The sequence below is a fragment of the Anolis sagrei genome, chromosome 3 (genome assembly GCF_037176765.1).
Source record: "Anolis sagrei isolate rAnoSag1 chromosome 3, rAnoSag1.mat, whole genome shotgun sequence".
Taxonomy (NCBI): Eukaryota; Metazoa; Chordata; class Lepidosauria; order Squamata; family Dactyloidae; genus Anolis; species Anolis sagrei.
This window is the reverse complement of record NC_090023.1, coordinates 47,151,470-47,295,648: the sequence shown is the minus strand read 5'-3', so window position 1 is coordinate 47,295,648 and position 144,179 is coordinate 47,151,470. Positions and strand designations below refer to the sequence as shown.

Sequence of the window (144,179 nt, the reverse complement as noted above, 5' to 3'; positions counted from 1 at the left end):
TTGGGTTCAGACACTGGTTTATATAGGATAACCAGGAAGCCCCGCCTCTCAGACAGAGCAGTTAATTTTTAAACTCAGGAAGCCCCTCCCCTCAAACAGAGCAGTTAATTTTTAAACTCAGGAAGCCCCGCCTCTCAAAGAAAGCAGCACTGAAAGCTGTTAAATTTAAACAAAGCTTACCCTGAAGCAGAAGGAAACAAAATGGGTTCCTGCTTCCTCAACTTCTGTGGAAAGCCCAACTTCTGTGGAAAGTCTGATGGTTTCATTTTATATCTACCTGTACTTGGTTAAGTAGTTTGATATGCTTTTATTATCAACATTGTTTTGAAATACTTTTATTGATTTCATTGTGCACACAATCCCAAGATCCTTGAACTTAAAATTGGATGTTTTTATTCACATTACTATATAAACAAACTGTGGCACCATGTAACCACCCTGAGTCCCCTCGGAGAGATAGGGTGGGTTATAAATAAAATATTATTATATATGTATTATATATGTATTACATATGTATCTATTCACATTTCAACACCTGTGAATAGGAAAACATCATTTATCAACATTTTCTTTTTAAAAAATCTAAACTATGGATATCATTGATGAAATGCAATTTTGCCAGTTCTCCTGCACCCTCCCAAAATTTACTCCCATGTATTCATTATTTAATTTGTTTACAGTATTTATATTCCACCCTTCTCACCCCGCAGGGGACTCAGGGCAGATTACAATATACATATACATGGCAAACATCCAATGCCATTTAGACATACAACATATATAGACAGACACAGAGGCATTTAACATTCCAGCTTTTCCGGTTTCATGAGGGTATGCTCGATTCTGGCCACAGGGGGAGCTGCCACTTCACCGTCCACTTGTGACACTAAGTTCTTTGATAGAGTACTTCCTCATTCTTCTGCACACTGCTAGAAGGTTTTATGGCATCATAAATGAGTTATATTAGCTTCCCGCATAAAGCGGTACCTAAATTTCCTACTTGACAGATGCAATTGTCTTTCAGGTTGCATAGGTCAACAGCAAGCTAGACTATTAATGGTCAGGAGCTTAATCCAACCCAGGCTGGTTTCGAACTCATGACTTCTCAGCCAGATTTATTGCATCTGGCTACTAACTAGCTGTTCCACAGCCCGATCCAAGTATGTCCTTCCAGATATTCAGCGCATGTAAGTAACTGCAAGCTGAAATGAAATTGTCCAAGGCACACCTGTCTCTCTTATTCATTGAAATAAAGTCTAGTGTCATGTCTATAGGGACATTTTGATATTTTCATGATAAAAGAATAAGAGAAATGATAATAGCAAACACTCTGTCCACCCCATTGAAAAGAACAAGGCGTAATGCACAGTGTTTATTAAGCCATTGTTGAGCAGTCAAAGAAGATTTCTTGCTTACCGTCCCCTTTATTTATGACAGGTTGTTCTTGTTCCTTAAACAAACTATATTAGGTTGACTTGTCTTAGACTGATACAAGCATATTAAAATTGAAATGTCAACTGCAGGTTCATTTCCCAGTCTCCCCAAAGTATTTAGAAAAGTGCTCTCTTTCATAGTGCATTTGTTTGAACTGAGTATTCCAATCCAGCAACAATATTTTTTATTTCCCTAGACATGGACATTTTTTGTAACATTTCTATGAAAATTTCTAAAAATAATATTACGGAGCTTTTGCTGCACTGAGGTCACACAGTAAGTTCAAAGCAATGGCCTACACTCAATCATCAATGTTTGAATTATGGGCATAATGCTTGAAATCCACAAGCCTTGACCCTAGATATCCCTAATTTGGCCCACCCTAGGGACTCCCAACCGTCACATAAAAATCATATCTAACAGGAATAAGATATGATATGCTGCTAAGGAAGCTGTGCAAGTCTTGAAATGGTGTCTGGCAGCTGTGATGATCTGGATGACGATGAACCAATTGAAGTTGAATCCAGACAAGATGGAGGTACTACTGGTCAGTTGAAAGGGCAAACAGGGTATAGAGTTACAGCCTGTGCTGGACGGGATTGCGCTCACCCTGAAGTCACAGGTTTGCAGCTTGGGAGTCTCCTGGATTCCTCACTGAGCCTGGAACCTCAGATCTTGGTGGTGGCCAGGGGTGTTGCACTCCAGGACAGGAATAGACCTCTGATTTTAGAGCACTAAACATTGAGTAAGGAAAAAACAATACTTTTTTTTTCAGAACTTAGCAAGATTCTAAAACAGAACCAGAACTTAGCAAGATTCTAAAACAATACTTCATAAGACTATATTTCCCACGCTTGGAACTTTATATCCCCTTGTTAAGCCATTCCAAGCACTCAGAAATTGGTTTCGTTTTCATCCTTATCTGTCGAAGCCCGGCAGAATGCTGATGGCCTTGGTCGAGCTGTCTGTCTATATGCTCATTAGTTTCTGCAGGTGCCAAGTTGTTTTCAAGCCCCAAATTGTGAGAACTCTCTGGGAGCAATTCATCATCCTTATACCTGTTGGAACATTCTCATGGGAAACTACACTTTGAACCAGTGTCTCTATGTCATTCTCTGCATCAATATCATTGACCAAACCATTGCCATCTTGAACCTCATTGACATCATTCCCCACATCCAAAGCACCTTGATCTTGAAACACAACCACAGGCTGACCTTCAACAAGGGGAGCTTTTGTACAATTAAAACTTGCGTGCAAGCTGTGCTTGTACCTTGGGAAGCCAAACTTGGCCACAGTAGTCCATGTTCTCATTACATCTCAAATAGACTACTGCAATGCACTCTACATGGGGTTGCCTTTGAAGACTGGCCAGAAGCTTCCAATAGTCCAATGGGCGGCAGTCATGTTGCTCACTTGAGTGGTGTACAGGGAGCATACAACAACCCTGTTATGTCAGCTCCAATGGCTGCCAGTCTGCTACCGAGCATAATTCAATGTGCTGGCTTTAGACTATAAAACTCTATATGGCTCTGGCTTATCTTACCTGTCCAAATGTATCTCCCTCTATGAGCCTATCCAAGCATTAAGATCTGCAGGGGAAGCCCTGCTCTCTCACCCCCTTTGCAGGTACAATTGGTGGGGATGAGAGACAGGGTCTTCTCTGTGGTGGCCCCTCAGCTGTGGAACTCCTTCCTCAAATCGACCTCCTCCCTCCTGCTCTTTCAGGAAAAAAGTGAAATCCTGGCTGTGGAAGCAGGCATTTGGCAGGTAGAAAAATTAAAATGTAATAGACTCTCACAAACCGACATAAGTAGTAACCAGGATGCCAATTTCGGGATTGGTGCTATGTTTTACATGTTTTAATTGGTTTTGATTTGTATTATATATTTATTTGATCTTAATGGTTTATTGTGTATATTTTGTTCGATCTTTGTATAATTGTGGTATTGAATGTTTGCCAAAATTGGAGTGGGATAGAAATAAAGTAAATAAATAAAATAAAATAACAAAAAAGTAAAATAATGGCTACCTTATAACCAAAGCACTGGTGGGCATGTGAGGGTGCTGCTGTAGTGCTCACAACTGGGCTGGATTTAGAAAGAATAATCCTGAATGACTGACCAATGATAAAAAGGGAATGAAAGCCAAAGGAGCAATGGCCAGAATGATGACTTATTCATCTTTGCCTAGTTTGGATTTAATTTAATTTGATTTAATGTTTTCTACATTTATATTCAGTTTTTTTCTTTCTTTCTTACATTTATATCTTCCGTTTCCTTCATGAGGAGTCCAATCCATGCTTTTCTGCCTCATCTTCTTCCTTACAACAACCCTGTTTAGATGGTAATCGGCACAGTGGATTTCAAAACTAGGGCTTTTCTACTCTCATAACAGTCTCCATATATCTATCCTGCCTCCCTCCAGTTCCTACCACTGGAGAATGAAGTTGCCTTTGCAATTCCTAGCTCATTATTTCTCCATAGCCTTCCTCGTGGCACAGTTGAAGATAACAGTGCAGTAGTTTTCAGACAATCACACACATCCATCTGGATAGTGGTCCTTACTGTCAGACCACTATCTTGCCTTTGTACCCTATTATTCCTAGCAGCAAAAGTACATGAACCACAGCAGAGCTGGAAAATAAGGGGGAAACTCTTCCTGCAGGCTGCTAAATTAAGCGTTTTGTTATTTAAAAGCATTTCACTTTAGGCAGCAGCTCCACAGTCAAAGTCCAACCTAACATGGAAGACTATCTTCCTATACCCTCGAGCAATTCTAAATTGTTAAGAGAGAAAGTCCATTTTCAGGATATCCTCCTGGGCTTGAGCTATTCTAATGCTTTATATGCCAATGTGTTTTTTTAAAAAGCCAGCCTGGTAGTGAATAGGCAGCAAGAGCAATTGCTTTATCAAGGAGTTCACATGCTGAGAAAGAATTGGGAATCACTCACCCACAGAACATCCAGCTTGGATATAGGATTGAGTTGGATGAAATATTTTACACAACTGTACTACCTGATAAGTGTGCATAGGGTAAAAAGAAAGTGTGTAAGGATGAAATGTTATAATGAATTAGGTCAGCATTTCTCAACCTGGGGGTTGGGACCCCTAGGGGGGTATAGCGAGGGAGCAGGCCCGTAGCCAGGATTTTGATTCGGGGGGGGGGGGGGGGGCTGAGTTTGGTTCAGGGGCGGGGCTGAGTCTGAGTGAAAGAGAGTCTGCCCTAGCAAACCTTTTGTATTGTTACCCCAATACCCCCATGCATATGGAATATATTTAGCATGGTGATCAGATCATGATATGAATAAACATAACAGTTTAAATAATATACCAGTAAGGCCTTCTCGCAGACCTCCATCAGAATTTCAGGGGGGGGTGGCTGAAGCCCCCAAGCCCCCCCCCCCCCCCGGCTACATGCCTGCAAGGGAGGTGTCAGAGGGGTCGCCAAAGACCATCAGAAAACAAAGTATTTTTTGTTGGTCATGGTGCTTCTGTGTGGGAAATTTGGCCCAATTCTATTGTTGGTGGGGTTCAGAATGTTCTTTGATAGTAGTTGAACTATAAATTCTAGCAACTACAACTCCCAAATGTCAAGCTTATTTTCCCCAAACTCCACCAGTGTTCACATTTGGGCATATTGAGAGTTTGTGCCAAGTTTGGTCCAGATCCATCATTGTTTGAATCCACAGTACTCAATAGATATAGGTGAACTACAACTCTGAAATTCAAGTTCAATGCCCACCAAAACCTTCCAATATTTTCTGTTGGTCATGAGAGTTCTGTGTACCAAGTTTGGTTCAATTCCATCTTTGGTGGTTTAAGAATACTCTTCTATTATAATTGAACTATAAATCCCAACAACTACAAAATGACAAAATCAACCCCCCTCAACCCCACCACTATTCAAATTTTGATGTATCGGGTAATTGTGCCAAATTTGGTCCAGTGAATGAAAATACATCTTGCATATCAGATATTTACAGTTCATAACAGTAGCAAAATTACAGTTCTGAAGTAGCAACAAAAATAATTTATAGCTGGGGGTCACCACAACATGAGGAACTGTATTAAAGAGTCGTGGCATTAGGAAGGTTGAGAACCAATGAATTAGATGAAAGTCGCCTTGAAATCAGAAGGGTTTCCTTATAGACATATTCAAGGATTTCATTAATTTCCATAAAATGAAAAAGCATTAGAAAATCATAGTGGCTTTGTAGTTTTCAAATATAAAAACAGTAACTATTGAAATGTACATCTCTATAGTGGGAGGAAAGATAAATTCCCAGAAAAGGCCCCCTCCCTTTCAAAATGTAGCCACAAGCAGACCTCGATGGTGGAAGAAAAGGCAAATTGCTGAAAAGCCTCCCACATTCTTAACATGCTTTATCAATAAAGTTACACAGTTTTTGTTATTTTCTCCCTATAGCCCAGTTTAAACTTTTTTTCTACTCTTCCTTTCAACTCTCTTCAGGTGGGAATATCAGCATTCTTTAATTCAGTTTCTGTTTAATCACAGTGTAAATGCCTTTAGCACTTTTGCAAAGGCTGGTCATGCAGAAACAAGAATAATATGAAACTAACAGAATTCAACTAAAGCAAACGCTTAGATTTAATTTTTAAGAAAGCCTTCCTTTCATTATACGACAGTAATTTTAAGCCCATATATTATTGTCATTTCCTTCAGAAACAAACAAGCAAACAGAAAACCATTAACTGGCAATGCAACGATTTCTGGGGCAAAGGGGAGATGAGAAATAGTATTAGTGCTCCCTCTAGTGAACTGTGCCAGGACACAAAACTGGTCTCATTGTTTATGCTGTTAACTGTGCTGGTTTATTAACTCTTTTCACTTTACAGTGAATAGAGCTATTACGGAAAAGAAATGTTGTCAAGAGAGCTATTCACAAAAAGTTGGGCCTCCAAGTCATATTTCACTGAAATCAGCGGGGCATAATCAAAATGCTAGCATATCTTCATTTGCTCTTTTATTCCACCAGCCAGAACATGGTATGAATGAATATGAGACAGATGTCTAGCGTTGCTAAAAAAAACCCTTTGCTCTAGTTACTGCTTGGATAGGAAACTTTTAGTGCCATGATGGAAAAAAGCAGAATAACAGAAACAGTTGCAGGGTAGAGTATGACCCCCTTGTTCATGGATTGATTATACAGTTTCATTTATCGATACTCAAAAATAAAATCTTCCCCCAGAAGTGTTTGTGGGCTTCTCTAGGCCCTTCAGTATAATTCAATGATATGGTTCTGGCCCAACTATTATACAGCCCAACAAAAAAAAAAAATCTTGTTGTCTTAGTTTTTAGGCCTGTTTCTAGGATCATCTGGAAGTGAGCACATTACACCCATACTAAAGCCACTCCATTGGTCGCAAATTAGTTTCTGGGCAAAATACAAAGTGTTGGCTTTGATCTTTGAAGCCCAAATGATTTGGGTCCAGGTTACCTACAGGATCACCTTCTCCCATGTAATCCACCACAGACACTTACGTCCTCTGGTCCAACCAGCCAGAACCCGACTGGCAACCAACACTTTTCTTTGGCCGCCCCAAGACTGTGGAATAACCTGCTGGAAGAGCTCTGACAATTAAATCAGCTAAAGGAATTTAAGACACAACATAAGACCCATATCTTCTAAAAGGCGTATCCAGTCAATTTTAGCTTGTAAACTTTTATCTGCATTTGTCAGTAGTTTTTAACCTGCATTTTAACTCTGTGTATCTTGCATTTTAATAGAGTGCTTTATCTTTGTTTTAAAGTGCTGTGTCCCACCTTGAGCCACAAGGAGAGGTGGATAATACATTTATTATTATTATTATTATTATTATTATTATTATTATTATTATTATTATTTGAAACACAACAAAATGAGTCCACAGCAGACAAGATCACTCTGCTGGCTGTTGTATTAGATCACATGTCGGACACTTCCCAAGTGTCTAGGACTGTGTGATGTATCGGCAAATAATTTGTGCAGATCCCAGTAAGATAGCCTTCTGCAGCTGGCAGATGGTAATTTTGTCAGCACCGATTGTGTTTAAGTGCAGGCCAAGGTCTTTAGACACTGCACCCAGTGTGCTGATTACCATTGGAACCACCTTGACTGGCTTATGCCAGAGTCTTTGCAGAGTCATTATTATTATTATTATTATTATTATTATTATTATTATTATTATTATTATTTTCAGAAAATTGAATAGACCACAATAGTTCTAGTTTCTTAGATAGGGTTATCATGATTTTATATGCGTGAGCAGATGAAGACTAGTACATAGCATATATTATTTATCTCAAAACCTAGTGCTGAAGGGGGAAACTGGTGCCATTTTTTGAATCATCAGGACAAATATACTCAGAAACAGGGCTGCCATTTGAAGTCCCAAAATATGTGTTGGTCAGTGTTATCTATGGTTTCAGGTATCCATTGGGGGGGGGGGGGTATCTGCTCTGAGTTTGAGCTAGAATTGTGTAGGACAAAACCATTTTCAAACAGTGAATAAATAGCTTAGTTGTTTCTGAGCACAATTACAATCTCTCACCAACATGCATCCATTTCTAGGAGTGTGGCATGGTTTGAATGTTTTCTTTAAACTTTCCCTTACAGCCACTGTTCACCTCAACTCTCTCAGGCCCCATCTACAATGTCATACAATGCAGTTTCAAACTGCATTATACGATCAGTGTAGGCACATATAATGCAGTTTAACTGGTGCATAATGTTAGATCTAAATAATATTAACCCTGGCTATGACTACAGAAGACAACTCTTATACTAGTCAAATGACAGTCATGGTAGTCTTGGCTGCTCCTGGGAGCATACAGAGGAACTAGATGAACCTTGGCTTGATCCAACAGAGCAACTATGGGGTGCGGGGGTGGCAGAAGAGAAGCAGTTCAGGGCTGTCCCAATTAAATATAATTTGGAAATCACATCCATTTTAATTACTATATACCTTAAGCCATAGAACCATGGAACAACAGAGGGGCTGCAGTAATGTTAGAGGAAGTAGACCTTAATGGAGGCTACCATACAGATGTTTGAATGGGGTAAGAAATGTCATTGTGCATACACAGAAATGTCACAAGGAATATACAAAATGATAGGAAAGAGTGCCTTTTGTATAATTCCAATAATTCCTCAGTAGCTATACTGGAAATTAGAAGTTTACATGGTCTAGTCATTTAAGTTTGGGACCAGGACTCCAAAAGACCAGGTGACCTTGGCCAAGTCACACACATACTTTCAGCTTATGCGAAAGGCAATAACAAAACTCCTCTTAATAAATCTTGTCAGGAAAAACTTATGGCAAAGCCAAAATAAATCAGAGTTGACTTCAAGGCACACAACAACAACAACAACAACAACAACAACAACAACAACATACTGGGAATTCTGGGTGTTATTGTCCAAAAACATATCCTTTTCCATCTACATGATTACATTGTTGAATGTGCTGGTATTTCCCATCCAGACATGTATTGTGCAGCAAAATATGTGTAGTGTGGGGAAGGAGATTTGCAGTTAAATTGAGCTTTTGATCGAGGTCAGAGAATTACATAAAACAATCACAGCATGCAGATAATAGATACAAAAGCTCTGAATGGTAAAAGGCTATATTCAACACACCCACATACACATATGACAAAGCATTTCAGAAGCATGGAGATGTCATCTGACAAATAATACTGTGGCAGTAGAATTCTGATTTACTTACAGAAAGGGAATATTCCTTTTGTTCCCAAGTGTCATATGTGATCAGCTGTCACTGGTATGTGAGACATCTATTTTCTCTGTCAAAAGGGAAAGGGTGCCCCATTCTTCCGTTGTCTCTTGTTTCATTCTGCCTAGTTATTGATGCCAAACTGGAGTTCCTAGAAGCAAGGCAGTTTATAAACCCATTTTTCATATTGAATTGGTTTTTCAGTTTCCTCCTGTAAAGAATGAGAGAATGATGGCTGCCCAACTATACTAGAAGGACATTCACTTCATCCAATGCAAACACTTGGGGATTTTCAAATATCTGCCTTATGGATAAACAACCAAAAGTCTAGTGGGTTTTTGAAAACTAACAAATTTTAATTGGCATATGCTTTTTGTGAACTACAGCCAACTTCATCTGAAGAGTGGATCTAATGAAATGGTTCTTGTCCAGAAAAGCTTATGCTAAAAATATTGTGATAATTGTCAAGGCACCACAAGACTGATGGATGTATCTACTTCAGCAGATTAACACAGCACAAAAACCCTACCTATCGCATTATTATTATTATTATTATTATTATTATTATTATTATTACCTTACTTTATCTCCCCAAAGAGGACTTAAAGCAGCTTGACATAAAATCGTTAGTATACCATTTAAAATATATGAATATACAAACATTAAGAAAAGATAAAGGTTTCCCCTTGATGTTAAGTCTAGTTGTGCCTGACTCTGGGTGGTGGAGCTTATCTCCATTTCTAAGCCGAAGAGCTGCTGTTGTCCATAGACATGTGGCCAGCATGACTGCATGGAGCACCATTACCTTCCCGCTGAAGCGGTACCCATTGATCTACACACATTTGTATATTTTCAAACTGCTGGATTGGCAGAAGCTATGGCTAACAGCAGGAGCTCGCCCACTCCCCGGATTCAAACTGCCGACCTTTCGGTCAGCAAGTTCAGCAGCTCAGTGGTTTAACCCACTGCACCACGGGGTCTCCTATACAAACATTAAAACAGAATTAAATTTTTAATTTTTAATTGTGATTTTTAGTGCTGTTTGTGTTGAATTCTTTTTTAATACAAACATTAAAACAGAATTAAACACAAACAGCACTAAAAAAAATCACAATTAAAATCCATCAAAACATATCAAAGTTAAAAACCACAGCACCCTCAAGTAGAGCTTAAACACCTTCTTCTTTAGAAGCCTGCCTGAATAAAAAGGTTTTAGCCTGCGGCTGGTAGGATAACAGGGAGGGGGCCATTCTGACTTCCCTGGGCAGGGAGTTCCAGAGTCGAGGGACAGCCACTGAGAAGGAAAGCCACCTCTCTCATTCCCACCAACCAGGCTTGAGATGAAGGTGGGACCAAGAGAAGGGCCTCTCCTGGGCCTGGGAAGGTTCATACAAGGAGATGCAGTCAGCCAAATAACCTGGACCTGAACCGTCTAGGTTTATAAAGTTTGTAACCAACACTTTGAATTGTGCCCGGAAACAGGCAGGCACCTGCAGTAGTACAGGAATGTGAGCTTACAAGGGTGTGCGAAAAAGTGATTGTGGGACCACAAAATGATGAATCAGCACAATTATGCTACTGAAGAGAGGTGTGACATTGAAAGAGCTCACTCCAGTATGTATACATTAATATTTACAATAACCCAACTGTCAAAGAATAGTGTGTTGATGTGATAAAGTCCTAAAATATTTTCATAGAATAAGTGCCTCATTTTAATGCTTTCTTCTCCTTCCCCATCATTTTTTCTTGGTGTTAACAGTGAACTCTACCTGCCAAAAACTATTAAAGAATTTTGAGTCCTGGAGCAATCTAGTTAAAAGCTCCATTCACTTCCTTTTCTTTCATTTTTCTACTTTATTTGTTCCATTTACTATGTTTGTGTTTTTAGATGCATTTTAACTGTACCCTCAACTTGCTTCTGACACAATAAATAAAATAAAATTCCATGTTAGAAAGATGCTATATACAAAATAAATCAACACAGGCCTTTTAAACTTTTTCTCAGAAAAGGGATTAGAAGTAAAACCCTAGATTTGCCTATTTCGATGATTGCTCAAGAACATCTTGATTTAGTTTGTAGAACTTGTTTCATGTTATCTTATTGCAATTAAATGCTATTTTGAATTTTCAAATGCCTTTTAATATTTAATGCTACCTTGCTATATCCCTTAAACATTAAAGGAGCTCTCATATTTTAGTGAAAATGAGACAATATTGACTGCATTGCTTGTTAAAAGTGTCAATAAAACATCAGTGACCAAATAATTAGGATACTTCCTTTCTTCCTTGCTGACCACATTTTGTAAAATGCAAACACATTCCAGAGATTTTATTTTGCCATAAAAGACAACTATTAATATCCTGTAAATGATATCATTCATGCCCAAACTACCTCTGGATTAGACTACTGTAGCACACTATTTGCAGAGCTCCCATTAAAAAGGAGGCTTCCCACTTCCCAGGGACCAAAGAGGGATCCACCTGGAGCTATCTCCCTGGGCTTCCTTAAAACACCCCTTTTTTATTGTCAAAGGCTTTCATGGCTGGGATCACTGGGTTGTTGTAGGTTTTTCCGGGCTATATGGCCATGTTCTGGAGGCAAATTTTCTCCTGACGTTTCGCCTGCATCTATGGCAAGCATCCTCAGAGGTAGTGAGGTCTGTTGGAAGTAGGGAAAATGGGTTTATATATCTGTAGAATGACCAGGGTGAGACAAAGGACTCCTGTCTGCTGGGGCTAGCTGTGAATGTTTCAGCTGATCACCTTGATTTGCATTCAATGGCCTGGAAGCGCCTGGGGGGAATCTCTTGTTGAGAGTGATTTTATGTGCCTGTTTGTTTCCCCTCTGTTGTTTTGCTGTTGTAATTTTTGAGTTTTTTAATACTGGAGTCTACCGTGTACCATGCAGCTGTGGACAAGTCTACATAGGGACCACCAAACGCAGCGCCCAGACACGCATCAAGGAACATGAAAGGCACTTGAAACTACTCCAACCAGAGAAATCAGCCATAGCAGAGCACCTGATGAACCTACCTGGACACAGCATATTATTTGAGAACACAGAAGTGCTGGACCACTCTCACAACCACCATGTCAGACTACACAGAGAAGCCATTGAAATCCACAAGCATGTGGACAATTTCAACAGAAAGGAGGAAACCGTGAAGATGAACAAAATCTGGCTACCAGTAAATTTTAAATATGGTTTAAAATGGCTTTCAGGCTATATATATATATATATATATATATATATATATATATGAAATATAAACACATTTTGTGTTTTAAATCGGGTTCCATCTCCATTTCCAAGATGCCTCATTATACACATATATGCAAATACAGGTATTTCAAATCCAAAATACTTCTGGTCTCAAGCATTTTGAATAAGAGATACTCAATCTATGTTACACTTGTAGAAGTGATGTTCTCAATATCCATAAAACACTAAGAACTATTTCTTATTACCCGCCAATAGGAAGCTTGTAAATGGAGTAAGAAGCTTAAAAAAACTGGGTTTTGTTTCTCCTAAGTTATATGTGCAAGACTCTCTAATCTGCTATTGCCTCTGTTTTCTTGCTCTTTAAATGGTCAGCCTAAATGAGACACAATTATGCCTAATTGGACTAGCTGGGAAATAATAGTATCGAGCATAGCTCTTTCCTACTCCCCCAGGGTGTAGTGAGGATTAATTAGTTAATGCTTGTAAAAAAGAAAAAGAAAAAGGCTTTGAAGATGAAAGAACTAAGCACAGTTAAGTAGAAAAGCCTATAGTGTAATTCCTGCTGGTTTTGCTAGTGGGCACCTCCTGGTTAACAAGTACAGTTGTTGCTGTCTATGGACTCTTTCACATAGCTCTATAAAATCCATACTGAACTGGATTATATAGCAGTGTGGACTCAGATAATTCAGTTCAAAGCAGATATTGTGGATTATCTGCCTTGATATTTCATTTGGTGTCACTTGCCTGCCATGCTGGTGCCCACTGTGTAAATTCAAGCTCTGTTTAATTTCATAAACATTAGAACAAAAGAATATCTGCAGAAAGTTATCATGGGAATTGCTTTCCATTTGTGCTTCCATTTAACCACTGTCTGTCCGTGGCTCCATCTGTTTACAGCCCTCATCAGCTGGTTTGGGGTTTTAAAATGCACATATGCACTGGAGAAGAACAGACCAGCGTATTGCAACACAGTCCCATGTTTTTCATGAGTGCAGGGATATACAGTGATTTGAATATATGTACATTTTTGGTCAATCTCGAACTTTAAACGGACCTTTTTAACCCATGTTTTTCAACCGCAGTATGCATTTTCAGCAAGCGTCATCTAGCCATCCCCCTTTTTATTCCAGTTTCTCTAAAATTTTAGGGCCTGTGCAGAACTAAACTAAAATTTCAATAGTGTCTAAATACTCTTAAGGCATCTGATCCCATCTGCTTTTGAAAGCAAAGCAGAGTCAGCCCTGTGAGAACATGGATGGGAGACCACCAAGTGCTATAGTCCATGCTATAGAGAAAGGCACTGACAAAACCCAACTCAGTATTTCTTGCCTAAGCAAACCCTATGAAATTCATGGAATCGCCATAGATCAATAGGCACCTTGAAGGCATATAAACACAAAACTCGGCATCGATTCACTGCTGCAGCGATATTGGAATGACCTCCATTGGGAGTGACTGGCGAGATTAAAAGAGCAGTAAGATGATTGAGAGACAAAAGTCTTGGAGGTAATGCATACAATTGTTGTATTTATCTGCTGCTGTTCTCCTCAAAGCAGGACCTTCATTGTTCAAAGGGGAGGACTCTACACTCATTTCTTTTTTGCAAGGCAGGCAAAGAGTTGACTTTGTGTGTATGAAAGGAATAACTTAGCTCTTATTCCAAGTTTCATTGTCTAGTAGAAATGATCTGTTGCCAACTAAACAGTCTTGCAGATATTGTGCAAGGGCAGCATTTCGCACAATAGCCAGTCCTCCCTGCCTTAGGAGTCTTGCCACACTGCCAGCTTGCATCGTGCTTCACTCCCAAGCTTTTCAGCCTTTAGCCTATAAGAGAATGGCCCACATCGATCAATTTATACCATGAAACTTCTAGGTAAAAATGTGAACACTACACAGGCACATTTCTCTTAGACGATTCAAATACAATGGAACTTTGACTTAAGAGTGTCCCAACATAAGAGAGTTTTGAGTTAAGAGCCATTATTGGCCCAGGTTTTACGTTGACATACAAGCAGTATTTTGATTTAGGAGCTAGCGCAAGAGGGAGAGCAAGAAGGAGCACTAGCGCAAGAGTATGGGGCTTTAGGACTTCAAGGGAGCAGCCTCCGTGCCTCATGCTCTTGTACACTTTGGGAGATTGCTGTCTGCTTTGCTCTCTTCCACTTTAAGGAATATTGGGTTAGTTGATTTTGTGTGGGTTTTATTCCTGGTATGTTTGGCTTCATGAAAGAGGAGGAGAGCAAAAGAGGGATGCTTGGATGATGCTTCTGCCTCTTCACTTTTATTTATTTTGTTTTATATTCCAGCCTCTCTATCTCATAAAGGGACTCAGTTCGTGCTTCCTTGCCACAACTTTGTGCTTCTACCATTTTAAAGTTGATCCTTGTTATTGTCCACATGAACATGCAGGTTTTGCCTTGCTGTTACATTGACCAACACATATTTTGTTGCTTCATATATGCTTCCTTGCCACAACTTTGTGCTTATACCATTTTAAAGTTGATCTTTCTTTTTTTTTGTCCTTTGTGAATGTGCATTTATTCATTATTTGTTATTTATAAAGTACATTTTCTTATTTAAAAACATGTAGCAAAAATGCTGCAGGGGAAATTGATTAATAGCATTTCAATGGGAAAATTTGCTTTGAGATAAGAGCAATTGGAGTTAAAAGTGCCGTCATGGAACAAATTAAACTCTTAACTCAAGGCATCAGTGTACACTGCAAGTACACTTTATTACTTACTACCTTAGGTACCTGGCAATAACTGGAATAGGTAATTTAATAAGGAATAAGGATTAAGATTAGAAAAAGTCATTGTTTGTTTTTGGATTTTATGAATGGTCCCATTAGAAAATACATAAAGATATGGGTGGACTTCAAGTCCCATCATCCTCTGTCATTTCTCCCCAAACCCCACTAGTATATAAAGTAGCCATGGGAGCATCTGTGTGGAAAGTGTTGTCCAGATCCATCATACAGCGCATCCTGGGAGTTCTCTTTGCCAAGTATGGTCCAGGTCAATTTTCATTGGGGGGTCACAGTTTTTCTGTAGGAGGGTAAAGATACTGCAAATTTATTTATTTATTTATTTGGGGTGCTTCTACCCCGCCCTTCTCAACCCCCTAGGGGGGACTCAGGGCGGCTTACAAAAGGCACAATTCGGTGCCTAACAATTACAAAATACAATACAATATGCAATACACAAATTACCATATAATATCAAAGTTATAACTAATTAAAACAATCAACAGTATGCTAGCATCAATAAAAACATCTTGTGGTCAATGTTCACCAAATCCAATGTTCACCAAATCCAAGGGCATTGTCATTGTCCTTTCCTACTCTGGTCATTATTCCATTGACAAATCCCACGGTGTAAAGTGGTGATGGGGGGAGGGTCTGTATGGCAAGCTTGGTCCGGGTACTTCATTCATGGGGTAACATACTTGTGCCTAAGGCCCCTTCTACATGCCATATAATCCAGAATATTAAGGCAGATAATCCACATTAGCTACTTTGAACTGGATTATCTGAGTCTACACTGCCATATAATCCAGTTCAATGTGAATTTTATACAGCTTTGTGGAAGGGGCCAAAAAGTGTACTTAATGTGCTGAGAACCCGGAAAGTGGAATGAAATATATTAGATAATGAATAGAATAGATCTCAAACAGACCTGGAAACATTACTTTTGTGGCATTTTTACTTTTGTGGCATTACTTTTGTGGATTTCTGTGAATTTTAGTAAAATAAACCCCCAGCTTTTCCAAGTTCTATTCTCAATGTAATAAATGTTTTCAGTCCATTGTGGAAATTGTGAGAAGCAGTCATTTCTACAGTGGGTGTTTGAACCTCATAAATCATCACAAATGTAACTGTTAAAGTTTCATAGACTGAACCTTGTTCATCACAAATTACTTTTAAATGGTGAGAATATACAGCAGACATTTAGATAGTGGTTATCGACTTTAAAGGTGATGCTGTGTTACACTGTGATGAAATATGTTACCTTGCCGTTCTCACTCAACTCTAATATATAAACAAACATGTTATCTATATTTAATTTGTTGAGCTGTGAACTCAAGTGGCAAATTGGTTAAAGTAGTATTACCTTTTATTTTTTATTTTAAAATGAGATTCGGTGTGCGAGACAGCAAGAAATCCATTTTTACTGCCATGTGCAACCATATAAGAACAATTTCTCTTGTTGTTAATTACACTTTCCTCACACATAATCATAAAATTTACATTTTTTTCTTTTTTAAAAATAATTTTATTGAAGAAAGAAAGGAACACATAAGTAATTTTATATATATTTAAAAATAAAAATAACACTACATGCTACTATTACTACAAGATGACAAATAAGTGACTATGTATTATCGAAGGCTTTCATGGCCAGAATCACTGGGTTGTTGTAGGTTTTTCGGGCTGAATGTCCATGTTCTAGAAGCATTCTCTCCTGACCTTTTGCCTGCATCTGTGGCAAGCATCCTCAGAGGTTGTGAGGTTTGTTGGAAACTAGGAAAATTGGGTTTATATATCTGTGGAATGTCCAGGGTGGAAGAAAGAACTCTTGTCTTTTGGAGCTAGGTGTGAATGTTTCAATTGGCCACCTTGATTAGCATTTGATCACCTGACAGTTTTTAGGTATGGCAAAACGTCAGGAGAGAATACTTCTAAAACATGGTCATATAGCTCGAAAAACCTACAACAACTAAGTGACAGTTAAGAATAATAAAACAGACAGACAAGAACAAAACACACACAGTCCCCTTCTACACAGCTCTATAAAATCCACAATGAACTGGATTATATGGCAATATGGACTCAGAAAATCCAGTTCAAATCAGATATTGTGGATTATCTGCCTTGATATTCTGGATTATATAGCTGTGTGGATGGGCCGACACACAAATCTATAGACTTCCTGCTCTCTATCTTTTGGCAACATGTGACTAATTCATGATTCCTACAGTTGACAAATGCTCCCATCAGTGTTGTGAAAAGGTAACGAACAAGTCCCAACCTTTCTAGAAATTAATCAAAGATTTCTCCTTAATCAGCATAGTCAATTTGTCCATCTCAGCTAGTTCACAGGTCTTCAACATCCATTCTTCTTACATTGGATTAATTGGTTCCTTCCACCTCTAAATATGTGAGGGGCGTTCATTAAAGATTTCCTCTGACCCACTCCCTGTGGACTTAGAGCAATGAAACTTGACACAGCTATTAATCTTTCTCTACATAGGTGCCACCTAGGGACACACACTTCTCCCATCTTTTTAAGCAACTGTAAACATCTCGCTTGTAGAAGTTGGCAGGTTGCTCCACAAGCCATGTTGTGACTTTGGAAATCAGTGTCTCATCATCTGAAAAATGCTTCCCTTCAAAAATAACTTCATTGTTGGAAAGAGGTGGAAGTCTGATGGTGTGAGGACAGCTTAATAAGGGGGGTGAGCTAGAATTTCAAAGCCACAGGAGCATTCTTCCTTTTGGGCAACAAAAGGTGCATTATCTTGCAGAAGGTGGACACCTTGCTACGTCTCTTGGTTTTGATGGCCTCTCCCAATTTCCACAGAGATGAAGCATAGTATGCCCCAGTGATCATGATACCCTTTGCTAGACAATCCATCAATACTACTCTATGCTGGTCACAAAATACTGTGAGCATGACCTTGCCTGCTGAGAGTTGGGCACATGCTTTCTTTGGAGGCAGTGAGTCATGATGCTTCCATTACATCGACTGGACATTAGTCTCAGCATCATAATGATGGACCCAGCTTTCATCCTGTGTGATCAGTCTATTGAAAAAGTTCTCCTGGTTTTCATGGCACATCATCAATAGAGCCTGAAAGCATTTGACTTGTTCCTGCTTCTGGAAAGATGTGAGCAGGCAGGGACCCAGCAAGTGGATACCTTATGCTTGTGAAGGTGGGCTTTGATGATTTTTTTCCATAGACACCACACTAATCTTGACATTTTGGGCTATGTGGCGAATAGTTACATGGCAATTTTCCAAAATGGTGACCTCCACTTGCTGGATGGTGTGTTCATCTTCTTCTCCTCATAGGCATAGGTAGAGTGGGGTCGCCCTGGAATTGGAGCTGTTTGCACCAAAGTCCAATCACATTTGAACTGATGATGCCAGTTCTTTACTCCATCATCATGATAAACCTCTTTCATCTCATTTAATGTCTCCTTTGGTATGCAGCATGTAATAAAACTACCTTTTAGTCGGCTAGGCCGAAGCCTGCATAGCAGTGTTTGGCCTCCTGGTTGTTGTACAGAGAAGGAGGAGGAGTCAGGCTGACTCCTGATTGGGTGTAACAATCAGGGGTGGAGTCAGCTGAATGGAGGGAAAGGAGCTGTCTTGTCTGACAGAGAAGAGGGTAGAAGAGTCTGAGATTTAGACAGAGAAGGATGTAGATTTTGAGAGCAGGGAACTGACAGAAGGATAGGAGCTTTAGTGAGTCTCTAGGTTTAAGGTATATGGTGAAGACATTAGGCTAGAGCTTTACTAGAGAGGCTAGTAAAGGAGAGCTGTGTCTTACTGAGCCTAAGAGAGGTCTCAAAGATACATTATAACTCTGTGTGAGAGGCAGACTGAGGTCTGTGCTCTGTGTAAAACTGTGTCTAATAATAGAACAGTTGGTTAAAGAGACTCAAGCTGAGAAAGCTATTCTGTCAGAGAGAACTGTTTGATTTAAGCAACCAAGTTACTGCAACTGCATCAAGATTTTGTACCACTCATTCCAACGAGTTGTTGTTATCCTCAAGTTAAAAATAAACTCTTTATTAGTTTACTTTTAACTGGTGTTCGCCTCAATCCATTAGTTTCCCTCAGTAATCATTCTCTCAACACATCTTTTAATCTCCAGTTAGCCATTGTAGTTCAAGAGCTCAAACATTCTTTTACTTAAAATACTTTCACACCCTTTTTGGTTCCTCAGGCCGGCATTTCTGAGGTGGTGGCAGCTATTTTTTACCAAATACTTTGGTCACTTAGGCTCAGCCTTTTGCTCCACGCTATATATCTAAGGGCGGAGGTGGGATCGTGGTGTCCACCCTGCCCAGAGATATCCCTTAATTCCTTTATATTGGTGGCAGCGGTGGGATTGGTTGTTTTCCCCCTGCCCCAGGTATCTCTAAGTTATATTATACAGCATTTCAAGTAAAGGAAGTTGATGATTGCTCTGTAGTCTACTGGGTCCATTATCAAACCTCACACCACTTCAGCACCTGTAAAATCAAGACCATTATCAGTTCTGAGTTGTAAATTGTCACGTAATCTATAAAGACATATCATTACACATATGCAGTTTCAGCATCCTGTGATAAATAGAAGTGGGTCAGGGGAATCCTTTAATGAACACCCCCCCCCCCCATAGAGTCATAGAATCATTGAGTTGGAAGAGACCTCATGGGCCATCCAACCCCCTGCCAAGAAACAGGGAAATTGCATTTAAAGCAACCCTGAGTGATGGCCATCCAGCCTCTGCCTCCAAAGAAGGAGCCTCCACCACACTCCAGGACAAAGAGTTCCACTGTTGAACAGCTCTCACCATTAGGAAGTTTTTTCTTATGTTCAGGTGGAATCTCCTTTCCTGTAGTTTGTTCCGTATCCTAGTCTCCAGGACAGCAGAAAAAAAGCTTGCTCCCTCCTCCCCATGAAATGTCATTTTTGTGTCAGTTATCATGTACAATAACAACCTTCCAAATTTTCTTTCTAGATAAGGCTGTTGCAGTTTGCTTTTCCCTGAAATTTGGGGAAAGACCAAATTCCACCCTCTTGTCTTTTATTTCCCATTTTGACACTTTGAACTCAGTTGGCAGCAACTGAAGAAAGTGGAGAACAATGGGAAAAATGAAAGAAAGAGACTGAAACGGGGGACTTTTAAAAGCAATCGAAAAAATGGGGTGGCAAATCCATTCCTTGATCCAGAGTAGATTTCTTACAATGCCCATTACCTTTGATCAGGGAACCAAACAGCAATAAACATTTCATCTGTTCAGTCTCCAGTAGTTGCATATTCTTGTTTACAAGAATTCCAGGCTTCTAAACACAACACTGAGCACTAATCTATAACTGGTAAGTGGCCAGAAGTACATTTCCAGTTTTGATTTAAAGGAGAACCACCACCTCCCCACTACCTATACACTCACATTTGAACAGGAGTATGATATACATGGAAGTTGGGTCTCAGTTTGGACTCCCATTGGTTCCCCAGAGTCCCCTAATAAAAAAAATCTTAGGGCCCTTCCACACAGCTATATAACCCAGAATATCAAGGCAAAAAAAATCCTACAATATCTGCTTTGAACTGAGATATCTGAGTCCACACTGCCATATATTCCAGTTCAAAGCAAAAAATGTGGGACTTTTTTCAGCTGCGTGGAAGGGGCCTTAGGCAATTTGGAGGAAATTAGTGTCCAACCTGTGCAGAAAGCCCCCCAAAACATAGAAATAAACAAAAATAACCTGTATCCCTCATAAACATCTTAGTAATGCAGGCTACTCCCTCAACTACCTCATTTTTTCTCTGCTATCCCTTTAAAAATGACAAGAAGTGATACAAGATCAGTTCTTGTTACATTTTGAGAGGCACTGCAGAAGAAAAATGGGTATTATTTAGGCTTGCTGAGGGGAGTGGACCCCATAAGCAAGCAGTGGGTTAATGCTCCCTGACTCCCTTGAAGCCTTCCCTTGAAGTGAAAAGTTGGTGCTGTGTTTTGGAGAAGAAATGCTGCTCCTTCAACCTTCCAGAAGTACTTAAAAAAACAAACAGATGGTCTAGACCAGTGGTTCTCGACCTTTTGAATATCATGACCCTTTAATGCAGTTCTTCATGTTGTGGTAACCCCCGACCATAAAATTATTTTTGTTGCTACTTCATAACTGTAATTTTGCTACTGTAATGAATTGTCATGTAAATACAAAAAGACAGGAAGGGACCCCACGGCCATGGCAAAAAAGAGAAGGGGCTGGCACTGGGTGAGTGAGGCCTGCCTTGAAAAGCGCCCCCTGACCGCCCTGTGCGGGGCCCAGCAAAGCTGAGGGCTGCAAGACTCCCTTCCAGACAGCGCCCAGGCAAGGGAAGGTGAGGCCTGACTAGCGGTGCCCACACGGAGCAGCTAGCCTTGCCGGGGGGGGGGGGGGGAGGAGAAGGGGTCCCTGCTTAGTGGGGCCAACAAAGGGTCCCAGTGGGGGGAGGGGGCCCTCCCCACCCAGTCCTCATGTGAGCGACGGCAGACAAGCCACCACCAAGCACCCATCACCACTATGGGGCCACCAGGCTGGGGGGGGGGGGGAGGTTGGAAGGCCAGAAGGCCTGCCAGCCCCCTATCGCACCTCAGAATCACCTTGCTTAAGACACCAAACAGCACAAAGCCTGTAGTCTTTATGGTTTATTAAGAGTAAAAGATAAAAAAGTTCATAAAAGCAAAAGTAATGTTTCAAAGATCAAAACAAGGTAACACTTGAAAGCAAGATCCACGAAGGCACCAGTAAAGAAAAGTCCCATGAAAACATGACAAGGTCCTGAAACCATGAACATGGAAAACTGCAGGATAAATCCAGGCAAACAATGTAAGCCTCTTGACTGAAATGTGAAGTTGCTCTGACACTGGGATATTTTCAAACAGCCCTTTCTTTTCTTTTTTCCCCCTCAATTCTTGTTATTTTTATCTTTTTATTCAGGAGAATGGAGAAAAGGGTGAGAAAGAAAAAAAAGAGGGGGAAAGGAAAGGGGAGGCTCTTCCTGCTGCACACGCATACCTCTGCCTCCAAGCACCTCTCCATGTCTCCTTCGCCACTGGAGGAGGAGGAGCCCAACCTGGAGTTGGAAAGAGGAGGAAAGAGGAGAAGCAGTGTGGGTGCTGGCTGGCTATTTGGCTGCAAGAAGCAGCCATTTTGGGAAGGCAAAGGGGGCGGGGCTGAATGAGACAGTGCCGCGACCCCTCTGAAATGGCCAAGCAACCACTCTGGGGGTCGCGACCCCCCAGGTTGAGAACCATTGGTCTAGACACAGCAAAATATGCAGTAAGACAATTATAGTCCACGGAGCATCTGTTTATTGACCTTTGTTTTAGACTTAGCATGATTTTGTGCATCTTCTTAAAAGCAGATCTCCTTGAATATAGCTGGTCTTGTTCATTAATTTCTTAATTTTAAGCAACTTCTAGATGCAATCCATTTAAATCACCATCAAGAAAAATCATTCTATGCTGACAAGGAAAGATGAGGACAACAGAAACGAAGGCCCCTTCCACACTACTGTATAAAATCCACATTGAACTTGATTGTATGGGAGTGTGGACTCACATAATCCAGTTAAAAGCAGCTATTATGGATTATCTGCCTTGATATTCTGGGTTATATGGCTGTGTGGAAGGGCCCCAAGAGAAAGAAATGACTCTGCCCACTGCTAGTTTTGTCTCTGTCAAAACACTGGTGACATGGGTCTATAGATAGACTCAAAGAGAGTGTTGCTCTCAACACAACACTGAATTCCCACCCTGAAGAATCAGATTGCAGCCGTAGCCATCTGCAGGTTCTCCACCAATGCATGCTGATATATTGAATGTGGAATCCAACCAGGCTTCAGTTTAGTTCTAACATACAGCCATTAGCAGAACACATTGTAAACTAACTGTAACAGTGTTTACAGAGCTTTTTTTAAAAAAACCTATGTTATAAATATTGCATCTTCTATTTGTACTTTGTCCCTAGTTTGCTATCACTGCATAAATAATTTCGTCTCTCTACTAGAGGATTATCTGTACGAACAAATTCCTTTCATTAGTTGTAATTATCATTTTTGTTTTTGAAGCAGACATGGCAGGAAATTTTTTGGTCTTACATAAGATGGTTCCCTGGAGAGGATTGTAAAGTCTGGGATGATGGCTCTAGAAGAGTAGCAGATGTATCAAACCTTTTTTTCATTTCAAAAAGCAACTGTGAAAAGCGACAACATATGTAATTTTATGTTTATTCAAATGCTAGATTGGGTATTTCTTCACTGGAGATTAAACTACGAAATACCAGCATTATTCTTTGTTTAGGAAAGAACTATTTCAAATAATATTTTCCTTGCTCTATCCCAGGGGGTCTTCTGGTTGATTTGGAAAGCAGAACATCAACCACTGACAAGTTGGTCTACAAAAGAGGAGTCATGCCCTTACTGGTGTCCTCCAGATTTCGTACTAAAAATCTCTAGGAGAACCCTTTATTTTTCCACAGACTCCTTTGTTTTCCTAAAATTGTCCTACAGAAATGAGAATCACTGTGGTGTAGTGATTTGAATGTTGGACTATGGCTGAACATCAGGGTTCAATTTTCCATTCAACCATGGAAACCTACTCAATCCCCTCAAAAATCCCATAGTCATGCAACAACAAAGTGTATTGGAAGAGGATCATAGAAACAGCTTGATCAAAGACTATGTACCTACAAGAGGCTTTTTTTTCAGACAGAGAGTCTGGTTCTTGTGTGTGAACTCTGCTTTATTTTTCTAGACCTCTCTCATCTTCATGTAACTGATATTCTTGTGGTGACTTCATTTCCTTCTACTCTCAATCTCATCCCATTTCACCCAAGCAGCATAGGTGGATTGATTCACTCATGGAAGCCATGGCCCGGGTTTATAAGGTTTATAAGGTCTAAGCAGGACACTTGATGACCAGGAGTCTTGGAGATCTTTCATAAGACCACCATAAGTCAAAGTCAACTTGATGGGAAATAACAACAAACAATCAAAGCACCTCAGGGCAGGAGGGAAGGGTATTTCATGTATGTCCTGAGTCCCTCTTTGGAAGTTGAGAAGGATGGGGTATAAATGTTCTAAATAAATAAATAAATAAATACTTTGTCATTTATACCTGCTCTTCTTTTTAATGATTATTTTTTAACTTTTAAAAATTTAGTTTAACTATGTATTTTAACCTTTGTATGATAAAAAATCTATTTAAATTATGTAAACTGCCTCAAGTCCCAAACTAGGAGAAAGATAGGATATAAATACTAATACTAATAGAATCTCAAATTTACAATCCTATCTCTATATGGAGTTCAGATAACAGGGTCTAAATTCGGTTGCTAATACCAGTTCCAGGCCCCTTCCATACAGTTGTAGAAAATCCACATTGAATTGGTTTATATGGCAGTGTGGGCTAAGGCTCCTTCCACACAGCTGAATAAAATCCCACATTTTCTGCTTTGAACTGGAATATATGTCAGTGTGGACTCAGATAACCCAGATCAAAGCAGATATTGTGGGATTTTCTGCCTTGATATTCTGGGTTATATGGCTGTGTGAAAGGGCCCCCAGATAATCCAGTTCAAAGCAGATATTGTGGATTATCTGTCTTGATATTCTAGGTTATATGTGCGTTACCACAGTTTCCCCCGTCTGAATGAGGGGGAGGAACAGGGCACCAATGTACCTTGTCCCAATGCCACCATGTAATGGGGAAGGAGGGAGGATGTGTGGATCGTCATGAGGCACCATGCGCGCCTTCTGTTTTGCCGGTGCTTGCCATTGAAATGGAACTAAACAGAATGGGGGCATCAATATGATAAGTTCCTTGGTGATGAGATCAAAGTCTAAACACCAAATTAACCAATGTTTCGTATACAGCTTTGTCTGCCTGCCCATCCTCGTTCAGGCAAGGTGCTTCTTTCACTTGCTTAAACCAACCAGCTGCCCAGTTACCTGCCTGCTTGCTCACTCGCCTGCCTCTCAGGCAGGGCACTTTCTGCAGCTGAGTCCAAGATGCCAAATAATCACCCCCATATCTGATGTGCCACCAGTCAGGTATGGAGACTATTATTTTGCAGCTAAAGCGCTGCATATCCAGGAGTCAGCAAGCATGGAGGAGAATGGGGCATGTGGATAAGAACAACTTAAGCAGAGACAAATGCATTATAGGAGAACAGAACCCAGCCTTTAACAAACTATCTCCTAAATGCAAGGCAGTTAGGTACAAGTGAACTTTCAAAGTGAAGCACAGGACAGATGGTGAGGCAGGTTGCTCTAAAGACAGGTTAGTGGCTCCGAGTTATTCCCCAAGATTTGAGGAGAACTATGATAAAATATTTGTCCAAATTTTAAAGCATACTGTGATCCAGAGCTAACAGGGAAATGCAAGTTGGGCAACCGGATGTCAAGCATTCTGTTTTGTATGATCTGCACATGTTACAACTATTAGGGGTCACAGGTTCAGAAGGAGTAGATCTAGTCTGTAAACTGCACAACAGTATTTACAGACTTCAACAAGCCACTGGGGCTGGAAACGAAAAGATTGTTGCAGTGGATATATATCGCAGTCTATGTCAATGATTTGGTGTTGTACTGTGAAATAAAGAGTGACAGCACAGAATTCAGACTAAGGTAATATGTTGTAATTAAAGGCCTGGGTTAAGTAATATATTATCTGAATATACAGGTGAAGAGAGAATAGGATGAGATATTTTTTTTCTGAATCAGACAGAAAATGAAAGATACGTTGCTGGAGTTTGAGATGGATGAGGCAAAGGGAGTCAAGTTACCCAAGGTAACAGATCATATGAAGAGGTGAGAAAGTGACATCCCATTACCAGATAACCATCATATCAGAGAACTATTGATAGGTTGTTATTCAATGCAATAGTTTTCAGACCAGACATTTCTATAGCTGTCAATATACTGAATACAAAGGTGACCAAAATGTGTAACATATTATTGGAACTATACTGTTCAAAATAAAGTTAACAAACCAAGCACAAGGAGAACTGAGTGGGTTTATAGTTACAAACTAGATGGGTGAGAAACCGGACGGCAAATCTACTTCTGGGAATCTGCTTATATATGGAGACAGAACCATTAGCTGGCCTAGGAGTAATCAGGAAATGGTGGTAGTCTCATCTGCAAAGACAGAATATGTGGCAGAAACCGTTGCATGTTGGGAAGCGACATGTAGCTATTTACTGACATGGGATTGAAAGTCTCTGAAGCTTCTGTTCTGCATAAGGGCAACCAAGGGTGTATAAAATTAGCACAGACTGAAAAGCTGAAGCAACACACAAAGCATATAGATGTTACATTTCATCAGGTAATGGATTTGGTGGACTGGAAGGTGACTGAATTAAAATATTGTCCAACTGAAGAAACAGTGGCAGGTGCTCTGACAAAGTCCTTATCAGTAACTCAGCATTGATGCTATCTGATACACATGGGACTTATTCAGTGACCTTCAGGAAGGAGTATTGGAAGACTCAGACAGTGAGTCTCAGAAACCCAAATCTAAAGAGTTTATTTATGCTCACAGGAGGGTCCCCTTTGGAATTCCCCCCAGCTTTCCTTCTCTTGCAGCATATTTATGTGTACTTTTATCTTTACAGAGAAACTTTATCTGCAATGCTTATTAATAACTAGACTGTGTTTTGTCTAGTTCATCACTACATATGAAGAACTATGTGGTCTCTGTGGAGGAAGCTTAAAGCACAAATGCTAAAAGATAGAAATAGCAGAACTATGAATAAAAGAGGCAACTAGTGGATAGGGCTGTGCACGGGTTCATTTTTCAAAATGTGTTCTGGCTATGTATTGTCGAAGTTTCCAGACACCAAAAATGACATAGGGTTTAACTGAACTGCACACCTCTACTAGTGGATCCACTGCTTTGGAAATGGCAAATCCACTTTGGATTTTCCCAGCAACTCTTCTGCTGTGAGTTGATTGGGAACTCTACTAGTGCTGAATGAGAGTATGGCTGCCCCCAGCTAGCCTCAGCTGAACATCCAAATAGGTTCAGCCATGCATTTAACAGAGTGCAACAGTGACTTCAGATGGAAGGTGCTGTTTCTCAGAATTCCTGCTTCCTTCTGTTAAATGACAGAGGCTCTGTAATAAACGTATCCTGAACTTTGCAAACTAATGTTGTTCCTTGGGTATGGTTGAAGATACTACCCTAACCCCTGTGCAGAAGTCATATTTGCAGCCATTCTAATTTTGGTACATGAAATGAGGATGCGTCCCTTGTTGTCCTCTGTTTCAGGCATCAAAATGTCTTGGGCTATCCTGCCCATATGCAGAGCTATGAGGAACTCTGAGGGCCTTTCTACACAGGCCCTAACATGTGGAAGAAACAGAAATAAAAAAAAAGGTGTAGCTAAATGAAGTTTGCCAAAATGTGCATGGGATTGCATTAATGACTGAAAAACACATGATAAAAAGATTTGCTTAAAACCTGCTTTTGGCCAAAAAAATGTGCATATTCACATCACTGTATATTACTGCACACAAGGAAAACACCCTAAGTGATCATGAGTTGCTTTCAAAATGCCCCATTCCTATCATTTCTTCCTCTTCCTTTTTCTCTTTGTCTTCAGCTTACTTCAGTTACTGAAAATGAAGTACTAAAGTAGTTTGCACTCAGCTCAGTGGGAGGTGGGGGGAGGGAGAGGAGAGGGCATAATTTTGACATTCCCTGTAGACTCAGGCAAGATCAAACTGCTTTAGCATTTTCTAGCCTGTGTGTTTTTCCACATAAATGACTTTTGCTATCTTGACCACACTTTCTCGATTTTCAATGTTGGAGAGTAGGAGGTGATTTTATGCCAACTTTTGTAAACCACCAGCCTATGTTCAAAGATGATGGGTCGTTGGATCAATTTTGAAAAGAAAAGAGTTCCCTTTTTAGATGACTAATAACAGCAGATGCCACTAACATTCTTCCTTCAATTGAGGAAGGAGTAAAGGGCGGAATTGTATAACAGCATTTCATATTCCTTTATCACCCGTGTTTGTAAAATAAACACATAAACATATCCAATAAGATCAAATTAAGTAACTAATCATATGCCACCTTTCCCCTCACCCAAAAGTGAGGCTCCTTCTTCATCCTGGTAGGTTGTACTTTGTGGGCTGCATGTCATTACTCAGGGCTTCTGTGTATCTGCCTTCAAGTAGCCTATTGACTTTTGGCAATGCCATGAATTTTGGATAAAGTATCCTCTAAGGTGGTTTTCTCATTTTCTTCCCCTGAAATATAGCCTTCGGCACCTCATATTAGGTGATGAAGGCCATCTGTCGGAGTGCTTTGGATGCGATTTTCCTGCTTCTTGGCAAGGAGTTGGATGGCTCATGAGGTCTCTTCCAACTCGTTTCTATGATTCTGATTCTATGACATGCTCCCATCTAAATACTAACAGGAGCTAACCCTACTTAGCTTCCAAGATCATACAGGACCCCTTTATTTGATCTAGCTCTGAACTGATTTTTTAAAGGAGATTACTGTATTCACAATCTAGATTTTTTTTAAAAAAACCCACCAATTTAAGGATCCCCTTCTGCTGACATTATATGTAAGATCTTTGCAATTTTGCAGCCATGACTACTACCAACGGGAAGCTTCTCCTTACTTAAATCATTACTTATCCTGAGGAAGTTGGCTTTCTCACCCTACTTCCTTTAAATTTACTTTTTGAAAATCATTTTCTGCCCTTCAGGAGTTTTTCACACAGAGTGAGCATGAGACATAATGGCCACACTAAATTAAAACTTAAGAACGCAAGGAGTTTCCGTTAATGCTACCTGGCAGAAATGGACAAAGTGGAAACTTTACATTCTGCAGCCCTGGATATTTCTAGCAGCATGTCTATTTTTAACTTAAATGTTTTTTTTTAATAAACTCTTTCTTCTCCTCCTTCTCCTCCCCCTTCTTTTTCTTTCTTTTGATTAAATTCTTTGGGAATCTCTACAGAGGAGCCTGTTTAAAATGACAATCTGCATAACGAAGATATGGTAGTCTGTTTTCTGTGTTAACAAGTAATGAAATACAGCTTGTTACACTGATTTCTTTTGCTTCATTTGACAAATGCCATGGGTGGATATACTGAAAATGTTACTTTACTTGGGGGAGGGGGTAATGGGGGGGGGTCATCTTCAGAAGTGGCTATCAGCTTGAAATATATGTGTTGCTTATACAGCAAAAAAGTTAATTTTTCCATTGAAAGATAGTGTTTCTTGCTCATTAAAAAGATTTAGAAATTGTTTAAAACTTCATTTTCTAATGTTCCACACCAAAAACATGGAAGCTACTTCACAGTGAAGATAGTTAGTCAGTTAATGAGTCAATCCCTCGTAGCCCAAGGATAATGGTCCTCCGAGTGTAGTGCCTTGGCAGTGGGTTCATAATGGCTGTGGAGCCCTATTCTTGATCTGCATGTTATCCCATAATGAGGACATTTGTTTCCAGGTGGTCCCTGTCAGAATTGGCTTGATGCGCCTTCCTCTTGGCACATTTCTCCCTTTCATCCTCCAGACAAGACAGAGGTACTCCTGGTCAGTCGCAAGGCTGAACAGGGTATAGGGTTACAGTCTGTGCTGGATGGGGTCGCACTCCCCTTGAAGGCGCAGGTTTGCAGCTTGGGTGTGATCCTGGATTCATCGTTGAGCCTGGAGCCCCAGGTTTCAGCGGTGACCAGGGGAGCATTCGCACAGCTCAGGCTCGTGCGCCAGCTGCGCCCGTACCTTGGGAAGTCTGACTTGGCCACGGTAGTACACGCTCTGGTCACATCCCGCCTTGACTACTGCAACGCTCTCTACGTGGGGCTGCCCTTGAAGACGGCCCGGAAGCTCCAGCTAGTCCAGCACGCGGCAGCCATGTTACTAACAGGACCGGGACGCAGGGAGCACACAACACCCTTGTTGTCCCAGCTCCACTGGCTGCCGATCTGCTACCGGGCCCAATTCAAGGTGCTGGTGTTGGCCTACAAAGCCCTAAACGGTTCCGGCCCAAAATACCTATCTGACCGCATCTCGGCCTATGAGCCCACGAGGACCTTGATATCGTCTGGGGAGGCCCTTCTCTCGATCCCGTCTGCCTCACAGGCACCCCTGGCGGGGACGAGGGATAGGGCCTTCTCGGTGGTGGCCCCCGGCTGTGGAACACCCTCCCTGTAGACATCAGACAGGCGCCCTCCCTTATGACATTCCGCAAGAGCCTAAAGACGTGGTTGTTTGAGAAGGCATTTGACTAAGTGCTACAACAAATTGGCAATGATGAGTGGAACGGAATATGGATAACGAGATTGGATTGTGATTCTATGATGAGACGTCGCGAATGATTTAGTGTAATGATATTAATAGTGATGTTGTTATTGTTGTTTATGATATTGCTTTCATTGTAAATTGTCTTTTTATATGTTGTACACCGCTGTGAGTCGCCCTAGGGCTGAGAACGGCGGTCAACAAATGCAGTAAATAAATAAATAAATAAATAAATAATAAATTTGTGCCTCTTCAAATTCTGCAGTTCTGCTGCTCACAGCTGACCTCCAGCTAGAGTGCTCAAGGGCCAGGCCTTCCCAATTCTCAGTGTCTATGCCTGTTTTTAAGGTTGGCTTTAACTCATCTTTAAATCTCTTTTCGTATCCACTAACATTACATTTCTTCTTCTTGAGTTGGGAGTATAGAAACTGTGGTCAGGCATTTAGAAAATGTGGCCAGTCCAGTGGAGTTGATGGCGTAGGAGCATCGCTTCAATGCTGGTGGTTTTTGTTTCGTCCCACATGCTGACATTTGTTCATCTGTCTTCCCAAGAGATTTGCAGGATTTTTCAGAGGCAATGCTGATGGAATCACTCTAGGAGTTGTGTGACATCTGCAGACAGTCCACATTTCGCAGGGTTAGGAGGACAATTGCTTTATAAACAAGCACCTTGGTCTCCCTATGGATGTCCCAGTCCTCTAACACTCTCTGCTTAATTCAGAAAAATGCTACACTCGCAGAGCTCATGTGGTGTTGTATTTCAGTGTCAATGTTGAATTTTGTGGAGAGGTGGTTGCTAAGGTAGCGGAAATTGTCAATATATTAATGGATCCAATTGCTTGAAATCTTTTGTGTGTGTGTTTTCCACATCAAACACAATAGAAACACATTAAATTACAGAAGCCATATTGCTGCTTCCCCCATCAGATGGGGAAAAGGCCAAAAAAGACAAGTAGCTTCACTGGAGCTACTCAAAACTCAATTGCCTTACTGTCATTGTTGAGGAAGCGTCTTGTGACACTTCCTCGCCACTTAGACTATGAATGGGGCGGTGCAATGACATGTATGGGGCGGTGCAATGATATGTGTCATGTGATGCTGTTTGCAGGCTCTGTGCCTGAAGAAGAGCAAGGAACCAATTTCCCCTTGTGTGATGAGGTGGCAAGATACCTCATTATGTATATATATGTTTTTTGTCAGCAGAAGTTCCAAAATTCATAAAAAGGTTCAAAATCCAAAACTTCTGATTCTTAGCATTTTGGATAAGGGATCCTCAACATGTACTAGTAAACTTTGCTAAGGTTATAATAGAACATAACTACAGTATGAAGCAGATAAGCTCTACTCATAGAGCACAAAGGCCAAATAAAGTTGCTATGAACACCTTATAGAAAGACACAGAATGGTTGCAGGAAATTCTCAGAAGGCCTCTTCTCATGTTAACAAGCACAGCTGATCCCTTTAGATTCAGGTTTCAGAGGCTCAATTCCCAGGACTGCTTCCAGATAGCAATTTATCGCAGGAGAAAATGGGTTAATTAACCTGTTTTCTCCCACATTGCTGTACGCATGGGTACTCAAAAGAAGCAGGATTTTCCATGCATTGCTCCCCCCCCCCCCAAAAAAAACCTTTTTTAAAAAAAGAAAAACTTACTGGGCCATTATTCCTGGAATGTACCAATGTAGAGTTAAGAGACCGGGGGGGGGGGGGGGGCAGAAAAGATTTTAGGCGGGATTTGGGAAGGGGGTGGGTTCACTTTTCACTTCTCTGGCCCATAGGGCCTGAAGAGGCCAATTGGTCTGTGCAGACTACCAAGGGGATAGTCCCCACAGGGCCCATACTCCATTACACCTGGGTCTTTCAAGAAGACTCAGATCAAATGGAGTATCAAATTAATTGGGGAAAAGGCATGGTTTTCCTGCTTTGTCTCAAATTAATTAAGTTTTACTGGAAATGTTATTTAGATGCCTCCAGTAAAACCGCAAGAACTCCTGTGTTGTGGGCCATGTCTGGATGGGTCCTGAGTCTTCCAACAAGCTATACCATCATTCAGCACCAGCAGAACTTCAATTCAATTCTGAACAGCTGTTAGAGAAGTGATGTGAAAATCCAACATGGATTTGCCACCCCTACAGGAGTGGAGTCAGTGGTCACTACTGATGTTCATGGTTTCGGCTGCTATTTCTATTTTTCAGCATGTATGCTCCCACCCCTGTGCTTAAAAGTGATAACTGATGTTTTGTGGCTTCAGCTGGAAATATGCTGATTCTGTTTGCAGAGCAAAATATTTCACAGCATGTCTGTTATCCATTGCTTTCCAAACTTGCAATGGAGTTTGCAAGAACAGAGATAAAATCAACAATTACCGGGAAGGAGTTAGCCATATTACCATCAAATATCCTAATGCCTGAGGTAGTGATGTGGGAAAACATCAAAGATGACAGAAAGAAAAGATCCTTATTACCCACATGTCTATACTCCAACATCTCTCTTATTTAATATGTGTGTTATGTGAAACCACTCAAGTTTTACCATCTGTGTACAACCACAGAGCAAAGCACAAAATGCTAGTTTTAATTGCAAGATACCAATGGGTGTCTAGCATGAAAACACTGCTGGAGCATACCTGCTGGCATCATCTGATATTTCTGAGTTGCTGCTTACCAATGTGGTGCTTACATTAAAAGGAGAGATGTTGCTTCTTATTTCTCTTTGTAGTGGTCCCAGAAACTGCAGGGTTTGGCTTAAGCTTTGATCACAACCTTCCCTTGTTTCCTCTTAGATTAACATGTGTAGCTCTTCAAATCTGAAAAAGGAGCATGTTTTTCAAAGGTTTGTAGCACTTTTCTTTGATGCCATAAACCCAAGACAGTTGCAATTAATATTTGTAATGCTTGACATGTTTGTTCTCTCCACAATAACACATTTGCAATGTAATTGTTTGGTGGTTTTGAAAAACAATTGTTAAACTTTTACATTTTTTTTTTTACTTTTTGCTGAAACCAAACATGTCCCAGTGCTGGAATGAGATAGATTCAGTGATGGAATGACATCCTAAACCAGAGATTAGAAAGCTGATGCCAGTGGAAGCCAATAATATGTTTTTAAAAACACGGCTTCTTTTTCAACATAAATCTTCACACTAATATTAGAAGGGTTGATTTATTTGAATCTTGTTGTTCCCATATACCTTCAAGTTATTTCTGACTTATTGGGATACTAAGGCAAGTGGAATTTTTTTGACAAGATTTGTTCAGAAACTATTGGCTTTGCCTTTTTGCCTTAACCTTTGCCTTCATCTGGGGCCAAGAACATGAGCCCATCTTTAAATCTGTTTTCCTGTCTTCCGACATTCCGTTTTCCGTTCTTGAGTTCGGAGTAGAGGAACTTTTTTATGAGATGGTGATCGGGCATTCGGACAACGTGGCTGGTCCAGTGGAGTTGATGGCAGATGGCCATCGCTTCAATACTGGTGGTCTTTGCTTCTTCCAGCACACTGATATTTGTTCACCTGTCTTCCCAAGAGATTTGCAGGATTTTTCGGAGGCAATGCTGATGGAATCGTTCCAGGAGTTGCATGTGATGTCTGTAGATAGTCAACATTTTGCAGGCAGATAGCAAGGTTGGGAGGACAATAGCTTTATAAACAAGCATATACCAATAGCTGGATAGCTGGATAACTTCAACAGAAAGGAGGAAATCATGAAAATGAACAAAATCTGGCTACCAGTATTAAAAAAACTCTAAAATTACAACAGCACAACAACAGAGAGGAAACAAACAAGGACATCTAATCACCTCTCAACAAAAGTTTGCTCCAGGCACTGTCAGGTCATAATATGCTAATCAAGGTGGTCAGTTGAAACATTCACTCCTATTTTTGTCTCTCAAGTTCTGAACAGACAATAGACACTATCACAAATGAATAGCAAATGTTTGCAACAGCCCGTTATTGCACTAGTGTGCAGTAAATCCAGTCCATAGTTATTCAACTTGGAATTAACCCACGGAGGGTTAATTCCAGGACTCCTGTCAGTACCAAAATCCATGAATGTACCCTATATATGGGGTAGTAAAATGGTGTTCCTTTTATAAAATGGCAAAATCAAAGTTTGCGTTTTGGAATTTTACTAATATTTCCAAGCAGTGGATAGTTGTATCTGCAGATAAAGAATCTGTGACTAAAGAGGGTTAGTTGTATATGTGCATGTCGTCTCCTGAATAAACAGATTACTGGTACCACTATTAATTAAAAATTAGAGAAGGGGGCAATGCTCGAATATTTAATATTCAGCAGAGCCAAGAAGTCCTGAAAGAATATCAACAAGACCCTTAGTGCTCCCCTCATAAGCCTGAAAGGTAAAGAAGCATGACAGTAATGGAATGCATAGAGTCTCTGGAGTAGAATAATAATGTCAAAAAGCCGCCACTGTTGATGAATTGGACACCTTTGTAATTTGGCTTGGGTTGCAACGTAGACAGGCGACATGCATCCTCCTTGCAGGGGTTAGCATGCAGAGTTTTAAATGCATAATTAATGCGGCAATGAAGCAAGTGTTATCTATACTATTAAAATTTACCATGGCATTCAGTGCAAAAATGAGTTCCTAACAAGTTGTGGCCTGTGTTATAAAATTTTTATTAGCAAATTTTAATTGCTGTGGCAGATAAGTTGTGCTGGTTATTATCTTGGCAAAATATTTGTATTAATAATGTCACATCAGTTGCAGAAATTACTAAAGAATGTTTCAACCATATTAAGGGCTGCTTTGAGATTCAAAGCCAATTTTTCCTGTGTGACACGTATCATGGAGAAGGCTATAATAATATGCTTTTCCTACCAGGCTTTCTTGACAGAAATAATAACCCTTTATCAAGTTTCTGCACAGAAAGCCATGTATGTTACAAATTACCCTATCAGATATTTTTTTCTTGGTCAGTATTTATATACCTGATTTATACAAATTTTAAGAGGGGGAAAAATCATGTGGTGGGTTTTTTAATGTAATTTCTAGGTATTTAAACATTTTTATTCCCTTTTACCTTCCCTCTATGAGAGTGTGGTTGTGTGCAGAGCATATACACAATATAAAAACTCAAGTAAGGCTGCTTCTTTTGTCTGTGGTTTAAAGAAGCTAGAACTGAAGAATATCACAACTGGGCAGAAAGGACCAGTATTAAATATACAGGATGTAATCTATTATGTTCTGGGTGACACCAACAAATCACAATTGAGATTACTTTCAGCTCATATTGCCTTCTGTCCCTCCACTTTAGAGACAGCATAGGAAGCCTCATGTACTTGCAGTTTGGGCATCCTTAAGATATAGAATATAGGATTATATGCCAACGAAAGAAGTACAGGAGAAGAGCCATTTATTTTCTTGAGACAATATGAAAGGGCTTGGGCAATTTCTCTTTGGGTTGTATCTTTGTTGTTATTTGAGGCAGGATGCCTCCTATGAGGAATAATGCCTAGTAGGTTTAAGGAGGCAGTAATAAGACCTATATTAAAGAATCCAGCACTGGATCCCACTCAACTGAACAGCTTTCGGCCCCTTCCTGGACAAGGTTCTAGAAAAAGTGGTGGCCTCACAACTGCAAAGTTTCTTGGATGAAACTAGTTATCTAGATCCATTTCAATCTGCTTTCAGGATGGGCTATGGAACAGAGACAGCATTAGTCACCTTGGTGGTTGATCTATGAAGAGAACTAGATAGGGAGGAGTGTGTTTCTGTTGGTTCTCCTGGACCTCTCAGCAACTTTCGATACCATTGACCATGATATCCTTCTGAGACAGCTCACTGGGATGGCCTTGGAGGCATTGTTTTTCAGTGGCTCCAGTCCTTTCTGGAGGGTCAGACCCAGATGGTGGTGCTGAGGTGCTCCTGTTCAACTCCCTGACCAGGTGCCTGTGGGGTCACTCAGCTCAATTCTGTCCCCCATGCTGTTTAATATTTACATGAAACCATTGGAAAAGAGCATCCAAAGTTTTGGAGTTCGGTGTCAAATTTATGCAGATGACATCCAATTCTCTCACCTTTCCACCCAATGCCAGGCTTGCTGTCCTGGTCGCACAATTGAAACGTGTGCCAGCTGCGCCTGTACCTTGAGATATTAGACTTGGCCATGGTAGTCCATGCTTTAGTCACATCCCGTTTGGAATACTGCAACGCTCTCTACGTGGGGTTGCCTTTGAAGACAGATCAGAAACTTCAGCTGGTACAGAGATAGACAACCAGATTACTAACCAGAGCTCCATACAGGGAGCAGACAACTCTCATGTTGTGGCAGCTCCACTGGCTGCCAATCTGCTTTTGGGCTAGATACAAAGTGCTGGTCATTACCTTTAAAGTCTTAAATGGTTCATTTCTAGGCTACATAAAGAACCGCATCTCCTCTTATAGGCCTACCTAGGCACTATGGTCAGCGGAGGAGGCCCTACTATCGGTCCCACCCCCATCTCAAGTATGGCTGGTGGGAATGAGAGAGGCCTTCTTGTGATTGCCCCTCACCCCTGGAATGCCCTCCCTAAAGAGATTTAAAAAATCTCCCTTTCTTCCTCTCCTTCAAAAACAATTAAAACCTACTTGTGCACTTTAGCATATGGAGAGGAGGACTAGGGAGCGAAAATCTGTTAATTCATTTTTGAATTGATATTATCATTGTACTCTGTCCTTGGCAGGTCGGCTGGCATTGCTAGATACTATAGCAATTAGAGATCGCTTTGAATTTTAATTTTTTTAGTGAACCTCCGGGAGCTCATTAAACCAATGTTCATGTTTTTATGGTTAGAAATAACTTTATGTTTTTATGGTTAGATATAATTTTATAATGTAAGTATTTGTGTAATTTTAGATTTTATTTAATAATTGGTTGTTTGATGTTGGTTTGCTTTGAGATTGGGTGGGTTGCTTTTTAAAATATTTTTTATTTATTTTATTAATTTAATACATGTGTTATACATCATTTGTTATATAGTAGACATGTAAAATTTAGTACAGTCTACAATACATTCTCTTTCTGCACCTACTGTTATTTTCATGCTTGTACATATTTTCTGTCCCTCACCACCATGCTCCCATCTCCCCCCCCCCCTCCCCAGCCACTTCTTTTATATATCATCTGTCCAAAATTTCATTTCCTCTTGTGGAGGTAACTTTCCATCTTTCTTTTTTAACCCTCTTTCAATAATTTTTCTTCATACATCATCAAAATCACTTTGTTTCCATGGTCCATAACTTTGAATTTACATGTCAGCTTATCATTTATTGCCAATTTCCATATTTCATTATACCACTCTTCTATTTATATATTGGGTTCCTTTTTCCAATTGCTTGCTATAAGCAGTCTTGCTATTGTTTGATACTGCGTCTTTTTCCTCTTTTTCAACTGTTTATTGTTATATAATGATAATAAAGCTATACTAGGACTTCTTCTATTTTGATGTTCATTATATGTTCTATCTCTCTAAATACCTTTCCCCAAAAATTATCTACATTTTTACACTGCCACCACATATGTATATATGTTCTCACTTCTTGGCATCCTCTCTAGCAATTATTTGAATAGTTTTTGTTCATATTTGCTATTCTTCTTGGTGGTAGATATCAATTTCATATCAACTTATGATAATTTTCTTTAACTAGTATTGATATTTTTTCAAATGTCTTTCCCCCATAATTGTGACCACTCCATTTTATTCATTTTCATCCCTAAATCTTCTTCCCAAATCTCCTTGAGGGTGTGGTTCTTTACTTTCCTTCATTTATTTCAGTTAACATCTTATATGTTTTACTAGTTAGTCCTTTCAGTTTTTATGTTCCTCTATATCCCTTCCATTTTGTTGAGAACCACTGCTCTATGTGATCCTTTATCCTATCCATTTTACCTAATGTATTTTTTATAAATAACATCTGCCCTTGCGCTATGCTACTCTGCTGCTGAGTATGCATGCCCAGTATGGAACACATCTCACCACACTAAAACAGTAGATGTGGCTCTTAATGAGGCCTGCCGCATTATCATGAGGTGCCTGCGCCCTACACCACTGGAGAAATTACACTGTTTAACCGGTATTGCACCACCTGGCATCCGCCAGGAAGTAGCAGCCAATAGTGAAAGGATCAAGGCACTGACATCTCCGGCCCACCCCCTGTTTGGGTATCGGCCAGCACATCAACGACTTAAATTAAGAAATAGTTTTCTAAGATCTACAGAGACACTTGCTGGAACACTTCAGCAAGCGAGAGTCCAAAAGTGGCAGGCTCAAATTCAGAACCCCAATCAATGGCTGATACCAAATGAGAGACTCCCCGCTGGGCACACGGAAAACTAGATGACTTGGAAGGCGCTGAACGGACTGCGCTCTGGCACCACGAGATGCAGAGCCAACCTTAAGAAATGGGGCTACAAAATGGAATCCACTGCATGCAAGTGTGGAGAAGACCAAACCACTGACCACCTGCTGCAATGCAACCTGAGCATTGCACAATGGAGGACCTTGTTGCGGCAACACCAGAGGCACTTCAAGTGGCCAGCTACTGGACAAAGGACATTTAATCAACTACCAAGCTTGCAAACTTTGTGTTTTGTTTGTTTGTTTAAAAAATGCAATACAACTGTTTGGTTTGCTCCTGACACGATAGATAAATAAATAAATAAATCAGCAAATAAGCTCTCTTTCTGCTTTTCCTTTATTCCTACTCATTCTAAATTCTTATCTTTCCTAATGGCACTTGCAAATAATTCTATCACTATAGCAAACAAAATTGGTGATAGAGGGCAGCCTTGTCTTGTTCCCCTTGTCACTTTTATTTATTTTGTCACTCCATCATTAATTGTTACTACTGCTGAATTTTTGAATAGTATTGTTCTAATAATCCTTTTATTTTACTTCTGATTCCAAATGTATTCATAATCTCCCTTAATGTCAGCCATTCCAAAAAATTAAAAGCTTTACATTTATCTAATGCTAGTATCCTTGTTTTTATCTTTCTCTCGAGACACACTAATTTTATTTAATATTAGCTTTGGGACCCGGCACTGCCCGGGTTATTTGAGAAAGGAATTGTATATCAAGGTTGGTCTTTATCAGTTATTTATATGGCTCGCAGTGGTCTCAGGAAGTTAATGACGGTACTGTGAGTCCCATTATCTGTAGTCCATCCTCCTCCAAACTGCACCAGGATGGAGAGTGGGTCATGGGAGCTCTGTGTGCCAAGTTTGGTCTTGATCGGCCATTGGATGAGGGTTGCAGCAGTCTTGGGAAGTGAGTGGTGGTACTTGAAGTCCCATCATCCATAGTCTGTTCTCCCCCAAACCTCACCAGACTGTTGAGTTGGCCACGGGGGCTCTCTGTGCCAAGTTTGCTCTTTATTGGTATTTGGATGAGTGTTGCTGTGGTTTCAGGAAGTGAGTGAAGGTACTGCAAATCCCATCATCCATCGTCCATCCTCCTCCAAACAACACCAGGATGTAGAGTGGGTCATGGGGGCTCTGTGTGCCAAGTTTGGTCTCAATCGGTCATTAGATGAGGGTTGCAGCAGTCTTGGGAAGTGAATGGGACTTGAAGTCCCATCATCCATGGTCTGTCCTCCTCGAAAGTGCACCAGGATGTAGAGTGGGTCATGGGGGCTCTGTGTGCCAAGTTTGGTCTTGATCAGTAATCAGAAAGGGTCTCAGGAAGTGAGTGAAGTTACTTGTCCCATCATCCATCTCCAAATTCTTCCAAACCGCACCAGGATGTAGAGTGGGTCATGTGGGCTCTTTGTGAATTGTGATCCTGATCCATCATTGTTGGCAGTTCTCAGGAACGGAGTGCAGGTATTGCAAGTCTCATCGTCCATAGTGCTTCCTCCTCCAAACTGCACCAGGATGTAGAGTGCATAATGGAGACTCAGTGTGCCAACTTTGGTCTTTGTCGGTAATTGGATGAGGGCTGCAGTGGTCTCAGGAATTGAGCGAAGGTACTGCAAGTGTTGCAATCCAGAGCAGGGAACGAGGCCCTAAGATAACTATCCACCACACCTGGCTGTGAAAAACAATCCTTTTTTATTGAAGAAAAATGGTTACAAAATAAAGGAAAAATGCAAGTCAAAAGCCACAGCAAAATCAGCAAACATGAATTTAAATGGACAAAGCAAAACCAAAAGCCTCACTGGGAAATACTGGATTCTGTTAGCAATCCACTAACCGTACTTGATATCCTAGAAATCTTCCCAGACTATGGCCAGGGAACCGAGAGAACTGCCAAGGTCTTCATCAATTCTGAAACGATGCCTGAACTGAGACAATCAGCTCGGCGTATTGCAATTAAAACTCAAGAATGGGTTCCGTGAACCGCCCTTCTGTTTTGAAGCCAATGTTTTTAATTCTTGAATTCGGGAGGATCGACGCAAACTGAGTGATTTACTTCTGTCTTCCCAAATTTGGCCCCTTCTGTTGTCATTACAGTTAACAGGTGCAGAAGGGAGGGAAGGTTCAAGGTCTCCCTCTGAAACATTCTCATGAACACTGGTACTTTCATTTTCCAAATCTACAGAAGTTCCTTCCTCACTAATTTCAGGAACATTGGCATTTTCCAAACCTACAGCAGTTTCTTCCTCACTAATTTCAGGAGCATTGGCATCAAAAGGTACATTTCCACTAGCATCAGTAAATATACTTTCATTAGCATCAGGAGGAACAAACAGAGAATCAGGTTCAAGTTCAAACTCAGGCTGAACCCCAACAGCAAGTCCCATAATCCATGGTCCATCCCTGGCCAAACCACACCAGGGCGTAAAGTGGGTCATGAGAGGTCTATGTGCCAAGTTTGGTGTAGATCAGTCATTGGATGAAGGTCACAGCAATCTCAGAATGTGAGTGATGGTACTGCAAGTCCCATCATCCATGGTCCATCCTCCTCCAAACTGCAGTAGGATGTCGAGTGAGTGAAGGTAATGCAAATCCCTCAGGCCCTTTCCTTTCTCTTCTCACCCATTTGAGAATGTTAGAATGTTGGGGTTTGGTTTTTTGTTTTTTTTTTGTTTTTTGTTTTTTTTCTTTTTTGGATTTTTTTTGTCATGTCAGGAGCGACTTGCGAAACTGCAAGTTCTTTCTGGTGTGAGAAAATTGGCCTTCTGCAAGGACGTTGCCCAGGGGACGCCAGGATGTTTTGATGTTTTACCATCCTTCTCTCATTAACCCTCTTCTCCACCAGGGGTTGCTGTTGATGCTAGCCAATCAGAGACCATATGCAAATAGCACCACAGCGGCAGCCAGTCAGAAAGCTGCCACAAACTCCTCCACCCTACGTCCTCCCTCTGTCCTAACTCGCACACAAACTTTGACTTTTATTATATGTATAGATTTCTCCCTATCAAATTTGACCATGGCCTGCTTTTCCAGGAGGATGGCCTACTGGCAAGGGATGGGGTGCATCTCACACAAATAGGAAAACACCTTTTTGCTCACAGACTCGCAAACCTCATTAGGCGCACTTTAAACTAGGCCCACTGGGGGAGGGGGACAACAGCCTTGCGAACACTACTTTACCCACAATGTCAGGGAACCGCCAGAAGGCTAAACGGAGGGCTGCACAAACACAAAAAGGACCAAGTACCGAAAGCACAATAATCCCAATTAAACAGCTCAGGGGAAGATCTCAGGGGCTCACATGTCTTTACACTAATGCACAGAGCATGGGAAATAAACATGACAAACTCCAACTTTTAGCACAACACCACAAATATGATATCATAGGCATCACTGAAACCTGGTGGGATGACTCCTATCGCTGGAATGTAGACATCGAGGGCTATAACCTCTTTCACAGAAACCGAACAAAGGGGAGAGGAGGCGGAGTAGCCTTATATGTCAAAAACTCTTATGCTGCAGAAGAGATTCAAGACAGCAATCTGGGAAACCAGCTTGAAATCATCTGGATAAGAATCAAGGGAACTGGGACTCAAAAAGATCTTGTTGTAGGAGTCTACTACAGACCCCCAAGCCAGGAGGAAGAACTTGATGAAGTCTTCTGCCAACAGTTGACCAAACAGGCACAGAGAAGAGATGTAGTAGTCATGGGCGATTTCAACTATCTCGATATTTGCTGGAAAACAAACTCGGCCAAGAGTACAAAGTCCAACAAATTCCTCACTTGCCTTGCAGACAATTTCATGGTCCAGAAGGTAGAAGAGGCAACAAGGGGATTGGCTACTCTTGATCTCATCCTAACAAATGTGGAGGACCTGTGGTTGAAGTGGTAGGATCCTTAGGGGCAGGTGACCATGTGCTCTTGCAATTTGAGGTAGAAAGAAAGGCCGAAACTAAGACAAGTCAAACCCGCATTTTGGACTTTAGGAGAGCTGATTTCCAAAAAATGAAGGAAACACTGAGCAGCATTCCGTGGACACAGATACTAAAAGACAAGGGAGTTACGGATGGATGGGAGTTTCTCAAGAGTGAAATACTCAAGGCGCAGTTGCAAACCGTGCCAACAAAAAGAAAAAATAGGACAAGTGCAAAGAAGCCAGAATGGATGTCCAAAGAACTTCTAACTGTGCTGAGACACAAAAGAGACATGCACAAGAACTGGAAAAAGGGAGAAATCACCAAAGAAGAATTCAAACAAATAGCCAACAGCTGTAGGGAAAAGGTCCCCAAGGCTAAAGCACAAAACGAGCTCAGGCTTGCCAGGGACATTAAAAACAATAAAAAGTTATTCTTTTCTTATGTCAGTAGAAAAAGGAAAAACAAGGAGGCGATAGGGCCTCTTCGAGGAGAAGATGGGGCAATGCTGACAGGGGATAGGGAAAAGGCAGAACTACTAAATACCTTCTTTCCCTCGGTCTTCTCACAAAAAGAAAGTCATCTTCAACCTCAGCAAGACGGAGTGGATGATGGATTTGAGGACATCCAACTCCAAATTGGGAAACAAGTCGTACAGGAATACCTGGCCGCTCTAAATGAGTTCAAGTCCCCAGGGCCAGATCAACTACACCCAAGAGTATGGAAGGAACTAGCGGAAGTCATTTCGGAACCATTGGCAATCATTTTTGAGAGTTCTTGGAGAACAGGAGAAGTTCCAGCAGATTGGAGGAGGGCCAATGTGGTCCCAATCTTCAAGAAGGGAAAAAAGAATGACCCAAACAACTACCGTCCGGTCAGCCTCACGTCAATACCAGGCAAGATTCTGGAAAAGATTGTTAAGGAAGTGGTCTGCAAACACTTAGAAACAAATGTGGTCATTGCTAATAGTCAACATGGATTTATCAAAAACAAGTCATGCCGGACTAATCTGATCTCTTTTTTCGATAGAGTTACAAGCTGGGTAGATGCGGGAAATGCCATGGATGTAGTGTACCTGGATTTCAGTAAGGCCTTCGACAAGGTCCCCCATGACCTTCTGGCAAGGAAACTAGTCAATGTGGGCTAGGCAAAACTACGGTGAGGGGGATCTGTAATTGGTTAAATGGACGAACCCAGAGGGTGCTCACCAATGCTTCCTCTTCATCCTGGAAAGAAGTGACGAGCGGAGTGCCGCAGGGTTCCGTCCTGGGCCCGGTCCTGTTCAACATCTTTATTAATGACTTAGATGAAGGGTTAGAAGGCAGGATCATCAAGTTTGCAGACGACACCAAATTGGGAGGGATGGCCAATACTCCAGAGGACAGGAGCAGGATTCAAAACGATCTTGACAGATTAGAGAGATGGGCCAAAACTAACAAAATGAAGTTCAACAGTGACAAATGCAAGATACTCCACTTTGGCAGGAAAAACGAAATGCAAAGATACAGAATGGGGGATGCCTGGCTCGAGAGCAGTACGTGTGAAAAAGATCTTGGAGTCCTCGTGGACAACAAGTTAAACATGAGCCAACAATGTGATGTGGCGGCAAAAAAAGCCAATGGGATTTTGGCCTGCATCAATAGGAGAATAGTGTCTAGATCTAGGGAAGTAATGCTACCCCTCTATTCTGTTTTGGTTAGACCACATCTGGAATACTGTGTCCAGTTCTGGGCACCACAATTCAAGAGAGATATTGACAAGCTGGAATGTGTCCAGAGGAGAGCGACTAAAATGATAAAAGGTCTGGAGAACAAGCCCTATGAGGAGCGGCTTAAGGAGCTGGGCATGTTTAGCCTGAAGAAGAGAAGGCTGAGAGGGGATATGATAGCCATGTATAAATATGTGAGAGGAAGCCACAGGGACGAGGGAGCAAGCTTGTTTTCTGCTTCCCTGGAGACTAGGACGCGGAACAATGCCTTCAAACTACAAGAGAGGAGTTTCCATCTGAACATGAGGAAGAACTTCCTGACTGTGAGAGCCGTTCAGCAGTGGAACTCTCTGCCCCGGAGTGTGGTGGAGGCTCCTTCTTTGGAAGCTTTTAAGCAGAGGCTGGATGGCCATCTGTCAGGGGTGATTTGAATGCAATATTCCTGCTTCTTGGCAGGGGGTTGGACTAGATGGCCCATGAGGTCTCTTCCAACTCTTTGATTCTATGATTCTATGATTTGTCTTCCTTTTACAAACCCACAATGATCTTTTTGATGTACTTATATATGCATTTACTCATGCAATTATAGCTGATGATATCTTTGCATCCTGATTTATGGTATGGGCCTATATGACCCTGGGTCCATTAAATCTTTATCAGGTTTTGGTATTAGTATTATTAATGACTTCCTTCATGATTCTAGTATTTGCTCTCCTTTTATTATTGTTATACAATTCTAACAATTCTGTACTCGATATTTCTATAAAACTTTTATTTTATTTATTATTATTATTATTATTATTATTATTATTATTATTAACTTTTATAATATTCTATCCCAGTTCTTCTAGAACTGGAGCTTTCCTGGCTTTTAAATTCTTAATAACTTCCTCTATTTCTGTCCTCTTAATAGGTTGTTCCAATAGTTCTTTATCTTTCTCCTCCAGCTTACACTCCCAATTTTCCTCAGCATATTTCCTGATTTCTTCTATGGAACTGGCTTTTGTTTGGTATACTATAGTTCATTATAAAACTGTTCAAAAACCTTCAATTTTTTTCAATGATCTATGTATTTTACCTGTTTTATGTTTTATCATATTTATTATAATTTCCATTTTCTTGGTGTGTATGTGTGTGTGTGTGTATTTGGTTAACATTTTTGAATTTCTATTGCTAATTTCAAAAAAGTCCCTCATGTATATTAAATTTTCTTGTACTTCGTCTATTTCCATTTTATCCCATTTCTCTTTTTTGGTTCTTAACCTTAGGTATATTTGTATATCTCTCTTTACTGCTTTTTCCAACTCTTCTAACTCTTTTTCTAAATTTCCTTTCTTCTTGCTTTTTTTTTTTTTTTTGAGATTGTCTCCTACCACCACCTTCATTGTATCCTATAGTACTCCTTTTGATACTTCCCTTTCATTAAATCCCCAAATTTCTTACCATTTTGTTCTTATTCTATCCACAATTTCTTTGTAATTCAAAATTTTAGTATTTAATCTTCACCTTCTCATTTTATCATAATCACATTTCAAAGCAATCTCAATTGACACCAAGATATTATTTGAAACTTTAATATTTCCAATATTAGCATTTAACAATTTACTTAACATATTTTACAAACTAAAATATAATCAATTATTGTATATACTTTATGCACAGCCAAGCAATATGTATATTTTTTCCTCTTGAGATTTGGTGGGTTGTTAATGTTTGCACTTGTGGTGAGGCATTGAATGTTTTCCTCTACGCAAGGTGTTGTTGGTTCTAAATTTTTATTATTATTATTTCCAACGTCTGCGAGGCATCTCTTCTCTGCCGCTTAAGTCCTGCTTCAGATTGGGGTAACATGTCCATATAAGAGGTAATGTGCTTCCTGTTAATCAAGAGAACAATTATTTTTGTCAGAATCCTTCTCATGCATTGTGGAATGGCATAACTGAAGAGCTCTGTGTGCCTGTATTTTTGCAATCTGCATGAAGTTACCATGAGCCAGTGAAAGCCAAAATCTTTTCAGATACCTAATGCTTAAGTTGTTTCATTTCTGCTGGCCACACACCCTCCAACATTGCAGATGAAAGCTGGGGCATATGTGAACAAGCAAGGTTAGAATATGGTCAGGATGGCAAAGAGGAAGGACAGACAAGCCAGAAGAGACTGCAACAGTTTGCTTTTGCCTGAGTCTACTGGGAAGAGCAAGATTCACACATACATACACTCCTAATTTAATTGAGTGCAAACTACTTTAGCACTTTGAAATTATTGGACTAATCTCAGGATAAAAGTTGGGAGGGGAGAGAAGAGGAAAACTGGGGAAAGTAGTTGAAAAGTGAGATAACAGAAAATTACTGCAATTGGGAATCTCTCTGCTAATTGGGACAGTTGGAGGTATATGGTCATGAGATCAGGTAAGCTTCTGTGTGGCCGTAAAGCCCATTAAGGGCTCTGCTTTCAAGATAAGTCCCCATAGGTTTGCCTGTCTCCTTTTTGGTCTAAAGCTTGAATGCATTACTATTTGCAGTACATCTTCTTTTTTTATTGCACCGACCCTGAAAGTGGAAACTCTCACACAGGAAAATTCTGAGGCTCAATATTTTAATGGGTAATGTAGGGTGGTTCTGGAGGTGACAAGATGGGGTTGATCAGACAACATGCTGTTTGTGACAGATTTACAAAGTGCACATTACAAATCATACATGATTTGAGTCTTTATGAATACAGGCCGCCCCAAGTTACAAACATCCGACTTAAAATGACTCATAGTTAAGAACAGGGTTGAGACAACAGGAAGTGAGAGAAAACCCTAGGAAGGGAAAGTCACTCCTGGGAGAGTTATCATGGGGAAAAGGTGTCTCCTGTGAAGCTTGTTCACCAATCTTTGTTTCCACAACAAACCCAATTTTTCAAAATGCAATTCTCACAGGGACGGAAAATCAGGTGAAATCTTCTAAACAGGGGCACAGACAGCAAAACAAACATCACAGGAGTGTTAACCCTTTCCTATGCTATCCAAAGCATAGCTAGAGTTGCACTTTAAAAATATACAGGAAAAGAGAAATAAATATACAAATAGAGGAGTGGTATAAGGAAGTATGGAAATTGGCAATAAATGATAAGCTGACATGTATATTAAAAGTTAAAAGAGGTATATGGAAACAAAGTGATTTTGATGAGGTATGGAGAGAATTTATTGAAAGAGGATTAAAAAAATAAAGAAGGAAAGTTGCCTCCACAAGAAGAATTGAAATTGAAATTTTGGACAGATGATATGTAAAAGCTGTGGCTTGGGACAGGGGAAGGGGAGCACAGCGGTGAGGGATAGACAATATGTATAAGCAGAAAATAACACTAGATGCAAAAAGTTAAAGTATGGTAGGTTGTATTGAATAATATGTTTCTGCTGTAAAACAAACAATGTATAACAAATGTACTGAACCATGATAAAATAATAAAAAATAAACCAAATTCACCTTAAGGGCAAACCTACAGAATCTAGCTTCTTCGTAACTTGGGGACTGCCTGTACACTGTTTGAAAGATGCAATCCTATATCCATTTCCCTAAAAATAATAAGTCCAATTGATCCTAGGACCTCATCAGATGGAGGTCCTTAGGCCAGGGGAAATCAGGGGAAACTATCTCTCCGTGCCACGCATTGCCTTCATTGCCCCCTTCCTCATCCAATGGGGGGAAACATTGCCGCCCGGCTACTCTCTGCACAATTTCCCAGCTTTTCCTATGAAACCATCGGACGCCTCCCATGTTCTCAGGGCTCTGTCGTAGGACTTTGCCAGTATGCTGGGAGAACGGAGTCCCGCCAGAAGTAGCTGTGCATCATCAGATGGGATCCAGCAGGCTCCGTCTTCCCAGTGTCCTGGAAGCATCCTAGGACACTGAAAAAAATCAAATGTGATGAGGTCCTGACTGTCATTCATGTTTGACCAAGAGTGTTTACAAAGATAGTTTAGGAAATTGTTCTATATCTAACTAATGTGCTTGGACCAACTGGCCAACAGATACTTTCAGGAGTTGGTTCCAAATTAGACTTTTCTGTCACTACTTTTCTTGTCATGCCTGTTGTGATCAAGACATGTCCTTTTAGGACCTGAAAAGACTCTTTAAAACAGATCAGGAATATAACTAGGCTAGTCTCAGCAGCAAACAGAGGAAGAGCACAATTCCAAGGCTGTGAGACAATCTGAGCTGCTGGTCACTAATTCCTTAATTCCTCCAGTAATAACAAAAAAAAACCCATAAATAATTTGAAAAAGTTAAGAATACACCATACACAACAACCCATATTAAAAGGAACAGTTAAAGCCACCTCAAAACTACCACAGTTTAAAACCATATGCATATATACTTCAAAATAAATTAGTCCTTAAAGACTTTAATAAAACACCATAATTTAGCTTGGTATTGGAAAGAAAGCAATGTTAGCACCAATGTTGAAGGTCTGGAAACAGATGCTGATTGGTCATGTATCGGGAGTGCTTTGGTTGTGTATTCCTGCATGGCAAGGGTTTGAACTGGGTGGTCTTTTAGAGCAGCACATGCAGTAATCGCTTAGGGTGGAAAGAGAAAACGAAACGGACACTTGAAAAATGGTATGAATAAGTGTGGGACCAAATACAACTGGAAATTATGGACATTATAAGAAGCAAAATAAAAACCCATGGTCAGACAAACAGAAGAAAATTAAAGAAATTTGGATTCCATTTAACAGATGGTTACAGGCTGTTAAACCAGATGATGAATGCTGGAAGAAAAAATGGATAGAATGGAAAGAAGGCTCACATAAGGGGTAACAGAAGGATTAAGTTGTCAACAGGGAAGGGGGAGGGTGGGTGTGGGGAGGGAGAAGGGAATGAAAAAGGAAAAAAGTATGATAATTATGGTTATGTATATATATATTTTTTAAAAAAAGAATAAAAATGACCAAAAAAAGAAGAACTGGATGGTTCTCCATGAGTGAAAGTGGAATGATAGTGCTATAACTGTGGAGTATGATAGGCCCCTCAGTCTTTCCATATGACTTACTTGGCTGTGTCGGTATCAAATTGAAACCATTCAGAACCCAAGTAATACTGTGCTGACTTCTTCAGTGCTTCCCAAGCTTCGCTAACCTGTTGAGAACACAATATGCATTGGTTTAGCCAAGAAACCTTTTCAACACAACATTTATAAATAATCCCCACCGCGAAAGCAGTTTAAAAGTATGGTTTTTATAGTAGCAGTTAAAAACAATGAGCCATTGTAGCGTAGAAGTTAGGGTGGGACCAGGGTAGGACTAGGAGGGTATCTCCATAATATAATTAATGCAGTTTTATACCACTTTAATTACCATTAAATCATGGGATTTTGAGTTTCATAAGGAACCAACACTCTTTGGCAGAGAAGGCTGAAGGGCTTGTAAATCTACAACTCCAGTGATAGTATAGCTTTGAACCATGGCAGTAAATTGTGTCAAACTGCATTAATTCTACTCTAGGACTGCAGGAAACCCAAGTTTGATCTTCTTATCATAGGAAGCCATTAGATGGTCTTGGGCAAGTAAGATACGATCAACCTTAAAGAAAGGCAAAGCCAAACCACCTATCAATAAAACCTCCCAAGAAAACCCCATGATAGCAGCACTGTGGAATTAAAGCAGATAGCCCATAAATTAAATGCCATGGTTCAATACTATGAAATCATGTGCATTGTAGGTTTTCGAGAGTTTTCACTTTCTTTGCCAAAGAGTGCTGTTGTCTCAGCAAACTACACATCCAAGAATCAATGGCATTGAATCATGGCAGTTAGAGTGGTGTCAAATTGCATTAATTGTACAATGTAAACCAGTGGTTCCCAAGGTGTGGTCCGTGGACTACCAGTGGTCTGCAGGAACAAAAATAAGGTCTGTGGACTCACCGTTACTACAATGATGCCTCAAAACCATCTGGCAATGAGAACAACTGGTCTTGTGAAACCCTCTTTTAGTGCTGAAGCAACGGGATGTAGAGAGGGGTGAGGCTGACCACCCATGAAAGATTAGTACTACCACATCAGCTCTAGATTATTTCTGTAGATGAGCAGATGACGACTACTGGATTCCATATGTTCTGTATCTGAAACTAAAGCTGATGTGGTCTATCCAGTGCAATTTTCTAAATCAGCACCCCAAATAACCAAACTGAATATAAGGTTGACCAAAAACTGATTTGTAGCCCTTCTGGTACTAATGTTGGAGAGAAGTCCACCTGGTCAAGTGGTCCCTGGTCAAAAAAAGGTTGGGAACCACTGATGTAGATGCACTGAAACACATGTCAGTCAAAGGTGGACCTCATATTCATTAGTCACTTTTAAAAAAATATTTATTGAATGGCTGGAATGTTTTTTCAACCCAATGAATCCCTGGCAAAGAAAGGTGAATCTTCAATCTTGATCCACACTAATTGTCTCAAAATTCTACTGTGGAATCTTTAAAGGATCAATACCTTGTCAGCCAAGTTATTCTGGCCACTAGTTAGTTGCAAATAGTCGAAAGAAGGTGTTTGCCTCTTGAGTCCTAAAAACTGATTGGCTTCTTCTTCAGAGGCAAAAGGAAGCCCCAGGACTCCTGCAAGGCAAATGGTGAGAATGATAGATTTGTAGAATATGCACATTTGATAAACCACAATTGGAATACAAGCTCCACGTCCACTGATGTGGTAGTAACATGTTAGCTTTTATCCATGGACATGTTTAAAATTGGTATTTGGCAAGCCACAAGTGTTTCAATCAGGACATTAAAACGAACAGAAAGCAATGCTTTGTAAAAACCATGTACCGCATGAAGGGCAAATCATTCCAGTGTAAACAGAGCTTTATAGACAAAAGAAGATGAGCTTATTAATTTATCGGATGGTTCTCATAGAGAGTAGGCATGGTTAGGTCCAGTCGGAATATTCATCCTTCAGAATGAAGTTGGGGAAAAATCCTTTTTGAAGCGATTTCGAAGTTTTTAAGAAAACCAGAAGTCCCTTTGCCCTTTTGAAGCTTTTTTGCCATTTTTGTTACGAGTCATGAAGTGAGTCAGAAATGATTCGGTTTCCCCCCCGCTTCTGGTCCCTGGCCTCAGCTCAAGCCAGAGAAGACAGTTTTAAAGCCAGAGAAGACCGTTTTAAAGCCAGTTATAAATCAGAGGAGCATGAATTTGCTCTGCTTCTGTCTCAAGCCTGAGAAGCCAGTTTTAAATCTGAGAAGGAAGGAATTTCCTCCGCTTGCTTTTCCCCGCTCCTGGAGTAAAACAACTACTTTCAAAGTAAAGACCACACCATGGAACAGGAAATAACATTTTCAAACTATTAACGAAAGGATTGGGAAGTCTCGGAAGTTTCGAAAAGTTTTGAACTTTTTTTCTGTGAAAATCGGAATTGATTTTAGAATCGAACCATCGGCACCCCCTACATCCGAAACAAGTTTTGACCAGAGAGGTCAGATGTGTTCAGATATTACTGAAACTTGCAATTTCTGTGATATGGACTAGAGATTTATGACACCAGGGTTCACATCCTCAACTCTGCCACTGGATAATCTTGGGCAAGTCTCAGAGTACACCTACACTGTAGAAGGAATGCAGTTTGTTGCCACTTTAACTGCCATGGCTCAAAGGAATCCTGGGACTTGGAGTTTTACAAGATCTTTAGCCTTCTCTGCCAAAGAGTGCCTGTTGCTTAATAGAACTACAATTTGCAGGATTCCTTAACATTGAGACAAGGCAGTTCAGATGGTATCAGAGAACATTGATTCTGCAGTGTACATGTACCTTCACCCTCAGAAGAATCTGGCCAAAAAAATCATATTACCGGTAAATGTTTGTCTTAGGATCATTGGAAATTATTTGCGTGCACAACACTACAACATTTGCACATTCTGTCCTAATGATTGTGAAATGAACAATGAGAAATTGGGGTATAAATAAAGTAAATAAATAAATAATAAGAAGTAAAACATCCCACCTAGAATCTATTTTATACACAGTATATGTATATGTTGCTATTGAGTTTATCTTGCTCCCACGATATAAGACCATCGCTCGACCACCTCAGGCTAAATCCCAAATTTGGGCATTTAGGCTCATTCCACACAGCTGCATAACATTCACATTGAACAGTATTATATGGCAGTGTGGACTCGGATAACCCTGTTCAAAGCAGATATTGTTGATCATCTGCCTTGATATTCTGAGTTATATGGTTGTGTGGAAGAGCCCTTAGCCTCCATGGCCCCTTCTATAATCTGGATTATATGGCGGTGTAGAAGGGGCCCATGTCTCAATATGATGGAATCCTGGGATTTGTAGTTTGGTAAGACACCAGAATGTTTTGGCACAGAAGGCCAAATGCCTTGTAGAACTGTAACTCCCAGGATTCCATAGCATTGAGTCATGGCAGTTCAAGTCGTATTGAAATGAGTTAATTCTGCAGTGTGAATGCATTCTATGTGAAAGATGTAAGTGAGGCCCCTTCTATACTGCAATATAAAATCCAGATTATCTGCTTTGAATCATATGGAAGTGTAGACTCATATAATCCAGTTCTAAGCAGATAATGCGAATTATCTGCTTTGATAATCAGGATTATATGGAACTAGAAGGGACCTCAATCTCCCCTTTGCCATGGACTGACCACCACCTGATCAAGTTTAGACTTGCTGCAACTTCTAACCTCCGCAGGGGTGGTGGACCCATTAAGATGGTCCGCCCCAGGAGGCTTATGGATCCAGAAGGACTCCTGATGGCTCTTGGGGATGTTTCCGCTGCCTTGGATGGTGATTCTGTCGATGCCCTGGTCACTCACTGGAATAGGGAGTTGACTAGGGCAATAGACACGATTGCTCCGGAGCGCCCCCTCTTAAGTCGCCGAGCGAAACCGGCCCCTTGGTTCAACGAGGAGCTGGTGGAGCTAAAGCGAACAAAGAGGTGGCTAGAGAGCGTGTGGAGGAAACAGCCCAGCGAGTCAAACCGAACACGCCTACGCCTCTATCTAAGGGCGTATGGCGCGGCAATAGAGGCCGCGCAAAATGCTTTCTACTCGGCCAATATTGCGTCCGCAAGGAACCGTCCGGCAGAGCTGTTCCGAGTAGTCAGAGGGTTGTTGAATCCCACCTTGAGTGGGTCCCCTGACGACTCGACAGCGCGCTGTGAAGCATTTGCTCAGTACTTTGCGGACAAAGTCGCTTTGATCCGCGCGGGCTTTGACACCACATTAACTGCAGTCTCTGAGGATGTAACTCAAGCATCTGCTTGTCCAGTTTTGTTGGATTCGTTTCGATCTGTTCAATTCGACGAGGTCATCAGGGTTCTGGGAGAGGCGAGGCCCACCACATGCATCCTAGACCCCTGCCCTTCCTGGCTGGTAAAAGAAGCCAGAGGGGGTTTGGCAGAGTGGGTAAAGGTGGTGGTTAATGCCTCCCTTCGGGAAGGCAAGATTCCAGCCAGCTTAAAACAAGCTGTCATCAAACCGCTGTTGAAAAAACCATCACTAGACCCCACTCAATTCGTCAACTTTCGGCCAGTCTCCAATCTCCCCTACTTGGGCAAAGTCCTGGAACGTGTGGTGGCCTCGCAACTCCAGGAATTCCTGGTGGACACGGACTATCTAGATCCGTCACAGTCTGGCTTTAGGCCGGGACATGGTACTGAGACAGCCTTGGTCGCCTTAGTTGATGATCTGCGCCGGGAACTGGACAGGGGGAGTGTGTCCCTGTTAGTTCTGCTGGACCTCTCTTCGGCCTTCGATACCGTCGACCACGGTATCCTTCTGGGACGCCTCGCGGGAATGGGTCTCGGGGGTACTGCCTTGCAGTGGCTCCGGTCCTTTCTCGAGGGTCGCTCCCAGAAGGTGTCACTAGGGGACTCCTGCTCGACTCCTCGGCCATTGTACTGTGGAGTCCCGCAGGGCTCAATACTGTCCCCTATGTTGTTTAACATATACATGAAGCCGTTGGGAGAGATCATCCGGAGTTTTGGGGTGCGATGTCATCTGTACGCAGATGATGTCCAACTCTATCACTCATTTCCACCTGCCACTAAGGAGGCTGTTCAGGTCATGAACCGGTGCTTGGCCGCTGTCACGGACTGGATGAGGGACAACAGATTGAAACTAAATCCAGACAAGACAGAGGTACTCCTGGTCAGTCGTAAGACCGAACAGGGTACGGGGTTACAGCCTGTGTTGGACGGGGTCACACTCCCCCTAAAAGCACAGGTACGCAGTCTGGGAGTTCTCCTGGATTCATCGCTGAGCCTGGAACCCCAGGTTTCAGCGGTGGTCAGGGGAGCATTCGCACAATTAAAACTTGTGCGCCAGCTGCGTCCGTACCTTGGGAGGGCTGACTTGGCCACGGTAGTACACGCTTTGGTTACATCCCGCTTAGATTACTGCAACGCTCTCTACGTGGGGTTGCCTCTGAAGACTGCCCGGAAGCTGCAGCAAGTACAACGCGCGGCAGCCAGATTACTAACGGGTGCGGGATACAGGGAGCACACCACTCCGCTGTTACTCGAACTCCACTGGCTGCCGATTAGCTTCCGAGCACAATTCAAAGTGCTGGTGTTAACCTATAAAGCCCTAAACGACTCCGGCCCTGTTTACCTCTCCGAACGTATTCTCCCCTACGAACCATCAAGACCACTAAGATCGTCTGGAGGGGCCCTGCTCTCGGTCCCTCCGCCTGCACAAGCACGGCTGGTGGGGACGAGGGACAGGGCCTTCTCGATGGTGGCCCCTCGACTTTGGAACTCCCTGCCATTAGAGATTAGAACTGCCCCCTCCCTCATGACGTTCAGGAAACTAACAAAGACCTGGTTGTGGAACGTGGCATTTGACAACTGATTTAATTCTTTGCCCACATGAAAGGAGGATGATGAATGTGATTGTGATGGTGTTGGACGATTTGGCTCTTTTAACTAGGATGTTAATATTTTAATGTGTATGATGCTGATATTTTAATCGTGTAATGAAGTGGCATTGTGTTGTTATTGTATATTTTTTGTATGTTAACACATGTTGTGAACCGGTCCGAATCCCTCTTTGAAGGTGAGAGGGTCGGTATATAAAACCTCAAAATAAATAAATAAATAAATCAGGGACCCTTTTACGCAGTTGTATAAAATCCACATTGAACTGGATTATATGGCAATGTGGACTCAGATAATCAGTTCAAAGCAGATATTGTGGGTTTATCTGCCTTGATATTCTGGGTTATACAGCTGTGTGGAAGGGCCCTCAGAAATCACTACTAGAACAAACAACTAAAGCTGATTGAAGTGAAACAATGAATTGATCACACTATAGGTTAAGGCTAAAGATCAACAAATCCTTAGCCCTCTGCCATTATAGAATTGCTTTCTATCCAAGTATAAGAAAGGAAAGCACTATTAATAAGTGCATGCAAGGTAGTATTGTTGGCCACAAGATTTAGGGCCCTTCCAAACAGGTCCTATATCCCAGGATCTGATCCAAGGTTTTCTGAGTCCGCACTGCCTGATAATCTGGGATAAACAGAAAACCTGGGATCAGATCCTGGGTTATAGGGCTTGTCTGGAAGGGCCCTAAGAAAAACTTGAGAAAGCTTTTTCCCTTCTACAGAAATGCTTCAGTAGGTAAAGGGGTCTTAAAAAAAAAAAAACAGTGATGCAATCAGTTAAACCTTTATGCCAGCAAGACTGATGACTGACAGGTTGGAGGTTCGAATCCAGGGAAAGCGCGGGTGAGCTCCCTCTGTCAGCTCCAACTCCCCATGTGGGGAAATGAGAGAAGCCTCCCACAAGGATGGCATAGCATCAAAAACATCCGGGCATCCCCTGGGCAACGTCCTTGCAGACGGCCAATTCTCTCACACCAGAAGCAACTTGCAGTTTCTAAAAAAAAAACCATTCATATTACATCGAACTCTACTTTATATCAAGATAGATAGATAGAGCATTTTCTTTTGAGTGATGATCCTACTACAATTTAGAAAAGTTACTTTTTAAAAACGACCATTCCCAGTATCGCCTACCTGGTTGGGGCATTCTGAGAATGGCAGTCATAAAAAGTAATCTTCAATAGACCACAAAGTAACCGCATCCAGCAAGACCTTAAGTGCATTGCACTGTATGTTCCATTGTAGACTTGGGCAGCCACTTGCCTATAAAGTACTCAACCAAGAAGTTATGTGTATCGACTTAATAACAAATATAAATATTTATATCCGGTAGAAAATAGGCCCCCAAAAGCTTACCTTTCAACAATATGGCACACATAACAAAGTGGAATATTGTCATAGCCATGATGCTGATTCGGTGGGGAAACGGTGCATGGTACAACAGCAAAAATTGCTCTCTTTTTATACTTTAGGTTCTCTTTGCTTCATAAATGATTTACTACGTCCAACTTGCAGGTAGAGGGCAGAGTCCACCATTGCATGGCATGTTTCCTCGACCTCTGTCAACCCTTTGGACTTTTGACAAGGACTTTTTGATACATGCCAGAAAAGAAATGTTTTCCCTCCCAAGGAACAGATGTTTAACTTACTCAGTTGTGATCATGTAAAATATCAAAGATGTTCCTCTATTTGGCAGCACAAATGAAGAGGTGATACTTCCCTATATTGTAAACTGTCTTTCTGAGAATACAGAGTGCATCTACACTGTAGAATTAATATAGTTTAACACCATAATACCGTAGCATGCTCAATGTTATGCTATCATGGGCCCCAAAATATTGAACCATTACAGTTAAAGTGGCATTAAGATGCAGTAATTCTACATTGTAAGTGCACCCAGAAAGAAGGCCCCTTCTACACATCCATATAATCTAGATTATCAAAACAGATAATCCACATTATCTGATTCAGAGTTGATTATCTGAGTCTACACTGCCATATAATCCAATTTGAAGCAGATAATATGGATTTTATATGGCAGTGTAGACAGGGCCTGAATCTACACTGCCAAATAATCTGGGATAAGAATATAATCTGAGATCAGATTATGGGATATAGGGCAGTGTAGATCCAGCCTTAGAGTTGAATGTTTTCATACAGCTGATCTGAGACTCCTTCTACACTGCCATATAATCCAGATTATCTGCTTTGAACTGGATTATCTGAGTCTACACTGCCATATAATACAGTTCAAAGTAGATAATCTGGATTTTATATGGCAGTGTAGATCCAGCCCATTTCACCAAATTCAACGCAAGTTTTTAATGCGAGTTTTATTGCCCAGTGACTATATGCTTGAGGCCCCTTCCACACTGTCCTTATATCCCAGGATCTGATCTCAGATTATCTGTTTATCCCAGGTTATCTAGAAGCGGGTACCCATATAATCTAGTCCTTCCACACAGTCATATAACCCAAAATGTCAAGGCTTGAATAGCGCACATTATCTGCTTTGAAGTGGGTTATTTAAGTCCACGCTCACATATTTCCCAGTTCAAAGCAAAAAATGTGGGACTATTCAGCTATGTGGAAGGGCCCCCAGGATCTGACCCCAGGTTTTCTGCTTTAAACTGGATTATATGAGTCCACACTGCCAGATAATCTGGGATAAACAGAAAACCTGGGATCAGAAGGGGACATAAAGATTTGTCAGATAAAGACCTCATATCACTTAGGTTACATGCAATGGAGTTACTGATTGCCAAAAATTGGAAAAAATAAGATAACGTATCCATCTAGAATGGGCTAAAAAGATATAGGCTATAAACCTATCATAAAGTTTATATATATAAGAGTAATGAAAAGAGAAATAGACATGACATGGAAACAATTTGGTAGTTTGATACATCAAAACAACAACAACCACCACCTTTATTTATACCCCACCACCATCTCTCTGAAAGGGACTCGGGGCGCCTAACATGAGGCCAAGCCTGAAAATACAATACCAATGAATAAAATACATAATTCAGACAACAGAATAATATCAGAATAAAATACATACAATAACAATAAAATAAATAAAGCAAATAAACATCATATAAAATCGAACACAATGGGCAGGACAAATGGGCGAGGTAAAATGATAAAACCCTGCATGAGGTAGGAAGAAAAAATGTGTAATTGAGAGGAGTCCAAAAAGGATGAACAGTGGCATTCGTCTTTCAGTTGAGGAAGGGGGAAAGTACATCATAAAGGCAACACTGTGGATGGAACAAACAGAAATGGGATACATGGTCACTCTCCAAAACAATGGCAAATTTGAACCACCAAATTATCAAATGAAAGGTTGAATTAACAATTAAATATGTACCATTATTATAATATAGAATGGAAGAAAAACGCAACTGTTAAAAGACTGACCAGAACTATATTTTTAATTAATGGGATGGGAGTGGGGTAAGTTTGTTTGCAATGCCATGCAATCCTAGGATTTGTAGTTTGGTGAGGACTCTTTGGCAGGAAAGGCTCAAGTTATTTCTCCCACCCTGGACATTCCACAGATATATAAACCCCACTTTGCCTACTTGCCAACAGATCTTGCAACCTCTGAGGATGCCTACCATAGATGTGGGTGAAATGTCAGGAGAGAATGCTTCCTGAACATGGCCATATAGCCCGAAAAACTCACAGCAACCCAGTGATTCTGGCCATGAAGGCTTTCAACAACACAAAGCTCTAGACAAGTGTTTCTCAATCTGGGGGTCGGGACTTCTGAAGGGGTTGTGAAGGGGTCATCTAGACCATCAGAAAACACAGTATTTGGTCATAGGGGTTCTGTCTGGGAAGTTTGGCCCAATTCTATCATTGGTGGGGTTCAGAATGCTCTTTGACTGTAGGTGAACTATAAATCCCAGCCACTACAACTCCCAAATGTCAAGGTCTATTTTCCCCTAACTTCACCAGTGTTCCCATTTGGGCATATTGCGTAGTTGTGCCAAATTTGGTCCAGAGCCATCATTGTTTGAGTCCACCGTGCTTTCTGGATGGAGGTGAACTACAGCTCCAAAACCCAAGGTCAATGCCCACCAAACCCTTCCAGTATTTTCAGTTGGTGATCATGGGAGTTCTGTGTGCCAAGTTTGTTTCAGTTCCATCATTGGTGGAGTTCAGAATGCTCTTTGATTGCAGGTTAACTATAAATCCCAGCTATTATAACTCCCAAATGGCAAAATCAACCCCCCCCCCCCCAGCTCCACCAGTATTCAAATTTGGGCGTATTGGGCGTTTTTGCCAAATTTGGTCCAGTGATTGAAAATACATCCTGCATATCAGATATTAACGATTCAGAACAGTAACAAAATTACAGTTAGGGAGTAGCAACTAAAATGATTTTATGGTTGGGGGTCACCACAACATAAGGAACTGTATTAAGGGATTGCAGCATTAGGAAGGTTGAAAAACACTTAAAACTACAACTTCCATGATTCTACTGTATTGAGCCACCACAGTCAAATTGGAGTCCTCGTGGACAACAAGTTAAACATGAGCCAACAATGTGATGCAGCGGCCAAAAAAGCCAATGGGATTTTGGCCTGCATCAATAGGAGTATAGTGTCTGGATCCAGGGAAGTCGTGCTATTTAATGATTTGTGATGCTATTGCTTTTAAATGCTTAACGATTTTGTATAGTGTATACCTAAATTGTTGTAAACCGCTCTGAGTTGCCTAAGGACTGAGAAGAGCAGTATACAAATAAAGTAAATAAATAAATAATGCTATCCTTCTATTCTGCCTTGGTTAGACCACAACTGGAATCACACTGTGGCATCACAACTCAAGATATTGACAAGCTGGAATGCGTCCAGAGGAGGGCGACTAAAATGATCAAGGGTTTGGAGAACAAGCCCTATGAGGAACGGCTTAAAGATCTGGGCATGTTTAGCCTGAAGAAGAGAAGGCTGTGAGGAGACATGATGAGGGCCATGTATAAATATGTGAGGGGAATCTATAGGGAGGAGGGAGCAAGCTTGTTTTCTGCTTCCTTGAAGACTAGGACGCGAAACAATGGCTTCAAACTACAAGAAAGGAGATTCCACCTGAACATGAGGAAGAACTTCCTGACTGTGAGAGCTGTTCAGCAGTGGAACTCTCTGCCTCGGAGTGTGGTGGAGACTCCTTCTTTGGAAGCTTTTAAAAAGAGGCTGGATGGCCATCTGTGGGGGGTGCTTTGAATGCAATATTCCTGCTTCTTGGCAGGTGGTTAGACTGGATGGCCCATGAGGTCTCTTCCAACTCTATGATTCTATTATTCTATGATGTCATGTGTATTCTTTTCCTGTAACTTCCCCTGAAGCATTCCCGCTCGTGACCACCAGGGGGCGGCCTAGGACTGGCTTTGTGGGCGAGGCAGGAGAACGCGGCGTGGTCCCTGCACAGAAATGGCCGAAGCCAAGCCCTACAGCTCTCTTTGCAGGGCGGAGTTGTGCCTGGAATTCCTGCATGCCAACTCGTAAGTGGGGCAAGCCTAGGCCGCATCCACACTAGGCATTCATCAAGGCGCTTGGGCACCTTTATAAGTGCCAGGCTTCACTGCTATAGAATGATGGGAGTTGTAGTTTGGTCAGAACCCAGGGCTCTTTGGCAGAATAGCCCCCAGAATGCCATAACATAGGTCAGTGGTGGATCCCCAGATGTTTTGGCCTTCAACTCCCAGAAAACCTAACATCTGGTAAACTAGATAATTTCTGGGAGTTGTAGGCCAAAACATTTGGGGAGCCACAGGTTGAGAACCACTGAATTATAGAGCCATGGCATTTAAATATAAATATATAGATATAAATGTAGATATATTATTAATGGAATTGGACCTGGGGGTTCAATGCTATGGAGCCCTGGATGGTGTCTCACCAAACTACAACTCCTAGGATCCCATAGCAATGAGTTGTGGCAGTTAAAGTGATACTGACCTGCATTAATTCTACAGTGCAGATAAGGCATGGGCCAGCTTGGACCCTCCAAATGCTTTGGACTTCAACTCCCAGCATTCCTAACAGCACCAGGCCCTTTTCTTTTCCCCTTCGGCCGCTTAAGCTGTTAGGAATGATAGGAGTTGAAGTCCAGAGCACCTGTAGGGCCCAAGTTGGCCCATGCCTACCTTAGTGGATTCTGGGAGTTGTAGTCCCAAGATGATAACACAATGGGTCCTTCCACACAGCACTATATTCCAGAACATCAAGGCAGAAAATCCCACAATATCTGCTTTGACCTGGGTTATCTGAGTCCACACTCAGATAATGTGGGATTTTCCGCCTTGATATTCTGGGATATAAGGCTGTGTGGAAGGATCCTTAGCAACACATTTTTTCCTGGGTTATAAATGTCATTTCCTAATTGATTCTATAATAAAAACATGGGGAAAGTTTATTAAACTGCAAAACTTTTTGTTTTGGAGGGACATCCTGCAGCCATTTTGTCATTTCCTAATTGGTTCTATCATTTTAAAAAAAACATGGTAAAAGTTTATTAAAATGCAAAAAAAAAAACCCTTTTGTTTTGGAGGGACATCCTGCAGCACATTTTGCTATGGTTGTTCTATGAATACTTCAGCAGCCCTTCCACACAGCCCTATATCCCAGAACTTCAAGGCAGAAAATCCCACAATATCTGCTTTGAACTGGGTTATCTGAGTCCACACTCAGATAATGTGGGATTTTCTGCTTTGATATTCTGGAATATAGGGCTGTGTGGAAGGGCCCTTAGCAACACATTTTTTTGTTCCTGGGTTATAAATGTCATTTCCTAATTGGTTCTATCATAAAAACATGGGGAAATACTAGGTTCTTGTGGGTTTTTTCGGGCTATAGAGCCATGTTCTAGAGGCATTTCTCCTGACGTTTCGCCTGCATCTATGGCAAGCATCCTCAGAGGTATGAGGTCATACCTCTGAGGATGCTTGCCATAGATGCAGGCGAAACGTCAGGAGAAATGCCTCTAGAACATGGCTCTATAGCCCGAAAAAACCCACAAGAACCTAGTGATTCCAGCCATGAAAGCCTTCGACAATACATGGGGAAATGTTTATTAAACAGCAAAAACTTTTTGTTTTGGGGAGACATCCTGCAGCACATTTTGCTATGATTGTTCCATATATACCTTGGGGGGGGGGGGGTTCCACACAGCCCTAAATCCCAGATCTCAAGGGAGACAATCCCACCATATCTGCTTTGAACTGGGTTATCTGAGTCCAGACTCAGATATTGTGGGATTTTCTGCCTTGATATTCTGGGATACATGGCTGTGTGGAAGAGCCCTCATTGAGTCTCAACCAATTCAGCATAGTTTGTGGCAGCCACATAAATGAAGTTTCTGGAGTATAACAACTACTTTCAAAGTAAGTACAGCATAATTAAACAGGAAATAACGCTTTCAAAACAGGAACAGAATATATTTTCTAATTTTGTTACATAGGGCCCTTCCACACAGTCCTAAATCCCATAATATCAAGGCAGAAAATCCCACAGCATCTGATTTGATCTGGGTTATCTGAGTCCACACTCAGATAATGTTGGATTTTCTGCCTTGATATTCTTGGATACAAAACTGTGTGGAAGGGCCTATACTGTAATCTTTCTGAGATGTTCGTCAATGCACTTTATTACTGGGTTACTGAGCCCACCATCTACTCCCTCCCCCTCCAAAAATTTTGGGGTGGAATTACCAGCAATCCAAATCCTTGGCTATACTGGCTAAGGCTGCTGGGATCTGCAGTCCAACAAACCTTGAAGGGCCAGAAAGATCTTATACCTGTGTCAAAACACATCTACATCCAGCCACTTTCTAAAATTACAGAGAGGAAGTGTCTCACTCAGGGCCCTTCCACATAGCCATATAACCCAGAATATTAAGGCAGAAAATCCCACAATATCTGCTTTCACCTGGGGGCCCTTCCACACAGCCCTATATCCCAGGATATCAAGGCAGAAAATCCCACATTATCTGAGTGTGGACTCAGATAACCCAGTTCAAAGCAGATAATGTGGGAATTTATTCAGCTGTGTGGACGGGGCCCAGACTATCAAGACAGAAAATCCCACAATATCTGTTTTGAACTTGTTTATCTGAGTCCACACTGCCATATATTCCAGTTCAAAGCAGATATACAGCTGTGTGGGCCTGAAACATCAACTAGTATTTAAATTGGGTTTTTTTATATACATTTTAATTGTGCTATATGAGAGAGAGAGAGAAAAAACAACAATCTTCACAACATACAAACTTTGAGATTCAACTGGTATTTGACAGTATTCAATACTGTTAGTATTTTGGACTGACTCCTTTGTTTAAAATATCCCCAATATCTCCTTGTATCCTTTTAGCACAACCCATGACTTCCTCTTTGGAGCCATTGCAGAACTTATTGACAATTCCCGGTACGTATTCCCCATTTATGAGCTAGATTTTATACAAGGCCCCTTCCACACAGCCCTATATCCCAGAATATCAAGGCAGAAAATCCCACAATATCTGCTTTGAACTGGATTATCTGCTTCCACACTGCCATATATTCCAGTTCAAAGCAAATAATGTGAGATATTATTCAGCTGTGTGAAAGGGGCCTGAGAGAATTAAATAAGCAAAATACTGTATTAAAGTCTCTTGATTGTTTTCAGTTACTCGATTTTTATCCCAGTGACATATTCATGTATTTTTATGTCTATACAAATTAAGTATCCCCTATCTGAAATGCTTACAAGCAGAAGTGTTTGAGCAAAGTGTTTATCTTGGAAGTGGGATACAAATCTAGGCACACAATCCATTTATGTTTCATATTAATCTTATGCACATAGCTTAAAGATGACTTTATGCAGTATTTCTAAAACAATTGTCCAAGAAACAATGTGTGCACTGAACATCAGAAAGCAAAACTGTCACTGTCACTGTCTCACTACCCATGTGGACAGATTCATTAGTATTTTTTTTATTTCAGACTTCTAGATCAGGAACACTCAACCTGTATTGATTTAAAATGTGAAGACTAGCCTTGAGGGAGCTGATACTGCCATAAATTTGGATAGGAATTATGCAGTCCTCCAGATGTTGTTTAACTACTGTATAATTGCCTGTATAGCCAGTGATGATTCTATGAGATGCAATCCAACAACATTTGGAGTGCTACATGATTCCCTTCTGCGTTAAAATGACTTGTTATTTATTTTGTGTCAAAAGCATTGCATACATAAGTATAAAACTGATAAAAATAGAAGGAGCACAAGCAGCTAAATAATTTTTGACTAAAACCAGGCAGCAGTGACCACATTTTATGTAGCTTTAAATAATTCATCCTCTTTACATGAGGCAAGGCATTGTGGACAAGCATACAGGTGCAGAATTGTTTGTTCTGCTCCACAGTCACACAAGGTGGAGAGTTCTTATAGATAGCTCCATTTTGCCAGGTTGCCTTTTGATCTGCCCACTCCACTTTAGAGTCTGTTCAGGGATTTCCAGTTTGTCCCTGGAGGCAGACCTTCGTGGGGGACCATCAAATTGAGATTTCCTAGTTTAGCTGCCCAGAGGGATGCTTTTGTTGTTGCTGGGGGAATACTAGGAGGAGTGGTGGATATAATGAATCTTTTCCTTGATTTGAGTCTACTGGGAGGAGGCTGATAGCCATGCAATAGCTGGCTTTCACATTGTTTAACCGTACTTCTCTTACCAGTTAGCAACTTCCCATTGCACACTGGGGGGAATGCCAGCTAGCTTGTAAAGTCTATCAACAGGGGTAGGTATGAGACATCCTGTGATTATTCTGCATGTTTCATTCAGTGCTATGTTCACCTGCTTTGTGTGTACAGATTTATGCTAAGCAGGGGAGGCATACTCAGCAGTTGAGTAAAACAAGGCCAGAGCTGATGTTCTTATTAATTTTAAATCTGCTCTCCATATGCTGCCAGTAAGTTTCCGCAGGATGTTATTGCATGCAGCTACTTTGTGCTTAGTGTTCATGCAGTATTTCCTAAACGTTACTGTTCAATTTAAGATAGTGGTTCTCAACCTTCCTAGTACCACGACCCCTTAATACACTTCCTCGTATTGTGATGACCCCCAACCATAAAATTATTTTCATTGCTACTACATAACTGTAATTTTGCTACTGTCATGAATTGTAATGTAGATATCTGATATGCAGGATGTATTTTCCTTCACTGGACCACATTTTGTACAAATACCCAATACTTACAAATTTAAATACTGGTAGGGTGGGGGGGGGGGTTGATTTTGTCATTTGGGAGTTGTAGTTGCTGGGATTTATAGTTAACCTACAATCAAAGAGCTTTCTGAACTCCACCGATGATGGAATTGAACCAAACTTTGCACACAGAACTCCCATGACCAACGGAAAATACTAGAAGGGTTTGGTGGGCATTGACCTTGAGTTTTAGAGTTGTAGTTTACCTGCATCTAGAGAGTACTGTGGACTCAAATAATGATGGAGCTGGACCAAACTTGGCACAAATACAGGGTTAGTCAAAATGCATAGGCCAATAAGCCATTCAATTGAATGGCTTATTGGCCTATGCATTTTGACTAACCCTGTACTTAATATGCCCAAATGTGAACACTGGTGAAGTTTGGGGAAAAATAGACCTTGACATTATGTAGTTGTAGTTGCTGGGATTTATAGTTCACCTACAATCACCTTGAACCCCACCAACGATGGAATTGAGCCAAACTTCCCACACAGAACCCTCATGACCAACAGAAAATACTGTTGTTTTCTGAAGGTTTTTAGTGATCCCTCTGACACCCTCTCCCGACCCCCCAAGGGTCCTGACCCCCAGGTTGAGAAACACTTATCTAAGGTGAGACTGAGATATTTGGGATAATTTATTTGCTATACATTAAAATGACTTATGAACATGGAGTTTTCATGTGCTGTGATGCAAAATCTTATTAGGTGCTACAAGATCCCTTTTCATACGGATCCAGATTAAAAGAGCTATGAATTTGTATTCTGTCTTTTTAGTCATATGTGAAGTGTTTTGTTCTTCTAAGTATATTATTATTACAATGTTTTATTTTTATCTATATCTATATTTAAACCATGTTTTTCAGAGATGCTGGTGCAACCAGATTGGATATACTTACTGGTGAGTTCTATTTAAAAGGGAATTTTGAAAGCATCTTTGCTTCAGCGTATTAATTGTCCCGTTTATTTACTTGCTTTGCAAAGAAATGACACATTTATTCCTGTGTGAAAATGTTCCAGTGGGCAAATTTAAGAAGCCTGTGACAGAAGTAGATTTTGACCTTTCTGTTAAAGTCTGTAGAGAAATGTGCCCAAATAGATGTCAGTGTTGTTTCTGTCTTGTATGGCAGTGAACCTGTCAACATAGCTGAAGGTAGTGGCACATGGAGAGCTCTATAATGCACTCCCTTTTAAAAGAAATCAGCCATGGCGCTGGCCCAATTCCAGGCATGCAAATTGTACAAATCCTCAAGTGTCCATTGGCTTCACTAATTGGCTGCTTGGATCTTACATAACAGGCCACTGCTCATTAGCTCTGACGAAGAGGCTACCCTTTGCCCTTTCATTAATGACCTTGAAACAATGCCACTACCATCCTTTTATTTCAGGTGACTTCAGAATGGTAACAAGTGTTTTTAAAAAATCGATATTAACAAATAAAATTTGCCACAGTGTGTTGAGGATTTCAGGCAGCCAGACAGGAATGTCCTGTTCTGGATATTCCATTATATTCTCCTAATCCACTTCTCTATTTTCCCTAACAATTAGTCAATATTCCCTGCCCATTTAATCCTCATGAGGTTTCGGGGTGTCCTTTATCCTCACCCTTAGGATTTTTTTTCTCTAAATATTGCTTATGGTTCTTCAGACCTTGGAATTTCCCCAGCTTGCTGATATATCTTGTTTATGTGTGTGTGCATGGTGCTGTGATATATATATATATACACACACACACACATATACATACATATACATATACATATATACATACACACACACAATTAATTATGAACTCATAGTGAATATCATATAGGATATTTCAAGATTACTGATTCCTGATTTCAAAAAACCAGAGCAGGCCTTGTTAAACTTTTTTTTACCTTGTGACCATTTTTTTGCCTGATAAATTTTTTGTGACCCAAAAAATCTTTACACGATCCCAGGCATATGGGTATCAGAAACAAACATTTATGATAATAAATCAGCATTTTCAAGGCTTTCTAAACAGGCTGATTTTCGTTTTTTATGAATGTGTTTATTATTCATTTATTTACTGCATTTATATACCGCTTTTTCTCACCCCTGAGGGGACTCAAAGTGGTGTACAACAAGTAATGGCAAGATTCAATGCCAACATATATACGAAACGAAAACATAATAACTAAAATGATAATATATAACTATAAATTAAATCTAAAATCATATAAAACATATACTGACATTTATGAAGTATAGCTGAAGCAATTTCTGCAGAGTCCATTGTAAACACTGCACATTGTTGCTAGCAGATTTCTGTAAATGTCTGTGTTCAGAAACCTTTTTCTATTGCCAAAAATTTTGTGACCTCAACCTTAAGCGAAGGGGACCCCATTTGGAGTCAGGACCCACAGTTTAAGAAGCAATGAATTCGTGTATAAAAGCCCACTAACAGAGAATGATGTGCCAATGGAACTTAGAAATGTCCCTATGACAAAAGGAGTAGAATAATGGAGATCGTATACTGTTTCCTAGCTTTCAGTTGCCTTTCCCAACCTGGTTAGATGATTTGGGCTGCAAAGCCCATCTTCACAGTCATTGTCCATGATTAATGTGGCTGATGAGAGTAGTAGTCCCAAATACCCAGCAAGAACCAGTTCGGTGAAGACTGGTTTTTTCACGGATCCAGTTGACGTCTTCAGTAGCAGCGGTTCCCAACTTTTGGGCCTACAGGTGTATTGGACTTCAACTCTCAGAAAACCCAGTGAGTTTACCAGCAGTTAGGAATTGTGGGAGTTGAAGTCCAAAACTCCTAAAGGCCCAAAGGTTAGGAACCATTGGATAAGAAATCAAGAACTCTCTGTTTTACTCTGTTTAACTCACTGTAATTACATACATCAGAGCGTATGCCACTTGAGGTGTCCGTATATACTGCACAAAGAGTAGAAGGACATGGCTTCAGTTGACCTATGGTTTCATTTGTTCCCATGTAAATATCTGCATTCCTAAATGCAGATTGAATTCTTCCTTGATGTTAAATGTTATGTATTACATGTGTATATTGTGAACCGCTCCGAGCCTTCGGAGAGTGGCGGTATACAAAATTGATAAATAAATAAATAAATATGTTATCTCAGATGTGCCCCTAAGTTCTATAGCCTGGTGGCCAGTTTATTTTTTTACCTTGTGATCATTTTTTTGCCTGATAATTTTTTTGTGACCCTTTCCACCCAAGAAATCTGCTAGGCAGTCTGCTAGGTTGACGTTGTGTTCCTACTTCATTTCCCCATCACTGAGAAAAAAATCAACCCCAAAATGGAGAACTGCAATCCAGAAGTCTCCAAGAGCCATTTGTCTTTGATTTAAAGCTATTAGAAGACTGGGCCTTTTTGTGGAAGCTTTAAATAGCCTTTGAAAAAACTGGAAGTGGCTGGGCAGTCAGTTTTAGCATATTGTGGAATCAGCCCTTTGAAAGATCAGGTTAGATAGTGAGTTTGCATTTCTTTGATATTATAATCACATTAAATCTGCTTTCTTGCCAGAAAGCAATTGTACATTAAAAAAAACCACAAAGTGGAAAAGGAGATAAAAGAAATATTGGTACTAACTAATTAGCAGGGCAGAATAAGCAGGGAGTCAGCTTTTAGAAGAAAGCCAGGTGTAGGATAGAGAGCGACTGAGAAGAATCAGGAAAGGGACATCAGTGACCCAGAGAATATCAATCTAGGCCAAAAGGAAGGTCAGTATAGGCTGATCAGATAATAGAGGGCCATCTCCATATTTCCTTCTCATACATACATATATGCACCTTCAATATGTGTCAAATCACTTCCAACAACGAATGGGATGGGTGGCACATGTAGACCTTGTATGGCTGTCCACCAAGCCATAGAGCTTAATTCTCAGGGGGTTGTGCTATCACCTACTATCTATGCTCTCCCTCCTGCATGTAGAAATCTGGAACATTCTAGACGAATTATAGGCTAGAACAGAAATGTTTGCTTCGTATGTAAGGAGTTATATTAAAGCATACAAAGTTCACACCATCCCCAGCACAATTTCAGAGGCTATTGGTGGTTCACAAGTCACTGACACAGTGGAATATCATTTCAGTCCAAGTTTTAAAAACATCGTCCAAAGTGCTGAACTTATTTTAAGAGTAGGTTGAAGCACCTTGGATAGCTCTTTCACTCCCTCTACTGTCCACATTTCAGCTTCGGTTCAGAAAGGTCTGCCTCTCGAGGCTCAGCTTCTAAGACTTATCACAGCAAAAATCTTGAGCTTTTAACAAGTCTTATTCCATCTCCTTATTCGTTCAGGGAGCAGCATATTCTTCATGAATATGCTGCATTTATGTCTATGGTCCTTTTAACCCTTCTTACTGCAAGGTTGGAAAGTTAGATAGATAGATTCTATTCAGCACTTTACCCCCAGCCCTGGCCCTATAGTTTGCTTTTTGCACACGTCCATATCCAGCCCTCTAATTCTGATCATGTCCACTATACTCCTAGTCATTAGTTGTTGAGGTTTGCTTTTGATACGTTTTAATGATGTTTTATACACTCTGTTTTTAATTGTCTAATTAGATTGTTATATGTTATTATGTTTGTAACTGTGATTTAGGTGTAACCTCTGTTGTTTGCTCTTTGCTTGGTCCCGTGTGTAAGCCACCCCAAGTCCCTTCAGGGAGATGGTGGTGGGGTATAAAATTAAAGTTGTTTATTATTATTAAAATTTCTTTTAAAAAAACTAATACAGTTCTAGTTCCCGCTGAAGTTCTTAGAGTTATTCTTTTTCAAACATGCGGCTTTTCCAATATTCCAGAGGAACTGCAACACAGCAGAAATAATGGTTATCCAATGTATTCCTGCCACACAATAACATAATTACTGCAAAAAGGAACTACTTACAAGTAACTTACTTGATCCACCAAGAACTGTTCTATTAAATGTGACTTTCAAATCTATACAAAAAGCTGTTTATTAAACACTTTTTCATGCTTTGTTTTATAGTGGATAATGATAATCTGCAAGGAGGGTTCATGTTGTGCTTTTTGGATGATGGATGTGGCATGACTCCACGTAAGTTAATACCTACATTGATTGAGTGTTGGTGTGGTGTGATGCTTAAAATAGCGAGTTGGAACTGGGAAGACAACCAATAATATCTCCATGCATCCAACTGCAGTTGATGATCTTTACATTAATAACAACAACTTTATTCTTATACCCAGCCACCATCTCCCTGCAGGGACTCGGTGTGGTTTACATATGGGCCAAAATGTTCACGAAACATAAAACAAAACAATCCATAAAACAAAACACATTAAAATAGGAGTATCATAAAATACAACAATCCAGATAAAACACATTAAACAAACAGAATAAAACAAATTGCATTGGAGCAATGAATCAGTTTCAGAATTCAGAATGTAGCCTAGAATTTGAAAGAGCTGTCCGTGGTACTGAACCATGAGCCTAAATAGGGTTATCACATTTCATCTATATAAATTCTGGATTCAACACCCCACCATCCTTCACAACCTCTGAGGATTCCTGCCATAGATGCCGGTGAAACGTCAGGAGAGAATGCATCTGGAACATGGCCATACAGTCCGAAAAACTCACAACAACCCAGTGATTCCAGCCATGAAAGCCTTCGACAATACGTTTTTCTGTTCTGTTTTTCAACATTCATTCTGTTTTGTTAACATTAAGAGCAAACATTTAAAGCATATACAAGCAAGATTTATTTATTTAGCCCACCCTCCCCTAGTAGGTATAGGTTGGATGGTAGAGGTGAATATTTATATAGTGCCTCTACCTGCCCTGCCTAACTTCAGGGGCAGTTCTGATTGAGACAACAGCAAAGCAGGGAAAGCTTCATGAAAAGAGTAAGGGGTAGGGAAGTTTTGACTGGATGTTTTGAACGACATCTCCCCAAATCCACTGTTGTTGTCTTCATTGATTTTTCTGGGAATTGATGTCCACAGAATTTGGACTCCCAGAGATCCAATGCATTAAACCTTTTCCGCCACTTGCTGTTGTCCCAATGCCAGACTAACTTAATTTTTTGACTACTCCATTGTAGTGTCCATTTGGTTTATCTGTTCCCCCTCCCCTGGAAACCTCTTCCTGCAGTGAAAGTAACTTGGCACAAAATGTTCTTTTGCTTCATCTAATTGCCTCCTTCTGCCAGGAGATCAGATTCCCTCCCCTGCTTTTTTGGTGTTAAGTACAAACAGCTTATAGGGCAAGATGGGATCATAGCTGCTTCAATCTGGAGCCAAGAAGATAACTGCAGAGCCTGTCTCCTAGAGCTTAGGTTAACCAGTGCTTAAAATAAACTCTTCCCAGAACGTGTGCATCAGGTGTTCTCAGAATCCCCCCGGTGCCAAATGAATTCTGTGAAATTTGGCATGCCAGCTTCCTTCCCTGGAGAGTGGCATTGCACAGGCAGCAGGGATCTGCTGATGGGTCCTGGGGTTTTGTTAACATTAAGAGCAAACATTTAAAGCATATACAAGCAAGATTTATTTATTTATTTATTTATTTGAAACATTTATATTCCACCCTTCTCACCCCGAAGGGGATTCAGGGTGGAGCACAGCATATATACAGCAAACAATCAATGCCAGGACAAGAATTCATTATATGCATACATACACATTAAAAACATTTGTCTCGGTATTAAAATACACTGTTTAAAACCGTCTTGATGGAGACTGGTGGCTATCTTTAGCAGCTTGGGCTTGAGGGGGGTGGCTCTATTTCAAGCTTGCCAGACAGCTGCCTCCTAAGCAGAACATCTTAACTGCTTCTGGTTGCTCTGGGTGTGACTGGGTGTCATGGTGACACCTGGCCTAATCTGACTTGTGCTCAATAGCTACAAAGCACAGGGACGAGATTTAAAATACAGCCTGAACAAACGTGGTGTGTGTATGAGTCAGAGAGCGAGCTCTTCCACTGTGCTTTCTTGTCCTTCTCTCCTTCTTTAAAAGCCGGGCTCCTGTCTTCTCATTAGGAGACAATAACTTTTAAAAGCTGAGTCAGGGGAAAACAGCAATCCCCTGCTAACCACAAAGTTCACATTTTAAATCTCCCACCGTAATCCTGCTCTGAGATTCAGCAGTGTCCCCAAAGCAGTTCGGGCAATACTCTTACAGAATGTTCTGACATCAGACACGACATCAGCATGATTCATCTGCTTATATTCCAATGTGAGGCATGCTGTCATCTGCTAGCAGTGCATTTCCATGCTCTTCATGAGCAAACAGGTCAGCTTTTCCCCTGCACTAATGAGCAAGTGGATGGATACAAATCTTTCATTGGAAAGAGCAAGGCATTTTGTTCTTTCTTGCTCAAAGCATTGGGAAATTAGACCAGCCACCTTGAAAATTACATCGGGCTCTTGTTCTGAACAGTCATTGCCGTTCTTGAACAAGTGACCTTCAAAAGCAGTGGTTCTCAACCTTCCTAATGCCACCACCCCTTAATAGAGTTCCTCATGTTATGGTGAATCACCAGCCATAGAATTATTTTTGTTGCTACTTCATAAATGCAATTTTACTAGTGTTATGAATCGTAATGTAAATATCTGATATGTGGGGTGTATTTTCATTCACTGGACCAAATTTGGCACAAATAAATGATACGCCCAAATTTGAATACTGGTAGGGTGGGGATTGATATTGTCATTTGTGAGTTATAGTTGCTGGAGTTTATAGTTCACCTACAATCAAATTGCAATGAAAATAATTTTATGGTTGGGGGTCACCACAGCATGAGGAACTGTATTAAGGGGTTTTGGCATTAGGAAGTTTGAGAACCATTGAGCTATGATGTCATACCCCATATTATTATTATTATTATTAACTTTATTTGTACCCCACTAGCATCTCCCGAAGAACTCGATGCGGCTTACAAAGGCCAAGGCCTCAAACACAACATAACAATACAAACCTAAAGCAAATTAAAAACAATTAAAGCAATATTAAACAACAAAACAACAAGCAATAAACAAAACACAATAAAACTGGGCCGGGCCAGAGTGAAGGGTACAGAATTAAAAGTGCTGATGTGACAGGTGATATGTAAGGATTATACGGCGTGTGCAGTGTGCGGCAATCTTAGTTCTAATAAAGTGCTTCTGGGACTTGGTATTGGAGATTTCCTATTCCGGGAAGGCACATCGGAACAGCCAGGTCTTTAAGTTCTTTCTGAAGACTGCCAATGTAGGGGCCTGTCTAAGATCTTTGGGGAGGGTGTTCCAGAGTCGGGGGGCCACCACAGAAAAGGCCCTGTCTTGTGTCCCCACCAAACGCGCTTGCGACGCAGGCGGGATCACGAGCAGGGCCTCTCCAGATGAACGAAGTGAACGCGTGGGTTCGTAGACGGAGATGCGGTCACGCAGGTAGGCTGGTTCCAAACTGTCCAGGGCTTTGTAGGTAAGCACCTGCACTTTAAATTGGGCTCGGAAAATAAACGGCAGCCAGTGGAGCTCCTTGAACAGGAGGGTTGACCTCCCTCTGTAAGGAGCACCAGTTAACATCCTGGCCGCTGGCCATTGGACCAGTTGAAATTTCTGAGCTGTTTTCAAGGGCAGCCCCACATAGAGTGCATTACAGTAATCCAATCTAGAGGTGACCAAGGCATGGACCACCCCGGCCAGATCAGCCTTTGCGAGGTACGGTCGCAGTTGGCGCATGAGTCTTAATTGTGCGAAAGCCCTCCCAGACACCGCCGACGCCTGAGCCTCAAGCGTAAGCGATGAATCCAAGAGGACTCCCAAACTGCGGACCTGTGGTTGCTGTCCCCCATCAAATCCCTGAAGCTTCTGAAAATGAGTCAGAGTGACAGGTGTTTGTGGTACTGTTGAGTGAGGCACTGCAGGATGATGTGTCCAGCAAGTGATGCTGTGATGAGGAATTGGGGCAGGTACCTGTATGGGTCACTGCTTCTGCTCCCCACCGTATCACTTGCTGGTGGAGGGAGCTGTTCACATCAACATGCTGCTCAGCAGCAATACTCTAGATTTCTGAGTAGCTTTTATGGCAGACTTCAGGGTTATTTGCAATTACAGTAAAATTGTGCCGTGATCACAAATGAGAAATACAGAGTCATTCAAAACAGCCAGAAGCAGCATTGTGATGGAGAGAGTAGAGGAGGTGTTTGTTTTAGGTTCTCCAGAAGTGGACTAAACTTTTTATTTTCACCATTATAGTCATTAAAAAAAGATAGTTCCTGTCTTGGTAATAAATAAGGTATAGTACTTATATTGACCTGTGGATAAGCTGACCCATGTTTTTGAGGTTGCTTTTTAAAACTAAAATTCCTAGACTTTTTTTCATGTCAGGAGTGACTTGAGAAACTGCAAGTTGCTTCTGGTGTGAGAGAACTGGCCGTCTGCAAGGACATTGCCCAGGGGATGCCCAGACGTTTGATGTTTTACCATCCTTGTGGGAGGCTTCTCTCATTTCTCCGCATGGGGAGCTGGAGCTGACAGAGGGAGCTCATCCATGCTCTCCCCAGATTCAAACCTCTGACCTATCAGTCTTCAGTCCTAAGCCTGTGGAATGCAGTTTTATTTGTTTCTTTGAGTTTGTGTAGGTTAGATTTAACATACAGACACTCCCTACAACTTAATAGCCCTCTATAAACTGCAAACTGTTAGTGGACACAGGATGGGCATTTTCAAGATTAAAACATTTAGGGTTCTTCAGGTTAGAAAAAAGACAGTGGTACAAAGTGGGTCAAGAAATAAGCCTATATAATTATGGTGAGGTGGAGAAAGTCAATAGGAAGTCATTATTTATTTATTTACCTTATTTATATCCCACCCTTCTCTACCCCAAGGGGGACTCAAGATGGCTTACGTATGGCACTTCCCCAGTGCCTTAAAAACATACAATGGTAACTTAAAATAATTTGAATTAAAATTAATACATAATATAAACATGATTAAAATACATTTCAATATAATCACGCTATTCAGGGTCAAAGTCAACGTTTTACCTCCTCCTGAGGCCCAGGATTGTCCAACAGAGCTGCTTTTGATATATATCCTTATCCCACCATATTGCTTACATATAGATATTATTACAGGGAATTAGACAAGATAGAAAATATATGTAAATTACTTTGATTTCTTTAGATTGCTATATATTGCAAATGCTGAAGTGTGCATGTTTAAAAACCTGTAGTTTTATTTTATGTAATTGTAAGTAACTATAACAACAGCCTTGGATAGACACTTTGTTGTTCATCTGTTCCAGGGGAAGCTACAGATCTTGTTTATTTTGGAAGATCTTCAAAGCGGTCCAACCCTACAATGATTGGACGCTATGGCAATGGCCTTAAATCGTAAGCATTCTTTCTACAGTCTGTATGTATAGCTTGTAGTCCTTTGGGTATCTTTCAAATCTAAAGTCCTAACGCCCTGAATGACAAGAAAAAAATTGTACTCCTCACTTGGTACTTAATGGAAAACTGTTCCCTGTTGCTACTCATAAAAGATGATGTGAGGTGTCTTATTTATTGATGTATTCAATTTGTATTCCCCTTTTGCACTAAATGGTCTCAACACAGTTTAACAGCAATGAAATACACATACAATAAAACAATATTCCCAGTTAAAATTGTAATAAATTTCAGAAGGAAAAATCATAAAAGCAAGGCAGGTAAAGCAGATTAGTACAGCCAATAAAAATAAGTTAAACAAATTGTATCGTTTTGGCTTTGTACTGCTACTGCAGACTCACCCACAATGCCTTCGTTTGACGTGAGAACATATATTTGTAGATCAGTCTTAATGCCGTGGACCTTAATACCTGGCCTTAAAAACCTACCATCAGACACATATAATAAAAGGAGTGTTTAGGCTGCTTTCGGAACCTAAATTAATTTGGCGGGAAGTGGAAGGAAAATGCTGGCACAGAGATTATGAGGAAATGTTTTTTAGGTCAAAAATAGGCAAGGAAATTAAGGGGTGTAAAAATAACCTGGCTAAAGATGTCATGGAGACATGGGTTAAATTAAAAAATAAGATATTCCCAGGAGTTTCCCCCCTAACTCCAATAGTTTTACTGGAAAATTTTCCAGAAGACCTGAGAATTAAACTTAAACATAAAAAATTAGTGGAGGGGGAAACTGCTCTCTCCTGGAAGGAGTGGACACAAAACTCGAAGGGCAAGTTTAGTAAGTTAGAAGAACAAGGTGCCCTGAATTGGTTTGAGAGACAACAGCTGTATAATTGGAGAAAGGATTGGTTAAGCAAAAATCCCAGATGTAGAGCACTGAATAAATATGAAGAATGGTTAAGTAAGCTCAAAAACCAAGAAATAATGGGGAAAGGATTAATTGGGAAAATATATAATGGACTAATTGGTGAAGAAATAGGGCTGAAGCTGTTAGAAAACGTATGGGAGGGAGACCTAGGGCCTCTAATAGATTTTGATTGGAAAAGGGTCCTGAAGTGGAGAGTGGCTAAGAACCTATCAATAAGATTAAAAGAAAATGTATACAAAGTTATATGGAGATGGTATACTACGCCAGTCAAACAACATCAGATGGATAGCAAGCAAAGTAACCTCTGCTGGAGATGTGGCAAACACAAAGGGACATATTTTCATCTATGGTGGGAATGCCCCCAAGTGAAGAATTTTTGGAAGGATATATTTACCGAAATAAACAACATTATGGGATCAAATATTACTCCGGATGCTAGGTTAGCATTATTAATGGACACCACAAAGTTGAATGTAGAAATAACTAAGAAAGAATTGGTGACTATTTTGCTCACAGTGGGAAGAATTATAATAGCAAAGAACTGGAAAATAATAACCAATCTAACACTGGATGCATGGTACAGGGAAGTTTGGAATGTAGCTTTAAACGATAAACTAACAATGGAAATGAGGGTATTCAGGGGGGAAATTAACAGATCAGATTTTGAGACATACTGGTCGGTCTTTATTAAATATGTCTTAGAGAGCGAAAATGGAAAACAACAGAATTTGGTTGGTCAGGAATTTTGGAGATGACATTTGATTAATGGCTGATTTATAAATACATGGTGAAGGAAATTATACTTGTTCAGGCCTTGGTGGTGGGGTTATGTGTTTGTAAAATGTTCACTGTTTTGGGTTTTGTCTATTTTGTAAGTTGTTATTGTATTTAAATAAAATCTTAAAAAAAAAAAAAAATACCTGGCCTTAAATTTTAGCAACCTAATATGGCAGTCTCAGAACAATAACTCCTGACCTAAAAACCCTGTTCTCAATTTGATATTTACTGATGATACCTATTATTACAGTATTCTTATTATTTGTCATGCATTACTTTGGAAATTTGTAATATTATAATGCAATGTAATACTAATAATTATAATTATATATTTATATTAAACTAGCTGTCCCCTGCCACGCATTCCTGTGGCCCAGTCTGTTGATCTGGAAAATGGCCTTGGATGGTCTTAAGTATTTTCTGTTGGTCATGGGGGTTCTGTGTGGGAAGTTTGCTCCGATTCTGTTGTTCGTGGGGTTCAGAATGCTCTTTGATTGTAGGTGAACTGTGAATCCCAGTGACTACAACTCCCAAATGTCAAGGTCTATTTCCCCCAAACTCCACCTGTGTTCATATTTGGGTGTATTGAGTGCGTGTGCCAAGTGTGGTCCTGATCCATCATTGTTTGAGTCCATAGTGCTCTCTGGATGTAGGTGAACTACAACTCCCAAACTCAAGGTCAATGCCCACCAAACCCTTCCAGTATTTTCTTTTGGTCATGGGAATCCCGTGTGCCAAGTCTGGTTCAATTCCATCGTTGATGGAGTTCAGAATGCTCTTTGATTGTAGGTGAACTCCTAAATGACAAAATCATAATTTTTTGATGGTCACTCCTTGTGTTGTGAGATGTTTTGTTGCCAAATGTGGTGTGATTTCGTTCATTGGTTCTTTTGTTTTTAAGGTACTCATTACACACAGAACATTTATATATATGTGTGTGTGTGTGTGTGTGTGATATTACTAATAATATTACAATATAATGGTATAGTACAATGTAGTAATATTTAATACGTATATTGTACTATACTAATAACATAATATATATATATTGTGTGTGTGTGTGTGTGTGTGTGTGTGTGTGTGTGTGTGTGTATCTTGTAAGCCGCTCTTGAGTCCCCTTCAGGGTGAGAAGGGAGGCACATAAATGTCGTAAATAAATAAAGAAATAATATTTATATATATTTTCAAATGTGTGTATTTTTACTATAACTTAGTGGTATTGGGACTTAATGGGCATTGAATGAATGAATGAATAAATGAAATTGATCAAGTTTATAGTGTTCATAGTAGATGGATTTATAAAAAGGAAAGCCATGAGAGAAATCTAGATGGGTCTTGCATCAGAAAATTGGAGCAGCATCTTCTTCTGGTAATGTACCATAACGATCTTAACATGCTGACAATGTGCCTCTTTTAAGAATATCCTCTGTCTTTATTGCAGAGGCTCTATGCGTATAGGGAAAGACTTCATATTATTCACCAAAAAAGAGAATACAATGACGTGCCTTCTTTTCTCTCAGACTTTTTGTGAAATGGAAGGGCTCAATGAGGTATGTCTGTTTATTATGCTTTTTACAACCCTTAATGTAACCCTCAACATGACTCAATAGAGTTTTGAAAATCTACTTGGTGTAGACAAGGGGTCCTCAAACTAAGGCCCGAGGGTCAGATATGGCCCTCCAAGGTCATTTGCCCGGCCCTCACTCAGGGTCAACCTAAGTCTGAAATGACATGAAGAAACACAACAACAACAACAATCCTATCTCATTAATCAAAAGCAGGCCCAAACTTCCCATTTAAATACTCATAAATTTATGTTTGTTAAAATTGTTCTTCTTTTTAATTATTGTGTTGTTTTAAAGTGTTTTTGCACTACTAATAAGAAATGTGCAGTGTACATAGGAATTCATTCATGTCTTTTTCAAACTATAATCTGGCCCTCCAACAGTTTGAGGGGCTGTGACCTGGCCCTCTGTTTAAAAAGTTTGAGGACCCCTGGTGTACACTATACACACCCCTGCAAAAAAAAAAATAATCTGCAGAAATTGTGGATTCTGGGTATTGAAGCCCCAAAAATCACAATTCCAAGTTCTCTTTTTATCAATTAACTATAACTAATGCTTAATAGGTATTTCATCTGTGTTTTCCCATCACTACTTCTTTTCTTTTTTATCACAGATAAGTAGTGCTGTTTGTTTGGCAATATCATATAGTTAGAAAAACTCAAATGAATGAATGAATGAATGAATGGTTCATTGTACTAGCCATAGGCCATGACATCAATAAATACTAACTTTATAAACACTTTCCAATATAAACCTTAAAATGTAACAAGAGTTAAAACTAAAACAAGTTCTTTAAAATTAGCCAAATGAAAGAAGAAACAGGGGACATTAAAATACTTATTATTATTATTATTATTATTATTATTATTACTATTATTTACACAATTCTAATGTGCAGCTTTTTTGGTTAAAAGGCCCAGCCAAAATTGGGGTGTACATTAGGTTGGCATAGCAGTCCTTCCTGCTTGCCAAGGCTGGCTCCCTTGAGGGGAAGGCCCTGGCAAGCCAGGGCGCAGGAGGTCACCTCCATTGCTGCCTCCTTTTTCTCCACTTTAGGACCTGTGACTGGCGAGGAAGCAAACCCTGGTGAGGCAGTGGCCCCAGCAAACAAAGAAGGGAGGTGCGAAGGCAGCCGTGGTGCCTTCGTCAGCCATTCGCTGCAGGCCACAGGTTCCGGTAGCCTTTACCTTTTCATCCTAGGCTCCCAAGACTGCTTGCTGCTTGCCAGCTTGCTGCGGTCCCCAGGAGCGAGGAATGAAGAGGTGAAGGCAGACACGGAGGAGGAGGAAAAAGGCAGCCTCCTTGGCTCCTGGGGCCACTCACTGCTTTCCTGGCCACTTTGCCGGCTCACTACAAGCCCCAAGAATCAAGGACAAAGAGGTATAAACAGCTGTAAAGGAGGAGGAATACCTGCAGCCTCCTTGACTCCTGGGGTCGCTCGCTTATTTGCCAGCTGCTTTGCCGGCTCGCCACTGGCCCCAGGAGCCAAGGACGAAGAGGCGAAGCTGGCCCACATGCCCCATAAATATGATATTATGTTTATTTATACCCTGCTTTTCCCTCCACTCAAAGTATTCAAATCAGCATCTGTGATTACCATCCACCCATATCACATACACAACACAACTCTGGAACAAAATGATAGCCACAGGGATTTGCATATGATATTGGTTAATTAGTATGTTGACATTCTAATTACTTCATTCTTTGGACTTCGTGAAGGAGGTCAAACTGAAATAGAGTAACTGACCTCAGTAGGTCACCAATGGTGTCCTGTAATTGTGTGGAACGGAATCGCCTTTTCCAGTATCTCAGCCCAACATTGTAACCACAATAGCTTTCTCCTTTGTTTGAATATCTGTTAACTAGAAGTATTACTCTTTTCTACCTCTATAGGTTGTTGTCCCAATTCCTTCATGGTCAAGTCACACAAGAAACCCAGTGGCAGATGACTCTGAGAAATTTGCCACACAGTTGTCAATAATTTACAAATACTCACCTTTTAAGAATGAAGCTGAACTGATGAAGCAGTTTGATGCAATTTATGGGGAAACAGGTGATCTCATAACCCATCCATGTTAGTTACTCAATGCTTATGTGCAAAAGTCATATATACTAAATCATGTGTACTATAATAAAATCAGAGTTCCCTCTAGCCTGGCTAAAATCACTACACTACAGCTGACAGGTAGGATCCATGTAGTGGCTGGAAACCGTTGTGAAATAAGAGGCAAGATGGAACGGTTAAAGTAGCCATTCAGTGGCACAGAAAAGCAGTCAGCATTGCCAAGTGGTCGGGCCACCACCTTGCCTCCACAGTGGGTGGCGGAGTACCTGTGTGATCTATACCAGGGCCAATCTGGAATATGCTACACCAGATTGGTCCTTGTTTATTTTGTCAGTGTAGCTCCACCCATGGTTACAGATTTGTAACAGGGTTGAGAAATGGTACTTATTCACACTACATAGTCCCCATGCCATTACAGTGGACTTTTGGTATTTGACCAGGTTTGGTTCTAGGACCCCCCACCCACCTTCATGGATACCAAAATCCACTGAGTCTCAAATCCTAGTGTATATATGAAATGGTGCCCCTTATAGAAAAATGGCAAAATCAAGCTTTGTTTTTGACTTTTGAGGGAGAATTAAGCTGTGACTGGTTGAATCTATGGGTACGGAATCTGTGGATATGGAAACCCTACTGCCTAATGGTGTCAGAATCACCTAACCTTCTTTAGATTCTGATCTTTGCATCCTCTACTGGAAATTATAAACACTAAAATATTGAGAAACTATTGGATTAAGAGGTGACCTATGGGAAGTTTTACAAATGATATTTGAAAACATATTTTGCCATGTCACCAGTACAAACGTATCTACTGGAAGTGCACGGAAGAACTGCATTGCCTGCTGCATTCAGATCTTTGAAGAAGTGCTGCTAGGGTAGATGTGACATAGTTTCTTTTTTCCCCATAATCAGGATTCTTCTTAAGTATTTTCATCAGGTCTTCCTTCTTTGCATAATTGTGGAATCGAATTATTATATTTCTGGGTGTTATTTTATTTCTTCCAGCCGGGAGGCGATGAGCTCTCTCTATATCCAATTCTGACCAGTTCAATACCGGCGTAATCTTTTGCAGCCACTTCAGGATTTCAGCTTTCAGGTCTTCTTTTTTGTTCCCTTCTGGATAATTTTTAATTATTGCGTTATTCCTTCTTTGATTGTCTTGCATATAAACAAACTTTCTTTCCATATCTGAAAGTCTATTTTCATTTTGTTGTGTTTGCCGTTTAAGTACAAGTTGTTCCTGTTTGTTTTTTTCAATTTCTGCTTTATTCGATTGTATTTCTCCATGTATTGTTTTCAAGGTTTCTTGTATTGCCTGGAATTTTTTATCTGAACTTTTTCGTTCCATATCTAATTCTGATTTCATTTCTTTAGCACTGGTCAGGATATCTTGTTTTAATAGCTGAGTCTCACTTTTGATCAGATCTGCTATTTTATTTAACATTTGACTATTGCTCATTTCTTTCTCTGATTTCCCCAGTTCTTCCCTCTCACTTCTTCCTTCTGATCCAACTGGTTTTGCAGTTAGACATGGCATTGATGTTGAAGCTCCGCCCCCTGATTGGGGAGGGGTCCGTTTTAGCTGATTTCCCTTTTGAAGGGGAGGGCTGCGTCTAACTGCACTCATGTCTTTAGGAAGCTGGGGAGCCTGGGGAGCTTCAAGATTTTCCAACCTGTTCAATCCAGTAAGCCTTACAAGCCTTGCAAGAGATCTGTCCGAGGGCTTGGTACGTTCCCACAGAGGGTTTTTTGGAGTCTCTCTTGGTGTGTCTTTCCCTTGGTGTGTCTTCCTACTCCTACTCATTCAGTCCATTCAATCATTCAGCACAGTCCAAAAATTTCCAACCAGATATGTCTGTATCACTTGCAGCTTTTCCCTTATACCGAAGGGTTTGCTTTAACTGATAATAATAACTCACTCCTTCTTCATAGGAAAGGCATGCTTTTGATCATTGCTTTGGACATTGCTTTTGCCTTCCAAATCATTTAATTCAGTCTCTCCAAAAGTTTTTCTTTAAGTAGGAAAGCTTATGACGCACTTGAATTAATAGGTTAGTTTCACTTTCGGCCGGAGCGGCCAGCCAACTATCCAGAGTTCATAAATCAAAAGCAATTAAACGGTAGTAATTTACCTTTAGACTCCTCTTTTTTCAGCTCCTTAGACACACCACACTTTCGCCTCTTTTCCAGTCCATAAAGAGAAATCCTTGATCCATTTATCACTGCATTCTGATCTTTTTGCACGGGAGCTACCAGGGAGACGTCTTCTACTCGACCATGATGGCTCCTCCCCCAGCAGCATAAGATATTAATACACCTTCTGCTGGAGTTTCTTTGATCATATTGTCTCACCCTGGGCAAAGAACTCTGTTCTATTATTTGCACTATTGGAATAACTGAATAGTGTTTATTCATTGGGAGGGCCGTATGCGTTGTTCTTGCAATAATGGGAGGATTTGTGATTCTGAATATTAACTCCAGAGAATTCGTATTTCACCCACATTGTCTCTTTTAAAAGTCGAAACTTTTCCTGGAGGAAAGACCTCATTCCCCAGTGGAAAAGAGGCCCTGGGTACAATCTAGGTGATATAATTTAACCAGGGTGGGGGTTGAATTGGATGCCATGAACAGTCCTTGTTCACTAAATTTCAATTACAGTAGGTATTTCCTGAAAGATTTTTTTTTTTTAAAAAAAAACTTTTTTATATTAGGGACTTTGCTGGTGATATATAATTTGAAGCTCACGGTCAGTGGGGAGACAGAACTTGACATTCGAACAGACGAGGAGGACATGTTGATCACTGGAGCTATTGAGAAGTAAGTTTGTTAGGAATCAAAATGAACAGAAAGGAATACATCTTTTGGAAAATGTTTTGAATAAATAAGCTGATTTTCTTGGATGCCAAAAACTGGGAAGTGTCATCTGTTAAACAAGTTGGAGAATAAAACCTGTAATTTTCTACAGGATTATTCTGTTTTCTTATTGTAGTTTATATGTATGTTTTGGTAGGCAGCTTTCCCTTTATTCTATGTTTTTGAGGCTGTGGGAGGGGCTGCAGACCACATGGTCAGATCTGGGACTTCTCTGAGCTCAGGCTCCATTTTAGAACACAACAATGCTTTAACCTTGAGATGCTTCAGACTGCATAGAACACAGACTTCATCGGACACCATTTATAATATGGACTGTTAAGAGCAAACTCATGTTGCTCTTGATTATAAGAAAGATGCCCTGTGTTGTCTGCCAAGAGAAACTTCTTCAAACCTATCTGTAACTGGATTGACAAGTTATATACCTTTTCAAAAGGGCACGATTAAGGTTGTTCCCTGCATGTATAGAGAACAATTTATGATTCCTTTTGCACATCAGCCCTAATGAAATCATGTTTCTAAATCAGTGACAGCTAGATCCAGGGGAGCACCCCTGCCTTTCTCCCTTCGGTCTCCCAGATTGAGCAGATGAGAGAATATTTTGCACAGAAACACAAAACACAGCAATAGTGATGTGACATGGCCCCTGGCAAACTAGAGGAGGAAAAAGCTCCTGCATTGTTTCAGGGGTTACTTGCTCCTGTTTAGATTTCTGGGAGTTGTAGGCCAAAAACATCTGGGGACCCCAGGTTGAGAACCACTGGTCTAGAGGCATTCTCTCCTGACATTTCGCCTGCATCTATGGCAAGCATCCTCAGTGGTAGTGAGGTCTGTTGGAACTAGGAAAAGGGGTTTATATATCTGTGGAATGACCAGGGTGAGACAAAGGACTGGCTTTGTGTAAATATCTGGCTTTGTGTATTTCAATGGCTTCTCTGTGTAGTCTGACATGGTGGTTGTGAGAAATACATTGAAATACACTAGCATGTGGACAATTTCAACAGAAAGGAGGAAACCATGAAAATGAACAAAATCTGGCTACCAGTATTAAAAAAAACTCTAAAATTGCAACAGCACAACAACAGAGAGGAAGCAGGCAGGGACATCTAATTACCTCTCAACAAAAGTTTGCTCCAGGCACAGTCAGCCCATTGTATGCTAATCAAGGTGGTCAGCTGAAACATCCACACCTAGCTCCGGCAGACAAGAGTCCTTTGTCTCACTCTGGTCATTCCACAGATATATAAACCCTTTTTCCTAGTTCCAACAGACCTCACTACCTCTGAGGATGCTTGCCCTAGATGCAGGCGAAACTTCATGAGAGAATGGCTCTAGACCATGGCCATGCAGCGCGAAAAAACCTACAACAACCCAAGATGGTGTTCGTTGGCTAGCATTAACCATTCAGTTTCATGGCCTAGTGGTGATTCAAACCCTGGTCTCCAAAGCCATAGTCCAGTGCTCAAACCATTCCATATACTATTGTAACAGGCCTATTTTCATGCTTCTAGTAATGTATTCCTGTGGTCACCTCTTGAAAAGAATTGCAGGGCACCTTATGAGCTTTCAAGAACACTTTAGCAAGAACCGAAGGATATGTTCATGTTGTTGATGATGTTTTTCAAGGTGATTGTGCACGTAATTTCCTCTAACCAGTAGAGATTTCTCTTTGTGATCTTAAAATAATTCTGCCTTAAACACTTTTCTGAGCCAGCCTTCCAGAACAATGGTCTCTGAGAGCTTATACAGCTATGTTGTACTTTGTCCCACGGATGAGGATATTCATTCAAGCAAAGAAAGTAGAAACCAAGCGCTTGCCTTATTGCTTTTACAGACCCAGGTGAGTCGGCTTCTCTTGTGATCACAAAGCCAGATATTTAAATGTCCATAGCAATGTGCCTAAAAGCATTAGCAACCCTTTTTGAGCCGAGCGGTGGTGAGAAATTGATTTTGATGGCAGAGCAATTTATAATCTGAGATGAGTTCAAATCACATTGGCAGCTTGGACTGTTAAAAGGTAATCAGCTGTGACCAAACACTTTGACCCAGAGTCCAGAATACTTTATATAAGATAATCACCAGCCAGCTCAGGGGCTGGCATGTGTTTTGTTTTGTTTTGTTTCTGTGCATTTTCACTGGAGTGAGTGTTACTCAGTCAGTTCTGTAAAAGTGCCAGTGAATAATTACAGGCCACCTATGGAGTTTGTTTTTTAATGGACTCCTAATCTTGTAACATGTAGCATGAATTTAAGGTACAATTTAGCAAGACAAATGAACGTCCTGATACAGGCACTAATAAAGCTAGGAACTGGTCCAGCTCTAGCTGGACTCAACAGCAAGAGGTCTGTAAAGTGGTTGTCCTGGCAGGGCCAAGCTTAAATATACAGCTTAGCAGCCAAGTTCATTGTACTGCATGTATGAGAAGCAGCTACATGACGGGAGCATTTGTAGATTCCAGTAACTTGTTGACCAGAAACACTCAGAAAAGGTCAGGTGTGCCAAAAACATTTAAAATTTAACAAAGCAGTTCTTGATATTTGAAACAAACAAACAAAATCATACAAACTGTGCTGATAAAAAACAATCTCATTTAAATAATTTGCAAGGCTTTTGTACATTAATGGTGGCTTTTCCCTGGAAAAACTGGTGGTGAAGAGTCTTTTTTTCAGGATCCATTGATGAATCCTTCCTGAAATAAAGGATCCTAGGTAGTGGTACTCATTACAATTTCAATTGCTCTGGAGCTCTTCTAGGGAGTAAGAACCATAAAACATGGTGAAATTAATTGTGCATAAAATTGGACTCCAGGTTCCAAAGTCCAGATAGGAACTGTCGGTCAAGGTGCATCACCAGGCTCAAAAAGAGGCCAAGATATGGTGACATTCTGACATAGGATGTGTTGTAATCTGAAATCACAGAATTGGAAGAGACCACAGAGACCAAATCCATAGTTTCACAATTATAACTGAACAGCCAGTGGAAACAAAGCACAAAGTTTGGGTCCTGTCTACCTTCGTGACTGCATCCCCCCGCTATGAACTGGCACAAGCTCTAAGATCTGCTGAGGAGGCTCTCCTCTTGATCCCGCCACTGTCACAAGCGCGGTTGGTGGAGATGAGAGAGAGAGGGCCTCCTCAGTGGTGGCCCCCTGGCTTTGGAACACCCTCCTCAGGAATTTTAGACAGGCCCCACACTGTCCTCCTTTCGTGGGGATTTGAAGACATGGCTTTTCAAACAAGGTTTTGAGAATGTTTAGTCCCTAGTCGTTCTGCGTAGTAGTCACACATCCTTGCCCTTTATCCTATGCTCTCTCTCCATTGTTGCAGCTTATTATTATTATTATTATTATTATTATTATTATTATCTTTATTTGTACCCCGCTAGCATCTCCCGAAGGACTCGATGCGGCTTACAAAGGCCAAGGCCTCAAAACACAACATAACAATACAACACCTAAAGCAAATTAAAAACAGTTAAAGCAATATTAAACAACAATCAATAAACAATACAAAGAGAGGCTTGCACTTATTCCATTCCTATTGTTTACAGCTTGGCCACGTTTACAGCAGCTTACCGCTACTGGGATGATCTCAGTTTTATTGAGTTTAAATTGATGTTTTTTTATATGCGTATGTGTTTTATTTTATTGTATTTTATACTGTGCTTCATTTTTATGTTTGTTTTTAGGCACTTTGCACCATCTGTAAGCTGCCCCAAATCCCTTCGGGGAGATGGTGGCGGGATATAAGAATAAAGTTGTTGTTGTTGTTGTTGTTAGCACTTGTCATACTCCAGAGCAGAATCACCTCTGACGTAAACACCACACCAGCTGGGTAAAATCAGCAAGCAGTTTATTTAGGAATATATGTAACCAAAGCAGTAAAAAGTAATTCTCATTTTAAAAATCCAATTGATAAAAGGAAGACAGGAACAAAGAGTCCAAGGAGATCCGTGAAACTAGGCACTTGAATCCATGAACAATACAGAAACATATTCCATAGGAAACTTGGCATTGATCCAGTGTTACTTCCACTAAAGCAGTTGTCCCTTGCAATTCATTTATAAACCTTTCCCTGACTCCAAAACTGCTAGGAATGAATTATTTCTCAGTTTTGGTTTACTATCTAACCTCTGTTGAAGTCCAGCTGACCATCTTAATTGCTGCATGGCTTGTCTCTGTTTACTGAACCTTCTTTTCCTATTCAAGGGCTCACTCCCCTCATTAACTCTTGCATCTGGTAACTCAGATCAACTTCATTCTCAGATAACTTACCAGGGAACTGTGGCAAAAAGCCTTTCCGAAGCCTGGGACCTTGAGCATCCTCTTGCAGCAACTCAGGCCTCTCTGGTCTCTCTTTTAAACTCCCTTCAGGCCCTTGCAGCAACTCAGGCCTCTGGCCTCTCATCTCCAGACAAAGGCCCAGAAGCCAAATCAACATCCCCATTCCCTTCAGAAACATCAACATGAACATCATCCCAATTCTCATCATGAATATATGTTTTATTGATTAGCCTATTGGCCCTATCAAAAACATTTGACAAACACATACACATACAAAATAAGTTAAAATAAACAAGCTGTTTAAAAGGTTCTGATCCAGATCAAATATCTGCAAACCCTGCAGTTTACCCCAATCGACTCTAAATATTCAGTTCTTAGCTGTGTTGCTTTAAATAGGAAAAGGGTCGTTCTGTATGTTATTTTAGCATTCCCATCATGAATATCAACATGAACATCAGACACAATCACAGGCTGAACAGGCTGACATACAACAGCACTAACCATAATGCTCTTACTGGTGTCCTTTGTTCCTTCCAACAAAAATGTAATATATATTATAGAAATGATATAAGTTGTATATAACACCTGCAGTATATAGTTGATTTAATTCCTGACCCAACTGGACCATGTGCAAGTAGTTTGGGGACATATCTCCATTCCTGAGAGTTGTGGAAATTCTGCTTACTTAAGGATCATGCATACATTTCTTCCACTTCCATCTAACTTTCTCATTCTTGTTGATATGGTCTTTCAAGTCATCTTTTGAATTATGGAGACCCCATGAATTTCACAGGGTTTTCTTAAGCAAGGAATACTTAAGGAAAGGTTTGGCATTGCTTTCCTCTAACATATAGCCTACTGCACCAGTTATCCATTGGCAGTTTCACATCCAGGTAATACCTTAGTCTAACCTTGATTCCAAAATCAGATAGGATCACCTGAATGATGTAACTTTATTTAAATGGGACACACACACACAATGTTCTACATGAATCTACTAAGTTTTGCAAGATCAGGATGCCATACTCTGAGGTATCAATGTCTATCTGCCATTGAGAAATTATTTCAACATTGTACAGACATTGGCACAGGGGAAAATACAATATTCAGTATTGTGAATGTGCAAGCAAATATCTATCTATATAATGAAAACTAGAGGCCTGAATCATCATCGTGATCTTCTGCTTCTTGTATTCATCATATTATCACATTATTCAAATAAGTCTTCATTGATTATGACAAATGTAATACACGTATGTTTTTGTGTTCTAACAGGATGTATCCATATATGTCATCTACCTTCAAGCAAGTTTCTGTAGATGAATTAGAGAAGACAAAAATGGAAGTAAAGGCTGGTAAGAAGTCTTCTTTAATGTTTATATAGTGAAGTTTACCTCTGGTTAATTGTTTGTCTTTAGAATTACAACTCTCTTGTGTGTTAGTTCTTAATTTGACTATTTTACATGATAAATAACTTCTTATATTTAAGGAAAGAATCCAACAACTGGAATGGGAAGGTTTTTTTTTCACCCATCCCATGGGGACTTTTATTATAGAATTTGGAGAAATGACTGTAGAATATATAGTTTCAAGGGGCCCATCACACAGTGAAGAACATGAGCATCCCGCTGTGTGTATGCTGCAAATACACAGTTTGATGTAAGTGTGGCATCTTCCTAGTGGGCATCTACACTATAGAATTAATAAGTTTGAGCTGAATGCTATGGAGTCTTGGGAGTTGTAGTTTGATGAGACACCAGCATTATTTGGTAGAGAAGACTAAAGATCTCATTATTTGGCAGAGAAGGCTAAAGACTACCGTGATCATACAGCACTGAGCCATGACACTTAAAGTCGCATCAAACTGCATTAATTCTACAGTGTAGATGCATCACTAGAATTGCCTTCTTTCAGAAAATCTGTGTAATTTCTTTCAGAAAATCTGCTTCACTTTCATGAAAATTCGTATCAATTCCCTTACAGTATGGACTGTCCATTGAGAGTTGGATTACTAAAATTTGAACAATTGCTCTTTTAGAAAAGCTAACTCATAAAAAAGACATTGACTTGGATTAGAAGAATCAGAACATTATTGTTGTATCTAGAATCCTTTTAACAAAGAAGATCACACTAATTCATCTGATCACAAATGGCTAGATTTAAGACAAATACATTTAATTAACATTGACTAAATGTATACTAATATGTCCTTAGCTAATACCTGCTCAAATGTGTTATCATTGTATATAGAATCATAGAATTGTAAGAGACCTTGTGGGGCATCCAGTCCAACCCCCTGCCAAGAAGCAGGAAAATTGCATTCAAAGTACCCCCAAACAGATTAAAGTAACTCCAGCCTTGGTTTAAAAGCCTCCAAAGAAGGAGCCTCCACCACACTCTGGGGCAGAGAGTTCCACTGCTCTCACAGTCAGGAAGTTCTTTCTAATGTTCAGATGGAATCTCCTTTCTTGTAGTTTGAAGCCATTGTTCGGTGTCCTAGTTTCCAAGGCAGCAGAAAACAAGCCTGCTCCTTCCTCCCTATGACTTCCCTTCACATATTTATACATGACTATCATGTTTCCTCTCAGCCTTCTCCAGGCTAAACATGCCCACCTGTTTAAGCTGCTCCTCATAGGGCTCGTTCTGCAGACCCTTGATCATTTTAATTGCTCTCCTCTGGACACATTCCAGCTGGTCAATGTCTCCTTTAAGTTGTGATGCCCAGAATTGGACACAGTGTTCCATGTGTGTTCTGACCAAGGCTAAATAGAAGGGTAGCATGACTTCCCTGGATTTAGCCACTATACTCCTATTTATGCAGGCCAAATTCCCATTGGCTTTTTTAGCCTCCACATCACATTGTTGGCTCATGTTGACTCTTTCACACACACACACACACACATATGTTGATTCACTGTTCAAATGTCCATAAGTACAGATTGTTTAAAATAAGATGAAAATCTAAAAACATGCTGGGATTTAGAAAAAAATGCATTGGAGAAGAGCCTAAAATAAAAGTGAGTTTGGTGGGGAAAAAGTGACCTTATGGTAAGACACAGTGGAAAGGTTTGAAGTGAAATGCATTTAGTCCCAATTCAAAGTGGGCCGACTCTTACAAGATATTTCAGCCACTCTCTTTCTCAGTCTTATTGAGTTAAGAAGTGGTGGCTGAGAAGCACTTTTGCTAAGAGTGTGATTGTGCATTTGTCACCTAGGATTAAATCCAGTTCCAGTCTCACTTAAAGTAGACTCATTAAATCACTGGGAAATTGGCAAGTCAACATTTTATAAGTTTCATCGATCCATTGGGTTTACTCTAGTGAGCACTAGTAATTGGATTTAGGCCATGGACTTAAGATCAGGTGGCATCTGGTGTCAGTCTTAGTATTTTTACTTAATGATGCAGCACACTGGGCAAACCTGTCTCTAGAATGGCTTGATGAATGCTTTTGCTTATGTCTGTAGCTGAAGAGGCTGTGAAGGAAGCGAAGTGCACTGTAAAATATTCACAAGACTCTCTCTTCCATGAAGACAGTGAGGTATTGTAGCAAAGATAAATGCTTTCTCAGCGGATGGCCTTCTTAGTCTGCTGTGGGAGAAACAACAGTCCTGGGGCACATTAAAGGCTAACAAATGCATTATAGCATAAGCTTTCCTGGTCTTTAGCTGCTTTATCAGATGCATAAAGTGTCCTCCAAAACACTTAGACACATGGTTACGGGGAGGACTGAAGACCGTGAGCAAAATTTAATGTATAGTTAACCATAACATTGGGGGGGGGGGGGGGGAACTAAGTGCAGAAAGTGACAGCAGCACTATTCAGAAAACTGCTGGTAACAGGAACAGGATGGCACTGAGTAAGCTCGTTGACACATTCAAGCCTAATTTTAGTGTTCTCTTTTGTGTTAAAATAAACACATGTGGGAGAGCACTGGCTTTGCTCCCTATTGCTGTCATCATACAAAACTATTGAAGTCAAGCAGGGGGTCTCCCATATATAGGAGGGCTGTGAAATTCTGAACTCTGGTTTTCCAAGATTTTGGCTTGCAGCAAGGGAGGTGGCAGGTTTTGTGTGCTCCCCTTCCTACAAATTTTATTAACTTTAAAACTGAAAATGTGAGTATAGTATATTAAAAATTCCAGTCCAGGCTTATTTAGGCCTTCTGTATGGGTAAGACTTGCACTCTCAGCTTTAGAAGAAGGCAAAAGCCTTGCTGAATAATTTTCCCAGGAAAATCCTTTGATAGGGTCATCCTAAGTCAAAACCAATTTGAAGGAACATAACAACAACAACAAGAATGTGGTGTCAAAGGCTTTCATGGCCAAGATCAATAGGTTGCTGTGAGTTTTCCAGGCTGTATGGCCATGTTCCAGAAGCATTCTCTCCTGACGTTTCACCGACATCTATGGCAGGCATCCTCAGAGGTTGTGAGGATCCTGAAGTATTATGCAAAATATGTTGATTAGAACACAGTAAAGATGTGTGATGTCGAAGGCTTTCATGGCCAGAATCACTGGGTTGCTGAGTTTTCCGGGCTGTATGGCCATTTTCTAGAAGCATTCTCTCCTAACATTTCACCCACATCTATGGCAGGCATCCTCAGAGGTTGTGAGGTCTGTTGGAAACTATGCAAGTGAGGTTTATATATCTGTGGAATGTCCAGGGTGGGAGAAAGAACTCATGTCTGCCTGAGGCAAATGTGAATGTTGTAATTAGCCAGCTTGGTTAGCATTGAATAGCCTTGCAGTTTCAAAGCTTGGCTGCTTCCTGCCTGAGGGAATCCTTTGTTGGGAGGTGCTGTGCATTGAAGTCTCTTAATATCATTTCTGTGCCTTTGGAAAGAATAATTTTCTTATGAATAACTCCCCAAGCCCATGCTTTACATAGCAAGCCATTTCTGTTGGCCCACATCTGCCAGGGCAAAACGTCAACACTCGCCACGTTTGTCCTTGCTCCTTGATTAGACTTATAAGTTAATTGTTTGAAAAATATAGGCCATGAACATTGTTAATGTGAAGCTTTTGAAAGTTTTGCCTAGCATGACCTTTAAACAGTAGGAAAGATTTTCAAATCCTGTTAATTGCCTATTTACTATTGCTGAGGATTCTTAAAAGTCGTTATTAAGCTGCCTTGGCTTCAGGTTCAATTATTTCTTGAAGAATGTTTTGGAAGGCACTTTCCACTTCACGGGGCTTACAACCTGATAATTATAGCTTAATTGTGCCTGCACAAATTATCATTTATATTCATAGGGAAACGTTCACATCACTAATCCCCAAAACACTGCGTTGCCAGACTCCCATACATATGACTATTACTAATACTTCCAAACAGCGGTGGAAAACCTCAAGCCTTGAAGCCAAATCCAGCTCTCCTACATGCCAAACCCAGCACTCTGGGGTTTCTCCAGGTGTTCACAGCTCCTTCCCAGCAACACTGCTTTTTGGTGGAATTTTGCTTTTCCGGGGTTCTTTTTCCAACTCTGAAATTTCTTGCTAGTTTTCAGAGTTTTAAGTTGCAAACAAATTGATCTTTTTGATCAATTTTTGCCCATAGACAGCACTTGAATGTGACCCACAGAACCGTCTCAGAATCGGGATATAGGGTGGCAACCTGTGCTCAGTGGGGTTACACTCCCCCTAAAGACACAGGTCCACAGTCTGGGGGTCCTTCTGGACTCAGCGCTGACTCTTGATGCTCAGGTGTCGGCGGTAGCCAGGAGGGCCTTTGCACAATTTAAATTTGTGCACTAGCTGCTACCGTAGTTACCTCCAGGATGGATTACTGTAACACACTCTATATGGCGCTGCCTATGAAGACGGCCCGGAAACTGCAGTTAGTGCAAAGATAACTGGAGCAAATTACAGGGAGCGGTTCAGATAGCTCCATTGGCTGCCAATACATTTCTGGTCTTAATTCAAGGTGCAGGTTATCACCTATAAAGCCCTACATGGTTCAGGACCTGCTTATATTCATGATCACATCTTCCCCTAGGAGCCTTCACGATCTCTAAGATCTTCTGGGGAGACCCTCCTCTTGCTCCCACCCTTGTCACAAGCGTGGTTGGTGGAGATGAGAGAGGGCCTTCTCAGTGGTGCCCCCCCCCCGGGCTCTGGAAATCCCTCCCCAGGGAGATTAGACTGGCACCCATCCTGTCAATCTTCCATAAAGAATGAAAAACGTGGATGTTCCATTGTGCTTTCGATTAGACAGCTCCCCAAATAGTTTTGGCCCCCAATTTGTTCCAAAACCAGCACATTGTCACTATTCCCTAACGAAAGACATAGTGTTCTCCTTACTTTACCCTCAGTTATTACTCTGTTATCTGCCTCAGCACTTTATCTATCAGCCCTGTCCTTTGGCAAGTGATTTGCACCAGCCCACCTGCCTGAGCTCAGAACTGTGCACTACTCAGACCATTGATGGTTATTAGATGTCTGCTATATATTGTACTATGTGTGGTTGTTTTATATTGGTGAAACTGTTTTAATGTAATCTGTTGTGCTATATTTTAACTATGTTGTGTTCAGGCTTGTCCCCATGTGAGCTGATCTGAGTCCCTTTGGAGAGATGAAGGCAGGGTACAAAAATAGTTATTGTTATTATCTCTGCTATTGGATTTGGCCCTTGGCCTGAATGAAAGAGGCTTCTCTTCCTTAATTTAGAACCCTGCTGCTGTTGTTGTGCATCTTCAAATCATTTCAGGCTTATGATGACCCTAAAACAAAGCTATCACAAGATCTTGGCAGAACTTGCTGTCCTTTGTATTTCAGAAAGTGTTATTTGCCCAAGGTAACCAAGCAGGGATTCAAACTCTGGTCCCCAAATGTCCTAGTGTTTGAGAACAGATCTGTCTGTGCTGCCTTGTTTGTTTAAAGTATTTATTTATTATTCCTTACCCCCATCAGATGCTTCAAATGTACAGGAGGCCATTTCCCCCAGATTTGTTGTGGGGGGACACCATTATAGCACCAACATTCACCTTTTTTTGAAACCAAAAATGAACTAGAAGTGGTTTCCCATCACCTTGTATAGCTAAAAAGAAAAATTCTCTCTTAAGTTCTAAAATAGCCTAGGATCCAAAATATGCTGAAAGTGCCACTCACACATCTTCCTTCCAAAAGGCACTTGGGAGCAAAAAAAAAGGGGGGGGTTGTTTGTTTGTTTGTTTGTTTTGTTTTGTTTTTTGGGGGGTGGAGGGTGGAGGCAAAGCGCAACCCTCCCAGGCCTTCTGTGGGGTTCACGTAGTCCCCTAGCCTCCCACAGTTGCCTGCTCAGGCCCCAAGAAAGCCACCATCTCTTCTATAAGATATAATTATGTTCAAATTTGAGAAAATAAAATGTCCTATGGCCCCCCTGGTGGTTCAGCGGGTTAAACTGTTGAGCTACTGAACTTGCTGACTGAAAGGTTGGCAGTTCAAATCTAGAAAGCGGAGTGAGCTACTGCTGTTAGGCCCAGCTTCTGCCAACCTAGCAGTACACAAACATGCAAATATGAGTAGATCAATAGGTACTGCTTCTGCAGGAAGGTAAGACACTCCATGCAGTCATGCCGGCCACATGACCTTGGAGGCATCTATGGACAACGCCGGCTCTTTGACTTAGAAATGGAGATGAGCACCACCACCACCACCCCCCAGAGTCGAACACAACTAGACTTAATGTCAAGGAGAAACCTTTACCTTTACTTAAAATGTTCTACTGTTCTTCTTTCCTGATGCTGGGGGATAATTTGCTCAGCTCAAATTACAGCATGCTCAGGAAAATGAGAAGAGAATGAGAGAGAAACTGGAAGACAAACGAAGGCAAGTGATGACTTACGCCCCCTCCATGCGGCCATATAATGCAGTTTATTTCTGTGATATTACGATGGATGAAATAGGATCATATCCCCCTTCCCACACAAAAAAACACACACAGTTATGGTGACCTTCTACCTTACATCACCATTGCCATGTAATCAGGTGTGAAACTGGTCTGGATGCTATATTCCTGTCATTATTTTTCACAGATAATACAATGCTTCTCAGACTAAGATGGAAAAAAGTAATATTAGAAATAGTTTTGGGGATTTCCCCCCATTTTAGAGCATTAGCATTCACTCTAGTTTGACTTAAAGAATAAATGAAACCTTAGGAAACATTTTCTAAGAAAATACTAAAGAGCCTATTTGGTCATAAGAGTGAAACTAAAGTTTGATATGACAGTTTATTTTTCAGTACTGCTTAGCTTTTACAAATATGCATTTAAGGTAATATTAAAATTAAATTGTAGAATCATAGTGAAATCTGGAGGGAAGTCCCACTAAATTTTTGCTGCTTGTTGCAGAGTTCTAGGCCGCAGTCCTATACATATCTCTGAGTAGACAGGGAGAGGACAGAGCTTCTGGATTTTAGGATTACATATAATTAAATGAGATTAAAGGATAGAGTACCTCAAATGCACAAAAAACATACAAAGATGACCTGAAATAGTGCACTAAGTGCCTCCCTCCCTGCCTTTCTCTTTCTTTATGTGTATGAGTGTAAACAAAATTAACCACAAAATAACAAACATAATGAAATGTATTTGGACAAAAAGATAAAACACTAAAGACTCAATGAAACAAAAATGTGTGCAGTAGCTGTTATTACCAAAGAATGGTCTACTATTGACAAATGCTATAGGCAGTCCAAATATGTAACAGCTTTTAATCAGTTTATACAACCAAGAATGATCTACATAAACTGTGATACTGACAGTCAAGTTATCCATAGACACATGAATCCAAACATGGTGCATTAAACAACATATAATGTCATCAGTTCAGATGTCCATATGTAAGTAAATCCAATTCAAGTAGTACTAATAATCCCACAAGGTTTTGATACCATTTTAGAAAGAAGTAAAATGATAGAGGCATCAGCAGTTAGTGGCACGGTAACACAGTTGAAGAAAGTGTGTATAGACCAGGCATGGGCAAACTTTCTAACTTGGGGACTGCATGGCAGGGCGGAGCAGGGTGGGAAGGACGGAAGGGAGGGGGTTCTCCCAAAGTCCCCTTCCTGCCCTTTCCTCCCCTTCCTCTTATTTTTCAGAGGCAGAAAGTGAACGTAAGACAGGAAACATTTGAATCCCCAAAGGGTTGGTCTTGGTCAAGATGAGATGGCAGATGGGAGAGAAAAATTGTATCCACGAGACCCCGTATTGCCCTCTCCTGATATAGAATTCTATTGCTGGAAGAGACCCCCAAGGGCCATTCAGTCCAACCTCTTGCCATGCAGGAAGTCACAATCAAAGCACTCCCGATTTATCGCTTCTGCAGCTAAAAATTCCTCAGGAGGAAAGGAGGAAGGAAAAAGAGAAGGGAGGGAGGGAGGGAGGGAGGGAGAGAGGGATGGATGGAAGTTGAAAGAGAGAGGTGGAAGGTGGGAGGAAAGAGGGAAGGAAGGCTGAAAGAATGGGAGGGAGGGAGGGAAGGAAGGAAGAAGAGAGAAGGAAGGAAGGAAAAGATGGCGTGAGAGAGAAAGGCCTGAGGAAAAAGCCCAAGGAGCTGCATCCAGCCCCTGTGCCTGGGTTTGCCCATACCTCATATAGACTATACTTCATGGCTTTCCTCTAAAGTAGCAAAACAGCAATTTGTAAGAAGGATTTATGCAACACAAGCTACAAATAATTCTTAATACAACACTTACCCATAGTTCTATGTTCATATGTTGTAATTTTGTGATTATTTTTGGCTTAGATATATATTCTGATTCTTTTTCTTTTCTTTTTTCAAGATTAGTCATAAACGGACTCCTGAAAAATAGAGTTGTAGATGGAATTTTCATTGTAAACTTAAAACCTTGGAAGTTGTTTGCCCATTTCATCGCTTATATTTGTTGGAACTTGAAAATATTATTTTGGACTACAACTCCCATTGAGAATGACCGCCATTTTGCTGATTGTTCCTCATGGAGGCTCATGGCTTTTAAATTATGACATCTATAGCTAGAAATTTTGTTCCTGTAGTTTATAACATTACTTATTTCCTTTGTTTAGAAACTTGAGAAGACCAAAAAAACTGTTTTTAATATTTGGAATCAACATTCAGAACAGAAGTCAAGATGGCATGCTTATCTACAGCAATAATCGTTTGATCAGGTTGTTTGAGAAAGTGGGACCCCAGAAAAATATAGAATCATAGTAAGTTTTCTTGCTTTTTGCAAAAAAAGAAATGAAGGAAGACAGGCAGCAATCTTACACCTCCTTTTCTGGGTTACTTAGAAATATATTTATTCCAGATGCCAGCAGGCTCCAAAATCAGCCTTAAGATCTACCTGCATAGTTATGAACATTACTTCTCAAAACTGAACAAATGGATTTAGGGAAGATCATTTTAATTCTGTATTCTTCATGTACTTGCATATTACAATCAGCTATTTTATCTCCAGTGTGATTGACTAAGAGTTAAACACAGAGTGATAAAAATCAATTCAGATGAGGCAGTTATCATGGTATTGCCCCTTTTCACCCACTGATGAGTCTAGCAAAGGTGGAAAATGAGGTTGTTGCAGTTTGTATAAAGAAGTGGCTACGTCTTGGGACCTTATCACATTGGGATATAATCTGTTTATATCAGTATGCATCTGGGGAACGCAGAAAGATCCCCCTCAAAGATGGAATTAATACAGTTGAGCATCCTCTGGGCAACATGTCTTGCAAATGGTTAATCTTTACAACCCAAAAACATTGCTTTACAAGTCCTTAGCCTGGAGGTGTGTTTCTTCCCTCCACAAACAGACAAATTTATGTAATGCTTTTGACACGACATAATAAGTATGCATCCCATATTTTTTTAGGACTGCATACATACTGTATTGAGACAGAATACTCTCCTCATCACACCTGATTATTATGATTCTTATGATTTGAAAATACTGTGATTTGACTCATCACACCATGGTAGGCTGGTTCCTCCCAATCCATTCAAAACACCTCCTACATCACTCTATGGTGGTTTTCTAAGTTTTTTCCCCTAAGATTGCACAGTGATGTATCCTTGAAGTCCCTAACTGCTACCAGTTAAAGTTCTTGTAAATATTAACATTTTGTTACACATACAGATGCAATGGAGGGAAGAACTTGCACAGATTACAGTAAAAACATTTTACAAAATAATGAGGTAAAATGGCAAGTAGCGATTTCAGTAATCCTGGAGATCTTTCCCCCTTTGATATCCAAAACAGAAATGGCAGCTTCTTCCATCATAAAAAGTCTGTGGTCATGAGACTCTGCCCATATTGTTGCTGATGAGATGCATACAGATTTTCCTACCACACACAAAAACAGTGCTTCATCAATGGAAGAATCCATTGTATTTCAAAAGACATGATTAGAATTCCGTCTGCAAATAATCAATTTCTGTGATGCTTTGCAGATGGATTCTGACATAATACTGACAGGATGGGGTCATGTGATGGAACCCATTCGAAATCATTCTCTAATAGTCTCAGAAACTGAGTATTTTCCTAATGTGATAAGGTCCTTGGTTGGCAGTCTGCTGGATTTCCCTGCACAGAGCTAGGATTTCAGGGGTGGTGCAATGTTGATCTTTACTGTGTGTGTTAGGCTCTTCTTGCCTACTGCATTCTGTCATGGAATTATTCATGTATAATGGTATTGTTATAGAAAAGGGTGCAAGTTGTGCCTTCCTTCCCACCTTCTCACAGGCAGAGAGAAAGAGTGTTGTTCTCTCCTTTAAATCTATATGTGGAGCTCATTTCTAAAAGGTACAATTTTTTAAAAAAGGAGTTACAGGCTGTAACCAGAATTTTATGCACAGGTCAAAACTAGAAAACCAACACATATATGAACAATGCTTAAGCCTAATAAAACCTTTTAGCTTTTAACATGTCGCTCACCACACTCTTTCTTGCAAGCTTACAGGGCTATCCTTGCTAAAGATGCTTTCCAAATGTGTTTTTACTGAAATTGCCATCACCCCCAAGTAGCATGTCTGTTCCACTGACAGGTCCACTCCATGAACTGTGAAGTTCTTAGATATAGATGAGTTGGAGCTTTGCTTGGGGACTGAAGTTGTATTTCTTGCCTCAAGTCTCTCCAGGATCATTTCTGGCTTAAAGGTCTCTAACATATTGGACTTGGCACTCCTTGATTCCATGTCACAACCTCATCTGTTTGTTTTCGATGGTCATATGCCAAGGTCATATGCCAGGAAGGGATTGCAAGACATATATACAGGAAAAGGCAGCAGAGTCAGAGAATAGAGCCAATAATTCTCTGACCCTGCTGCCTTTTCCCATATATGTCTTGCAATCCCTTCCTGGCATATGACCTTGGATTAGGCCCTGTACACCTAGAAACAAGTGGTAGCCAAGTTGGTGTTTTTTCTGCTGTGAACACTGATTTCCCAGACTTTGAATGAGTGTCCCAGTTCTTGCTGGACTACAGAAGCAAAATAATATATGTGATCTACATTCAAGTTAGGGTGAGAGAATAATGTTTACTCCATAAGTAGTAGGCCTGTGTGGAAACACAATGGATGACTGAGACTGGCAAATTGTTGAACTTTCATTGGAATTTTGTAATTGGATGAGGCTATCAAGCCATAATTTTAATTATAAATTCAGGTGATAAAGTATTAATTAAAAAGCTGAATTTGATCCATTACATCATATTTATTTAAATATATGATGTAATAGATCAAGTTCAATTTTAAAAATAATGCAAAGGAGAAAAATATACTTCAAATGTTATATTTCAAATAGAGATTCAAAAATATTTTCACATTTTATCATCTGAACAACAGGATGAGCAATTTTAAGAGCATCCAGAAATATCAAGACATCCCATGAAGACAGTGGTCAATCAATATGAGATATTTCCATGCTTTAGCACTTTTTTAGCAAAAGAAATCATTTGCTCCAAAAATCTTAGGGTTTTACTCAAAGAAACATTGTTTTTGCACAAAACCAGGGCACCGTTTTTGAAAACACTGCTTTACACAATTTTCTTTTGCATTTTTACATGCACAAAAGTTATTTTGCAGAAAGATTTTCTCATAAAAAGTCCCAAAGTGCAAAAGCCCTTGTAATCTTACTCCCAGGTTCATAAATATTTTGAAATTGTTTCTTCTGGTGCCTGAGACTAGAATATGATAAGACTGATGTCCCTAAATATTTTTCTCTCTGCAGTTTAGGAGCTGGAGCAGTGGGGATTGTGGATGTGCCCATAGATGTTATGGAGCCAACACACAACAAGCAGGCCTTTGCTAATGTTAAAGAGTACAACCATTTGCTGAAAGCCATGGGAAACTATCTTGTCCAATACTGGAAAGACATGGGAATAAGTAAGTTGTTTCTGGGAACTGATTCAAACAACCACATTTCATTGCAAAAGGTTAATTGAATCTGTGTAGGGATGCATGCTGACTTACTTCCAACATCCTTTCCTACAGCAGTCATACCCACCCAATCCTTGTTTTTTCCTAGATTGAGCAGGATGGTTTTTGACTAAGAGTGAATTTCTTTGTGCATCTAAGGGTGTGTCTACATTGAAGAAGTAAAGCAACTTGGCACCATTTCAACTATCAAGGTTCAATGTTATAGAATCCTGGGAGTTGTAGTATGATGTGGTACTGGCACTCTTTGGCTGAGAAGGCTAAAGACCTTACAAAAGTACAAATCCCATGATTCCATAGCACGAAGCTATGAGAGTTAAAGTGTCAAACTTGAGCCTGGAAAATCTCTTGCTGAGAGGTGTTAAGATGTGCCTGGTTGTTTCCTCTCTGTTATTTTGCTGTTGTAATTTTAGAGTTTTTTAATATTGGTAGCCAGATTTTGTTCATTTTCATGGTCTCTTCCTTTCTGTTGAAATTGTCCACATGCTTGTGGATTTCAATGACTTCTCTGTGTTGTCTGACATGGTGGTTGTTGGTGTGGTCCAGCATTTCTGTGTTCTCAAATAATATGCTGTGTCCAAGCTGTGCCTTTCATGTTCCTTGATTCGTGTTTGGGCGCTGCGTTTGGTGGTCCCTATGTAGACTTGTCCACACTGTCTACAGAAAACCCACACACACAGATAGATATCTACATAAAAACTCCAACCATCACCCAAGTCAAAAAAGAAGCACCATTAAAGCCTTGGCAGACCGTGCAAAAAGAATTTGCGAACCCCACCTTCTCCAAGATGAGTTGAACCACCTCAACTGGGCTCTCCAGGCCAATGGATACTCCACCTCAGACATCAGAAGAGCTGCATGGTATACGGTAGACTCCTGCAGAGGTGAAAGGATCCCTCTTGTCCTTTGCTGAACGTAGCATTTGTTGGATTTTCTTGGTGGGCTTGTAGATAGTTTGTATGTTGTGTTTCCTCATCAGCTTCCCTATGCGGTCAGTGGTTCCCTTGATGTATGGCAGGAACACTTTTCCTCTGGGTGGATCTTTGTCTTGACTCTCGTGGCTTGTTCTCGGTCTGTGCAAAGCTTATACAAACTTTATCTGAGATTCCGGTGGTTGTGGCACTTCTAATGTGATAGCAGAAGGACAAAAATAGCCTTAAAGACTTCACTGGTCTTTAAGGAGTGATATGACTGGAAACCTACATTTGCATTTCCAAATAGAAGAAGCAAACAAGAGGAGAATAAAAAGGAGAATAGAAATATCCAGCTACTTCTCGCTCATAAAATTTTGACAAGCAATTATTATTTGCCTAGAAAAGAGAATGGAGGAACAGGCAAACATCTTTGTGCATTCGTTTTGTTAAATTGCATTTGTGTGCATATGCAAATATAGATGGTATGCTGCATTTTGGAGTTTGAATGACATTGCACTAACACACCTTTTAAAGATCTGCTTTTTATCTGAATATTCGCAGTATGTTAATTCCAACTTAATACTTTAAACCAAATATTGAAATATATTTGGTTTTGCCTTCCCAGAGATTTGGAATTTTTGCATGTTCAGTTTTGAAAGTGAACATGCAGTTTATTGTCTTCTGTAAAGCAAAGTCTATTATAATGTGTCCCTATGTAAACAAGCGTGTAACCATAGCAAAATACCCCCCCCCCCCCCCAAAAAAAATCCCAACCATGTTCAGACATCACAGAAAATCATGGTGTGGTTTATTGAAATCTGGCTTGTCATGATATGCATCCAGTCTGTTAATCAGTCATGGCTTGTTAAACAATCATATATTACAATCTGAACCCACAGTTGGTTTTTGGTTTAGGAACTCTGGCTCTCTTAAACTATGACAGTCAAACCTACAACTTGAAAATGTTGAAAATGCTGGGTGAGATGGGCCAATGGTCAAATTCAATGTAAGACATCTTCTTCCTATGTTTCTAACCTAACTTTATAATTGTCTTCTAAGGTCAAAAAGGAGAGACTTTGTTCTGGGCTGACTTTGGATATCTGAGTGACATGTGGTGTGAAAGACCTTCTAACATAATTCAATACAAAAGAAGACGGGCAGTGGAAATTCCTGAAATTGTTCAGTGTGGTGAGTTCCTACAAGTTTCAAAAGAGAAGGGAAGAAAGATAGAATTCAGCAGGATGAAACAAGAGCTCTAATTTCTTTGGCATCAATTATATAAGCTATAGCTTTCTTCCTCATTGATGCTTTGCCCTTCTATGTTTTTTGCTTCCTTTTTCCTTGGAATGGTCCTCTTGTAAACCCTTTGTTTCTCCTTTTACTACTCCTAAAAGCGTATTGTAAGCTTGCTAATATGTTGGATCTCCTTCATGTTTTGTTATAAAAGCTCTCAGTGGATAACGCAAGTGTCTTGTAGGCGTAAATGTGGGATAAAGTGGGTCATGATCAAGTTGATGAATGTTTTTTTCCCCAGTAATTTAAGACAGAATAAAATTTTAAGCACTTGTTTTTGAAAGTCTCTGCATGAAGGTTTTCTGCGTGGAGTGGGAGGTGAGATGGAGAAGAAATGTACAATTATAGGGTGTGATCCTGAAAGCTAGATTGGAACTGTGGAAATACGTAGGCCTTTCTAAATTGAGAGCAAACAGGCCCTTGTCCAAGCTATCTAAAGTCAAATTACAGACTCAGGTCATTCTTAGTATATTTTGTTTCTCTGTTGAATTCTATCCAGTTGAAACATGAGCAGGTTAAATTTGAAGGGATATGGTATTCTACTTTAAGGGGAAATGCTTTACTACAGTGATCCTTTCCAATTCACTACCAAAGCAGTCAAAGCAATGATAATTAAAAGTAAGTGATACAGGCTAAAATATCAGTGGTATCATTATGATTTGTAATCATTAATTTTGATTTCACTCTATTAATTTGATTAGATATTTGCCTTAAATGGAGACTTATTTCCCATGACACTGATACCAGTCATGAAGGACAACATGACATCTGGAATTGTGCAAAAAGTCCTAACCCACTTGAGAAAACGTAAGCTTTGATTTTTGAAAAAAAGTTTGCTTTTACATTTTTAAATGAAATCAGTAGCTTTTGACATTCAGGAAAGTCCTTTCATTTGTCATTGTTGTTTTAGATCAGGGTGAGCAGACTGTTCCTCCAGATTTCACTGGACAGCCCAAGTTGGTATACTAACCTGTAATGGGACCTGTAATCCAACAGTCATGCACTGCCTACACAAGCTTTCAGTTACATAATAACACACGATACACAAAGAGATACAGTTGGTAATGCTGTTATGCTCATAACTTTCTGCTCTAGTATATGTTTTATTAACAATTCAGGAATATAAACTGCTGAATCAGACCAAATACCACCAACCAGTTCCTTCATTAGCCAATAATGTAATAGAATCCTTAAGTTTGAAGAGACCTCATGAGCCATTCAGTCCAACCCTGCCATGGAGCAGGAAAATCACATTCAAGCACCCCTGACAGATGGCCATCCAACTTCTGTTTTAAAGCCTCCAAAAAAGAAGCCTCCTCCACACTCCAGGGCAGACAGTTCCACTGCTAAACAACTCTCACAGGAACTTGTTTTTAGGCCATCGTTAAGGACTATCTGCCAAAGTAATCATCAATCAAATGCACAACGGAACATCCACATCTTTAGTTCCTTACAAAACGTGGATAGGGAGGGTGCTAGCCTGATCTCCCTGGGGAGGGAGTTCCAGAGACGAGGGGCCACCATCGGGAATGCCCTTTCTCTCGTCTCCACTAACTGCGCCTGAGAAGGGGGTGGGAGTGAGAGAAGATCCTCCCCAGAAGATCTTAGAGACCATGTGGGCTCATAGAGGAAGATACGGATACAAAGATAGGCAGGGCCTGATCCATTTAGAACTTTATAGGTAACTAGCTGTGGCCTATAGTAAATGTTTTCAAAGTAGAGGTTGATATCTGGACTATTATGATAGAGTGGTACCTACCTATTCCTTCCCCCTTTTTCTCCCCCTTTCTCTCCTTTCTTCCTTCTCTACTTCTTTCTTTCTTTCTTTCTTTCTTTCCTTCTTTCACTACTTGGTTTCATCCTTCTCTTTCCTTCATTCCCTCCCCCTTTCTTCCTTTGCCTTTCTTCCCTCCCTGTTTGCTTCCTTCTTTCTCTTTTTATTTCCTTTTATTTCACCACCATCATAACAATAAGAATAATGCAATGCATTGCCTCTGGGACCTGACACCTCTCCCATTCCCCCTAAAAGGGTCTCATAGGAATAATAGCATCATAATAATCATAGAAATAACAACCTTTACCCGCCACGCGTTGCTATGGCCAACCTTCCCTCTTTCTCTCCTTCTTTCCCTCCTCCCTTCCTTCCTTTCCTCCCATCTTTCCTTCTCCTTTTCCTTCTCTATCTCTTTCCTTCCTTCCCCCTTTTTCTTTCTCTTCTGGTCTCTTTTCTTCCTTCTCTCTTTCCTTCTTTCCTTCCCTCCCTCTTTCTCTACATCTTCCCCCTTCCTTCACTCCCTCTTTCCTTCTTTCATTCCCTTTTTTCTTTCCTTCTCTCCTTCTTTCCTTCCCCCTTTTTCTTTCTCTTCTGGTCTCTTTTCTTCCTTCTCTCTTTCCTTCTCTCCTACCCTCCCTCTTTCTCTACATCTTCGCCCTTCCTTCACTCCCTCTTTCCTTCCTTTATTCCCTTTTTCCTTTCCTTCTCTCCTTCCTTCCTTCCCCCTTTTTCTTTCCCTCCCTCTGTCTCTCATTTCTTCCTTCTCTACCTCTTTCCTTCCTTCCCCCTTTTTCTTTCTCTTCTGCTGTCTCTCTTTTCTTTCCTTCCATCTTTCCTTTTCTTTCCTTTTCTTCTTCCTTCTTTCTCTAACTTTCCTTCCTTCCCCCTTTTCTTTATCTCCCTTTCTCTTTCTTCCTTCTTTCCTTCCTTCCTGTCTTTCCTGGATTTTGACAGGGCGGGAAGGGGCGGGGTGGGGTTTGGAGGTGGCATGAAGTAAAAGGAGGTAAGATTGGGGCAGGGGAGTGATGGAGCGTGGGGTTGCGTGTGTGTGCGGCAGCGGGGGGGAGTGGGGTTGCGCGTGTGTGTGTGGCGGTGGGGGGAGTGATGGAGCGTGGGGTTGCGTGTGTGTGTGCGGCGGGGGGAGTGATGGAGCGTGGGGTTGTGTGTGTGCGTGCGGCGGGGGGTGTGTGTGCGGGAAGCGGCGCGGCGGGGCTTGGAGTGGGCATGGCTTCCGCAGAGGGAACGTTGGCCGGAAGACTGTGTGCGTGCGCCAGGGAACTTGTGGCTGGGCACCAATGCGCATGCTCAGTTGTTTTGCCGTTTTGTGAGTGTGTTGTTGTGTTGTTTTTCATTTTGAGTAGATATGTTTGTACCTTATGGGTTGTGTTATGGGCATGGGAATTTTGGTTAAGTTTCGTTGGGGGGTTTGTGAGTTTTGTTGTTTTGCCGTTTTGTGAGTGTGTTGTTGTGTTGTTTTTCATTTTGAGTAGATATGTTTGTACCTTGTGGGTTGTGTTATGGGCATGGGAATTTTGGTTAAGTTTCGTTGGTTTTTTTTTAGTTTTGTTGTTTTGCCGTTTTGTGAGTGTGTTGTTGTGTTGTTTTCCATTTTGAGTAGATATGTTTGTACCTTGTGGGTTGTGTTATGGGCATGGGAATTTTGGTTAAGTTTCGTTGGGGGGTTTGTGAGTTTTGTTGTTTTGCCGTTTTGTGAGTGTGTTGTTGTGTTGTTTTTCATTTTGAGTAGATATGTTTGTACCTTGTGGGTTCTGTTATGGGCATGGCAATTTTGGTACAGTTTCGTTGAGGGGTTGTGGAGTTTTGCTGTCCGGTTGAACCAACCTAACAGATGTATATATATAGATAACCAGCACCTTGAATTGGGGCCGGAAACTTATTGGCAGCCAGTTGAGCTGTTTAAACAGGAGGGTTGACCGCTCCCTGTAACTTGCTCCAATTAACAATCTGGCCACCGACCTTTACACCAACTGTAGTTTCTGAACTATCTTCAAGGGCAGCCCCATGTAGAGTGCATTACAGTAGTCCAATATTGAGGTAACCATGGTCAAGTCAGACTTCTCAAGGTACGGTCGCAGCTGGCACAGAAGCTTTAACTGTACGAAGGGTCTCCCAGCCACTGCTGACACTTGAGCATCAAGCGTCAGCACTGAATCCAGGAGGACCCCCAAACTGCTTACACATTTTAACTCACTTTCATACATACACACACACTCATGTATACACTTAGTCCCCCATCATAGACATATGGTCCATGTCCAATGTTAATTGGTCTTAAGAAGGTATTTCTTTAAGGCAATTTCTCTTTTTTGCCACTGATTAATATTATTTGGTAGGTGTGATGTACCAGAACATTTGCCCCCCATCCCTCTGGGAACTTTCAGTCCAACACAGACAATGGATGACAAGCAAAAACTACTCGTAGAGTCCATTCAGGAACGTAAAAGGAAGCTGGAGAGACTCCAGTCTCAGGTGAGCGATTTTCCCCCTCCCTCCTTCTCTTGGCATGTCATTGGTACAAGCCAGGATAACTCTAGAGAAGGGGAAATGGCAGCCAGGTGAGTTATTTTACTTTTTAAAAGGGGTTTTCAGAGGGGGTGGGGGCTGTCTTGGGTTTTTTGGGCTCCAGGAGCCCAAGAAACCCAAGACAGATGTGTAGATGGGTACCAGAAGTCGTGCGGCGAGATCCCCGGTGCCGTCTACACAGCCCTCACACCTGGAAAGACCCAGGTCTTCAGAAAGACCCAGATCTTTTTCCAGCAGACAAATTACCTCGGCTCAAAGCAAGGTTTGTGCCGAAAGCATTTGGTTTTTCCCTGAAGTGTCATTTGGATGCCCCAGGAGAAAACATGGAAGAGCTCACACTATAGGTGCTGTCTGGATGCACCCTAAGAGAAGATTTATGACTTTGCTGTGTTGAGCAGTTTCTATTCCCTTTACCTCACCCTTTGTGCTTAGCAAAACAACTCATTAAATCTGTGCCTTTGCTGGGTCAAGCTAGCCTCTAGAAACTAACTTTTCAGGTGCAGAGCTGTGATCAATATCAACTTGCATTATTATTTAAGCTACTAAGCAATTATCAATACACATACAGTGTTGTTCTGCAAATCAAAGCAGTAGTGGTTGATACACATTTGCAATATGGTGAATTGAATACACTTGTTAAGCTGTTAAGCTATTAAGCAGTTAAACAGTAACCATTAGCAAATTTATTGAACATATTTGTTAAGCAAAAGCAAATAGCACAGATTTCAATTATTCCAACCTGTGTCTCTTCAGTAGCTTGTGAATTCAACTCAAACTTGCATTATCATTTCTATATTTGATAGCGAAGCAAATTGCATTCTTTCTTTTGGATGTATCTTTTACCATTTTGGAAAGCATGATGGAGATCAATTCCTTTGTCCCAGATCTATTGGATCTCAGGCTTCATATGCTTTCAATACAGATTTAGTACAGTTTTTAAAACTATGTTATATTTGTTTTTAGTTCAGCATGTTGGCCCTTTCCTGAAGCCTTTTCTTCTATTTAAATTGTCACTGAATTGCCCTCTAACTGTGCAGATCAACTTGCACACACTATACTATTGACTATTTTTGTTTGCTCTGACAGTGTCAACTAAAAGAGTGCACTTGGCAGGGAGGAAATGACAATTTGAAAGAGTAAATTTACATTTGTCTTTCAGTCAGTTCATCAAACTTCCAGCTCTGGATAGATTCCTGTTCATAGGGAAGAGAGAATACGCAGCTGCTTCTTTTTATTTATTTACGTATATACGTTATTCAAACAGACTGGATGAACTTCATTGTGTGCATAAATGCTAGCAATACTTTTTAATGACCTCTGATTTCCAAACCATCATGGAATTTTCTTTGGGTTTTTTTTAAAGCAAAATTTTCTTCTAACTCTCTTTTTTCGTGTCAGGAGTGACTTGAGAAACTGCAAGTCGTTTCTGGTGTGAAAGAATTGGCTGTCTGCAAGGACATTGCACCGGGGATGCCTGGATATTTTTCCATCCCGTGGGAGGCTTCTCTCATGTCCCCGAATGAGAAGCTGGAGCTGACAGATGAGAGTTTAACCCATTCCCCGAATTCGAACCACTGACCTTTCGGTTAGCAGTCCTGCTGGCAAAAGGGTTTAACCCATTGAGCCACTGGTGGCTCTCTTAAGTCATTATTGCAAACCGTTTAGAAAATAACGTGGAGTCATTCTACTTAAGAGAGCCACCAGTGGCTCAATGGGTTAAACCCTTTTGCCAGCAGGACTGCTAGCATTTTCCTAGCTTGTACATTATATGTGACAATATCTTATGAAATAAGATTCAGAATATTTTTTACAGAAAATTCTCTTCTGAAAAAAAAACTTGTTGGATAAAAAATATATTATACACACACACACACACACACACACACACACACATATATATATATATATATAGGCAGATGGAGGAAAGATAGGAAAGAGTAGCTGCCATATCTGTATTCAATGTTTTTCACCTTGTTAATGATAACAGAATGTATTTCAGGCATGAAACCAGACATCTCCAGAAGTTCCTGATGAGTTCAAAAATTATTGTTTTATGAGCTATTTTATCAAGTATTTGTTTGCTGAAAAAGAAACATGCCTATATTAAGAGCATCAAAGCTTCTATTTAGAAAAATAATCAAGAGAAGCAAATGTTTATTCCTCCCCCTCCCCTTTTTTTAATTCTTACAGAAACTTCACTTTATACAGCCACATACAGTTCCCCACTGTACTGCTGCTGCCAAAAGTCCAAAGCATGTGAGTAAATTTTGCCTGCATTGGGGTGAACACTTTCTTGAGGATGCATATATTTGAAATTACTGGCAACTTCAGAAGTTCCTTAAAATGTAACAGCACTAAACTGCAGCACAGCATTCTAAGTGTTTCTCATCAAACTGTACGTCAAAGGATCCTGTAAGATGGATCTATGGCACTTAAAGCAGAATCAAACTGCTATAATATTGCTGTGTAGGTATGCCACCATTAGAATAATTTGGCAGTAGCAGCAGCTCTGATTTAGACCCACTTAATCATCTGCTCAATGAATAGTCCCAAGATACCGTATCTTCTATTGATTTCATGAGTTTATCTTGGGCATTTAAGTTGTTATATGACCTGTGTGCTTATTCTTCAGGAAAACAGGATCATTTCTTATGTAGCCAGAATGGTACAACTCAAATACCAGAAAGCAAGTGTCAGCAGACACCCCTTTGTTTGGAAATGTACACATTTATAATCCTGGTTTGTCAAAGGATGAAATGCCCGGGCCTCTAGTTTGGATGACACGCGTGGGTGCATCTACACTGTACAATTAAAACAGCTTGGCCCCACTAACTCCTGTGGTCCAATGCTATGGAATTGTGGACATTGTTGTTTTGTTAGTTCTTTAGCATTTTCTGCCAAAGAGTTTTGGTGCCTCATCAAATCACAACTCCCTGGGTTCCATAGCATTCAGCCATGGAAGATAGTGGTGTCAAATTATATTAATTGTACAATGCAGATGCCCCTCAAGTTTCTGCATTCTGGTGGATTTAGCGATTGTGCTGAAGTTATGCACTCTGCTACGCACCACCAGCCCATAAATTGGTCATAGTAATTCATGATTCTTCACTGACACACAGACAAAGTGTCAGGCACTGAATGTTAGACCAGGACCAGAATCTATGGTCCATACTGCACGTCTGATCATGTCTACGTATGGAAACTAGATCTCCAGGTATGGCTACTAAAGAAACCCAAAAACGTAGACATCCACTGCCAATGGATACTGGTCTGGATGAATCAGTAGTCTGACTGAGTATAGGACAGCTTCCTATATTCATGTGTATGTGGCCCATTCTTACAAGAAGTGCTCAACAAATATAAACCACCCTTATGGACTATTCAGAAAAGTAATTAATTTGGCAAGCTGTGGACTTTAGGATTATTTTTAAGGACATTTGATCTGTCTTGAACAAATCATAACTGCACATTATTTCATAACTCAAATCACTAAGCAGATCTATTTGTCTTCAAACTGAACTGTTCTGTTCAAGTGATACCTGTTTTTCCCTCTTTCAAAATAATAATGATGATGATGAAAATGTCAAGAAGATCATGTACCGGAAGAAAACTTCAAATAAAGATTCATCTCCAGCCTGCAGACGTTTGATTAAAAGTAGGACAAAAGCAGAACACAGCCAACACACGACCCATCAAAAGCCGTCACCTGCAAAGCAAAAGATTCCCTCTGAAAGGAGGAAGCAGCCTTGTCAGAAAGAAAAATATTTCCTTTCAGTGCTGGAAGATACAGAGGATTACAGTTTGCCAAAAGTATGGTATACCTTTGGTTAATTACTGAAAGAAAAAATATGTCATGCTTTCTTACTCTAATTGATAAGTTGTTTTCACATTGTTGTTTTATTCAGAAAAATACATTGCTTAAATGGGGGATGGGTAATACCCTTAGTTCTGGGGCCACACAGACCAGAGAGCTGTACCATTTCTCATGTCTCAGCTTATTTTTATTTGTTTAAGTTAATCCAACTCTTGTATTCTCCGGAGGGTATGAGGGCGATTTGACCAGGTTTGATGGCCTCTATTTTAGGCCTAGGACCTCTTTTATACTACAGAATTATAACACTATGATTCCTCTTTAACTATGGAATCCTGAAACATTTAGGGAAGCATGTTTATAATTATCAGCCAGATACCTTCAATGCCTCATGAAACTACAAACTCCAGGATACAACTATGGTAGTTGAAGTCAAATGACAGTGCTATAATGCTACAGTGCAGTGGTTCTCAACCTGTGGGTCCCCAGATGGTTTGTATTATTTATTTATTTATTTGGGGCATTTATACTCCGTCCTTCTCACCTCCGAGGAGGGACTCAGGACGGCTTACAACAGGCAACCCATGGTGCCGATATAAAAATCACAATACAATTAAACACAGTAACGCCATTATAAAACAATCACTTTAAAACAGCCCAACTAAAACAATTTGCAGGTTTAAAACATTGTCCGGGTCAGAACATTAAGGTCATTAAAACATTCTCTTCACAGATTATTCCAACTTACTGCTCAAAGGCTTGACCACATAGCCAGGTTTTAAGTTTTTTATGAAAGGTCAGGAAGGAGGGGGGCAACCTGATGTTATTGGGGAGCCAAGGAGCCACCACGGAGAAGACCCTGTTTCTCGTCCCCACCAGTCGCACCTGCGATGGTGGTGGGTCTGAGAGCAGGGCCTCCCCAGATGATCTTAGCGTCCTTGGAGGTTTGTAGAAGGAGATACGTTGGACAGGTAAAGTGGGCCAGCGCCATTTAGGGCTTTATAGGCTAAATCCAACACTTTGAATTTGCTTGGAAGTCGATATGCAGCCAGTAGAGTTGGTGTAACAGGGAGCTTATACGCTCCCTGTAACCTGCTCTGGTGAGCAACCCCACTGTCAATTGTTGGACTAAATGAAGTTTCTGAGCAGTCTTCAAAGGCAACCCCATGTAGAGTGCATTGCAGTAATCTGTTCTCGATGTATTGAGTGCGTGGACCACCGTGGCCAAGTTTTGGCCTTCAACTCCCAGAAATCCTAACAGCTGGTAAACTGGCTGGGATTTCTGGGAGTTGTAGTCCAAAACACCTGGGGACTCACAGGTTGAGAGCCACACCTATACTATGGGGAAAAAGAACCCCTTTTCCCAAAAAGGAGAGAAGTAGATGGAAATTGGAGAGTTGCTTGTCCATAGGCCTCACCTTGGATGCATCTAGTTTGGATGGCACACAGAGGATGTACCTACACTGTAGAATTCATGCAGTTAGATACCATTTTAACTGCAATGGTTCAGTGCTATGAAATCACAGGAACTGCAGCTTTACAAAATGTTTGCCTTCTCTGCCAAGGAGTGCTTGTTCCTCACCAGACTACAACCCCTGTAACTCCATAGCATTGAGCCATGGCAGTTAAAGGACCTCATCAGACGGGCAGTGTGAAAGCATGAGACAACAAAAGGAACCATCTTACTTTTTTCCCTCCCATCTAGGTCAGCATTCTGCCATCCCACGTCCTTCCCCCCTTGAGGTCCATCTTTCCCCTACCTTTCTCCATTTTGTGCCATTAGGGGTTGGGTAACATCCAATTCCTCTAAAGGTACTTTGGACTACATTTATCCATGCTGCCAAAATGGAGCCACACGGAGTGCCTCCAGATGTTGCCCTGTGTTAATGTGATAGGTTCTGTGGGATTCTGTTTCATCATCATGGAGAAATGGGGAGGAGACACAGAGAAGACTGCATCAGATGTGGTCATAAGTGGTCTAACTGCATTAATTCTACAGCATGCACTTACTGATGTCAAGCAGGTGATGTAAAAAGATAGGTGCTATGTCACTACCTCGGGACTATGTCACTACCGACAGGTCGCAGGTTCGAATCCGGGGAGAGGCGGATGAGCTCCCTCTATTAGCTCCAGCTCCTCATGCGGGGACATGAGAGAAGCCTCCCACAAGGATGATAAAACATCAAAAATCATCCAGGCATCCCCTGGGCAATGTCCTTGAGGACGGCCAGTTTTCTCACAACAGGAGCGGTTGCTCCTGACATGACAAAAAAAAAAAACTACCTCGGGAATGTAGGATAGCAGTCAGGACAATTGTGGCTTGTTCCATTTGGGAATCGGCCCAACTGTCCCCTTTATCCCTAAATCAGGATTTGGTGCAGGATTTGGACTTTTTCCTGACTTAAGGTATCATAGGACAAGGCTGTTTTAAGGTGACTTTGCCCTGATTACCTGGATCAGTTGCGTGCAACATGGAGCCACCATGGGGCTGATTCATATCTATACAGACCCTAGTTGTCAGTGTCAGAAAAGTTAGACATAAACCAGATGACATTTTGAAGATCATCAAGAACCTGAAAAAACTGAAAGAGTAGATTGTTGTTCTTGCATGCCAGCTTGTTGTTGTCAATAGCAGACATCACTTAATTTACAGCAAAGTCTACACCAGTGTGAAATATTTTGCAGTTTCTTAGCTTTTATAGCAGCAGACAATAAATACCCCTAATTGTTAATCATGAGACTGCCATGCTGATTCAATTAGCAAGTTATATCGATGAAGGCATTTTCTTTATTATCATGCTAGACACTCATGTCATCAAGCTTTAATTAATTATGGTAATTATTCTAATTCTAATGCAGGTGGTACCTTCTGAAATACAAGATGAACAGTTTTATCACGAAGTACCTGAGGTCATCAAAATGGAAACAGATAGTGATCCAGAAATCTTTACTGTATGAGCCAATTTGTTATTTTCTTGTTCAAATCAGGTGGTCAGTAGCTGTAAAACTCAAACAGAGCTTTTGAACTCTGCCTCGAAAATCATACATTGTCATGGTGGTTGGATTATTCTGGGAGCCGTAGTCCTAAAATGTAATTTTTCAGAACTATAGCTTCCAGTTAACGGTTCATTTTTAAAAGCCATTGATGCAGGTACAAATGGAAAGGAGCATGTTGAACCCTTATTCTTCCCCATATTGCTTCCTCTTCACAGACTGGTTCTGATACGAAAAATTGGGATTGGCTAGGAGAAAGGGGTACTTTTAAAATAGGATTTCTGCACTCACTAAGATATAATTAAGAGAGACTCAAATTTGCTGTGAGTTTTCCGGGCTGTATGGCCATGCCAACATAAAACAACAATGTATGTGTGTAACTCGAAAGAAATATAGCAAGGAAATAATTTCTACAACTCTGTTACGAGTTTGTGAAGAACCTCCTTCACTATAGAAGCCTTTATTTTGGAAGCTGAATTTCTTGACCACAAATGGAATTGGAGTTGAGATTTTTCACAGCTTCGGGACTGATAAGGGCTTGATTGTTTCTATATGCTTCACTTTATGTCTGCTACTTATTCCTTGAACAGTATTTCCTTTGTTGGATTATATATGAGAATTGTATTGTTACAAGTATTTTTGACATAATAATACAGCTTTAAGTAACTTACTCTCAGGTAGAGTTGTAGAAATTATTTCCTTGCTATATTTTTTTGCGAGTTACGCACATACATTGTTGTTTTATGTATGGCCATGCCGCCAGATGTTGCCCTGTGTTATGTGAAGGGTTCTGTGGCATTCTGGAACATGGCCATACAGCCCGGAGAACTCACGGCAACCCAGTGATTTCCATGGAAGCCTTCGACAACAGATCTGTCAATGTTTCTGCTGAGTTTTTGTTGAAATTCAACATTACACAGCACACACATGGACACAGAATTGGACAAGTCAGTTGGGCAATATATTTGGTGTTGTTTTAAAAAAACAAAAGGGATCAGAGAAAAATTTGTTGTTAACACCTTGGCACCAAAAAGAATTATCATTGTAGAAAATAGATGAAAACAAAATTATTTTACATCTCTAATAGTCAGCTGCCTGCCTTTAGCATTCTAAACCTCTGTTTTCCAAAACACTCCTTGCCTCAATTACTTGTGGCTCATCTGCTCAACTGTTTGGTTTGTCTTGAAATGTACTGTGCCTCTGGCAAAGTAAAAAAAAAAGTGGTCCAGAAATTAATATGCTGTTATAATTAGTAGATATTTAAAAGAGCTCACCAGTCTGCATTAATTATGTTCCTGCCACTTGGAGTAAATAGCAGGTGGCCAACCTGCAACAAAAAGGACTGTGAGCTAGTGAGATTCCACTTAACATATGTCAGATCTTACATTTTACAATCACTCTGGGAGGCTGTGATGATAACAAATCGCATAATGAGAAAAATCAGCACAGGAAACGGCTTTGAGAAAGCAATACAAAATAAACATCTTACCGTCACTTAAGATTAGTCTAGTCCATTGAGGGCCATGGAAGGGTAATAATACAAGATTAAAATAAATGATGTTGAGAATTCCCAAAAAGACAGTTTGAAAAGTAAATGGGATGTTACGGAATCCACAACTGCATTCTGCACATAATGTTGCTTGGTATATTTGCTTTGTTATTTTAGTGATTCATTCCAATTGATCAATATTAAAATTGAGGTGTTAACAGGCATCCTTCTTGGGTAGTCCCTCTTCAACATATTTCTTAATAATTCCGGAAGTCAGTGATTGATGAGAAACTTACAAAAGTGGGCACATAAAATTGTAATGTAGCAGCTAGTTTGCCCCATAAATCCTGTGGAGAGAAAAAAAATCCTTATCCATGTATGAAGTGACCCAAGAGAACATCCTGATAGTCACTTCCTAGAGGGCAGCTGCAACAGGCTGAGATGGAATTTAGGGTGAATGTGTTGGACAGCACAGAAATAATTGTTTCGAACATGTAGATACCATATATACCCAAGTATAAGCCGCGTTTTTCAGACTGAAAATGCCCCCCTCGATTTATACTTGAGTCAAAGTTATTTATTATTTTAGTCTGTTATTGTTATTATTATTATTACATTTATTGTTTTACATTATTATTATTATTATTATTATTATTATTATTATTATTATTTTAGTCTGTTATTGTTATTATTATTATTACATTTATTGTTTTACATTATTATTATTATTATTATTATTATTATTACATTTACCGTAATAATAAAAATGGGGTGCTCTCTAAATTAATATTTTCTTATAATTAACTAATGTGTGGGAAAGAAAGAAAGAAAGAAAGAAAGAAAGAAAGACTATAAATAGCTTGGAAGAAAGATAGGCTGTCCTAGCATATCATTGTGGGAATCCTGAAGTTCCCCAAAGATTGCTGGATTGCCATTTCTATCAACCATAGTCAGCATAGCTAATGGTGAAGAATGATGGGATGTCCAGCAAAATGTTATCCGGAGGGCTGCATATTGAACATAGGAATGTTTGGAGCAATTCCTATTCCTACCGTCACCCCCCTTTCCTGCATAGTCAGGAACAATTTTGAAGCTACTCTATTAATGCTTTTGCATAATTATAGTTTGTTGTGTCATCTGGACTAATACATTATGGTTAATGTTGCTATAATTGCATAAAGTTTCACCACAGTTCTTGGGCAAACTAAAGCAGAAGAGGAGAAGAGGGAAATGTACATGTCAGAGGCTCATTTCTACTGGTAGCCAACTGAAAATGGGGCAGCAATAATTAAGTAGAGAGACATCTGAGAATTAACTGGAGGCTGAGAACTTCTAGAAATGCGACATCCTTTTGACCTGATATGACATAGCAATCTTGTAGCATGGTTGCTGGTTGCCTACTCTTAACTCAGCATATATACTAGAACATATCACTGTCTAGGTGTTGGGGAATGTGTAACAATACTTGTTTTGACTTTTCATTAACCTGAAGAAAACTACTGCATTGTCACTTGTAAGTGAGTTCAGTTTGGAGATAGTGGCATGAGATACCAGTAAGAAGGAGATAAGTAAAATGGGCATTAAAATGGGTATTAAAAAGGAGGGGAAAGTCATTCAGGAGCTAACTTTTAATGGTGAAACTAAGGCTGTATCGACACTGCCAAATAATGCAGTTTGAACTGCATTGTATGGGTCTATACTGACCATATACTGTAATTCAAACTTCATTTTGGCAGTGTATATCCAGCCTAATTATGTAGTAGATTCCCCCTGCCAAAGTACTATGTACTACCATACATTTTAAGGAAATCCCTGTTTATAACCCAAATGTCATTTTCCAGATTATAATATCTGACAGTGAAACTGAAGATTTGCCAAAGTATGAAGACAGTAATGATTTTTCTTTCATTCAAAAAGGTAAGCATTGTCAAAAAAAATAGCTGCACATATTGGCCTTGAATGAGTATTAAAGATAGAAGCGCCTGGGCCATTAGAGCAGTGGTACTGAATGTGGTGGTCATTGTATCTGAAAGCCATTGGCTACTGGTCCATGAAGTTTCCAGTGGGGAATGGGTCTCATGTAGGTAATGGGAACATATATGGTGCTGATCCCTGGCACATTGAGAGAGGAATTACCAGTTCCTCGTATCAGAAAACATAAGACTGACTTCATCAGGACATCTCCCCCTCTCCCAGTTTAGACTGCCTTTAACTAGTCAAGTCTCACATGTAGTCATGGGGTTACACTGGAAGTTACATTTATGAATCCCTGATTAGAGTGGGGGAATAGGGTTGGGAAGACCAATCAAGGAATTCTTATAGAATAACTAGCTAATCAGGGATTTGTAAAGGTGGCAGGGTTTGGGTTGCTGTGAGTTTTCCAGACTGTATGGCCATGTTCCAGAAGCATTCTCTCCTGACGTTTCACCCACATCAATGGCAGGCAGCCTCAGAGGTTGTGAGGTCTGTTGGAAACAGAATAGTAGGTAGCAGCATTTCTTTCTTAGGCTAATGAGCTAGTATCTGGGTGGGGTGTATTACTACCTTTTAAAAACTTCTATATTTAGAGTCTTACTCCTTCAGTCCCGTTTTGGAAATGCCTGGGTAAATAAAAATGTTTTTTGTATTATTTGATTGTTACACTCAAGAGCACTGATGAAAAGAAAGCTGTTTTGGAGAACATTGTTTTATTGCATTTGTAGCATTTGTCCAGAGTAGCAGCAAACCAAGAATCACACTCGGACTCAGTGTGTCACGAGCATGGCTTGCCTTGCTTGGTCTTTGGACACAGCTGCAGCAGGCAAGACTTTATAGTTCGCAAGTGTTCGCTTGCTTTGTTTCTGTCAGGTTGATATTCAGGAAAATCAGATAGAGTGGTAGATAGGAGTTGACAGGCTTTTTCCAGGAATAAATTGTTATGTTGTGTATGTATTTAAATCAGCTATTAAGGTAAATTTTTCCCCTTGACATTAAGTCGAGTCCGATTCTGAGGGGTGGTGCTCATCTCCATTTTTAAGCTGAAGACCCAGCGTTTTCCATAGACACCTCATGTGGCCAGCATGACTGCATGTAGTGCCATTATTACCAGCTATTACCTGTTAGTAAATACATCAGTTCTGCATCTGCCTCAGAGTTTTACTTTCCCCCCACTATATTTGAAATGCTGAAAGATTGTGTTGCTTTTTTTGCTACATTGACTTGCAAGATAGAACTGTAGCAGACCCTTCATATTTACAAAGTACTCATTCTCTCCTTACCACGTTTTTGTACTTTTTATTTATTTGTTTATTTATGTATTTAAAACATTTATTTTCTGCCTTTCTCACCCCGCAGGGGACTCAGGGCAGAGCACAACATATATAAGGCAAACATTCAATGCCATGACCTAAAACCATAAATATATACAAACATTAAAATCATTTATATCCACTTTAAAATCGGTTGCTTAAAAACCATCTCAGGACACCATTCTATTATTGCCTCATTACACTACCTCAAAAGCTTGGTCACACATCCAGGTTTTTTGCCCAAGTATGCCAGTATATGCCAGTATGTTTCAATCTATTGAGTGTTGAAACAACAAACTACTTCTAGAGATGTTTTGTTTCCTTTTACTGAATACAGACTCCAGATGAAGAAAATGTATACCTAATGAATGCATGAAGGGTGACATTTTTTTTTCTCTAGAAGCTGCTCACTGGCATAGTTTATTGTATATTATCTGGGTTTTTTATTTTTTAAAAATCAATGATACCCTACTAGCATTTGTTTAATTTTTGGAAAAAGAGATCCCCAAGTAAAATTATAAGAGGAAAAGGGATTTTAAAAGTGGATCAACTCATATCCTCTGGTGGCTTTGCCCCAACTTTAGTGAGCATAGGCGTAACTCACACATTTGGTGTTAAGAATGCATCTGTTCATTTATCCCACCATCCAGAGAGATAAATGGCAGAATTTATAACTCTACTGGTTACACAGTAAGCATTTTAGCAGTAATCATTAAAAACAATCTCCCATGGAGAAACTAATTGCAGATGAGACGTTAACACCATTAACATTTGGTTAGTGGTTCTTAGATGTCCTATCAATGGTAGTTTACAGTGCTAATTATAAACTGCTGCCACTATGGTAAAGCAAGAAGGGTATTTATGGTATTCTTAGTTAACTAAAACTGGAAGAATCCTTTGTCTGTGTGGTACCAGTGCAGGGTTTCTAGTTTCTTCTGCAAACTGAAGGCATCATTGGTTTGCAAGTACATAGACCACTAGAGAGCTTTGGAGCCATGACTCTTTTTTATTGGCACTCTCATAATCCAATGGGTACTTGTACCTGCTACAAATGATGTACTGTAACTTCCCTCAAATGTTGTCATGTATGTGATACTTGTAGGCATATTCTTATTCGAATAATAGGTTTCAAGCTCAAGTTTCATCAGCATTGGATCTATTCCCCACTCTTCTTTTTTGGGAATGCCATAGTAGCTTTCATGGGGTCAGTTTGTCCAACCTATATCTGCATGCTTATATCTGTGCTTAATAACTGCTTGCTGTTTTTTGTTGTTGCCATGTGTAATGCACATAAAGAAGAACAAGAGCAATCTGATGAAAAGGAGGAAAATCTCGGCTCAGCGAGTTCATGTTTTGAGACAGCATTTTCTGAAAGAGAGTTGGAAAGGTGAGTGTAATTGAGAACTCGGTGCACAACTTGGGTTCTACTGCATTTATAATGTATTGAACTTTTCTTTGAAATTATCACCTGCAACCTCTAAAATGTGTGAGATTTACCAGACTACATGTATGAGGGTTATCCGGAAAGTAAGTTTACAAGGCACGTAGCTCTCACGGGGAATTTTCGTGGGAGAAGTTGGTTTCACTACAGTGTCGTGGGAAACCAGCAGAAGCGAATGAGCAGTGCCAGTCATCAGTAACTCATCAACTGGCATTGTGGTGAAGGTTAGGGATGAGCATCCTCATTCTATTTTCCTACAAGTGCAAAGTTCTTGCTGTACGAGGGTTATCCGGAAAGGAAGGTTACAAGATTTTTTAAAAAATGCAAAGAATGAATATATTTTATAAAATTTACATGAATTATAGCATAGATATTACATTATTTTTCCACATAATCACCATTCAATACATTTGGTCATACATATAATCATAATTTTTATTTTAAGACCAGTGTGGTAGTAGTGACCAAGCATTCACTTCTCTCCGACTAGCCTTGCGAGGACTGCTTCAGGCAAAGGTAGAAATTAAACCTGCACCTCTGGAATTGTCCCAAGAAATAGAAAAATTGTACAGTGGACAACTGCATGGGGCAGGAAGACCACAGTCTCCCAAAAGCCACACTCCTAGCTCAGCAAAATACCTTATTTTTCCCTTAAAATTATGATAGGAATCATAGAATCAAAGAGTTGGAAGAGACCTCATGGGCCATCCAGTCCAACCCCCTGCCAAGAAGCAGGAATATTGCATTCAAATCACCCCTGACAGATGGCCATCCAGCCTCTGTTTAAAAGCTTCCAAAGAAGGAGCCTCCACCACACTCCGGGGCAGAGAGTTCCACTGCTGAACGGCTCTCACAGTCAGGAAGTTCTTCCTCATGTTCAGATGGAATCTCCTCTCTTGTAGTTTGAAGCCATTGTTCCGCGTCCTAGTCTCCAGGGAAGCAGAAAACAAGCTTGCTCCCTCGTCCCTGTGGCTTCCTCTCACATATTTATACATGGCTATCATATCCCCTCTCAGCCTTCTCTTCTTCAAGCTAAACATGCCCAGCTCCTTAAACCGCCAACTATTTCATGATCCCATTTGATTGAGAAATGGAAAGAAAAGATGTCTGAGCTAGGGCAGTGTTCTTTGGGCATTATATTTGCATGTATTGAGTTTGTGATTTTAACAATAATCATTCCCCCCAAAATTCACATTTTTGTACATATTTAGTTGGTCAATAGGGGCTTCCCAAGACAGTAAAGAGCACATTGAAGATGCTGTGCAGGAGCCTATTGCTGGCACCTCAAAGACACAGGAAGATTCTGAGAGCATTCCTAATACGGAAAAGATAGAAACATTAACTTCTCACATCAAGTAAGTATTCAAAAAGGTGTAGTTATGCAGTAAATGTATGTATCCTTTTAACCTGACAAGGATTTTTGTTTGCCTGATTTCATACGAAATATGAACCAAGATGTCTTGAGTTATAGACCTCTTCAGCTGTGATAGACCTCTTCAGCTAGTTAATGAAATATATACACTGTATGGAATCAGCATTCAGGTGATCCAGTCTGAGATTGTCACATGTCTACCCGCAATCATAGGACAATCTGAGAGTCTGGAAAAAAAGCCATTTGTATTTATTTTGTGTCAAAAGCATTGTATAAATAAGTATAAAATATAAAATAGAGGAAGCACAAGCAGCTAAATAGTTTTAGACCAAAAAAAATGGCAGGCTGTTTGCATGGATGTTTTTTTAAAAAAAAAAAAAATTTTAAAATTACATTTTCAGATACAGATTTGATGACACGAGTAGTCTGATTAGCTGATTCAAGAAGTACATTTCCACTGAGGATGAAATTACAAATTATATGTAACACTACTTTAAAACGTGGTTTATTTATAGCATCTTTGTTCCATTCCGCAGTCTACATGCAGTCTATCTTTTAAAAAGATCCTCTCTGCAGGCTTATAATCTAAAAAACCTCATAAATGTTATTTAATTATCACCCAGTGAAGGTTAAAATCATGATTTGCTCACTCTTAACAAAATGTACTGGTGAGAAACATGGAGTCAATATGGATCAGGACTGCAGTACAAAAAAGGGAAATTAACTCCTCCACATGATTCCTCCATCCTATTCTTTCTGCTTCCTCAGGTGCTTTATTTCTTTTTGTATGTAACTCCTTTGTGGAAAGATGGCAATAATTGCACTATACTGTTACTCCATGATAGTGGATCATAGTAATGGTTTGTGACATTGCTACCCTTTAAACATGCCTGAGAGTAGTCATCCTAGAACAGAGAGAACATTTACTGTAAATAAGCACATTTATAGCTTTGTTTCTGCTTACACCAAAAACATATACAGACAGTTCCCTAGTTACAAACATCTGACTTACAAATGACTCATAGTTAAGAATGGCTGTGGGACAACAGGAAGTGAGAGAAATCTACCCCTCAGAAGGAAAATTCACTCCTGGAAGAGATCATGGGGAAAATATGTCTCTGCTGAAGCTTTCTCACCAATCCTTATTTCCACAACAAGACATTTTTTTTCAAAATCCAGTTCTTACAAGGACAGAAAGTGAGGTGAAATCTTTTGAACAGTGATACAGGCAATAAAGCAGACACCCCCCCCCCCCCATGCGTGTGTGTGTTTATGGCTGGAGTTACACTTTTAAAATGTACCTGTTCTGACACATACATATGCAACTTAAGAACAAACCTATCTTGTTTGTAACTTGGGGACTTCCTGTATATGAATGTTCCAACAAATAATCTTAACTAACACATTTATTGTGGAACAATTGTTTGTGGAACCAGTCCATTCACATTAGCTGCACAAAGTGATTTCCAGTCTCATGGTTCTTAACCTTTCAGATCTTTTACTAGCTGCATTGGCTTCCAATCTACTTTCATACTCAGTTCAAGGAAGTAGTTTTGACCTACCAAATAGGCTTGGAACAATAATGCCACCTCTTAAAGGAAGTTCTTAGAATGAGATATCTACACTGTGTGTCCATCCAGAAAGATTAGGCTGGTAGGCACTCAAGAAAGCGTTTCTAAATAGCAGTACCTTGGTTTGGCCAGCTGTTGACTAGACTTGAGCACGGATTCATGTTGGCTTTTTCCCTTCGGCTTCATCGGATGCCCGTAACGATAAAGGCTCCACCACCGTGATTTTTTCAACAGAACAGGACCATGTGGCTGCCAGTTACTGATCCTTCTGCTCTATTTGGGAGCACATGGAGAAGCTGCCGCATGCTTGCACGGGGTTTCCGTGTGAGCCCTGCCTGTTGGACCAATCAGAATAGAAGAAAGCTGTTATGTGTCTTACGCAAGCTGTGTCTATTTAATAGAGCGAGTTTCTCCATTTCTCAGTTGCATCCTTGCTCTAGAGAGAGGTGCTTCAGTCTGATTGTCTTGCTGCTCACTCTCAGCTTTAGGTTTTGGCTTGGCTTGGATTCTAGCGTTCTATCTTTTTTATTTTCCTTTATTTTCTATTTTCTTTATTCTTTAGTGGGATTGGGAGTTGGAAAGTGTGGTTGGGTGGGTGCATGGCATTTGGGGACGTGGCTGGGTGTGCTTTTCTTTTAGGGTGGCTCTGAGCTTTGAGACACCTTTTAGTCTCTGCTAACGCCTTTAGCTTCTTCTCTTATCTCTCCTTCCTCCTCTCTTTCAGGAAATACTTTTAAAAGATTATGGTTATTAATAATAGGAACTACAGGAATTCCAACAAACAGTTTTTCTCAGAAAAACTACCTACATATCTAGCTACCTGAACTTATGACCAATACCTAATGGTCATACAGGAGTGTTTTTCTAATAAGGGGACATGCTGCTTACTTGCTTGTGGATGATGGGCTGCTGGAAGAAGTTCCTGTTGTTTTGAATCTTTGACATTTGGCAGGAAAGAATGGTGCCTACTGCTGCTCCTGGAGAAGTTACAGGGCAGGGCCAGCGGGGGATACCTTTTTTTGGGAATTTTTAAAGGAGATTTTAATTCTAGAAAGAAAAGGAATTCCTAAAAATCAGGGGATGGCCCAAGCATTATGAAACTTGGTGGGCTAACACTGGTTGACATGTCCTCCAAGTGTAGCCATTTTCATCCCAATAGCCCTAAAAACAAAAGGGGATCCCATGAAGCCCAGCCCCCCCCCCTCCCCCATTGCTGCCAATGGTCCGGATCAAGCCGCATTTTCCGGCTGCGGAGCAAAAACGTCTATTTGCACCACCCATTTTCAGGAGGGGTGTGAAAATGCACCCCATACCCAGAATCCAGATAGCAGAAACAGCTCGAGGTTCAGCCAAAATGCACAAGCCTACTGTTGACCTAAGTAGGATGAAATAGACTGGCTCCATCACTGCCGAGTTTGTGGCAGCCAAGACTCATTTTCTATCTCTTCTGGTATAGAGAATCCCTCCAATCACATGAACAATCTTTGAACGTCCATACTTTAATAAACTGATTAATCTTGGAATTTGAATTTCAGTTAGTGGAATTTAATGGGATACTACAACTGGTGGATGTAGGAGATTTTTCCTCCCCCCTTCAGCTCTATGTAATTCATCTCTGAGACATTCAGGAAGTCTCAGAAAGATCCGTTTTTGTACATGGCTTTTGTTATGTTTTCCAGAGAGATCCTCCTATATTTTCTTCCTGAAAGTATTAATTCAAAAGAACATATTATATCCATGAGTACTGAAGATATTTTATATATGTTCAAGGTAAGCACATTAAAATTGCTACATAATTATTTATCAAAATATTTATAATTAGTCAGTAAAGAGCAGGGATCCTTAAGCATGCCAGTTTTATCTATAGGGCAGAAATAGTGCTAACTATGTTTGCAGTTACTGTTCTATCTGTTTGTTTCATTCTATGGTTGCATTGTATTCACTTTTTGGGATTTCTCCAAATTGGCAAATATTACTGAATAAATTTTTAAGTGAATTGTTTCCAGCATTAGAGTTGAGAATGATAGGATAAGGAATTCTGATCCAAGTACCTACATTATCTTTTTGCTTTATCTGAAAGTATAAACCCCTCTCTACAATAAATGCACATATGTAACTAAGATCGTTTGAGATCTCTGAGAGACAGAGGATTTAAATATGCACACATAACCCCAGTTCAGATTGAGAAAAGTGTCCCTAGATATTGAGAGAAAGGGTTCACACATGAGGATTAAAAATGGGGTAAACATCAATTTGCACCTTTTTTAATGGGGAAAAATCTTGCATGGTCAGATTTTTTAAAAATAGACAGCCTTTTCTGTGGTGGCCCCCCGACTCTGGAACACCCTCCCCAAAGATCTTAGACAGGCCCCTACATTGGCAGTCTTTAGAAAGAACTTGAAGACCTGGCTGTTCTGATGTGCCTTTCCAGAATAGGAAAATTCCAATAACAAGTCCCAGAAGCACTTTACTAGAATTAAGACTACTGCACACTGCACTTACCCTATAATCCTTACATATCACCTGTCACATCAGCACTTTTAATTCTGTACCCATTACTCTGGCCCGGCCCAGTTTTATTGTGTCTTGATGTATTGTTTATTGCTTGTTGTTTTAATATTGCTTTAAATGTTTTTAATTTGCTTTAGGTTTTGTATTGTTATGTTGTGTTTTGAGGCCTTGGCCTTTGTAAGCCGCATCGAGTCATTCGGGAGATGCTAGCGGGGGAAGTTATGGGGGAAGTTAAATGCGCTCTGCTCAGTTGTACTGATCTTGATCTTGATCAGAGCTGTGTGTGCATTACTTAGACCACTAAGTAAGCTGGATCTACACTGCCCTATATCTCAAGATCTGACCCCAGATTATCTGATTTGAACTGGATTATATGAGTCTATACTGCCACATAATCTGGGATATGCAGATAGTCTGGGATCGGATCCTGGGATATAGGGCAGTGTAGATCCAGCTTTAGGCCCCTTCTACACTGCCATTTAAAATCCAGATTATCTGCATGGATAAATCCTGGATTATCTGGCAATGTAGACTCATATAGACCAGTTCAAAGTAGATAATGTGGATTATCTGCCTTAATCATATGGATTATATGGCAGTGTAGAAGGGGACTTTGTTCTCAAAATATTCACACATAGGCTTAGTATTTTGGGGTTCACTGCCTAGACAGAGTGGAGGAAGTGTTTGCACAGACTATGATTATTTATTATTATATTTATTTACACCCCACTCTTTCTCCCCCGAAGAGGACTCAAAGAGATTTGCTTTGTAACATAGATTGTGCGTTAAAACCCTGAACTGGGCCTTGGAAATAGAAACTTAAACAGAACCACCACAAGGGACAAATTGTCTGGAACTCCCCAGTGCCTTTCATTAAGGTCCTGATCGGGAATGGATTTGGTATCCTAACATTTGTTTTAAAAACACTTCACTGAAAGGTAGTTCCATGTATTACATGTATTAAAATACATTAAAATGTTTTAACTTATTTTAATTTTAATGTTTATTTGAATTATATATCATTGTTAAGGCATTTAATTATTGCCTATCTGTAAGCTACCTTGAGTTGGGGTAGAGAAAGGCGGGATATAAATATAGTAATCAAGCAAGCAAGTAAATAAGTAAATAAATAAATAAAGCATGTAATGAAATTCATATGTAGTGGGGTCCTTAACTGCAACAGATTTTCATACCTCTTGCCATTTTTAAAAACTCTGTTTTGTTTTTGTTTCGTTTTGTTTGTTTTTTGAAGCTGAAAACACCTTTGGAGAACAAGACTGTTAGTCTCTACATCGATGAGGTAAAATCAATTAAATATGGCTAATACCTTCTGAATTTATTTCCCATCAGATCAGATAAAAGAATAGCATGGGACTTGCAAACAGAAGCTTGTTCATGATAGGCTGACTTTTTAATTATATTCAAAGAATAAAACAAAGAGTCTTAATTATACACACAGAGACAACATACTAATTTTTTTTCTAGAAGTGTAAACAGGAAACAAAAATATATTTCAGGACTTCTTGGCATTCAGATGCTACTTCTCTTCATTGATCATTATATTTCAATCATGCCCTTTCATTTCAGAATGCAGATAAAGTGCCTTTAAATTTGTACAAATTACTTTTTAAATACCTATAAGCAAGTGCAGCTGTTGCCAATTTTGGTGTATTTATAGAAGCGGGCACGTAGCTACAGTGCTTTCCTAAAGTATCCCCCCCATCCCTTTAGTATTTTATTGTGCCATAACTTGGGATTGAAATGGATCTAATTGGAATGGTATGCACTTGATACACAGATAGTACTCAAAACTGTGAAAGTGCACATTTTTTTATTAGGGCACAAACATGTGAACAGAAGTAAAGTAATATTTGTTGGTTGCATAAATCTTCAGATACTTTACTGTGACGTGTTGTTTGAATAGACACTGGTACAAACCTTCTGCCTCCAAAATTCACACATGCAGTTGAGTGGAATCTTCCGGTGTGCAATTCCAATGGCACGGTGGTTCTCAACCTGGGGGTTCCCATGTGTTTTGGCCTACAACTCTCAGAAATCCCAGCCAGTTATGATTTCTGAGAGTTGACGGCCAAAACATCTGGGGATGCACAGGTTGAACACCACTGCAATGGCACATGATATCAAAGAAATGCAACTGTTTTTGCAAGATCTCTAGGGACATCATCACATTAAGGCTAGGATTTGCCGTGAATCCGATGGGGTAGGTAACCTGTCACCTTGCACCCCGCATTGCCTGGCTTCTTCCCCATGAGGGGAAGTGTCCATTACCTGGCTTCCTCCTGTTGTTGCCTATGCAACACAAGAAGTCCCCCATGTTTCCACTGCAGCTTATAATGCTCCCTCTTCGCCTGTTCCACAGAGCTCTGCTGGAAGTAAATCTACATTGTGAGATGGAAGCTAGCAGGCTTCATGTTTCAAGTGAAGAGGTAGCATCATAGCCTGTCTGCTAAAGTAGTTAGTTTATTGGAGAGATGTAAAGAACAATGTTAAGACCACAGGGATATCAAAACAAATTCAGGATATAGTTGTATAGAAGGACTTATCAGAGTTGGTTTATAAAAAGAAGTCTCAAGCTATGAATATCTCCCAAAATCATGGCTCTCGGAAAAGTGAAATAATCAAATTCCAGGAAATAAGACCATCAATATTTCAGTGTAATGGGCCCCACAGGCAACTGATCCTTTTGTATCCAAGCAAATGCTGTGATCACAGATATGTGACTCCTCCTCCTGCTTCTTGGCAGGGGGTTGGACTGGATGGCCCATGAGGTCCCTTCCAACTCTATGATCCTCCTCCTCATCTATATATATAAATTTGTTAGGGGCATCCAACGAGGAAACAAAACTCAAAAATCCCCCAACGAAACTTAACCAAATTTCCCATGCCCATAACACAACCCACAAGGTACAAACATATCTACTCAAAATGAAAAACAACACAACAACACACTCACAAAACGGCAAAAGAATAAAACTAAAAAAAACCCCAACGAAACTTAACCAAAATTCCCATGCTCATAACACAACCCACAAGGTACAAACATATCTACTCAAAATGAAAAACAACACAACAACACACTCAAAATGGCAAAAAAACAAAACTCAAAAATCCCCCAACGAAACTTAACCAAAATTCCCATGCCCATAACACAACCCACAAGGTACAAACATATCTACTCAAAATGAAAAACAACACAACAACACACTCACAAAACGGCAAAACAACAAAACTCAAAAATCCCCCAACGAAACTTAACCAAATTTCCCATGCCCATAACACAACCCACAAGGTACAAACATATCTACTCAAAATGAAAAACAACACAACACACTCACAAAACGGCAAAACAACAAAACTCAAAAATCCCCCAACGAAACTTAACCAAAATTCCCATGCCCATAACACAACCCACAAGGTACAAACATATCTACTCAAAATGAAAAACAACACAACAACACACTCACAAAATGGCAAAAGGATAAAACTCTAAAAAAAACCAACGAAACTTAACCAAAATTCCCATGCTAATAACACAACCCACAAGGTACAAACATATTACTCAAAATGAAAAACAACACAACAACACACTCAAAACGGCAAAAAAACAAAACTCAAAAAAACCCCAACGAAACTTAACCAAAATTCCCATGCCCATAACACAACCCACAAGGTACAAACGTATCTACTCAAAATGAAAAACAACACAACAACACACTCACATAACGGCAAAACAACTGAGCATGCGCATTGGCGCCCAGCCGCAAGTTCCCTGGCGCGCGCACATGCCCTTCCGGCCAACGTTCCCTCTGCGGAAACCATGCCCACTCCAAGCCCCGCCGCGCCGCTTCCCGCACACACACACACCCCTGCCGCACACACACACACAACCCCACACTCCATCACTTCCCCCGCCGCCGCACACACACACGCAACCCCACTCCCCCCGCCACCGCACACACACACGCAACCCCACGCTCCATCACTCCCCCCCGCCGCCGCCGCACACACACACGCAACCCCACGCTCCATCACTCCCCCCGCCGCTGCACACACACACGCAACCCCACGCTCCATCACTCCCCCACCCCAATCTTACCTCCTTTTACTTCCCGCCCCCTCCAAACCCCACCCCGCCCCTTCCCGCCCTGTCAAAATCTAGGAAAGACAGGAAGGAAGGAAAGAAGGGAGAAAGAGAAAGGGAGGTAAAGAAAAAGGGGGAAGGAAGGAAAGTTAGAGAAAGAAGGAAGAAGAAAAGGAAAGAAAAGGAAAGATGGAAGGAAAGAAAAGAGAGACAGCAGAAAAGAAAGGAAAAGGGGGAAGGAAGGAAAGAGATAGAGAAAGAAGAGGAGAAGGAAAGATGGGAGGGAAGGAAGGAAGGAAGGAAGGAAGGAAGGAAGGAAGGAAGGAAAGAAGGAAGGAAGGAGAGAAAGAGGGAAGATTGGCCACAGCAACACGTGGCGGGTAAAGGTTGTTATTTCTATTATTATTATTATTATTATTATTATTATTATTATTATGCTATTGTTCCTATGAGACCCTGGAGGAATGGGAGAGGTGTCAGGTCCCAGAGGCAATGCATTGCATTATTGTTATTGTTATGATGGTGGTGAAATAAAAGGAAATAAAAAGTGAAAGAAGGAAGAAGAAAGGCAAAGGAAGAAAGGGGGAGGGAATGAAGGAAAGAGAGAAGGATGAAACCAAGTAGTGAAAGAAAGAAAGAGGTAGAGAAGGAAGAAAGGAGAGAAAGGGAGAGGAAAAGGGGGAAGGAATAGGTAGGTACCTCTCTTTCATAATAGTCCAGATATCCACCTTAACTTTGATAAGTTTTACTATAAGCCACAGCAACGCGTGGCAGGGCACAGCTAGTGGCCTTATGTTTTAGGCACCAGTTTCACTACCCTCACATATTTCTTTAATAACTCTGCATTATTTAAGCCTAAACAATAAGGCAGATGGTGACAATTGCATTAGGCAATAGAAGGTGGGAATGGGATTAAAAAGCAGGCGCAAGATGGCAGGAGGATGAGGTTTTGATTTGTGGAATAGGGTGCTGAGCTTTCATTGTTATCATTTTTACTTTTATCCCATCTTTCTCCCCATAGGGACTCAAGGCAGCTTGACCCATCTTTCCTTATGGAAAGACATGGAACCTGCCGTTGTCTGCCGTTGCGTTTTTTAAAGCAGTGGCAGCACTTCAGTCATGGAGCCGCCCTGGAAGTAGTTATCCGGGGTGTGATGCGAGCCATCGGCTTCTGTGGCAGAACCCTAAAAATCCAACTGCTGCTGCTGAAAATAAGTATATGTGAAGAGGTCCATATAGAGCGGGGGGAGAGGGGTAGACCTTCTGATAACCTGGATGCAAGCAGTATAGGGCTTTATATGTCAAAACCATCACTTTGTTCATTAGCACCAACCCTGGCCATTCTGTAACCATATACTTCTTCCATTATTTGGTTGTGAAAAGGTTTCAGAGCTACTTTTAGAGAAAGTCTAAACAGCATTTTAAACAAGAGAATGGTATTTTTATTGTTATGGGAAGAAACTAAATAGCAAAGTGTTAAATATTTTAATTCTGCAGTACATGTGAAAGATGTGAATATATCTTTCAGTATCTTCTGCAATATGAACAGCAACTTTTAAGAAAGATCCAGGTTATAAAGCAGCACAGCTTGGAAGCTATACGTGCCACTGAAAAAGAGATTAGTCTGTGTGAACTACAGAAAAAAGCTGAAGAAGACAAACTTGAGGATCTTCGGAGAAAAGTAGCACAATTGCTGTTCAAAATTTGTCCTGTAAGTGTAACTGCCCTGTTTAAATGTTAAATGAAATTAAAAGGTTTCCACTATTTTACACTGCTTCTACACTGCCATATAATCAACATTATAATATAATCCACATGGTTCTTTGATAGCGTCTGCCAGCTCAGGCCGGCAAAATTGTTCAAAATAATTCGATCTCTAACGACAGTTCCTACCGTCCCAAAAAGTAGTGATCAGGCCCCTTCAGCTGAGGTTTTTCAGAGCTATTTTGCAGACAAGATCTTGCTACTTCGCCGGGACCTCCCCACCACAATTGATACAGTGAGAGAACTTGAGACTCCGTGGCCACTTGCTGGGCCCATTCTCGACCGGTTCATCCCGCTGGACTCAGGGGCTGTCGATAGGCTCATCGCTGCAGCTAGACCGACCACTTGCTCCCTCGATCCGTGTCCCTCTTGGTTGGTGAAATCCTGCTTGGAGGGATTACGTGACCCTCTGTTGAAGATCATAAACAGCTCCCTTGAGCAAGGAGTTTCTCCAGAGGGTTTAAAAGAGGCGATGGTCTCTCCCCTGCTGAAGAAACCAGGCTTAGATTGTTTGGTCCCCTCCAGTTACCGCCCAGTTTCGAATCTCTCGTTCCTGGGCAAGGTGATTGAGAGGGCGGCAGCGGAGCAGTTGCAGCAATTCCTAGACGACACAGCCAGACTAGATCCCTTCCAGTCCGGCTTCCGTGCAGGGCACGAGACAGAGACTGTGCTGGTCTCCATCACGGATCACCTTCAATGCCAGCTTGACCAGGGCGGGTCAGCGCTGCTTGTGTTATTGGATCTCACAGCAGCATTTGACACAGTCGACCACAATCTTTTGATCCACCGCCTTGCTGTTGCTGGAGTCAGGGGGACAGCTTTAAACTGGCTGTCCTCCTTTCTTCACAACCGTGGACAACAAGTGGAGAGGGGAGGCCTGGTCTCTGAGAGGTCCCCTCTGTCTTGTGGGGTTCCTCAGGGGGCCATTCTCTCCCCTCTGTTGTTTAACATCTATATGCGACCACTTGCTCAGCTGGTTCGAGGTTTTGGGCTTGAGTGTTATCAGTACGCCGATGACACTCAGCTGGTGCTGAAGATGGAAGGCCGACCAGACTCTGTACCCGATTGTTTCCATCAGTGCCTCGAGGTCGTTACTGGATGGCTGCGTGCCAGCAGGTTGAGGGTGAATCCAGCAAAGACGGAGATCCTATGGCTGGGTCGACCGGGCAGTGGGGATATCCTGGATTGCGAGGCGCTGCACCCATCATCATTGGTAAAGAGTCTGGGAGTCCTTTTGGACCCTCTGCTGACGATGGAGGCCCAGGTCTCCGCTGTTAGCAGAACCGCCTTTTTTCATCTGCGGCCGGCTAGACGGCTGGCCCCCTACCTGTCCAGGGAAGACCTAGCTACGGTGATCCAGGCCACAGTCATCTCAAGACTGGACTACTGTAATGCCCTCTACATTCCTCTGTCGGTGATCCGGAAGCTCAAGTTGGTACAAAATGCAGCTGCTCGGCTTCTTGCGGGAATTCCGATGAGATGCCACATAACACCAATCTTACTACAGCTGCATTGGTTACCAATTGAGCACCGGATCACTTTCAAAGTGATGGTACTCACCTTTAAGGCCTTGCATGGTCTGGGGCCGATGTACCTGAGGGACCGCCTCACCCCCTACCAACCTCAGAGATCCCTCCGTTCTGAGGACCAAGATCTATTGGAAATTCCCAGCGTCAAGACCTTGTGTCTTACAGCAACCAGACGCAGAGCCTTCACAGCAGTGGCACCATCACTCTGGAATACTCTGCCATCTGAAGTCCGTGCCTTGCGGGACTTATCAGCTTTCCGCAGGGCATGCAAGACATACCTGTTTCGACAGGCTTTTAATGTTTGATATTGCTGTTTTTAAATTGTTTTAAATTGCTTTTAAATTTTGTTAGATTTTAGCCATTCTTGTAAGCCGCTCCGAGCCCCAGAGGAGTGGCGGCATTTAAGTTCAAATAATAAATAAATAAATAAATAAATAATCTGCTTCAAACTGGAGTATATGAGTCTACACTGCCATATAATCCACTTCAAAGCGGAAAATCTGGTTTTTATATAGCAGTGTAGAAGAGATTTTAGTTTGAGGGTGGGAGAAGAATTATCTTTCATTGCTACCATTTTTTCCTATATTAGAGAATTTCTGTGTATATAGTGTGCTGGTGGAAAGGGGAGAAAACATTTAAAATGGTACTTCTTTGCCACAAATATTAACATTTGATTGCTAAGTTATATATTTTACACTTATTTGGAAATATCAAACAAGTAAAATATGTATTGTTGTGAGCAAATTGATTTAACAAGTAATTTAAGTTTCAGCCTGAAGATCAAATAACATTGTAAGAATATCTCACTGTTGCCTTCTATTTCAGGATCATATTATAAATAAGCCAGAAGACATTGATAGTTTCCTGGAAAAGATTTTGAACTCTGAACATCTGTGTGCTTCTGACACTGAAAAAGCCAATACCACTGAAACAAATATAGCTGTCTTGCCAGAGGAAAATACTGAGAAAACTTCTAACAGTCCATAATGTATACAAAAATAAGTAGCTGCAAATGGTCCACCCTGAAGGAGCCTGCAAAAATCTTACACTTATTACAGGGTGCTTGTGGAAGGAAGAATATGAGTACCTTACATCCCACACATACATTTTGCTTTGTGCAATCATAATTTACAGATTGAAGAACCATTTCGACCCATATTATTGCCTTGCAAATATCCTTGAACTTCACTGCAGTCCATTGAAGTGTATGCATGTGGTGGAAACAAAATAGGCTTTTGTAGAATTACAAAAATGTTGAAATTAAGACTTGTAGAAGTTGTATCTGTTTCTTTAGGAAAAGAATAACCTTATTTGTCACAATTTCATTTACTGTGAATAATGTGCTAAATTCTAGCAATACAAACAGTAGATTTTTTTCCCCAAAGGGGAAATTCAGGTTTTTCGTTTTGAGTTACTGTTCATACACATTGTCTTGCATAATAAAGGGAAATGTGTTTGCTTGATTTTCCAAATGTCAGGATTGTGGGTGCTTGACATACATTTATAATCTGAAATATTTTCTCCATGGCATTTAAGTTTTGTTGTTCATTCGTTCAGTCGTCTCCGACTCTTCGTGACCTCATGGACCAGTCCACGCCAGAGCTCCCTGTCAGCCGTCACCACCCCCAGCTCCTTCAAGGTCAGTCCAGTCACTTCAAGGATGCCATCCATCCATCTTGCCCTTGGTCGGCCTCTCTTCCTTTTGCCTTCCACTTTCCCCAGCACAATTGTCTTCTCTAGGCTTTGCTGTCTCCTCATGATGTGGCCAAAGTACTTCAACTTTGTCTCTAGTATCCTTCTCTCCAGTGAGCAGCCGGGCTTTATTTCCTGGAGGATGGACTGGTTGGATCTTCTCGCAGTCCAAGGCACTCTCAGAACTTTCCTCCAACACCACAGCTCAAAAGCATCGATCTTCCTTCACTCAGCCTTCCCTAAGGTCCAGCTCTCACATCCGTAGGTTACTACAGGGAATACCATGGCTTTGACTAGGCGGATCTTTGTTGTCAGTCTGATGTCTCTACTCTTTACTATTTTATCGAGACTGGACATTGCTCTCCTCCCAAGAAGTAAGCGTCTTCTGATTTCCTGGCCACAGTCTGCGTCTGCAGTAATCTTTGCACCTAGAAATACAAAGTCTGTCACGGCCTCCACATTTTCTCCCTCTATTTCCCAGTTGCCAATCATTCTTGTTGCCATAATCTTGGGTTTTTTGATGTTTAGCTGCAACCCGGCTTTTGCGCTTTCTTCTTTCACCTTGATTAGAAGGCTCCTCAGTTCATCCTTACTTTCGGCCATCAAAGTGGTGTCATCTGCATATCTGAGGTTGTTAATGTTTCTTCCAGCAATTTTCACCCCAGCTTTGCATTCATCAAGCCCCGCACATCGTATGATGTGTTCTGCATACAAGTTAAAAAGGTTGGGTGAGAGGATGCAGCCTTGCCGTACGCCTTTCCCAATCTTGAACCAGTCTGTTGTTCCGTTGTCAGTTCTGACTGTTGCTACTTGGTCCTTGTACAGATTCCTCAGGAGAGAGACAAGGTGGCTTGGGATGCCCATCCCACCAAAAACTTGCCACAATTTATTATGATCCACACAGTCAAAGGCTTTAGAATAGTCAATGAAGCAAAAATAGATGTTTTTCTGAAACTCCCTGCCTTTCTCCATTATCCAGCGGATATTGGCAATCTGGTCTCTCGTTCCTCTGCCTTTTCTAAACCCAGCTTGAACATCTGGCAACTCTCGCTCCATGTATTGCTGGAGTCTTCCTTGCAGGATCTTGAGCATTACCTTACTGGCATGAGAAATAAGGGCCACTGTAGGGAAGTTGGAGCAGTCTTTCACATTTCCCTTTTTTGGTATGGGGATATAAGTTGATTTTTTCCAGTCTGATGGCCATTCTTGTGTTTTCCATATTTGCTGGCATATGGCATGCATCACCTTGACAGCATCATCTTTTAAGATTTTAAACAGTTCAGCTGGGATCCCGTCGTCTCCTGCTGCCTTGTTGTTAGCAATGCTTCTTAAGGCCCATTCAACCTCACTCCGGCATTTAAGTAGTTTCCTCATATTAAAAAGTGCCAATGGATACCCCCCCCAAAGACACCAGAAGAGCTGCAAGACGAAGAACAAGCCACAAGAATAAAGACAAAGATCCACCCAGAGGAAAAGTGTTTTTACCATACATCAGGGGAACCACTGACCACATGAGAAAGCTTAGAAAGAAACACAGTCTCCAAACTATCTACAGACTCACTAAGAAAATTCAACAAATGCTACATTCAGCAAAGGACAAGAGGGATCCTCTAACCTCTGCAGGAGTCTACCGTACACCATGCAGCTGTGGACAAGTCTACACAGGAACCACCAAACGCAACATTGCCCAAACACAAATCAAGGAACATGAAAGGCACTATAGACTACTTCAACCAGAGAAGTCAGCCATAGTAGAGCACTTGATGAATCAACCTGGACCCAGCATATTATTTAAGAACACAGAAATGCAGAACCACTCTAACAACCACCATGTCAGACTACACAGAGAAGCCGTTGAATCTGCAAGCATGTCGAAAGGAGAAAACCATGAAAATGAACAAAATCTGGCCTCTAGTTTTAAAGAAAACTCTAAAATCAGGATAGTAAATAAAGAACAATACTTAGAAAACGGGAATTCCAGATGGGAAACAATCGGGCCAGCCAACATTTCCCAACAAAGGAAGCTGCCAGGCTATTAAATAGTAATCAAGGTGGCCAATTGCAACATTCACACCTGCCCCAACCAGACAAGAGTTCTTTCTCTCACCCTGGGCATTCTACAGATATATAAACAGCCTAGTTTCCAACAGACCACACAACCTCTGAGGATGCCTGCCATAGATGTGGGCAAAATGTCAGGAGAGAATGCTCCTGGAACATGGCCATACAGCCCAAAAAACTCATAGCCACCATCTTATGACAGTATTAGGTTATTTTAGAAATGCAAGGTAAATTGTGTTACTTAGCGTAAAGCATATGATAACTAATTGATGCAGGTCAAATGTCTCCACCATGTGGAGGTTCACTGTGATTTCAGCATGCCAGTGACAGAAAATAATCCCAAATAGGATACCAGTTCAATTCATTGCCTTGGCATTCTCTCACAACGTCTGAGGATGCTTGCCATTGATGCAGGCGAAATGTCAGGAGAGAATGAGAGCCGTTCAGCACCACACTCTGCCCCAGAGTGTGGTGGAGGCTCCTTCTTTGGAAGCTTTTAAACAGAGGCTGGAAGGCCATCTGTCAGGGGTGATTTGAATGCAATATTCCTGCTTCTTGGCAGGGGGTTGGACTGGATGGCCCATGAGGTCTCTTCCAACTCTTTGATTCTATGATTCTATGAATGCCTCTAGAACATGGCCATATAGCCCGAAAAAAAAACCTACAACAACCCATTCTCTCATAAGCTTCACTAGTGAAGTAAGCATTTATTTTATTTTATTGCTTTCTTGATTCTGGTACAGATCATGTTTATATTTCAATCAGTCACTTTTCAATAATTATTTTTAAAGCAGTGGAAGAAATCTTTTGGTAGGAACCTAAGCTGCCTTTCACAAGTCGAATGACTATTGTAATTAGTAGGCCTGTTTGATCAAGAAAAAATTTGTTTCTAAATTCGATTCTTAATTGGGGTGTTTTTTTGTTTCGATATTTAAAATATTTACAAAACTTTCCAAAAAAATGTTTTGTTATTTACGAATTTTCGTTATTATTTACAAAACATTTTAGAAAAAATGTTTTTCTTGATCAAACAGGCTAAGTGTGAATGTTGCAGTAATGGTCACCTTGATTAGCATTGAATGGCTTTCTCCCACCTTGGACATTCCATAGATAATATTAGATGATATATAACTCACCATTTGCCTAGTTTCCAACAGACCTCTGAGGATGCCTGCCATAGATGTGGGCAAAATGTCAGGAGAGAATGCTTCTGGAACATGGTCATACAGCCCTGAAAAGTCACACAAGCCAAGAGCCAGAGCCATCCAGCTGGGAGGAAGAGGAGGAGGAGGAGGAGGAGGGGGGCGCAGGAGCCAGAGCCGGATGGCGCGCGGAGGCCGCTTGTGAGCGCGCGCGCGCCATCCAATGGGCTCCGGAGGAAGAGGAGGAGCCAGAGCCGGATGGCGCGCGGAGGCCGCTTGTGAGCCCGCGCGCGCCATCCAATGGGCTCCGGCTCCTGCGCCCCCCTCCTCCTCCTCCTCCTCCTCCTCCTCTTCCTCCCAGCTGGGAGGAAGAGGAGGAGGAGGAGGAGGAGGAGGGGGGCGCAGGAGCCAGAGCCGGATGGCGCGCGGAGGCCGCTTGTGAGCGCGCGCGCGCCATCCAATGGGCTCCGGAGGAAGAGGAGGAGCCAGAGCCGGATGGCGCGCTCAGCAGCAGCCTCCATGCCATTAACGAGCGGAGCTTCAGCTCGTAAAATACATGGGGCTGCTGCTTCGATATTTTTAAACCCTTCCGGGTTTAAAAATATGTTTTGATATCGCTTCGGATATGCAAAAAATAACGATTTTAATACGAATTAACGAATTAACGAAACGAAACCGACAGGCCTAGTAATTAGCTCACTGTCATCCACACCAACCGCCAGCAGTTCTTAAGGGTTTCAGGCAGAGATCATGTTGGCTCCTTGCGAGCCAGGATTGGAAAAAAATCAGGATCCAACTTTAGCAACACATACTTTGTTGCTCTCTTTGTGATGCATGCTTCTTTCTTACCGTGTTCATTACAATGAAAATTTTTTTAAAATATATATGATTATTTCTACCTCTCTTTGAGAATAAATGGGCTTTCCATCTGAACCAGAGTCCAAAACCCTGAGTTTGAAATGAGTTAGTAAAACCTAGGGAGGATGTAAGCTCATTAGCATCAATGTAGATATTAATGTTTCATTGTGTCTGAGGCTGACATGAAGAGAATGGAAAGAATTTGTGTAGGAGAAAGTATGGAGAGGAAACAACCAGTAATTATTCGTATTTGTATGCCAAAGTCTTCAGGGAAACAATGCCATTATTTCAGCAGACTGACATGGTACACCTTGTAATATAAATGGGCTTGAACTGGAAACGCTTCTGAAATCGGCCATTTCTTTTGAAGTCCTAAAATGTTCTCCACGTGTGCATAAACCAATAATTTTATTCTTTTCTTTCAGAACTACATTATCTATTAACGGATTGGTTTTAAATTGGAAATCATCAAAATGGAATGTGTTGCATAAATACCAGCCAGTTCTGGTTGAAACTCACATTCTCAATGATATCCAAATGAAATCCCTCCTGCTGTTTCTTGCACTGGTTTACTTCCATGGTTCTTGAGGATATTCAGCGGTTAAATCGCATTTATAGGCTTAGCATGCATGATGGAGGGCTGTTTCAAAAGGATTTGGAGGTCAGAGTCAAAAGAAAGGCACCTTCCCTTTTTCTTAAAATGACTGCCTAGAGGAAAATGCAAGGACGAATTCTGCTTGATGCTTCAATTAGGATTGTTCACCACACTCTCCATTTCATGTGTGCTGAAGATCTACTGAAATGTAAAAAGCAACTATATTTTCTGTCATGTGAAAATAATATTGGGACATACTACACATTCAGTTCATCATGCTATTTATTTATCGTGTCAGAAGCGAATTGAGGGTACAGTTATAATTTATATATTTAAAATAATCTTAACTGAAAATTTATAATTAAAACTCAAGGAAATATATAAGAAAAATAAAAAGGAAGAGAAAAATAAATAAAACAGTTGTGAAGATTTGATGTTGAATTGAAGATTTTTGACTTCCTGGTAACTTCCTGAGGTTTTTCCCTTTTCCTTTTTTTATTATTCTTCTTTTCATCTACTTTCTCCCTCCCTTCTTCAATTTTTTATTTTCATATGACCATTTTCTTCTCTATCGGATTAAAATCCTGTTTGTTTGCTTGAAGTATTCAGTTACTTGTCTCTAATCTGTTTCTTTCATTTTCAAACCCTTATTCTTGGACATAAGGAAAGTAAGTCTATCAATATTTCTGATCTCTAATATCTTTGTCATCCACTCATCTTCTTCAGGTATTCTTTTTTCCAGATTTTTGAGTAACATACCCTTGCTGCTGTAGTCATCAAAAATAGTACAGTTATAATGTATTTTTAAAACAAAGTTCAAAATTTGGCATTATACCAGATTTTCTTTGACCAGAAGCTGGCAACTTGGAGCGACTCTGGTGTCACTGTGAGAAGGTCCTCCATTGTGCATGTGGCAGGGCTCAGGCTACATTGTAGTTAGTAGTCTGTGTTTTGCTCTTCTCCGCACTCCCATGTCATGGACTCCACTTTATGGCCCCTTTTCATAAGGTTAGCTCTGTATCTTGTATTCCCGGAGTGCAGTCTGGCCAGCACTTTCCAAGTCGGCCAGGCTTCTGTGTGCCCAAGAGGGAGTTTCTCATCTTGTATCAGCCATGGATTGAGGTTCTGCGTTCATCATGCTATTCAGAGAGGGGTATAGAAGAGACTGGGATGCCAGATTTCCAAGTCTGGCTGCTTTAGCTTTGTACACATCTCACAAAAGAGGAAGATAATAATGTATTTTTCAGTTTCTTGAACAGCATTTGTTTATTGCCTGCCTTTTACTCCAAATAGGCAGACAAACTCCATTGAAATTCAGTGCAATTATTGAAGATTTAATCTCAATCAATTATGCACAAAAGCTTTAAACTATTTTGAAAGAAATCTGATATAGAAACCAAAGATCATTCCTGTCCAACTGGACTTGCCTAGCATTGGATGTCCAAAGTGTTAGTAGTGGTTGAAGACTTTTCTTTAGAAACTCTAAAAAGATGGAAGTTGTGGCATGGATCACAGCATTCCAAGTTCTTCATAATTCTATGTTTGGGTGAATTGTAGGATAAAGTCATATTTGGAAGCACCTTGTTTTTGAGATAGTTAATAGGGATGCAATTTTTCATTAATTTCCTTCTCAAGAGATACACCAGCTAATGGAAGCAATTTTATTCCCAGTGTGCAATGGGAAAAGTTCAAAAACTAGGACTGATTCAGCAAAAAATGTGTAGGGATCTTTTTTTGTGCAGAAAATTATATTTCTTTGCAGACATATTCACAGGAAAATCTTGGGATGTATGTCAAAATAAACACATTGGGTTTGCTGATTTTTGTACAACAAAAAACAGTAAAATTCCACAAAGGAAATCCCAAACCATAAAGATTATTGTCAGCCCAAGATTGTTCCAGCCTGTGTATCCCAATATTAAGACACAAATTATTATTTCTCTACCGCTCTATTTATTATTACTTTCTCTACCAATTATACTATTGAATACAAGAGTATAATCATTCCTGAAATTAAAAATTGTTAAAATGAAATTATAGCTGATCTATCCTTGATCACTGAATGGCCTATTTTTGCACAAATCAGCCCAGACTTTAAATTTGCAATTAAAGCAGAGATGGACAGAATGCGATTCCACGGGAGTTTATGACCTCCAGCATGCACAAATTCACATTCACTCTGAATTCCTGGCTTTCAATTTTAGAAAAAGAGGGTGCATTTCTGGTTTCTTTTTAAAAAGTCAGAGGATCCTCGTACACAGTTTAATTTTTTTAAACACATGTTCAAAACTTGAGTACTTATTTTCTGGGTGATAGAGTGTTGCCAGTTGCTCACCCCTGATCTAGATGTTAAAAAAGAAAGAAACAATTGTTATTGAACAAATTTATTCCAGTCATTTACCAGGAAGGCAAAGTGCTATTTATTTATTTATTTATTTACTGTATTTATATCCTGCCCTCCTCACCCCGAAGAGGACTCAGAGGAGCCTTACAATTGGCAGTCATTCGATGCCATATCAACAGACATATAATAAAATAAACAAATACATTAAAAACATAATTTAAAAAGCAACTATAAACATTAAAACTGTTATTAAAACCACACAATCTGAAGTCATAATTAAAGGCCATTTGTTTTTGTAGATATTCCAACTTCACTTATTTCATCATATTACTGGCCAAAGGCTTGGTCCCAGAGCCATGTTTTTACTTACTTTCTGAAGGTCAGGAGGGAGGGGACTGTACTAAATTCGCTAGGGTGGCCATAGCAGAGGCCACCACTGAAAAAGCCCTGTCTCTGGTCCCCACCAGTTGCGCTTGCGAAGGAGATGGGACTGAGAGCAGAGCCTCTTCAGACAATCTTAACCTCCAAGGTGGTTCATAGAGGGAGAGATGTTTGGACGGGTAAGCTGGGCCAGAACCATTTAGGGCTTTATAGGCTAAAGCCAGCATTTGAATTGTGCTCGATAGCAGACAGGCAACCAGTGGAGCTGACGTAACAGGGGAGCTGTATATCCTGTTACCTTTAAGGACAGATATTCCAACCAGTGTGGTCCCAACATATTTTTTCCTGTGGATTGTCAGAGAAAAGGGGCTCCTTGGCTGTGGCTTAAACTTTCATGAACTTAAGTCCACCCAGTTGATGCAGGTGTCCTAGTTCCTAAAATTGTTGAATAGCCTTGTTATTTATTCGTTTAATTGCTTCCAACTCTTCATGACCTCATGGACCAGCCCACACCAAAGCTCCCTGTTGGCCGTCACCACCCCAGCTCCTTCAGGGTCGAGCCAGTCACTTCATGGATACCATCCATCCATCTTGCCCTTGGTCGGCCCCTCTTCCTTTATTCTTCATTTTCTCCAGCATCATTGTCTTCTCTATGCTTTCCTTTCTTCTCATTATGTGGCCAAAGTACTTCATCTCTGCCTCTAATACATGCCTTCAGTTTATTATCAACTAATGGAACCCCCTTAAATGAGGACGCCCCAAGAGTTCATGCATCAACAACCATAGGTCTTGCAAACACAAGGCTGTAGCTTCCTTGATTTAATCTATCCATATGCAATATGGCCCTCTTCTTTTCCTTCTGTTTAGCATTATTGCCTTTTTCAGTTAGTCATACTATCTCGTATTATGTCCAAAAATTATTGTATGGGGTAGTTAATGTGATCCAGTTGCTACAT

General features: G+C 40.6%; 2 protein-coding genes across 2 annotated transcripts; one reads left to right on the top strand and one right to left on the bottom strand.

Moving 5' to 3' along the window:
* Positions 1-45,965: 45,965 nt before the first annotated feature.
* Positions 45,966-56,773, bottom strand: C3H3orf85 (chromosome 3 C3orf85 homolog). The gene is made up of 4 exons (XM_060770651.2): positions 56,653-56,773; positions 50,883-51,004; positions 49,447-49,532; positions 45,966-46,283 (listed from the first exon to the last, which is right to left on the bottom strand). Exons 1-4 carry the CDS (start codon positions 56,699-56,701, stop codon positions 46,175-46,177), a joined length of 366 nt encoding a protein of 121 aa, XP_060626634.2. The 5' UTR covers positions 56,702-56,773; the 3' UTR covers positions 45,966-46,174.
* A 3,956-nt stretch (positions 56,774-60,729) lies between these two features.
* MORC1 (MORC family CW-type zinc finger 1) lies at positions 60,730-135,868 on the top strand. Its single transcript, XM_060770652.2, has 27 exons — positions 60,730-60,808; positions 63,675-63,728; positions 66,412-66,446; positions 70,534-70,602; positions 75,795-75,882; positions 79,025-79,133; positions 81,045-81,204; positions 83,928-84,033; positions 85,802-85,927; positions 89,645-89,724; positions 91,835-91,908; positions 96,111-96,175; positions 98,394-98,537; positions 101,549-101,703; positions 103,728-103,856; positions 104,663-104,768; positions 108,090-108,225; positions 110,470-110,535; positions 111,871-112,089; positions 114,950-115,042; positions 118,415-118,490; positions 121,157-121,247; positions 122,513-122,656; positions 125,924-126,014; positions 128,008-128,055; positions 132,386-132,568; positions 134,976-135,868. The coding sequence occupies exons 1-27, from the start codon at positions 60,738-60,740 to the stop codon at positions 135,135-135,137; spliced, it is 2,880 nt and encodes a 959-aa protein (XP_060626635.2). The 5' UTR covers positions 60,730-60,737; the 3' UTR covers positions 135,138-135,868.
* The last annotated feature ends 8,311 nt before the right edge of the window (positions 135,869-144,179 follow it).

Bases quoted from the DNA above. Each gene is read 5' to 3' on its own strand.
- MORC1 (XM_060770652.2), top strand. From the start codon at position 60,738: ATGGCCGAAGCCAAGCCCTACAGCTCTCTTTGCAGGGCGGAGTTGTGC. The intron at 84,034-85,801 runs GTAAGTTTGTTA...TTTCTGAGCCAG, and splicing joins ATCACTGGAGCTATTGAGAA to CCTTCCAGAACAATGGTCTC. The intron at 132,569-134,975 runs GTAAGTGTAACT...CTTCTATTTCAG, and splicing joins TGCTGTTCAAAATTTGTCCT to GATCATATTATAAATAAGCC.
- C3H3orf85 (XM_060770651.2), bottom strand. From the start codon at position 56,701: ATGGCTATGACAATATTCCACTTTGTTATGTGTGCCATATTGTTGAAA. The intron at 51,005-56,652 runs GTAAGCTTTTGG...TTTGCCTTGCAG, and splicing joins GTGTGCCATATTGTTGAAAG to GAGTCCTGGGGCTTCCTTTT. The intron at 46,284-49,446 runs GTAAGTCATATG...CTTGATTAACAG, and splicing joins TTTGATACCGACACAGCCAA to GAAGCACATTACCTCTTATA.